Source organism: Phytophthora ramorum, assembly GCF_020800215.1.
Source record: "Phytophthora ramorum isolate Pr-102 chromosome Unknown Phyram_PR-102_s0001, whole genome shotgun sequence".
Classification (NCBI taxonomy): domain Eukaryota; phylum Oomycota; class Peronosporomycetes; order Peronosporales; family Peronosporaceae; genus Phytophthora; species Phytophthora ramorum.
This window is the reverse complement of record NW_027150647.1, coordinates 1,031,991-1,153,886: the sequence shown is the minus strand read 5'-3', so window position 1 is coordinate 1,153,886 and position 121,896 is coordinate 1,031,991. Positions and strand designations below refer to the sequence as shown.

Below are 121,896 nucleotides of genomic sequence, written 5' to 3'. Positions count from 1 at the left end.
TATCCCTCTCACAGCGGTAAGCACTCCGAGCGGCATGCTCTGGGAGTGGCTCGTGATGCCGCAGGGGCTGAAGAACGCCCCAGCGACGTTCAACAGGTGCGTCACGCACTTGTTGCGCTCGGTGCGCGACTTCGCACCGAGCTATTTCGACGACGTGTTCATTCACAGCCGGGCTGTGAATGGGAAATCGGATGTGGAGATGCATACAGAGCATCTCCGCAAGTTGCTTGAGCTCATGCGAAAGCACAAGCTCTACGCGAACCTGAAGAAGTGTATCTTCGGGGCGACCGAGATACCCGTACTTGGGTGTCTCGTGGGGAAGAACGGCGTACGCCCTGACCCAGGAAAGGTCAGCGTGATCAATGAATGGCCTACGCCTTCAAATGTAAAGGAACTGCGGCAGTTCCTTGGACTCGCCACGTACTTGTGCAAGTACGTGAGCAACTACGCGGGCAAGATTCGCCCGCTGTCGCAGCTCTTAAAGAAAGAGGCTGCATGGGAATGGACTGCTGATTGTCAGCAGGCCTTTGAAGCAGTCAAGCAGGGCTTGACTGAGGCGCCGATCTTGGCGGTGGCCGACCAAGATCGCCCATTCCACGTTGTGTGCGATGCATCCGATTTCGCGATCGGATGCGCACTGATGCAACTCGATCACGAAGGTCGTGATCGTGTGGTTTACTACCAATCGCGTCAGCTGAAGCCAGCTGAGCGCAATTACCCGGTACATGACAAGGAACTCCTTGCCATGAAGTATGCACTCGCAAAGTTTCGAGTGTATCTACTTGGGAGTAGACCATTCGTGGTCTACACCGACCACGCATCGTTGCGTACGGCGATCAAGTCGCCGCACATATCACAAAGAATGGCACGGTGGCTGTCATTCTTTGCTGAATACAACTTCCAGGTTGAGTACAAACCTGGAAGGTTGAATGTCGTGGCCGACGCACTTTCGCGTCGACCAGATTATGCAGTGCACGAGGCCGACGCCAACACAGTTGGCGTCGTCAGGACGACTACACCCTCGTCGTCCTTGTTGGACGACGTGAAGGCCGCATACGCACATGACGCGGATGCGAAGCAGTTGTTGGAGTACTTCTCCACACCTTCTGACAAGTCTCGTCAGAAGCTGGCCAAACCACTTCGTGCCCGTGTACACCGTTATCGTGTACACAATGGTCTGCTGCTTTACAGCGCAGTTGACGACAACGCAGATCGCATTGTCGTGCCGGATGATCATGAGCTGAAGCTCAAGATCACGTACGAGTACCACGATGCCCCGACATCGGGACATCCTGGCCGTGAGAAGACATATTTGCTTCTCACGCGTGACTTCTATTGGAGTCACCAGTACAAGTGGGTACGCAAGTACGTTCGTGCTTGCGAGGTATGCCAGCGCGTGAAGCCTGCGCCCAACTCGCAGGCTCCGCTTCAATCACTACCGACTCCGTCGGAGTGCTGGCGGTCCATTTCAATGGACTTTGTTTTTGGTCTTCCGCAAGACAACAAGCGGAGGACTGGTATTGTGGTCTTTGTTGACCGCTTCAGCAAGATGGTGCATCTTGCTGCAGTACCAGCCGAGGTGACAGCCAAACAGACGGCATGTCTGTTTGTTGACATGGTGTTTAGACACCATGGCATGCCACTCGACATCGTGTCGGATCGGGATCCGCGCTTCACAGCGCGATTCTGGCAAGAAGTGTTTACACTTCTTGGGACGCAGTTGTCCATGTCGACTGCGGATCACCCGCAGACCGACGGACAAACAGAGCGTGTCAACCGCGTGCTGGTTGACACCATGAAGAGCTACGCGCACTCGTTCCATCAATGGAGCGACTGCTTGCCGATGGCGGAGTTCGCCATCAACAACTCGGTGCATGTCTCGACAGGACACACACCGTTCTACGTGAATGCCATGAGGCACCCACGCGTACCGAGCGTACTCGGTGCGGTAGCTCCTTCCTTAAGTGGGGGAGGATATCCGGTTAATTCAAAACAACCGGATAAGCACGCTGATACAAGCAATGTATCAGCTGTGACGACTCGCGCACGTACTGCGCGCAGTCATGGCGACGACAAGACAGTGTCTACGACGGGCGTAGACACTTTAAACGACAACGAACATCACGCGCAGGCCGGGCCTGCTGCGAACAAGGAGCACGAACTGAACCAGGGGTTCAGCTCGGATGCAATGGACTTTGTCCAGCGCCGACAAGCCGTAATTCGGTTTGTCCAGGACGCAATAGCAGCTTCTGTCGATCGACAGAAGCTGAATGCCGATAACATCGGCAGGGGAAACACAAATGAATTCAAAGTTGGTTCATTAGTTCTGTTAGCTACGCAGAACCTAGCTAAACATGCAGTTTCCGATTTCGGAGCAAGCTTGCTTGCTCCGCGCTTCATTGGGCCATTCACCGTGTTGGCGAAGCATGGCAACGCGTACACACTGGACATACCGTCCAGCATGCGCTTGCACCCAACGTTTTACGTTGGGCGACTGAAGCCGTACGTGCAGGCACGAGTCACCTACGTCTGGTGACTCGCCAAAGCGCTCTCGAGCGCGGCGACGCGCTTCAAGGCGCCAGAGAGCCTCGTCCCGACCTCGACCTTTACGTTCGAGGTCGTCTGCGCAACCTCCGCGAGCTGAGCCTTTAACAAGCTCAGCTCCTGACGCAGAGCAGCGAACTGCGACGCTTGGAGACGCTCAACAGCCTCCAAGCGAGACTCAAGGTTTGGTTGACCAAACCCGGGGCGTCTTCCCGCCCCCCCCCACACACACCCGTTGCGAGACGCACGCGGGGCAACTCGCTGGATCGTCCAGCGAGTTGTTGGTCATCGGAACCAGACCCGAGGTCCGGTTCATTTTCGTATTCGTTGGAGAGGATTTCCTCCCCAACACGATACGTGGGAATCACGGAATGTCCTGATGGAGGACATTCCGGAAATGGTGACGGCGTACGAAGGCCGCCACCGCCACCTCCGCCGAAGGGCGTAAAACTTGGGCGAGCGCTGTAGTCGCCTACAGCACTCGGATAAGTGCTGCGATTATCCGCAGCACTAGAAGACGCCTGCGCCTGAAAACTGGCGCGCAGGGTCTTGAGGTCGTCAGGTACACACATGGACGTGTACCCGTTGACGTCCCGCTCGGTGATGCGTACTGCTCCGGGGTAGCAGTACTCACAAGCAGTGTCATAAGGCACTGCGCAAGGAAGTCCAATACCGACTGCACCATGGTGCAGTCGTTCAAGTTTACCACGCTTCGAGAACTTCTCGTAGCGCTCCCGCGCCTGGCTAATCCGGTCGCGATAGCCAGCGGGGTTCTTGTTGAAGTTTTCAACAAAGGCACTCCAACTTTGACAAAGTGCCTGCCACTCGGGCACTTTGCTTCTGCGAGAAGTCTTCTTGCTCGCAAACCATCGGAGCTCATGGAAGAGCCCGATGTAGTAGTCGCGCCTTTGATTCGTTAACGGATCAAAGTGTACTCGCTTCGCGACATCATCGTCAACGATGGCGTTGCACGAGTACAGCGCGTACAGATTCGGTGGCGCGGTCGCACCGAATCGTCTGCCGATCTCAGATTGAGACGGCATCCACGGCTCGCGCACTGGCTCAGTGCGCGAGGCCGCAACAACAGCGGATGGAGCGGAGTCATCTCCATCCCGCGGAGTCGTCAAGGCTCCGGCGGCAGCGAGCGGTGTTCCACTGCCGCTGCGCGAACGCTTCGGGCTCGAAGCGTTCGAGCCGTCCTCGCGTGGACGACGCAGACCCACATTGGGGTCAGTGTGGCCCAGAGACAAGGTGTCCTTGTCTCCTTCAAATTCCCCCTCCTCGACTTCGCTTCCGTAGTCGAGGGGAACTCCCTCTCCACCCGGAGAGTAGATACCCACTCCGGTTTCGACAGCAATGATCTTGCCTTTCTTGTTTCGGATGGTATGTTTCTCATGCCATCTCGAGTGGTATCCAGCAACAGAGAGGCGACTCTCTGTTGCCGCGCTTGTCGACATCGCCGTCGAGGCGATGTCAGTAGCGGTCGTGGCTGAGGCAGCGGCCGTCGTCGCCTTGGAGGCGACGACAGCACTTGCTGTTGCCGAAGCGGCCGGCGTCTTGGACGAAGACGTCGTTGGCGTGCTCATTGGGAATGAGCACGTGTTCTCCCGAAGAAAATACGGATTGACGTGTCGAGACCGGCACGTCAAATCCTAACGGGGGGATGGTGTAGCGGGGCTACACATTCGGTTCACCTCCTACCTTAGTGCAACATGCACTAAGGCATACATTCAGGTGACCACCACAGGGTGGTCCACATTCATAGCAAAAGGCATATGACTGGTAGAAAGTAACACCTTTCTACCAATGAGAGTCATTCAATAGATAGGGGTTCTGCCAGCCATCCAATGGCAGAACCTCTCATTAGAAATATCAGTTTTAGGAGGAAACCCCATTTACAATCAATACAGTTCTCATTTACCACCAAAGCTTTCGTTTGGTTCATTTATCTAGGTTTAAGTATACTTGTGGATACAAGTATACTGAACTTAAGTAAATTACTCCTACGCTTCCTCATACACGTGCGCACACGTGTAAGCTTAAGTAGTGGGTCTAAGCAGACCCATTACACCTTCCGTGCACTACCTTTTTATTTTTATTGTTGCAATATATTCTACAAATTCTACTTTCAGTTGATGTGGTGGGTGGGTTTACTAAAATAAACTGTGCTCCATAAACCATAAACTCTGCTCTTCCGGCCGATGGCTACGGTACGGTAGGCCACCAACCATGAGATGCGTTGCTTGTGTCAATCTCGAGTCAGTCAGCACGACCGGAGGACCCGGACCTTCTCAGCTGGAGAGTTCGTGCGGTGAAAGGCTTGGTAGGTAGTAAAGACTGGGATGGATGCACATGCCAACCAGAATGGTTATTAGAGTTCAGATCAACGCGATTAAGTAACACAATATACCTCAATCTTATAAAGATAAAGGTCATCTACGGCGGAGGAGGAGAGTTGGGTTGTGTGCGTGTCCGGTCTGGTAGCGGAGCACAGCTCACCTCACCGCGTCTTCGCGGTTTTGGTGGGAGCCAGCGCTCACCACACGTTCAGTGGTTGTCTCCTATTGGATGCAACTACTCCCTGATTCAATGATGCCTGTCGTGCAATAGTGCAATATTTGCGAAAGCAGAGTATAGCAGTATCGCTATGCTTGAGACTTATCCCAGTTTGGCTGGGCAAACGTGTAAACAGAGAGCTTTTGAACACAGAGCTTTTTTCCCGCGAAATGGATTGCGATGACCGCCTAGTTTAGGTATGCTACGTGGCATAAGGGCCCGCCCGTCTTCGTTAGCTGTAAGGACATCCGGTGAATGAGAGTCAGGTTCATGTGAATGCCTACTCCCTCATATGAAGCGGTTGGCCGGACCCCGGGTTCCCGCAACAGAAACCGAAAAAGGCGGGAATTATTTATTTAATTTTGGACCTGCGGTCGCGGCGACCGAGTGCAAAACTACATCGTTTAGGAAACCAATAGCGCATTGGGGCCGTGTCGAGCAGCAAGTCGCCCGTCGCCCGCTCAGAGCAGCAAGTCGCCCGTCGCCCGCTCAGAGCAGCAAGTCAGCCGTGGACCCCGTGTGGAGCAGCAAGTCGCCCTCTCAGAGCAGCAAGTCGCCCGTGGGCCCCGTGTGGAGAAGCAAGACGCCCTTGTTTCAAGAGCATCAAGCGAATATGACGCAACGGCGCGGAGGAGGGTCGCGGTCAACAATCCCGCAACGTAAACGGAAGAAGGGTTCTGACCGACAAGCTGCCGCATACCTTCGAGCAGTAGAGCTCCTGGGTGCTGACACCGTGAAGCAGATAAGACAGGATTGGGAATCTTGGGACACAAACTTCGGTGGCAAGGAGTGGCAACAATCTGAAGGCGTGGTGCTGCAGTTGATACAACAGGGACTATCCGAGCGCGTGATCCGATCCATTATTCCAGTCGGTGGGAGCCGTATTTCGAGGCTAAGAAAGGTCCTTAAGGATGGAATTGACACCTTACACACAAGAAGATTGCCAGTCAAGCCATGGCACGCATTTAGTGAGCTGGACCTGGGTGCTTTTAAGACTCACTGCGCTACTTGGATACTCGAGGATGGTTTTCCCTGCGCCCACCGCCGCCCACGTCAGTACTTCACAGAGCCGAAACTGACGTGGGTTGTCGTGCATTCTCGGTATGTGGATGATATGTTGCGCGCCCATCCCGACGCCAGAACGCTAAGCTATTCACGCTTCACTCAGTATGTGCACTTTTACTACCCTGGCATTCGCTTAACACGAACTGCAGAAGACGTGTGTGATTGTTGTGTTCGACTGGATATCTTACTTCAACAGTCCGATATCACCGAAGATGAAAAGCAGACAATCCTCTTAGAGAAGCGCACACACCTCGACGAAGCAATCGCCCAGCGTCGATTTGTGTCGACGTTTATCAAAGACTACTCTGCTTTGCACGCACCAGAACAACTTCTTCCGCCTGTAGTCATTCCAGACACGTTTGACGACAACGACAACGCTGAGGAAGCCGAGCATGATCGCGGCTCTGAGTGCGACGAGCGATTGAATGAAGACAGCGCAAAGCAGTATTGTCGCGTCCAAATTCAAGCTGAGGATTACGGTGGAGGAATTTCGATGCCGCATTATGGCCATTCCCGTCCTTCAGCTGACTACTTCAACAGCAACTTGATTATCCAAAACTTTGTCGTTGCAGATATTTCAAACAAGCAGAACAACGTGTTCTTTTATGACGAACGCGCGCAAGACAAGAATGCAGATGCACTCTGCAGCCTCCGTCTCCTCTATCATCTTTCGACTCTACAGAAAAATGCTCGCAATGGAATACCAGGTGCGGAGATAAGCTTCAGTCTGCTTGACAACTGTGTTGGACAGAACAAATCCAAAGTAGTGATGATGTTTTTCGCTATGCTGTCAGTGGTGTTTCCGTACAAGAAGGTGGTTCTATGCTTTTTGCTTCCCGGGCATTCACACAATATCGCGGACCGTGTCATCGCTTGGTGTCGTAATGCCATGCGTGGCCTCAACATTTACTCACCTATTGCACTGGTGGAGAAAGTGAACACAGTGAAGAGTGTCAACAGTATTTTTCTCGACCACAATGACCCAGAGCGTCCATTTTTCATCGAGTGGAGTGCACTTCTCTCAAAATACTTTACTCCGCCTCCTGCTGGCTACACATCCAACTACCTATTTGAAATTGACCAAGGTGTCTGCACGGCGCGCAAAACGGTAAGTACGCCAGATGACCAATCGATCATATTCTCGATGATACCGCACAGCAACATCGAGGCTGTCCGCAAGGCAGTGTTGGCTGAGCTTTTTGGAGCAAACATCAAAAGTGTTTGGGAAGCATCCGTTCGCGGCGTCCAGCTCCCTCGCCATCCAACCAAAGAACTATCCGCAAAGAAAATCAAGTCATTGTCAGCCAAGTATTTCTCAATACCACAAGAGCACCTCGGCTACTATCCTGCCGTGCCTGAAGCGATCCTAAACGCCCCAGAGATCAATACCGAGCACACCGAAACAGGAGACCCCAACACTGATGCCACCGCGGGAAAACGCAAGCCTGGTCGACCCCACAAGAAGAAAGTGAAGCTGCGAGCTAAACAGCCTTCCATTCTGCAGTTCTTCAGCTCTGCTGCGAAGTAGAAAGATAAAGTAGTTTGACCTTTTTTTAAAGGAAAAAAATACCATTGCATTTTACCAAATACCGGTTGTTTTGCCAGAACCGGGGTCCTTGTGGGACCCCGGGTGCCCGCCAAACGCTTCATATGTTGTGCTGTGTGATTTTAGGTAGGCGACTTACATATATAGATTTGTGTACGAGACACGATAATTAGGTGGTCCACATGCGTTGACACTTTTGAGCGCAGACATGACTGATGTACCGGCAAGATGAGTGTGAGGTGGTCGTGGATCACTTGAGATTATCCCGTGACTGCATCAACTCATGAGGGTTCCTTCAGAGAACGCAAGCGTTCCGACCACCACATTGGCCGTGACGCTGTGCGTATTGGCGCTCGCCCCCAAGATCCTGTCGTTCATGGCTGCAGCGCACTACAAACTCACGGCGGAGCAGCCGACGCTCGTGTACCGGTCCACGCCCAAGAACGAGCAACTGCTGGTCAAGTGCGCGCACCTCGTGAGGAAGAAATTCTACCCATTGTGGTACCTGTTCAACGGCCACTTGCAGACGCTGCAATTGTCGTGGGCCAACGAGATGGAGCCCACGCCCGCCATCGACTACCACCGCCAACTGCTGGACATGCCCGACGGCGGCGTCGTATCGCTGGATTGGGCGCTGCTGCCTTCGGGGACTAAAAATGACACGGCCTCATTGGAAGAGCAAGTTGATACCAACAGGAAGACGGTGTTGATTCTGCCGGGTTTGACGGGGGGAAGCGGCGAGCATTACGTTCGCAGCGCCGTCGAGCGGCTGAACGCGTTAGGCTGGCAGTGTGTGGTGTTGAATTCGCGTGGCTGCCAGAACACTCCGCTGCGGACACCTCGTCTCTTCTGCATCGCGTACACGGACGATTTGCGCTACGTGGCGCAGTATCTTACGGACAAGTACAACTTCGCCAGCGAAGCGTTCATCGGACTGGGATTCTCGATGGGTTCGAACGTGCTGGTGAAGTACCTGGGCGAGGACGGCGATCAGGTTCGACTGACGGCGGCGATTTCAGTCGGAAACCCGTTTGACATGCCCAAGTGCTCCGAGAACATCGAAGGTCCGCTGTTCAACCGACTGACGTACAGCCGCGTGCTCAGTGCCGGTCTGCGCGACCTTTTTTTCCATCGCAGCAACGCGCACGAGGTGTTCCGCGACTATCCGGGCATCGACCTGGAGGCGCTGAAGAAGGTCAAAAAGGTGTCCGAGTTCGACGAGCTGTTCACCATCAAGCACTTCAACTACAAGAGTGTGGATGAGTTCTACCACGACGGATCCTGTATCACTCGGCTGCCCAAAGTAACGGTGCCTCTGCTGTGTCTGAACGCCGAAGATGACCCCATCAGCGTGGCGACCTCATTGCCAAGTCGCGACGTGGTGGAGGCCAACCCGAATGTCATTTTGTGCACCACAAAGAGTGGTGGTCACCTCGCATTTTATGAAGGCAACTACGACGAAGACCAAGAATCGAGCGCCGAAATGCTGAAGCCCAATCGAAAGCTCACTCCATGGTCCGTCAAAGTCATTGGCGAGTTCGCAGAGAGCGTGTTGGAATGCAAGTAGATTGACGTCCAAGGAGTCTCAATACCAAAAACAAAACACAGTAGTTAACCTAAGATTCATTATCATCCAATAAAAGCACGTCTCTATCATTATCGTCCAATCCCATTCCTCCAATGCCCACCGCAATAATCGTGCGGCCGCCACTCAAAAGTCTCACGACCTTCGCAAGGTGCGTCTGCGCGGCCTCTTGAGCTGTCTTCTCCTTGCTATACCTCTCCCCCCAGAGCAAACCTTTACTCACCGCGTCGTGCATCTTGTAATCCCTCGTCTCCTCTCTCTATCCGCGTAGGTTTCGCATTCTCCCGCGTTCTCCTCTCCGAGTTATCAGGAAAACAGCATGTCCGCCGCAGTCAAGGGCGTGGTTCGACTCCGTGTGCTGGCCGGCAAGGCGAGTCCGTCGCCTGCCATCGGTCAGGCGCTAGGTCCGCTGGGTGTCAACATGATGGAGTTCTGCAAGGCCTTCAACGACCGCACGTCCACGATTGTGGAGAACATCCCCGTGCCCGTGGTGCTCACGGCCTTCTCGGACCGCACGTTTACGTTCGCCACCAAGACGCCACCGGCCTCGTGGTTCCTCAAGAAGGCGGCGGGCATCAAGTCGGGCTCGGCCACGCCCGGACAGGCGGTGGTGGGCTCGGTGCATCTGCGCCAGATCTACGAGATCGCCAAGGTCAAGCAGCAGGACGAAATGGTGGACTACATCGATCTGCAGTCCATCTGCAAGACGCTCATCGGCTCGGCCAAGTCCATGGGACTCAATGTTGTGCCGTAAGGGAAGCGTCATGGCAGCTAGAGCCTTCCTGCAGCTAGAAAACATTTGAGAATCTCCATGCACTTGTTTTTCGTATTGGTTGATGGCCACGATGACGAGGATCAGGAAAGTTACGCTACGGTAGTCAACCGTGGAGTCGAGTATCATTTCGGTCTTGCTTACTTTACGTAGTACTACGTCGAACTATGGATGCAAATGCACAAGGAGCATCAGCGCTCCGCTGCGCTGAAAGTATGCTGCACAACTACTATAGACATGGTGGTATCTGCTCCGAGCTTCTAGCGTCGCTTGATGGTGCGTACTGCTGGAGTCTCCGCCTCTGCAAAAAGCAGCACGGGCGGCGGATTCGAAGACTCATAGTGGAGCGATGCAACTACCGGATGGTTGCAGCTCTGGCGGGTGTCTGTTTTGGTCTGGAATGTGTGTATCGGCGCTCTTGAGCTCAGCCTCCCTCTACTCGCCCAGCTCCATTTTGATGTCGCTGTCGCGGAAGACCGACGTGCGTCGCGAGCCGATGATGTCGCTGCCCATATAGCTAAAGTCGTCGAAGTGCATGGCCATGATGCCCGATCCGGTAGACGAACCCAACACGCTCACAACCGGAGAATCTGCCACTTCCTGCTGCTTGAAAATGTTCGGCACATACTGCAAGTTCGCGTTGAGGGTGGCGCTGCTAGTCCGTGCACGGCTTCCATGGATATCCTTCGTCACAGGCTTGAAGGGTGGCTCCACTCGGCGGTTTAGAAGTGCGTCCCAGTCCAGGCCTTCAAACCATGGGTGCCCCATAATCTCCAGCGCGCCGTCAGCACCGCAGCCCAGGCGCTGTCGCGGGTTCTTCACAAGAAGGCGTTGGAGGAAATCTGTGGCCACTGGGGAAAAGTGCTCGGCAGGATACTCGGGCTCATTGCTCAAGATGTTCTGGAACATTTGACGGCGGTTCTTGTCCCAGAACGGCGTGTGCCCTTGGATCATCTCGTATACCAACACCCCGTAGCTCCACCAGTCGACTGTGTTGCCGTACGACGTGGCAGTACGCTGGCTGCACAGCAATTCTGGCGCTAGGTACTCAGGCGTGCCTACGAAAGTAGAGCCTTCGTCGTCCTCCTTGGACAAGCCGAAATCTGTGATAGCAATATGCCCCTCGCTATCCATCAGAATGTTTTCCAGCTTCAGGTCACGGTACATGATGTGCATGTTGTGCAAATGTGCCAACGACAGCACCAGCTCCGCTGCGTAGAAGCAAGCGCGCTGTTCGGAGAAGCGCTTCTCCTTCCGCAAGTGCACGAACATTGATCCACCAGAGTAGTAGTCCATGACGAGGTACAGCTTCTGGTGGTTCTGGAAAGCATACCGCAACCGCACCACGAACGGGTGCTCCACGTGCTTGAGAATGCGCTGTTCCGACTTGGTGTGCTCCACCTGCTTCTTCTTGAACACATCCTGCTTACGCAGCACTTTCATGGCGTACACACGTCCAGCGTTCCGGCCGTGCTTCTTCTTAGCCAGAAACACCTTACCATACGCGCCTTTACCCACCACAGACAGCAAGTCAAAGTCGTTGACGCTCATGGAAGTTGAGATGACCATACTGCGTCTCGAGTTGCGCGCGCTGTTGCTGCGACTTCCCAAGTGGTTCCCTGCGCTAGCCCCTTCCTCCTCGACATGGAACTCGGCGTCTTCCATGTGCTCTTGCTGATGCGGCGCCGACGACATCGCCGCCGCCCCAGCGTACGCGTACTGCGAGAGTCGACTCATTTCATCCATCAGCTCATCCTCCGCCGGCTCATCCGGCATCGAGCCGCGCGCGCTGTCGAAGAACGCAAAGACCGTGTCCATGCTCGCGGCGATGGTCCACGCCGTGTTCGAGGACTTTTGCTCCGCGGGGGTCGTGGGTTCTCCCGCCGAGAGACTCAAGCAGCCCAACTGCGTGCAGTCCTGCAGCTGCGTGCCCGGACTCTCCTTCGAGCGCTGCCAATTGATGGCTCTGGTGCCCAGCAGGCCGCGCACTTCCTGCGTGTCGTCCGTTTCGACGCGGTGACTCGACTCAATGAAGGCGATGGCCGCGAGCTTGGACCGCAGCAGCGGCTGCGTACACACCAAGTGCTTGGTTAGCGAGCCTCCCCGGCCGTAGGCGGCAATGTACACCTGCGAGCACGAGGCCCGCACGCCGTACGTCTCCCACACGTAGCGCACGTGCAGCTCGGGCGTGCTTGAGTACGGGATCGGGATCTTCTCGCTGCCGACGCTCACCGTGTTGGTGCTGGGGTTCATGACCACGACGCCGTAGCCCTTGGACAGCGCCGTATGCAGGTACGGCAGCATGGAGCCGGAGCGGTACTGGTTCGGGTTCTCCGTGGCCTCCAGCACGAGCGAGCGGCTCCAGATGCCCGGCTGGATGCCGTTGCCGCTCACGACCACGAGCAGTAGGCGGCGGCAGATGTGCCAGTTGGCGCTCATGAAGACGCTACAGCGCGCGGCGCTGTCCGGGGACGGGATGCACGTCTCCACGAAGCCCAGCTGCACCATCTTGCGCTGCTCCTCCAGTACGATCTGGTGCAGCAGCGCCTCCATCTTTCCGCGCTCGTCGTCTCGCAGGTGCTGCGCGGATAGAGAGAGAATGGGTTAGTCCGTCTCAGGGTGCAGCCATGTTGCCGTACCGAACATACCATGGGGCTGACTGTCTAACGGGAGAAAAGGATTTGCGTGCGCTTCTTCCGTTTGGCGTCGGTGCAGTTTCAATGGCCTTCTGGTCGGAAAAAGGCCTCGAGGAAAAACAGCCGAGCACAGGCGACTGGAGTTCAGTATGCTGCAGAAGAGTGTCTGTCCCTCGATTGAATGACGCGAGGCGTCACTTGGCAGGTTGAAGTGGAATGTCAATCGGATCCTTTGCTCGGAAAGCTGCAAGTGATGGAGAAGCTCACTGTCCGATGGACAGAAGTTGACGCTGCGTCGCACTCGAGCTCGCCTTCCTCACTGTGAATTTTTCCACGTTGGCGCGACTTGAGCAAGCTCCGAGGAAACTCCACGAAGATGTCGGGCTGGCGGTTTGTGGTGCTGGCTGGTCTGCTGCTTGTGGCGTCGATGCATAACGTGAACAGCCAATTTGCTGCTGGGCCGGCGTTCTTTGGGAATGCTCAGTCGGTGACGATGATGCCGAGGTCTCAGGTGTTGATGTCGAACTCGACGTCGGATGGTTCGCTGCCAGGCTCGAAAACTTCTTCGTCCAACGATGCCTCTAGCGGCGTTGGCAGTGTCAGTAGTGATGTTTCCAGCAGCAGCGGTAGTTCTGAGGGCTCTGCAAGCAAGGGGAGTGGGGACGACAGTGGCGGTGGAAGCTGGTTCACGGGGTCGGGCTCCGGTAGCTCGAGCATGGAGTACGGCTGCGACTGCCGGTCGGTCCGACGAGTCTCGCTGATGGGGGCCTCGGACTATTGCCTGGCACCCGAGGCCCCACTTAGCAGCAAGTGCGGAAACGTGGACCTGGGAGAAAGCGGTGCTTGCCCCACAACGGGAGCTCATCCGTGCTCACCAAAAGGCCACGTCTTGGCAAACGACTCGCTGTGTGCTCTGGACGATAAGGACGAAACGTACAAGTGCGTGGCCAGCAAGAACGACCTGGACATCCAAAAGCACGGCAAAAAGAAGAAAAAGAAGTCGAGCCGACACCACGGATCGGGGTCCTCCGCAATGAGCGCGGCGCCGTCGGAGCTTATGCTAACAGCGCGTCAAGTGCTAGCGATTGTGATCAGCGTTGCAGCTGGAGTCATGGCTGTAGTGTAGGTCATTTGCGACTGAGAAGAAATCCCATAAGAATTAAGGTAGCAACAGCAGATTCGAGTAATACAGGAGAGTAGTTATCTATCTAACCCTGCATCTTGGCGTACCATTGCTGAACGACCCACCACTCTAATTGTCCCTCTTGGGATCCTTCGGCGGAAGCACAAAGTTATTGAGGCGCAACCACGTGACCGACGTAAAGTAGTCCTGAGTCAGCAGCATCAACGGCAACATCACGCATCCCTGTGCGATGATCAGCCCCACGAGGTTCTCCATAGTCGTGTGGAAGAACGAAGCCGTGAAGAACAGCAGATACGTCGCAATCGCGCCCACGAACACCAGCCACGCGCGCAGCAACGTGCGCTTCAGACTCGGAGCGCCATACTCGACGCTCACAGCAAACCACTCAAACAGCGTGATCGCCAAGTAGTGGCTCACCAGCAGCACAATGTGGTCCGAGTGGTCGAAGTCCGCTGGGCAGCGCTTTCCGCGACGCAGATCGGCGTACCAGCAGGAATGGTCCGAGTGGCCCATGAGGAGGTGCACCAGGCGCTTCTCCACGACACCGAGTCCCATGTACAGCACTCCAGTGCGCAGTGCCATCACCGCCACGTACAGCAGTCCACGACGCACGTACACGCGGACGCGAGGCATCGAGACGTTGGGTCCGAGCATCATCGAGCCGTAGTTGAACACCAGGGCCGACAAGGGGATGGTCCATGCTCCCTGCAACAAGGACAAACACACAGTACCAGTCAGTACTGCATTACTATTCTTAATTGCCCACCAAAGAGGATAGTTCTTACTTTAAGTGAACCCAGCACGGGCATGAGGTCCATGCCAGTGTAGCACGGCGCGTCCTCGTATCCTCCCTCCTCATTGTTGCAGCAGATGGTGTCGGACCCTTCTGTAGCGTCCACATGTAGCCAATTGGAATCACAACTGTTCGAAAAATGTCCATAGCACAAATAGAAATCCGTTAGAAACCCCGTTAGATAACCCAACTAACTGCCACCACGTACTCGCCCAGGACGCGCACAAACTTGTGCGGGAAGCGCTGCGACGTGTAGAACACTACGACCAGCAGCAGCGCGTTTGCTACGAGGAACGAGCCCCGCGCGCGGATCTTGTGCATCGTCAGCAGCGCCTGCTGCGCCACCGAGAGCTTCTTGGGCGCCGCCGGCTTACCCCCCAGCATGATGATTCACTTCTGAGCTGCGATTGGCTGAAACTCCGCGTGTGATGTGGCGTACACAATGGCAACTTGTGATCCGCCCGTTATGTTGAAGTTGTTCTTTGTAGCTTGGTCTCACTCCAACACAGGCTCATCCTGCAATTTACCGTGAAAAACGCAAGCGGGTCAGATCAAAGACTGTTGGTCATGGACGAGGACGTGCAAGCCGTGGTGATCGACAATGGCTCCGGTATGTGCAAGGCCGGTTTCGCGGGGGATGACGCGCCACGCGCTGTGTTCCCGTCCATTGTGGGCATGCCGAAGCACTTGGGCATCATGGTGGGCATGAACCAGAAAGATGCCTACATTGGTGATGAAGCCCAAGCGAAACGCGGAGTCTTGACACTGAGGTATCCCATCGAGCACGGCATTGTCACCAACTGGGACGACATGGAGAAGATCTGGAGCCACACCTTCTACAACGAGCTGCGAGTGGCTCCAGAAGAGCATCCAGTGCTGCTAACGGAAGCTCCGTTGAATCCCAAGGCCAACCGCGAGCGCATGACACAGATCATGTTTGAGACGTTTAACGTGCCTGCAATGTACGTGAACATCCAAGCAGTGCTGTCGCTGTATGCTTCTGGGCGGACTACGGGCTGTGTGCTTGACTCTGGTGATGGAGTCTCGCACACGGTGCCTATCTACGAAGGATACGCGCTACCTCATGCGATTGTGCGGCTGGACTTGGCTGGCCGGGACTTGACGGACTATATGATGAAGATCCTGACGGAGCGCGGCTACTCATTCACCACCACGGCGGAGCGAGAAATCGTGCGGGACATCAAGGAGAAGTTGACGTACGTGGCCACGAACTTTGACGACGAGATGCAGAAAGCTGCGCATTCGTCGGTACTGGACAAGGCCTACGAACTGCCTGACGGGAATGTGATTGTGATTGGCAACGAGCGCTTCCGAACGCCAGAGGTCCTTTTCAAGCCCTCCATGATCGGCCGTGAGTGTTCTGGCGTTCACGAATGTGCTTTCCAGACGATCATGAAGTGCGACGTCGACATCCGCCGGGACTTGTACAACAACGTTGTGCTGTCGGGTGGCTCTACCATGTTCCCGGGTATCGGAGACCGCATGACCAAGGAGATGACGAACCTGGCTCCTGCGGCGATGAAAGTGAAGATCGTCACGCCGCCCGAGCGCAAGTACTCGGTTTGGATTGGAGGCTCGATCCTGGCCTCGCTAGCCACGTTCCAGCATATGTGGATCTCGAAGACCGAGTACGACGAATCGGGGCCGTCCATTGTTCACCGCAAGTGCTTCTAAAGCGCTTGATTTTGGACGCAATGAGGACTGACGATGTGGCATCTTGAGGCTCCAGTGCTTCGGTGTTGCCTTTCAGCTCTTCCAGCTCATGCGTTTGCCTAACTTTTGACCTATTTTTTATTTACTTTGCAACACGAACGAACTCGACTAGGCTCCCTTGGCAACTTTCACCTTGCTGAGACGCACCGCCTCTGCGAACTCGGCGATGGGTTTGGCAGTCCACATCGTAGGCGTCTTCTGGCGAGCAATTCCCCCAGCCTCCTCGCCAAGTGAGCTCTCGTAGTACGCCAAGTGGCCACCCGACTTGGTCACGCACAGGATCACGGTCGGACAGGACTCCACCAGAGCACGCGACGGTATCGCCGAGCGTACACTGATAGGGTCGTCGTCCGCATTGATACAGAGCAGCGGAACCTTCACAGCGCGAAGCTTCTTATCGGACGAGGCGTCTTCGTAAAATTCATCTGCGTTCTTGTAATTGAACAGCACACTAGTGAGTGTGTCGTCGAACTCTCTCACAGTGCGGGAGGCCCTAACAGCTTCCATGTCGAGACCTGGATAGCCTTCGAACTTCTCGGCAGCGTTGCTCTGGACAACACACAAAACTTAGATGTCTTCTTCATCACGGTTAGTTTGCAATAGCATAATACCTTTTCAAAGAAGAGTGTACGCATGCTGCGATTGAGAGCCTTGTCGTAGGCAAACCGATTGAACAGCGAGCTCGACAAGTTCTCCGAGATCTTGGTCAAATTGAAGGGGTTTCCAACTGAGATAGCCCCCGTCAACGGCGTTTGCTCACCTTCTTCGCCCAGATACTTGACCAGCACGTTGGACCCCATGGAGAATCCGACTGCAACGAATGCTTCGTGCACAAAGTTGTACTTCTTGGCCAATTGCTCCAGTACGAAGCGCAGATCTTCCGTGTACGCCGTGCAATAAAGCTGGGCTGTCCTCAAGGGCGTGTTGGCACATCCTCGAGCGTTCAGCACAACACACTGCCAGCCAATCTCATGTAGCTTGGCGATTGAGGAGCGGATATAGTTCGCCGGACTACCTCCTGTCAGTCCCGGGAGCAGCAGCACTGTGCGTCGCGTTGGGTCCACACCTTCAATCCACGACGAGTCCGTTCCATCCGACAACCCGTCGCCCTCTTTAATCGAGTGCAAATGTCCAGGACGCAGCGCCCAGTCTAGTGACACGACGCCGCCGTCCGGCATGTCCAGGAGCTGGCGTTCATAGTTGATGTGCGGCCCGCGATTGTCCGATGCGAACTTGATCGTCTGAAGATGTCCATTGAAGAGACGCCACGGCGGATAGTACTTGGTTTGCGCTGCAGCATGACGAGAACTGAGTTACGGGGTTCCAACACCAGACAGGGGGCAATGGCAAACGTACTCATGGTGACGCAGTGCGACAGTAACTTCCTGTTGTGAGGCGTCTTCCGGTAGATCAATCGCGGCGTCTCCGCTGTGCGTGCGTAGTGCCACCGCAGCAGCATCGACATGAGCGTCGGCCCGAGCAACTTCTTGGCCAGATACAGCAGTACGAAGGCAAACGCCAAGCGAAAGCGACGTTGCTGAGTCGAGCCAAGTGTGCGGGTGCAGACATTCCCCATGGCTTCCGAGTCGGATGTTCCGAGGGTGTTCAAGAATGACGCGGCAGTTCTTCCTGTGTGCGACTGGCGCGACCGGCGGTCGGCACTACATGGAATACTTGTCGAAGGCTTGACCATCATGGAAGTAGAAGCAAAGCATTCCACTGACTCAACCTCGCTCGAAGATGGAAGGACGTTGCTACAAACCATTTCCCGTTGTCTGCTTTAGCGAAGAAGGTAATGAAGGGGTTCACGGCGCGATTCGCTCTTCGTGTGTCGTTGATGCTGCTGTCACGCACGCCTCGTGGTTGGCGCTCAAGGACTCGGCGCGCATCGCGTTCTACATGGAGAGCGAGTGCTAAGGCGACCATGTGAGTGTCGACAGCTCCCCGCGAGGGTCGCTCAAGCTCGCGGAAGTGGGCTTCGACAAGAAGGTGTCGTCTTCATGCTCTGGGAGATCGGCATGTCCGCGATCAATGGATACCTCGACATTTGCCATACATGTATGTCAACGTAAGCTCCTCCAACGCGACTGATGACGAGGAAGTGAACGCCGGCATCAATGGAATGCACAAAGCATCCTATTTGAGCATGGGGAGCAACGGGTCCGACTGATAGAACCTGTAGCTCTATTCAAACAAAAAGAGTTTACACATTGTCCTCATAGCACTGACTGCCGTTGTGTCGTCGGATTCGCTGCTCGAATTCTTTACGAATTCTTGGACAGGGAACTTCAACTTGAGTCAGTAAGTCCAACGCGCGGGAGCCGCAAACTTTGACCATGATCCGCCCCGCACTTCTTGCGTAGGTTGTGCGCTCAATCCCTGAGTCAGGACGTCACCAAGTGCTCTGGAAAAGCGTCATTCAACGTCGAAAACTCGCCACGCTACCAGCGGCTATGCAGCTGCAACGTGTCCAGCGTGCAGTCGAGATTTGTCCACAGTTGATTCGCAGCGCAGATTCTCCCGTTCTCAACGAAGTCGCGGACAGCAAGTCGCTTTGAAGGGCTAAAATCGCCACTGTCAACTGAAGCGAAGGTTGATCATGACCTCTACAATTGCGCACCTCGACGCGAACGAAAGGCATGAGCAACGCGAAGCGCACCTCTGTTCATCCCGAAGACGAGCATGAGCAGCAGCAAATCAGCTCAAAAAATGGCGGGAACGCGCGCTCCGATTAATGACCAATCATAATTCGTATTACTCATCTAAATGATTACACTCTATCCTTTTTAGCCAATCACAGAGCGCCTGTATAGTGCCACTTTGTGATGGCTTTCTGGCTCCCCCACCCCATCCACCTGCACCTTGCTTGTCAATTCCCGTTCTGGCTGGTCAAAAGGAAAGTGCTTTGTGGACCCATGGCGCCTACGTCTCGAGGAGCGTCCGTCATTGCAGACGTGAAAGCGGAATCACCCGAGTCGATGGAGCGGAGTGATTCGGATGAGCAACGGGCCCCGAATGACCAAATGACGACGCCGATGTCCTCGCCCATGGTCTCCGACGACAGCGAGGCCAAACTGGAAGAGAACGACTACGGGCAACTGACCCCGCGGTCTCGACGCAGGAGGAAGAACCGCGACCAAATGCGCCTAGCGCGACAGAAAGAGAGGGTACGTGCCTTTGTCGGCCAGCTCTCCTCCGATCTCGTCCATTGTCAATGGACCATTGACATGTCTTGCCTTGGTGTCGCAGGAGACGATGCAGAGACTGCGTGAGACCATGCACCGTCTGGAAGCCCGCTACCAAGAGGCGATGGCGCGCGGGATTTTAGAGCCAGCTACAGGGAGTTCTCCTCATGCTCCTGCGGCTGATAGTGTTATGGATAGCTCTTCCTCAGCACAGGTGGCGACTGCAGCCGAGGTTGTGTCGCCGTGTCAATACGCCGAGTTGGTGGAGGAGGGCACACGACTCAAAGACGAGAACTTTCACTTTCGGCAGGCTTTACACGAAAAGAACAAACTGCAGGAGACGCTGGAGCGGCTGCATGATGACCTTCATCAACCGCCGACGCAGGAGGAAACCAACATGAGGCGGTGTGTTTTTGAAGACCAGTGCGCGCACGACGCATGGACGCCGCTGACCAACGAAGAAGTTTGGGGTTATATCCACGTCACACGCGATCGCGTTGCGGGATCGTTGCAGTCTATTTCGCGCCGTGCAGCGGCGAGAAAGATGGACCCTACCACCAGACCATTGCCTCCATTCTTGGGGTGGCAGGTACGATACCACCGAGAAGATCACGAGATGCTCTTCACTTTCGAGAAGCCGTTCTACCACGTAACAGCACTACAGGCGATGCAGCAGACGTGGAATAACGAGCTAACGATGCAGAGTTACCGTAAGCCGGTTGATGTAGCGACACAGTCTATGACCGTTTTCCAGCTCATCAACGACGACACGTACGTGTTCCGGCGGCGAATGCGACTCCGAGAACAAGTCGCTACTACGCACTACCTCCGTTTCCGACTAAAGACGAATTCAGGCTACGCAATAGGCCATTGTTCAATCAACAGGAATCCCTCGCCGCAGGGGGACGACATTTGGGCAGGCAACCTCTCGCTTTGGACCGACTTCAACACCACGTGGTCCGAGTTAGATCAAGAGCACTGCGTCGTGCGTATCTCGGGCAGGATGAACGTAAACGCCACCGAGTCTGCAGCCACTCGAGCCGCGGTTGACATCATCTTTGGGCTGCTACGCTGGGAAAACTTAAATATTGGTCCCGTGTTCACGTTCACGGCAAGTTGAACAGTTGAACGTAAACAAAATCAAAGCGTGAACATATAATAAAAGCAATTGTGAGCTGGATGGCATTCAGAGACTCAAACATGCAGAAAACGTCGGCCTGGGACAAACACAGTGAGCAGCAAAAGCTGGTCGACAGGGCTGCCGAGACTGTAATAGACGGACGGATCAAACATGCCTTCATCAAGAGGGCAGGAGAAGGGAGCGCGACGATGAAGGCACCACGGCCAGCTCCCATATCATGGTACGAGAGATCGAGTTGACGAGGCGAACGTACATGTCCTCCTGCGTGTTGTACTCCGTGCGTGCGATGAATTTGACGAGGCACCCAGACTCGCCCGTCTGTTTGTCGTGCTCAGCTGAAAACTCTACCCAGTTAGAGCTATCCACGTACTCGAAGTTCGAGTCTTTCTCGGCCATGGCGCGCAGTTCAGGCGAGGAAGGGTTTATAGAATGACGGCCGATTACATAGCCCTTCTCAGTTTGCATGCGGAAATTCAGGAAGATCATGCGCATGACCTTGTCGTGCTCCACAGGATGTTCAATGTCAGTACCTGCGATGTACGTGCTATCGTTGATGACTTGGAGTACCTCAAAGCGCAGTTTGCGTCGAAATGGCGTTGACTTCGGCTTATAGTCCCGTATCCAGCTGCTAACCATGGCTTGCTGTGCCGTGATCCCGACGAAAAACTTGGAAAAGCTCACGTAGAAATCTCCATCGGGGTTGGTTTCGTGGCGAACCTCCCAGCCGAACGTCGCGGACGGTGGAAAGGCACAGCCTCTCTCTACTCTCGGCTGCTTCGGCGAGGCTGGTGATGACGGCGAGCTTGGCGACTCGGCATCCGAGTCCTCCCCGTCTGGGATCTCAAAGGAAGATACAATCGGCTTCACTGTCTCCTCCATCAGCCGCATTTGCTGGTAGCAGTTGCGTGTATGCTCGTTGGCCTGGTCCTCTGTCATAGGCACATATTCATAATCCGAATACAAGGACGAATCTTCCGTCGTTAGCGGACATGCCAGCTCCAGCTCCTGTTGGCGATCCACCATCACTTGCTGGAAACGTCGGTGGGTCTTTTGTTTTTCCACCAATATCTGCTCCAAGAAGAACTTTTCCTCCTTCAATGTATGGGAAAGATCGGCCAGCGCATAATAATCTGCCTCGAGAGCCATTGACTCGTGGTCGCTGTTGCTGTTATTGCTACCGAGTCGACGTCTCGCTTGAGACTTCTCGTTCAGTTCTTGATAATGTTTTTCCAGTTGCTGTAGCGTGAGTTTCATGCGTTCAACGTCATCGCGTTGACGGCGTCTCGCACGTTGCATGGACTCTCGATTTCGTTGGCGGCGAATCTCCAACGGACTCAGTTTCTTGTCCTCCTTCGCGGCAACTTTCCCCACTGCAGCTTTCCGTTTTCGTTGCACTTTGGCATGTTTCCCCTTCACTTTCCTCTCCTTCACCACTGCGACACTCGGTTCCACTTTAACCAGCAATTCGCTTTTCTTTCTGACACAATTCCTCGTCTTGGGCTTCACTTCCGATTCTGTTTGCGAATCATCGGAAACTTGCACTTGTCTCGCAGTTGCGAATGCACTGCACATAACGTTCGCTTCCAGTTTAGTGCGGGTCTGCTTCACCTCGATCGCCACGGGGCTGATGGTCTCCCGAGGCCGCGACGACTCGATGAATCCTGCGAGCGCCGCCTCCTGCTCGTCCAGCAGCAGCCCCATGGGTCCAAGGCCCTCTCCGCGCATTGTATCGGTCGGTTTCGCGTCGCCCAGCGTGATGTCCCACCAGGCCGCAGCGGATTGAGCGCCGCCGCCTCCCTGGGCCTCCAGGTCTCCCCAGACGCCCAGCATGGCGTCGTCCGGCTCGCCTCTGGCCTGCGCGTGGTCCGTTGCCGAGTCGTCCAGGAGGAAATCGGCATCTTCCGCTGCCAGCAGCTCGAGGTCCACCGCCATGTAGCAGCGCGGAAAGTAATTGACCGGATTAGTGCACACGCGGAGAGAAGGAGAGTGGCTGAGTGGTCGAAGACCGCAGAGGATTTGATGCATGCCATTGCTCATCACGTTTGTGGTGTACCGCTTGTGTGATTCCGTGAGGATTGGCTGAAAGCCGCGTGATAAATCGCAATCGCGCGCGACCATTGGACAATTCGCATGCTGACCGACCGAATGCTCCAACTGCGTTCTCGCTGCTCGACATCGTTCTATGTCAACCATTTCTGGGCGTGGTGGTGTCCATATTGCCGACATTGCCATGTATTTCCTGGAACTTCCAGGCTGGAAGTGCTGGGTTCATGTTCCTTTGCAATGTGCCCGCCTCACGTTCGACTCCGTCAGCCTTTCTGTGCCTTGCGGTACGGGGAAACTGATCGCTATCCACAGCGTTGCAGCTGAAGGCTGGCTGATAAAGGGAATCAAAACTTTACGTTGCATTGGTAGCGTCAGCAACTCCTGCATTTGGACGGCGACAGGCTGCTGTACCACAATTATTCAAATACAGTATACATTTGCAAACAATTCCGGTTGTTGCAAGGGACATATTATAGTGATCAGCTTGGTGAAACTTGCGCTCGTGGGGGGGGGGGGGGCTGGATCAAAACCAACATGATAGTGATAATGACCACGACGAGCTGCATAGTTCGTGAATTGCTCTTCGATAAAGGCTTGAGGTAGATGAATTATGCGCAGACTCCACTCGAGTTTGGAGACTTTGTTGGTGACCATTGCAACAAATGGGCTCATAGTTTGGCAACCAATTATTTACCCGTGGCAAACAACTAGCGAAGGGAAAATCAGTGACGACGAATCTACCCGCGGGGTGATTAATCAGGCTCAATAGAACCAGAGTGGCAAAAGAGTGAAAGAAATGAGTACATTGACATTTCATCGAACACTTAAGCTTGTCACGACAGTTCTTGCAGTCCAACGCGGCGGCTGAGAAAGCTTAGTGCTGAATAGCCGGCGGAGGCGGAATAACACGGTTGTACGGGCTCTTGGTGATCGGCGTACGCACGTAGTAGAGCTCGCGTTCCTCGGCCGTGTACTCGTCCACATCGACGCTGTCAATGGCGGTGGCGGGGGCGAAGCACACCATGGTGGTGATAACGGCGATGGCGAGTCCCTTGATGAGCTGCATGGTCTTGAGTCGATCGTTAGTTGCGGCTTGCGAGGCACGAGGCAAATGGGAGAATGAACGATGGATGACTCGGTGACGAGAGTATACGGGTAGCATATGCTCACGGAAACAGAGGGTACCGGTAATGGATCCTGGGCTGGTGAAGGTCGCGATGGGAAAATGGGCGCTTCGACGCCTTACAGTACTCCGTGTACATGTGCTTCACTCCCAACGATTGGGGCCACTGCATTTCCTTTGGGCTACCAGTTGTTCACAAATCTTACATGCATGTAGTTTACGCTTGCATTGGATGGCGCCACTTTCGTTGAACCGATCTCAAACAAGTGCGCGCAACCAGGCAACAGGGCACGCAATCTAGTGATCTCTCCGTTTTTGGTCTGGCCAAATTGGAATGAAGAGTTGGGTCATTCACGTGCTGACAAGTTGTAAGCTTACCATGATTTATTTGCCTGCTGGCCCTACCAACCTGGCGTAGACGCATTTCTACAATCTTTCGCCCGTCGGGTCGGCGTATACAAACAACGATGGAAAAAGACGACCTTGACAGGTGTTAACGCTGATACTATAGGGAAGAAAACGTGGGCGACTGAAAAAGACGACGTCAGATATAAAAATATCACATCAAAAACAAAAAACAGCGACTGAGTAATCAAAAAAGGCAAATGTTTGTTGCATTAATCCTGACTAAATCATGACGGTAGGAAAGCGGGAATTGCCTTTTCAATCTTCACCACCGTTGAAGCGTTGAGGCCTTCTCAAGCTGCAATGGTCTTTTCAACAGCATACAACTTTTTTTCATATGGTGTGGTACCTCTTTTTCGAAGCGTAGGAGCGCCACTTGCCACGCATCGAGTTTTTTAGTGGGCTCATCACCCCCACGTCTAAAGGTTGGCAAACTGAGGTACTGTTGGGGTGGCAATGAGCACACAGCAGCACAAGTTTCTTCTAATATCACTCTCTGTCCTTCTTCCGAAACGTGACTATCAAAGTTATCTAAAACTAAGACAGAGGGTCCTTTGATTTCAAACTTGAGAAGCTCGGTCGCGTAGAAATTCCACACGCGACGATCCATCCAGGCTTGCTCTTGAACGATGTAGAAATGTCCCTTAGGGAACTTCTTGAGCTGTTTTTGCTCAATTCGTCCACCAGGCTTGCCCCGCATGACAAAAAGAATGGGTAGTTTTTTCCCTGTAAAATAACATTTGTTTAGTAAATAAGAGCAGAATAAAACCAAGTACCGTATCGCAAATGTCATATCCAGCAACTTGTTGTATCTGACAATTCAAATTAGCCAATAAGAATAGAGCAAATGTTATACTTGAAAACAAATGTCATATCCGACACCAAATTGGTGGACAGCAAACCGGGACACTTTAATTTGACGGAAATGCAAGCACCTTCAGACTTTGTTATCTCGATCTCACTACGCAATGGACAAGGGAAGACACAAGCCTTGCTGCAGATTGACCACGTCGTCGAACGCTTAGACAATCTGGGACTGCTAGATAAGGAGGTGGGTGAAGTGGCGGAGGACCAGGACTACGTTGACCGTGTTGCTAACAGCATTGAATACGCCGACGTTTAGTTTGATATCAACCTTGTCGAGCATTTGATGTCTCCCTACCCACGCGGGCGCACACTCGAGCATTATCTTGTAGGACTTCGCTACCCCCCCCCCCCCCCCCCCATTCTTGAATTTAGTGATGCCATTAGAACTACTTCGCCTTGGCCTTTTGTCCGGAAGATCTGTCCCATTCAATTCCTGACTATTCCTCAAATCCGTTGCAAATGTTATTATCATATAATCATGCAGGCAAATATCCGTGAATTTGGCTGCTGGATATGACACTTGCGATACGGTATATAAAAGAATAAAAACTTACCATCAGCACGAACCGTCAGCACAGCAGTCATACACTCCCGGACAGAATATTACGGCCACCGACATTTTTTGCTATAACTTTTTTTCTACTTGGAGTTGAGGCTTGCTGTTTAGATATGTACTGTAGGCACCCTAGTGAAGCATAATTACGATTAGAAGTTTGCGAAGTTCGAGCTGCGAGGGGAGGCTCCCATACAAAAAAAACATTTGTGGACCTGGACACAATATACGGCCAGCCAGACCCATACAAAAATGAAGTAAAACGTCATGAAAAGATTGTGTCATAAAGTAAATGCTCTCAGAACCACCAGTCCAGTGGCAAGCTGCTGCCGCTCCCTACTCGACCACCTTGTGCTCTCACTGTCATTCCCCAACCGGATGGGCAGAGGACCATTGCTGACCGAGGCGGAGCGCGGACGGATCCATGGACTGAGCGAGGGCGGCATCAGCATCCGAGCTATTGCCGAGAAGACGAAGCGCTCAAGGGACTGCGTGCAGAGAGCTCTGAAGACAGGCTCGACGCGGCGTCGTACAGCAGGCCGGAAGCCATCGCTAACCAAACGGCAGACACGCCGCATCGTGCGCAAGGCTTGCACCGGAGACTACAGCTCCACGCGTCTGAAGGAGGAGCTTTCGTGCTCGTGCACGGCTCGAACGATCCGCCGTCTTCTGGCTGGCGTTGACTGGCTGGATTACGCCAAGATGGACAACACCCTCCCCCTGACCAAGCAGCACAAGCTAGCTCGTTTGGATTGGGCCAAGCGGATGATTGTACAGCCTACCATGTGGCCCACAATCGTCTTCTCTGACGAGAAGAAATTCAATCTCGATGGGCCAGATGGCCTTCGCCATTTCTGGCGTGATATACGGCGGCCTACCAGACAGACTGTGCGACGGCAGAACGGTAGGGGGTCTGTAATGATTTGGGGGAGCTTTAGTGCAGCCGGAAAGTCGAAGCTCGCAGTTCTCCGAGGGCGACAGGCGTCGGAGTACATGCTCCCGTTCGCGCACCTCCATCATGGCGTGGACTACATCTACCAGCAAGACAACGCATCTATCCACCGCTCCAAGTTCACGACCGCATTCTTTGAGGAGGAAGGCATCCGCGTTCTCGACTGGCCTACCCGCTCTCCGGACTTGAACCCAATCGAGAACGTGTGGGCCATGATGGCTCAGATCGTCTATCATAATGGCAAGCAGTACGACAGCGTTGCGGAACTGACAGCGGCTATTTATGCGGCGTGGGAGGCTGTTGACCTTACTTACTTGCGCAAGCTCATAGACTCGATGCCAAGACGCTGCATCGAAGTCATCTCCGAGCAGGGCAACACAACGCACTACTAATAGCAAATTACACAATCTTTTCATGACGTTTTACTTAATGTTTGTATGGTTCTGGCTGGCCGTATATTGTGTCCAGGTCCACAAATGTTTTTTTTGTATGGGAGCCTCCCCTCGCAGCTCGAACTTCGCAAACTTCTAATCGTAACTATGCTTCACTAGGGTGCCTACAGTACATATCTAAACAGCAAGCCTCAACTCCCAGTAGAAACAAGTTAGCAAAAATGTCGGTGGCCGTAATATTCTGTCCGGGAGTGTACGCCCAGGCTTTTTGGTAAAGCCGATGACTCGAGAACTGCCGCGGCGTCCGACTTCGGTCCAAGTCTTCCGTGGGAATATTTCGTAGTAAATCGCCGTTTCGTCCACGTTGTAGATTGAATCGGCACCGTAGGAACCGAGTTTTGACCAAGAGTCCAGTGAAAACTCAACTTGAGTTGCAGCAAGCGCTTCATTTTGGAGTTTAGGTTCCTGAGGGGTCTGGCTCGAAAATCCGTGACTAAACACTACAATTATTGCAATACAAAGTTTCAAAATAAATAAATATAGGTACCAATGCATGAAGCGTTGACACAGTCGTTCCAGAGCTCTGTTGCCGCTCTATTCGCTTTTCTTGATTGCATAGTAGTTGTCTAGCCACGCTCCGAAGTTGTCTCTAATAAACTCCATGACGAGCGATGTCGTCACAAACTTAAATTGTTTTAGTGTTGTGCTCAAAAGAAACATATTAAATCATTTTGACGTACATTTTCTTGGCGACGTTGGTCCTTCATGTACGTGATGAGGACAGAGGATAAAGGGACCATCTCTTTTCTCCCCTGTCCCTTCAACCTCTTCGACTTCGCCGAACCTTGAACGCGAGGATGCTGTCGCGTTGCTTCGCCCAGTCTTCAACGGTACTGCGGGGGATAGCCAAGTTGGTGGGCGGCGGCATAGACCCCCACTCGCTGAACAAAGGCGAGTGCATCTCTCTTCAGCTTGATGGTGTAGGAAGCTTGCTTTCCCATTTGAAAATGAGAGCTTGCCGACCTTCCTACTCCCGGACTATCATCTGGCACCAGTCAAATTTTTTTTGAGTCCGCAACTTCTTTTGATTGGCTAAACTTAATGTATGGACGACAAAAACATTACTAAATGAAGTCGTCTTTTTGTTTCGTACGTCTTTATCCGTCGTTGTTTGTAGTCCAAGCTTTTGAATAGACTATTTTTGAGACTTGTTGTTCGTCATTGCGAACACCACTTGCGCAAGAAGTTGCTTTCTTTGCAATTCGAACGGAAACCGCGAGTTCTTGCTGTTGAGCGTAACGCGGGGAATAATGACACGTTTGACTACAAAAGATCCTCCCATTATCACAGCTCTCATGCGGTTACGACGTAGAGGCACAATCCTTAGTCGGGTCCCGTTGCAAAGCCCCTCCCTCGTATTGAGATCTCCCATCAACAAAACTGAAGTACCGATTTGAGCTTCAGTTTGTGGGGAGGCATACCGCTCAGCGAGATTGTATTCACAAATTCGGGAGGATACAGATTACAGCGTTCCTGGCGCTATAGCTCGCCGTCTCCGTCAAGACTATCCACTGGCCGATATTCTTCTGCAATACCTGGAAGTTTCTCCAGGATCATGTCACTGATGGCCATGACGTCAGAGTTCTTGGATGTCAAAATAATTCTGTTCGCGAAGTTATTGAGGGTATTGAGGGTTACCTGTTTGGTATCGGTTGTTGACCGTGAACCGGTTAACCCGAATCGGTCCAATCCGAACCCACACCGATTACGCCACCGACGATTACGCCACCTGTGCGTACAAGATTGTAGGTACAAGATGGGATTCGACGTGGCGCTCTCTCATTGGCTGAAGTAACTCAGTATATAGTAAAGAATCAAGTAGTGTGTATCCAGTAGGTCTAGAGTTGCGAGAAGGCAAGCGAGCAAAAGACCTCAATCAATCACTTTCGAATCTTCATTCTACCCCTCAAGTGGTTTCCAGTCTCCGCTCCGGTCTCGCCCAGAGTGCTGCCCTCCCTCCGCTCCGTCAAGCTCCACGGTGTCCAAGATCCATACCTTACATCAGATTATGAGCCCAAGCACCATATCTTCTGCCCACGACGCCTCGACTAAGGTCTCCATCGACAAGTTCAACGGAGACAACTACGCTACGTGGAACCGCTGCATGCGTGGCGTGTTTCTGGCCAAGTCGGTGTGGCATGTCGTGAACCGAGAGACGACGCCGAGCTTCACGGACTCGCGGCCCAAGGACGAGTACGTCAAGTCGAGCAACATCGCGTTCGGACTCATGTTGCTCCACATGGACGCGGACTACCACCATGTGGTCGACGACTGCGAGGAAGCGTGGGTTGCGTGGACGCGCCTGAAGACGCTGTACGGTGGTTCGCAGAAGGCTGGTCGCATCTACCTGAAGCGCCAACTCTTCAGCATGGAGATGTCGAAAGGCGGGAATGTGTTGCATCACTGCAATGAGGCCCTCAACATCAGCGCCAAGCTCAGCAGGATCGGCGCCAAGATGGAGGACGAGGACGTGGCGATCTGCCTGTTGTGCAGTCTCCCCAAGAACTATGAGAACGTCGTGCTGAACTTGGAGATGAGCAGTGCTGAGCTGCGATCGCAAGACGTCGTGAAGGTGCTGACGAATGAGCACATCAAGCGGCAAGGCGAGAAGACGGCGACGGTGAAGACGGAGGACGCGGCCAAGGCGTTCAACACCGACCAAGAGTCTCGCCAGTACACGTACTGCGGGAAATTGGGGCACACGGTTGACAAAGTGCTGGACCAAGCAGAAGGACGAGAATCGGGGCCCAAGACGCGGCGGCAATGGCAATGACAATGGCCGTGGACGCGGGGCCAACAATGCCCAGTGGAGGAACGACGACGCCAGCTACTACTACGGCTACGGCTATGATCGAGTGGCGTTCGCGGTCTCACTGGAGTGTGGCATTTCGACGGGCAAGGATATCCTCGGCAAATGGGCGGTCGACAGCGGCACAACACACCACATCTGCTACGACAAGGCCAAGTTCGCCCATTTGATTGAGCGAAACGAGGGCGAACTTTCGGTGGCCGACGACAACAAGACGGCCATCATGGGTGTGGGGACCATCGTAGAACAAGTAGTTCTGCTCAACGGCGACGAGCGCGGCATCGAGATCAAGAACGCGCTGTACGTGCCGGGCATGAGCAAGAATCTGCTCTCGGTGCCACAGATCAACAGAAGTGGTCTGTTCCAAGTCGTGTTCGACGGCACCCAGATGCGCGTTGCGCACAAGGCCTCCAAGGAAGTGGTGGCGGCGGCGAACCTCGTGGATGGACTCTACTGGCTTCAAACGCCTCAGCGATTGGTGAATGCGGCGGCCAGTGGGAAGACGGTCGACCTGTACGCGCGTATGGGTCACGCTCCGGTAGAGGTGCTTCGCAAGATGATCGACAACAACATGATCAAGGACGCGAAGGCACCTTCCAAGTCGAGTGGACCAAGCGTGTGTCGCGGCTTCCAGCAAGGCAAAATGGTCCAGAAGCCGTTCCCAAGAAACCGTGGCAAGCGTCGCTACGACACGTTCGAGCTGCTCCACTTCGACGTCTGCGGCCCCATGGAAGAAGAGTCACTGGGTGGCAGCAAGTATCTGCTGCTGATCGTCGACGAAGCCAGCGGATGCACGAAGGGATTCTGTCTGCATACCAAGTCGGAAAGCGAAGACTGCATCAAGACGTACGTCACGAAGGTGCAGACGCAGTTTGGCAAGAAGGTCAAGTTTGTGCGGCACGACGGATCGCGACCAACTCGCTGAAGGCCTTCTACGAAGACGAAGGCATTGAGCCGCAAACCACGATTCCGTACGCGCACCAGAACGGCACGACAGAACGCGCCATCCGGACCATCATCACGATCGGCCGCAGCATGCTGCATCACGCCAAGTTGGACAAGTGTTTCTGGGATGAGGCGGCCATGATGGCCATCTACGTGAATAACCGCCTGCCGTCACCCAAGATGGAGCACAAGACTCCATTCGAGATCGTGTACAAATTCAAGCCAAGTGTGAAGCACATGCATGTGTTTGAATTAGGGATGGGTTTGGACGACTTCTAAACAGTCCAAAACACTTCCAGAAAATGCCCGAAATTCCGTTCAAAATTCAAATATGTTCAAAATTACCAGATAGCATATTCTCAAGAAGAGGTCCCGGTATTAGACAACTCACAGATACCGTGGCGAGGCGCAGAGGCTGGCAGCCGCATTCATATTGCCCGTCATGCAGTTTAGCAACTGATGGGGGGCGACGTACCAGAGCATAGTTGAGGACGGCACGCCCAATCTCTTCTGCGCACGGAATAACAACCAGGACGACGAAAACAGCGGCGTGATTGAGGAATGCGAGTTGACCAAGGCGATCAAGTATTTGCCCAAGCTGCACGCGCAGATCTAGTCACTCAAGAGCAAGGTGCGCGCCGGCAACTATAGCTCGTGCGCGCGCATACACAGCCTCTGGGTACGGTGGCCGTGGCGCGCTCCAGCCGCGAGTACGGCGAGGTGCTCAAGACAAGACCACCTGGAGGGCGCGTCCGATGCGGAAGGCGAGCTCATGGGCCTTCTCAAGGTGCCGCTGGTGCAATGACATCTGTGAAAGTTGCTGGTGCTGCGCGGCGGCGCGCGTGGGGTCGACCGCACGCTGGCCTACGACCTGGCGCTGTGGTAGCAGGAGCACTACTACATCGCGGTACCGGACTGGACGCAGGAGGAGATCGAGCGGCTGAAGAAGTATCCCGAGCAGGACCGGTCTTCTGGACAATGATCCACATTACACTTCAAAGAGCGCAGAAATGCAAGGGCAAGAAACAATACTCGTCTGCTTTTCAGTGGATGCTGCGCGAAAACCACCTCGATGACGATGATGCTCTTTGCGACGCAGTTGTGCAAGAGGGCAGCAACACTAACTACCTGACTGTGTTGCACGAAGCAGTGCCGTTTATGCTTGGTCCCTAATTACTTTTTTAACGCGCTCTGGTCTGACTTGTTTCAGGCCTTGTGAGATACAGGCCTGACTCTCTTCGATGAGAAGACTGACGCCGCGAGAACATAGGCTAAGATGATACAATATTGTTTTGAGGAATATAGTTTAAAGGAAGTTTAAGATTATGTATCTACACACCCGGGACGCGACTGGTGGCGTGCAAGGTCTAGTTCATCCTTCTGGAGCGCACCGTAGTTGATGTAGACAAAAGCCAGCATCTCGACCTTCTCCAGATACAGTCGGTTTCTTCTCTTTGAGTGAATGTGATCGAAGATACTCCAAGCTCTCTCGCTTGCTGCTGAAGAAGTCGGTATCGCGAATACAATGTCAGCTACCTTCTTCAGAAGAGGATATTTCATCTCACTTTGTGCACCCCAGTAGTCTCGCGGGCTGGGCTCTGAATACTTTACTCGTAGAGCTTCACCACCCCTTCGTTTCAAGCATTTGAAACTGAGAATCTCCGCGGTTAACGCAGCAACACCCGTAGAGGATATCAATCCGCATCGTTCGGCCAGCATACACACTTGATCGTCTACTTGCTCGTCGTCAGAACCCACGAAATCGTCGATGTTCATCGATGGATCCAGCAAGAATGCAACCGCCGTTGTGTTTGTGTGGACGTATCTCCACCGTTTCTGAATCTTATCGCGAAAAAGGCCTTGGAGATGATCAAGACTAACAGCGGTGAGATTTGTGCAGGAACCATCGGCTTGTGAGACCTCACCAACTGCTACTCCGTTGTCCGCAGGTGTAGCCGGGAACACAATTGCAGCTGCGTCGCTGAGAGCCCCAATGCCACTTAGAGTTTGCTGTTGTGCAGATTTACACTCCACCGAGTCGCTTTCGTTCGATTCATTCTCCGACTCGGATAATTCAGGCTCCGGTTCCGGGGACGTCACACCGTACACGGTGTGATATCGCAGCCACCTAAACCATCGATAGACCCCTGAAACAAACCCATTGTCAGCCTCCGGAGCACAAAGCGCCTCGATTATGGGATCAAATAGCCGAACTATAGTTGTTAGGCTGTTCCAGAAGACATCGTCACGAACCAACGCTATCACATAGAGAAGTTTTTTCCGGTTTGACGTAGATCCACGATATCGGTCCATGAACTGCTCATAATCGGGACTCAAGAAACGTTTCTCCAGTGTTTCTCGGCTATTCAGCACATTGCGAAGGCAAGCATGCACCGAATACCACCGCACTGGGACCGGCATAACCAGATTTCTGGCCTTGGAAACCCGCGTCTCGTAAGCCTTACTGCAGCTGCTTGAACTCGTCATGAAGTGCTAGAAGATCCCGTACAAAGCGAGTGAGAGCCACGGCTTTTGATAAAACGGCTTTGACGACAGGAAACTGGCCGATATCTTGCATCAATAAATTCAAAACATGGGCCGAGCATCCACCACTAATTACGTTTGGGCGCCTACTCTGGACTTGATTCGTCGCGCTTCTCATGTTCTTTGCATTATCAGTGACAACTCCAACAACTTGGGCTACGGTCTCGTGCTCCACTTCTTCAATTATTTTGTCAATTTCTCCAGCAAGATAGCGCGATATGTTTTTTTACCTTGTCGACCATGACGACCAAAAGAGCGAAGGCAACCCGGGTGCAACTACCATGAAATGAATAATGCTTGAGCCGTTTGTATCTGTCCATCCATCAGTAACGAGTGACACGTATGTGTGAGAATTAATCATCTGGATGATTTTCAAACGAACCTCATCTCTCACTCGTTTTAACAGCACCATATTGAGCTTGTGCCTCGACGGTGTTTTGACAGAGGGAGCCACCAAAGCAACAAAGTCTCGAAATACTTGAGCTTCCATAAGAATGAAAGGCAGTGCGCAGACAAAAAGAACGAGCTAGTGCCAGATCAAAAGCATCTTGATCAATATCACGTGATGCAGGCTCCACATTTGGTTCTGTCGTCGGCGATAGTGCCGGAACCGATAGAGGTCGTAGCGAAGTTTGAACAGCTCTAGGGACATTAGGGCACTGGTTTCGCTTCACCAAGTGATTCAACAAGTTACCACTAGGTTTACGGTTCGATCGAGAAGTACAAGGCGAGCCTCGTGGCCAAGGTCTTCAAGCAGAAGTACGGCATCGACTACACGGAGACGTTTTCGCCCGTGGTCAAGTACGTGACGCCGCGCATGATCATCGCAATCGCCAAGTACTTCGGCTGACCCCTCGACCAACTCGACGTCGTGACAGCGTTCCTGTACGGGATCATGAAGGAGGTAGTGTTCTTCGTGGTTCCCGAAGGCGTCGAACTGGATGGTGACTTCGACTGCCTGGAACTGGTGAAGGTCATCTACGGTCTCAAGCAAGCTTCGCGCGTGTGGAATAAGACCTTCGACGAGTTCATGTGCTCTATCGGCTTCCAAGTGTCGGCCTTCGATCCGTGCCTGTACATCAAGGTGGTGGACGGTCACTGCGTGCTCGTGCTAGTGTACGTGGACGACGTGCTGATTACCGGAAGTTCACCCGAGCTGATCTCACGCACGAAGACGGACCTGAAGACGCGCTTCGAGATGACCGACAGCGGCAAGTGCGCGTTTGTTCTTGGGATCGAGCTGGTGGACGGCCCGGACGGCAGCGTGACCATGTGCCAGCGTCGATACGTGGACGACATCCTGAAGCGCTTCGCCATGGACGAATGTAAGGCCGTGGTGAGTCCGGTGGACATGAGCACTCGACTGGTTCCAAGCGACGCGGCGACCAAGGTGAACGCTCCGTTTCGCAAAGCTGTTGGTGCGCTGATGCACCTGATGACCGCCACGCACCCGGACATCGCGTACGCCGTTGTCTATGTGTCGCGCTTCATGGTTAATCCCCAAGAGGAACACTGGGTTGCGGTCAAGCGTATATTTCGCTACCAAGACGCATGGCATCTGCTTCAAGCCGGGCGACAAGATCGACTTTCGTGACTACTCGGATGCGGACTGGACCGGCGACCTCGCCGACCGCAAATCCACTTCAGGCTACAATTTCATGCTGATTAATGCGCCTGTGAGCTGGGGAAGCAAGAAGCAGTCAAGCGTGTCGCTGTCTACGAGCGAAGCGGCGTACATCGCGCTCAGTCTGGCTATCCAAGAGGGCAAGTGGATCCATCGCCTGCTGTGCGAGATTCTGGCGGCTGCCAATGACACGGGACCCGAGCTCATGATCCGCGAAGACAACCAGTCGTGTATCAAGATGACCAAGAACCCGGTGAACCACGGCCGCGCCAAGCACATCGACATCAAGTACCACCACATCCGTGACAAAGTGAAACGCGGTGAAGTGAAGCTCCAGTATTGCGAGACTTCTGTGATGCTGGCGGACATCATGACGAAGGCGCTTGCGGGACCACGCCACACGGAGCTGACGGCGGCTCTCGCCATTCATGGGAGGGGGGCGTATTGAGAGTATTGAGGGTTACCGGTTTGGTATCGGTTGTTGACCGTGAACCGGTTAACCCGAATCGGTCCAATCCGAACCCACACCGATTACGCCACCGACGATTACGCCACCTGTGCGTACAAGATTGTAGGTACAAGATGGGATTCGACGTGGCGCTCTCTCATTGGCTGAAGTAACTCAGTATATAGTAAAGAATCAAGTAGTGTGTATCCAGTAGGTCTAGAGTTGCGAGAAGGCAAGCGAGCAAAAGACCTCAATCAATCACTTTCGAATCTTCATTCTACCCCTCAAGTGGTTTCCAGTCTCCGCTCCGGTCTCGCCCAGAGTGCTGCCCTCCCTCCGGTTCGTCAAGCTTCACGGTGTCCAAGATCCATACCTTCCATCAGAAGTAATGATCTGGTTGATTGCCCTGATTGAAATATACATAAACATTGTCGATCAATAGTGACCGTTGTTCGGTTTGTGTCTGAAGCAGTTCCATCAGAATCCCTAGTAGCCCCAACACTGGAAACATCCAGAAACATGTCGTTCAGGAGTTTCACGTACTCAGATTCAAGCTCCGAGGAAACTTCGTGCCGACCGTCACCAATTCGAAGGAGGTAATCAGAAAATTATTGCACGTGTTGTGCTGAGTCAGGATTCGGGGCTGTCCTAACACGCATATTGATGGATAAGTGCAGACACTCAAAGTCTTTCCAAGGTCGGGATGTTTCTACGATAATATCGCCTTGGCGGTTTCTCGAAGAACCTTCCGGTTGTGCTCTTCAATCCCCCTGTATGAAAAGTCCTTTCTCAGCGCTGGCAGATGAGAGACCCATAAGTCTCGGGGAGAAGTGGGGTTGAAGTACACTAAAGAACATCGAACAGGTGTCGCAACTATCCAGGCATCTGAAGAGAAGAAGCTGGTTTTCTTCGCTCGACTCAAGCATCCCCATAGCTAGAGCAGCCGCCTTGAAAGAAGGGATGAATTCTCCATCGACCGTTCGAAGATCCTCAAAAGAAATGAGGCCATGACGGTTGCACAACAACAACCGAATGTAAAACCGATTGGCATCGCGAGGCGAATCAGAGATCATTCGACCAATGACCTTGTCTGCACCTCTCCTTCTCGGCATCCATCTGCACCGAGGTCCGATCTTTTTCCAGACGAAGTAAATGTGCATCTCATGACAAAGAAGTTCCTGGGCTACTAACCCTTCAGGAGAGTTACCACACAGTTCAAAGAATGCAGTAAGTATCGTAAATCGGTTAAGCTCTAAGACGTCCTGGATTCGAGCTGTTGTCGAGTAATGAATCAACTGCTTTCCCTCCTCGTGAACAGGCAGCCGGTGACCGTGGTGAGATTTCTTCTGCGTGTCGTGCTTGAATATCGCCCAACAGGCCTCTGGCGGTGACAAATAGCGAGCATAAAAATATTGCTGAATTTCATCAACAGCCTCCTCGGCCGCACTAGACGCATTAGACCCTGCCGGATTCCCTCGTTGTCGTCTACATCCAAGTGCGATCGCAGCACGATCTTTCCCCTTGTACAAATACTTCGCAAACTGTACAATCGAGCAGATCTCCACGTTTACATGACAGTTGTACTTCTGGCAAAGGTACAGGTTGTATGGGACTACCCATCGGTTGTCCGCAATGACCGTCTCACGTCTAGACTTCGGCCCGTTTCGGCGGGAACGCTTGATTTACTTGGACACGAACCGCACTGACGAAGCCCATTGAGAACTCGTAGGCTGTTCGGGATCGATATGACCCGGTTTGCGACGGCGATAGAGTGGATAGCCGTCTCCATCTACCTGGGTCTCCTCCACATACTCCTTCGAAAGCGCTTGGAGCATTTGCCATCTTCGCCAACACACGGATTGTTGATACTTTTTCCACAGGGGCTATGTATTGTGGTTTTCGTCTAAATTTGCCGTTTTTACGTGGTTTGCAAAATCGACATTAAGTCAACAGCGTGCGCTGATTGGAGAAAATGTACTCACTTTGCCTGCGTGCCGCAGACCAAAGAGCCGCGCGCGCTACAAGGCGGTTCCGATTGAGCGCTCGTACACGACGACCAAGGCGCCTTCGACCTACACTAGGGACTGAGGAGGACCAAGAAGTGCAGCGGTAGCCCGTTGGAGCAGCGGTAGGAGCCCCACAGTAAGAGCATCCTCGAAACCTGAGCCGACAAACAAAGGTACTGATGCAATGTCAAAGATGACATCTTGCAGCCTCGCCACAACCTCCCGAATCGAGGCTTCTTCAGGAGCGCCGGGACGATCGGTGTGCTGGGGACGCATGCAAGCACCCTTAAACTCTTCGAGGGCTAGAGCATTTGGAATGCCGAGTCCGTACTCGTAGATCAGCATTGGGGCTGTGTCATCTCGACGCGAGGTCAGCCATTAATTCCAGGCTACCTCAGACTTCTTCGTTGGAACGAGGTGCGAGTCCCACTTAAATTGCATCGATCTGTACCACGCTGCTTCAGTGGGGTCTGCGATCGACCAGACATCATCCTGATTTACCGCTAACCCCTTCAAGCGGCACCTAAATTGCTCCCACAGTTTATGCATGATGTCGCTGAAGGTGGCCCCATTAGCAGCGAAGACCTCAAGCATTGTGGCTGAGGTGTTTCGACTTTCGACAGTGTCTTCACGAGAGGCTGCATCAGCAGCTGTAGCCGATGCTGGTTTGCTTCATCATGCTCTGCACTCGCTGGCGAAGCATCAAGCGAAACGCGAGCTTGGCGATGGGATGGTGTTGCTAATGGTGACAGCGATTGAGGTGGCGTTCGCTCGCGCAGCGGATACGGCGACACGCGAGTCGTCCGGGACGGAGTTGACCGTGGCGTCATTTGCATGGCCCTGCGACGTCGGCTTGTTGGCGGTGATTCGCGCGAACTTGTCGCTTCGTCTCCTTGGCTGGTGGTGGTGGCTGCTGCAACAGCACTGACGGTTTCTTCATCGTCAACAACCATGTTGCTGCCTTCCGCTGGCTGCTGGTGGGGTGCAATCTGCAGTGTGCTCGAGAAGAGTGCGCAAAGATTTGACCGTGTGGTGCACACATTATCTCTCTTAACACATGAACAATGCAATTAGACAGGCTTGCGCGATTGCCTGCGCGGTTGATTCAACCAATCGCGCATGGAAATTTTGAGTAGAAAGCACAATATCATGCAAGTAGATACGGTCTCGTATAGACCAGGAAACGCCTCTCTGTCTGGAATCTCGGCACGTACTTGTCATACTCAGCTGGCGTCCGGGGTTTAGAATCGCCTTCTAAAATGACCAAGATGTGCATATGAGGCAATCTGCGCTTCTGGAACCTGATCACGTACACATACGCTTGCGTTTTACCAAAAACATGCTTCATGATAGTATCTTCCAGTATTGTTCGTAGCTTCATGTTGAATACACGCGCAACACTATCGGGGCGATCGGAAGCAGTTTGCTCAGGAAACAGATTGTCCTGAATCTCTAGCCTCTTCGGACTTGTAGTAACCGTGATGAAAAGGTCGGCTTTACCGTACTCATGGACGATCGCCATGGAATCGTACAAGTCCTGATGCTGGCAGACCACGGATTGACGCGCACTGTCCCGGATCGTCGACCCATCTTATGCCTTCACATAAGTTTCCGGGTCTCGCCCGTAGGCAAATAAATGGATATTGTAGCGGATCGTTAGGGTGATTATAACGGCGAGGGTCAACCCGCGGATTGTCAAGGAGGACCAAGCACATCTCCTGAATGCCTTCAGTATGTTCCCGTGCGCTCTGGTATACAGTTGCCAACGGGTTGAACTCGTGCAAAATTGTCTGAAGCTCACCAAGAATGACGTGGTTCAGACCCGATTAAATAGCCCCTACAGCTGGCGTTTAGCAGTTCAAGAGACCGGAGCATAGACCCACCGTGACGACAGCAAACATTCCTGTCTGGAAGTGCGTGACGCGGAGGTTCAAAATCGTCCGAAGTCGTCAAAGCGGCCTTCCGCGGAGAACGGCGGAGTCGAGATGAGCGTTCCAGCGGCACCACCGGAGGTAATTCTTCTTCACGTATCGTGTTCGGGGCCCTCCTCTTACCTCCGTCACCACCCGGTAGTCTGTTCTGCAGGCTCGGGTATGATCCGAGTTGCCAAATATCCCTAGACAACAGCTGGTCAGCTTTGTTGGCTTTATCGTACGTGGTCGTCATGTTGACGATGATCTTCTCAAGTGTATCGACGCAGTCCAACCCGGATTCCAAAATCCCACGGAGTCGAGCAAATCTATCGCCAGTGGGCAAGGACGACACAAGCATCCCACTAAAACTACTGGGTCATTCCGACTGTTTGCAGTCATGTACGTAGACGAATTATCGAATTAAGGTGCCCTTCAACGTCACTAGCCGGTGTACACCGCGCAGCCTCCATTTCAGCGTACAGTCGACATTTAGTCAGAGCGCGAGTCTGCTCATTCACCGTGCCATCGAACCGAATGCTTAGATATGTCCGCATCGAAGTACCATCGTTCTGCTGTCCGAAGTCAGTTTTAACCGACGCAAAGATTACCCGCTGGACAGTCCTTTGATTGTCTTCCCACACAGCTACCTGATCCGTGATGCTAATTGGACCCCGCAACAGGACTCCAGTCGCAATGCGAAACAAATCTCCTTTGTGAAATGCCAGCTCCACCAGTACGGCCAATTCTGACCGCTTCATCGTATCGGACGGCTGGTCTTCCCCGATACCCCCACTTCCCACAACGACTTGTTTGGGCTCGTAAACCTATTGTAATGCGAGTGCCAGCGGCGGGAAATAAAATAAATTCATTCTTACCTATGGTGTTTCCGCTAATCTTCGCCGAGCCAATTCTTGTCATCTTGAGGTGGTCTTCTTGGCTCCATCACTCAAACCGCAATCTAACAGAGAGCGTAGAGCTTTGTTGATGTCCGCATTCCTGCAGCTGGTCTTACAGACCACTGCTCGACAGCCGGTCCGTTCATAAGTATATCCTGACATCCATATTGACCTTGAACCAAACTACGAGTGCCTTGAATGACCAAGACTTTCGATTTGTCGAGTTGAAGCACCCAATCTACAAGCCACTTCACAAATTTAGAGCAAATATCTTGTTTTTCTTTACTGCTTGCTCCTTGTTTTTCCTGACCCAAACTTTCCAACGAAAAACAGAATATGATCGCACCCAATACTCTTGAATTTCCTCCTTGCGGATGTTCAATACCCTTACGGAAGAAAGCGATGAATTCCGGCATGCGCGAGAACGTACTTCGAACGAACGGTATTTGCTGTCCAGTACACGATACCTTCGCCTCGCGAATGCTTTGCATTTGCCCCCGTAAGCTTGGTATCGAACACGTTTTCCATTTTACAAAGTATTTCACCGATATAAAAAACGCTTTTCCAGGTACTAGAAATAACTTTTTGCATGTCTGTTGCATGTCCAGACACCATGAAAGCACTGGTTGTGAAGGCCTCTCTATAGTGAACTATCTACCAACCTAAAGTTGGCGCTTTGCATTCTCCCGATTCGACTAGAGATGTTGTTGTTTCTCAAGGTTAACCACCGTTTCTGGGGAGCTGCAACGGTCTCGAAGGTTGTCCCAATGCTTAGCTTTACATGCTAGTCGTAACTACAAAATACAAGTTGCCATCTTGTTGCAATATACAAATAACTCATTTTTGTCGTAGTCAACAGCTCCGCAGAATAACTTATTGTGGTGATGGCCTGAAATGGGATTGCAGAGCCATTTACAGAGGGCCTGCCTCTCGCTCTGCAATATTCCTTGCAACCCGAAAGGCCGCCTTTCCCGCCCTCCCCGAACTCATGCATTTCAAGAGCGTGTCTTCTCCACGGGATCCTTTGTCATGAGCCCCCGTCGCACCAGCACAGACAACTTTCGAGCAGAGATGCAGGTGCTCATGAAGCACAATCGTCACGAGATCCGATGACGAACGAGCAATCTTCGAGAATGTGGACCACACAACAATTGCTTAGTTGTAGTCAGTAGTTCGATAGTACTATAGTACTTCTACTACAGTAACAAGGAAGGTCAGAGCAAGCTACTACTACTACTACTACTACTACCAGAAGTAGTTCAAAAGAATAGCCGCTACTACCAAGCCCTACAGTCCAAATGCAAGAGCTAACGAGTCGACCACTCCTGGTGCCTCTAGGTTGTATTATGTTCTAAGCATATTGGCCTCCTTACTCCGGTATCAGAAGCACTCCTAGCAATGTTGTCACCATTCTCATGGCAAGGGGCATATATCCCCGTCCTTCCGACGTCTCTTTTCGACGTAGGTGCACGTATGAATACCTCCAAGGAGCTACGATGCTAGGCAAAACCTCCATCTAGGAAATACGACGCCTCAAAAGAAATATGCATGTAGTACTACAGTATCAGTGTCGAATAACCTTGACAGAGAAGAAAGACTGAGAAAACTAGCGTTTTGGATTCAAGTTTCTGAACATTATTTATCCCTCCACACACTACACGCTTTTACATGGCTTGCACGCGCTGTCGGAGTCGGTCAGCATGCCGGCAGCGTAGGTACTTCCTCTTACTCATTATCGACCTGTTCGCTAGATCTCAGCGTGCGGCCATTGGCAGCAGGACTTGGGGTCGGGAACTTGGTGTAGTACAGCTTGCGGCCATTGGCAGCAGGACTCGGGGTCGGGAACTTGGTGTAGTACAGCTTGCGGTTCTCAGCTGTGTCCTTCTTGGCATCGGCAGTAGGCGAGGCATCGGTCGGAGCGAAGCACAACGTGACAGCGATGGCGGCGATGAAGAGGGTCTTGACGAGCTGCATGGTTCTTGGCTTGGCTTTCCAATTATTCTTGAGAAACGCGAGGCAAATCGGACAATGAAGTGAACATCAGGCCAGGCGCTCTTGTGAACGAACACACGATTGCGGTGCATACAGTTGGGATCACGGCAGGCAGATCGCGATGCACGTCTCATTACGTGCGCTTGGATTTCGCGGTGGGATCGTGGGATAGTGACAGCTGACGGTGACATCACAAACTGCGTTATTTGGTATGAAAAAGCACGAATATGTACATTGGATGCTTATTTTAGTATTAAAATATACATGTACTGAGCTATTCGGTGTCCAGGTACGGGGATACGTACCTTCGTGTTCTGTTGTCTAAGCATTATCTTAATACCAGCGCCGAGCATTCACGAGGATAACCGCACCGTGAGGTGAGCCGTGGAAATTCTGTGCATGAACTGCGGACTCTAACTTTTCAGTTTCATAGACTCAGCATCCTAACTCGGTCATAATTGCTTCTGGAGCTTCTGCAAACTGCAGTAAGAACGTGGACAACTATTGAACTACGGGCATGTATACGGTGCGGTACGACATACTAGTACACACTTCAAACCCATCTGGAATATGAGCGGTCGTGGTCGTAGTTGACAAGCAGTCTGGATTCTATCGTTCCCAGACGGTATTGGGAGCATGTATCCAATAATTGGATAAAGACAGCAGTGCTCGTGTGACGGCGACGTATTAAGGCGGCTTCAATGCTACAGGTAACGATTGCCATGCCAACGATTTCTGTTGTCATCGCGATTCCCATTCACTAATGTCGCTCGACTTGCAAACACCGTATCTGACTTATCGTCGGGGAGATTGACAGGGGTAACTCGCCACGGCGGTAGCGGACGGAGACTTTGCCAAACATGTACACGTACATTTCACATATGCTTACGCTGCACTCCACCCTCTTAAGCGCGCGGCGGCGAGCTCGCGGCGATCGCACCACCACCACCACAGTGCAGCAACAGCAGCAGCCTAGTCGCGCGCGTCGAGCAGCAGCTCGCGCAGCTCCTTGCCGAACTTCTTCTTGTACACGGGCTTGATGTCGCGCAGCACGACGTGGTACCGCACCACGGCCCTCACGCATCATAGCAATGCCTTCGTTAACTTCGCTCATGGGCATTTGCTGAACAATGGCGCGCACGTTCAACCTTATCCTAGACATAAACAACGTACTCGTCCTCCACATCGTTTCGTCCTCGTCCTCCCCCAAGTGCATGAAGCAAGCAGAATTCTTCGAGACCCATTGAAGCATCCGTCCTTCATCCCAGAGCAGCTCGAACTCACGTTTGATCGAATCAAGGCGCGCCTGAGCCGTGTGCGTCTCAAACGTCTCTGCATGGCGGGCTCCATCGAACGCGACCGTGCTGTAGTTGCCCGTGCCTTGTAAAACAAACTGCCAGGCCGGAGTACCCGCTGCGGCACTGCTTTCACCATCGCCTGGCGCTACAGATGAACATTTCCGCGGGTATCTATCTCAACTTTCCGGTTGTTTTGCACGGCAACAGACCACATGTGCTGGTCAAACTCAACGGTGTGTGCTCCAACAATAGGACCACGCAATACAATAGTATGTTCCCAATTCATCGTCACTCCCCCCACACTCCAATTGCAGCTTCCCATCGTCAATATATATGTCTCCGTCGATAATCGCTATGCTCCAGTCCATGAGTTTGGGGCCTGCGTGAAATACGTTGACCCCGTTTTCGATCAGTTTTTTTTTATCATTGCTGAGCTTTTCTCGGTGACTTGCGCCCGATCAACGAGAACACGAACCGTGACACGCTGGGAGGCACGGATGATAGCGTCTGTCAGTTCAGGATGCGTCAAGATGAACATAGCGATATCTACTGAGGTCTCTGCGCCGTCGAGCAAATCAATGAGCTCCTGAGGTGCAGCTTGGTCGCGAGAAAACCAGTAGTCTACAACTGCATTTTGTAGTCTACACAATATGTCATGCTCCATGCGGCCAAATACTCGACGGTCGACCCCCATTATCCTTGCGATGTCCTTGAGCGATAGGGTTTGTGTGACGCTAAGACCTCGTTTCAGCATTTCCACCACGAAACGCATGGGGGTCCACCGACGGGGTTTACCTGACTTGGACTCGTCTTGACTGGGCTGGGGGTGGACGATGGCGTCGATCGTGCTGCGGGCGTGTCCTGTGCTTCGATGCAGCTGGGTAATTTTCTCCCCATTCTGGTATCGCTTGCGAATCTCGAACTTCTCTGATGGGGTTAGTCGCGAACGTTTCTTGGGCCGCGTACTTCGCGTTCTGTAGGCATTCGGTATAACGCGTCGTGATGCAATGTACTCCCGAATGGTGGAGAGAGCGGCGTTTTCCGCTGCTGGCACACTTGCGAGCGCGACAGCGTACTGGGGGCGGGTGGGCTGGTGGAGTTCTGGGCAAGTGGCATTTCTCCGACGGGAGGAGGGACCACATTCTCCCCCTCGTGCGCGTCGTGCAGTTCTCGCGTCTCAGACATCTTTTCCAGAAAAAAAATGACGTGCATCCGGAAGTGGAACGTGTTATTTTATATATTAACTGTACGAGAACCACAGCCTCCCCATATCTTATAATAAAGAAAAAGATGCCAAACCTGTAAAACAATATATTCTTTAGCAAACCTTTTTGCCAAAACCTCTGAAAAAATATGCCATCAAACATTTGGTTTCACAGGTTTGCAAACTTTTCGCTCTCAATTTGTCGATGCCATCAATTCTCACAGGCCCGTGGTCTGGCGGCCAATCAAAGTTCACAAACGTTGTGCCACAAATTTCACCTGGGAAAGTTAACTTAAGAGATTTGTCGTATACGGACCAGAAAGATTGAGACTGGTGTATTCCACACACCAGTCTCTAGCGCCAACACACGGCCACCTGTGCTCATGGCGTCTCCGATGGATTCCAGCGTGTCCAGTGCCGTCCCCACAGCGTCCACGTCAGCGCCAAGCATGTCCACAGCTGCCTCTGCGTCCTCCTTACTCAACGCGACTTCTGCCACCTCCAGCATCGCCGTAGAATCCTCGCAACCCGCCGCCAACGCCGACTCGGACCCTCTCACAGACCATGACGACTCGGAGGGCGCTAAATCCGTCGCCGTGCCGCGCTGCAGCACGTGGTTCGCCATGGACAAGATCAATCCCATCGAGAAGCGCATGCTGCCCGAGTTTTTTGCGGAAAGCGCCTCCAAAACGGCCGAGATTTACCTCAAATACCGCAACTACATGGTGCACGCGTACCGCCAGCAGCCGGGCGTGTACCTGACGGCCACGGCCTGTCGCCGCAACTTGGCGGGCGATGCCTGCGCCATCTTGAGAGTGCACGAGTTTCTGACGCACTGGGGGCTTATCAACTTCCACGTTCCCCCTCACGCCATGCCCCCTGCTGTCCACTCGAACTACGCCCTTAAAACCGCTGAGAACAGTGACAATAGGGGACAACAAGGCCCTGTGGCCATGCTCGTGGCTGCTAAGAAAGAGAACGCGCGTCGGGTGGACGTCCCACTGGCGTGCGAAGCTTGTGGCACCGCTAGGGGAGCGGAAGACGCGTTTTTCGAGCTCACGGCGGAGGCGAAGAAGAAGGTCACGAGCAATGGAGCGGCGAGTAGTGCGGCCGGTAATGCAACGCCGATGGCCACGACGGCCAATGGCAAAGCAGGCAACGAAGGCAGGGAGCTGACGGTGGGCGGCTTTGCACTGAGACCTGGCAGCGGCATTTGCGAGGAGTGCTACATCCGTGGAGCGTTCCCGGAGGGATACGACGCCTCGGATTTTGAGCTGATGCCAACCGTGGCGCAGAATACCTCGGCGACGGCCAAGTGGACGCAGGAGGAGACGAACTTGCTGCTGGAGGCTGTGAGCAACACGCGGTCGAACAGGATCAAGGACGCTGAGAACGACGACGACGACGGCAGTTGCGACTGGAACTTTGTCGCCTCGAAAGTCGGCACTAAAACGGCGGACGAGTGCTTGCTGCACTTTTTGGAGATGTCACTGCTGAACCAGACGTCACCGAGTCAGAGGGGGAGGCTTGAAGCCTCGATCCAGTCGCTGCGGCCGTTTACTGCTGGCGAGGCCCTGAACGCTCCTGTGTTGGATCTGGCGGCTCTCGTGGAGCAAGTTGACCCGTTCGTCGCGAAGGCGGCGGCGCATGCTGCGATTGGTGCGATCAGGCGTCTTCACACGATGCCTGCGGTGGCAAAAACTTCTGAACAGGAGACACTGGCGACCACCGAGACGACCGCAGTGGAAGGAGCCCCAGTTAAGGTTGAGAGCACCACAGGCCCGGTCAAAGCCAGTGATTCTTCTCCTACTACGCTTGAAAGTGCAGCGGCGGCTATTGTAAGCAGTGCGGATGCTGCAGGGATCGCGTCTACCATCAAGTCAGAGGACGCATCCGCGGACGGCGATGTGGCCATGGAGGATGTGTCAGCTTCGGCTACAACAACCGCTTCTGCTACTACGACTCAGGATGATGGCAAGAGTGACTCTGCACCCGTCTCCAAGGAAATGGTGGCTGTCACGGAGGAGGCCGCCACTGCCACTACAGTTGCGTTGTTAGCAACACGAGCACAAAAGATGGCAGACGACACTGCTTCTGGCCCCGTACGAGACTTGGTGAACCAACTGCTTGAGAATCAATTGCGGCAAATGGAGCTGAAGATGCAGCAGCTGAGTGTATTGGAGCAGGCGATCATCGCTGAGAAGGAGCAGCTCGCAAAGGAGAAGTACCAGCTCTACGTGGACAGACTAGCATTCGCCCACGAAAAGCTGAACGGCCGATCACAACTGGGACCTTAGGTTCTTGCCATGCCACGGAAAGACCAAGGAATTTGACATGCCAGTACTGTGCGGCGCTCTGGTGTAGCAGCATGACGAGAAAGTAGTAGCTATTGAGATGTCGGTTGGAAGACCGTTCATGGTACGTTTTTGCGCAAAAATAATAGACGGTTGAGCCTCCACAGGTGGTGAAGCGTCTCGTGGCATCGCTTAGCAGGAAGCGTTTTCGATATGGAGAGAGTATATGCAGGAACAACACCACTCGAGTCTCAAGATGCAGCAGCAGTCTCGGCGAAAGCGACAGTTGAGCCGCCTACATGCGTTGTGCGAGCGAAGGTGAGCCCCCTGAGTTGCCAGCGTGCTCGTAACCAGCGTCTGACTCTGGTCTCAACCTTGCAGAACGACCAAATTGTTCTAGATGCGTTGATAAACCCTGTCGCCAATGTGAAGAGCGTGGAGCTGCGCAACTTTAACCTGGACGAGTTGAACACACAGCACCTGAACTCCTTGTTCGGTGGATGCGCTGAGGAATGCCAAAGTCTGTCGCTGGAGAAGTGTTCGCTGTCCGGAGATCGGTTTTTCGCGATGGCGACAGAACGACTAACGAGAAATCGGGTCAAGCTGGTGCACTTCCGCGTGAGAAGGTGCGCTCGTGCGGTCTCTGCAATGCATGTGCATATTTTCCCTCACGTTCTGTTGTTGTGGGCGTGAATCGTAGCTGCCAGCAAGTGAGCATGACCTCCCTTATTGCAATGTCGACACTCTTTACCTCGTCACTCGTAACCCTGGAGCTATCCTCTTGCAAGCTGCCGCGGCAAGCTGGTATTATCTTGAGCCAGTCACTCCAAGCTTGTACGTCATTGCGTCATCTCTTGTTAGCCGACAACAATATTCGTGATGGTGGTTTGCGCGCCATCGCAGATGCGCTCAAGCTGCTTCATGCATCGAGCGGCAGTGCTGTGGCGGTAGTACTCGGCCAAGAAAATGATATGCCGCCATCGGTACTGGAGCAACTTGATATTTCTCGAAATGGAATAACGTCGGCGGGGTTTGCTTCCTTGATGCAGCTCCCACTGCGATGTCTGAGTGCAGCTGGCAACGCCATCAACAGCGGAGTCGGCTCGTTGCTGCTTAACAACGCCTCAACTCTGGAGACACTTTGTCTGCTGGGGAACCCTCTTTCAGAGGATGGAAAGCTTGACCTGGTTCGATCGCTCTTTAGACGGCGTGATAAAGCTGGCAAAAACGCGCTGCGGGAGCTTGATCTGCGGGCGTGCGGCTTCAATTCACCAGGTAGCCTGGACTTGCTGCAACGCAGTTTCCTGCAAGCAGCCACAGCAGGTCAGCAGTGTTCTCTTCAGACATTGTACTTCGATGAAAGTGCACTTCCCACGGACGAAGGTACCGATGATACAAGCTTCAAGGAAGGCTGTGAATGTTTGAAGGAAGTGGCCAAGGCAAACTTTCCAGGTCTTCGCCTTCGCTTCCAGTCAGATTGCCACGTGGAGAATCTACCAGATCCCATGCAACTTACCAGTCAGCCACGAGGCGCTCGCTCTCTTCGCACCGCCAGCGAACGGGCAGCACAAGCCAAAGCAGCAACTTTCGCAAGGACGCTGGGGCTGAGTACTGATCTCGAAGCCGTGGTGATGGCGACCAAGACTAGTGTAAATGCCACCTTGGCTTCAGTTGCCAGCCTCCCCAGCTCTCCATTGTCAGGACAACCCCAAGTCCCGAGTACGGAATACACTCGTCCAGATGAGTCCGTCATTCTTCACTCTATCGCTCCTGATCTACCGAGGAAGCCTTTGGCGATAACAACTGCCGTGGTTCAAGCGCAACCACTCCAGCCATCCGGCATCACAAGCTCTCCGGCGATGCGGACCGAGCCGATACACCATGTCGACGTCGAGTATATTGTCAGCAAGACTATCGAATGCATGAGCCACAATTTCGAGCTACGACTTGGGCAATTCCTATCGCGTATGGAGACACAACAGCAAGAGAGGGTACGCAATTGCTTCATACCTTTTTCTCTCCAGCACCTACTAACTCGATTTCTCTTTTGTAAACAGAATTCATCACAAGTACAATTCCTAGCAGCCAAAGTGGAAGCATGTGAACGCGCGCTACCGCGATTGGAGGCACGCTTGGACATGCTGACGGATCGTGTTGCAGCGGGGAGTGCACAACTATCAAAGCTGCAGACTGATGTTGCACTGCAGCTGCAACAGGTTCGGCAGGAAGCGCTTACGCAGATGTCCAACCAGTACAGCAATTCAGGAGGATTCCATTCGACGCAATTATCTCCTACGATGTCTCTTTCTTCTCGGATGCAAGGCCAGGTGGACGAACTGGTATCCAGCAGAGTCCAAGCCAGTGAACAGCGCCTATACGCTGAATTAGATCGTGTTCGTGCTGACCAAGCCAATGCAACGCCGACGGACCCTCACGCAGTGGTGAACGCTGTTTCGGTTCACTTGACACAGTTCAAACGCGAGTTTGACGCCAACCAAGCTGGGGTACTGCGCCAATTCACTGAGAGCGTGAGCTCTGATGGCCACCGACTCGAAGAACGCATCACACAGGTGGAAGTTCAAATTGGCAGTCTTGAGTCTGTGATCCAATCCGAGCAGCAAGCGTCGCTGTTGGCTCTGGAGGCGATCTCTGATGCTTTCAACGACCCTGCTGCTCCGATCTCGACACGGAAAATGTAGAGAGGTCTCAAGCATGTTGTCATCCAAGACTTCCTACAAACTTGAGGGAGTCACGGTATATATACAGCATGACACCAAACGCTATTGATCGGCATCTACTGTGTGTGTGCGTGACGTTTTTCCCGGCTTGCGCTCGCTACCGTTCAATGTTTCCCCCAACTGAGGTGCGATCAAGAATCTTCACTGAAGACACATCTAGAGCGGAACCAAATGCAGATCCATCCGTACGTGTACCCATCACGCGTTAATAAAAGTTGGTGTTTTAGATCTTGGGATCGGGTCGACAGAAACGGAGGCGATGCGTGCACATTGCGAAGGCATGGCCACGCTTGAGATCTGTAGGCATCATCTCGTAATGGTTCCTGCAGGATTCATTCGCTAGAGATAAGGCGTACGATCATTGGGAGCGTAATACATGCCGTACCCTGTTCATGAATGCTGATTTTTCAAATAGATCCGGGGCGACAAACAACCAGCAGGTGCTGGAGAAATGGCCTCACCATTGAGGTATCCGATAACGCACTTCACTTATTGTTATCTCCAGACTGGGTTTTGGACAGAAAAAAAATGAGGAACAATGCCTTTCAATGATACAGCATACGGTTCGACGTCCCATCCATTCACATGTCTCGGTCGCTTCACTGTCCGTGAATTGCTCGTCCCTCTGTCACCGTACCCCTTGAGAGGGGTCTCAACGCATTCTCATCTTACGAGTTCACTTTTCAATTTGCTATTCAGCCCTCATTGCTCAAGCTCCAAATCAACTCCACCAAGTTCTATCCAGTCATGCGTCTCCAGTGTATTCTGCTCCTGATTGCTGCTGCTCTTGCAAGTGCCGATGCTGCTGTCCCGGCTGACATGAACTCGAATATGGCCATGCCCTACCTCCCGACATCACTCGCTACTGGTAAAAACAGCGTCTCTCCAAAGAGACTGCTGAGAACTGTGGACTACGAGGAGGAGGAAGACGATAGCGAAGAAGAGCGAGGCATTCTTTCTGGACTTGAGTCGATCACGGGGACGGTCAAGACGAAGATTTTAAACGCGAAACTTCGGTCTTGGCTGAAGAAGGGTCAGACCACAGACGACGTCTTCGCGCGATTTAAGCTTAACAACGGTGTGGATGACGTTCTTTCCAACCCGAAGCTCAAGACATGGGTCACGTACGTGGAGATGTTCAACAAGCAGAACCCAGAGAACAAAGTGCCGATGACGTCCACGCTGACGAAGACTTACGGCGAGGCTGCTGTGGCCAGGGTGCTTGATGCGGGGACGAAGGTCGCGAGTACGGAGACTATAGCGAAGCGATTGCAAGCTGAGCTGCTGCGTGGCTGGTTGAGCAAGGGGGATTCTGTCGACGACGTTTTGAAGCTGCTGAAGCTTAACAAGGGAGTGCAGAATCTTGTAGCCGACCAAAACATGCAAACGCTGGCCACCTATGTGAGGGTGTTCAACAAGCAGAACCCCGGAGAGTAAACGACGTTGATGAAGGCGATCACTGCGTCCTACGGCGACGACGCCGTGGCGAGGGGGCTGGCAGAGGCGGCTAAGGTGTCGAAGACGGAGAGTAGTGCGCTGGAGCTGCAGGGCGCGCAGTTCAACCAGTGGATGACACAAAAGCTTGACCCGGAGGACATCTATGCAAGTGTATTCAAGATAGGAGCTAGCAGCGCCTCCGCGATGGAGAAGTCGATCGTGACCGAATACTCCAAGTTCGTAAAGGCGATGGAGGCGTAGACGATCTCAGATCAACAGGTTCCAATTGGGCCACGTACGGAGAAGAACCTCTCTACAATTACCCGTAGTCGCTTGATGGTACCCCTCGTGTCTTCGCCTTATAGGCCTTCTGAATGATACATTGAAGTGAAAATAACACTGCAATATCTTAGGTTGCTAGGCTCCCTCGCCGCTCCCTCTGCACCAAGCCACGAAGGACGATAAACTCTAGCTATTGGCCAAGATCGAATGCATGTCATCATTGACCTGCCCATGGATAGGACATTCTCCATTTTTCATTCGTACTCCCAGTCAACGCACTTTTCAATTGACCAGATAGACGTTAGATCTCAAGTATCGCCATGACCATCGCCAAGTCCATTTTGGACACCCCCCAAGCCGACGCCAAGCAGCAGTCGAAGTGGAATGTGCAGCCGTCGGACTCGTCAAAGCGGTGCTTCAACCCCATCCGAAAAATCGTGGACAGCATTAAGAAACCCGTGAACGCTTCAAAGACCATGATCCCGCTGTCACTCGGTTCGTGCATCCGTCAAGTTTCACGCACAAGAGTGCCATTCAGAATTAACCGACCCCCTTTTGTGATAGGGGACCCCACGGTGTTCGGCAATTTGCACTGCCCCGACGTACTGGTCGAGGCCATCGTCCGAAACACTCGGTTCGTCGCTATCTACTCTTCATTTTTAAACTAGAGGACACTAATTAGTGTACTACTACGGTAGTTCCATGCAGCATAACGGATACATCCACTCCGCTGGGTCGGAGGCTGCCCGGGCAGCTATTGCGCACCACTACGGTAACTCCAAGGCCCCCTTAACTGTGGATGATATCATCATCACAAGTGGGTGCTCGGGTGCTCTCGACATTGCCTTCCGAGGTCTGTTGAACCCTGGAGAGAATATTTTGCTCCCCAGGCCTGGATTTCCATTCTATCAAGCACTCTGCGACCTGAACCAAATCGAATGCAAATTCTACAAGCTGAAGGTGAGTCTGCTACACGCAGTTTGAAGCTGCGTTTGTGCTGACGAGTATGTACTCTTCGCTATTGCCAGCCGGAGAGCAACTGGGAGGCCGATTTGGAGCACATGCAGGCGTTGGTGGATGAAAATACGAGGGCTATCCTGGTGAATAATCCTTCCAACCCTTGCGGTAGCGTGTACTCGAAGGTTCGACGACAGGTTTGTCCTTTGTGCGACGTAGTTCTAATATTGATCCAATTCTGCAGCCCCACCTGGAGAAAATTCTCGCTTTGGCGGAATTGAACAAGGTCCTCATCATTGCTGTAAGTGACGTTCTCTTTCAGCCTGCTGAATCCATAACACTAACAGTTTTGGCACGCAGGATGAAATCTACGGAGACATGGTGTTTGGAAGCAATGTTTTCTATCCGATGGCGGCACTGACGAAGACGGTTCCTGTGATAACCGTGGGTGGGTTAGCCAAGCAGTTCCTGATCCCTGGCTGGAGAGTAGGCTGGCTCGTCGTTCACGACCGCAACAACATTTTGAAAGACGTGCGGACCGCCTACTTGAATCTGTCACGAAGCGTCCTTGGAGCGAGCTCGCTAGTCCAGGTAAAGCCTTACCATGATGCTAGTGCTTTATTCAAAGATAAGTTAACCTGTGTTGCACCACCAGAGTGCCATTCCAGATATACTAACTCCAGTTTCCGGGAGTGCCGAAGACCAATCGCTGGGTGACTTCAAAAAGCGCTACTTCGCAACGTTGGAGAACAATGCCAAGTTCACTGTCGAAATCCTCACCAACATCCCAGGCTTGGAAGTGGTAGTCCCGCAAGGCGCAATGTACGCAATGGTACGTGCCAAAGCAGAGTGCTTGAAATGCGATGCTTGTAGCACTGATCTATCCATAATGTTTGCAGATAAAGATCAAAACCAACGTCCTGACGAAGATCACGGACGATTTCGACTTCACGCAGAAATTGCTGGATGAAGAATCTGTCTTCGTACTGCCAGGCCAGGTAGGTTATCGGGGGAGCGTGTCACGATTTGGTTTCTGCTTCGTATTGCGCACACAACTAAGCATTGCTGTATGTATCATTGGTAGTGTTTTGGAATGACGAATTACTTCCGAATCGTGTTTTCAGCACCGCAGGAGGTCCTCACTCAAGCATATTCTCGTCTTGCTGAGTTCTGCCTCCGCCACCAGTAAATCCAGAGACGGTTTAACTGGTGAAGCCGATGAATAAGTTTACGAGTTGACTTCCAAAACCGAACTAATTGCACGCGCAATGAAGCCACCAGGAAAATGTCAGACAGCACGAGGTTAATTGTAGTACTACTATTCATAGCAAATACGTTAACGCATTTCCCACGATGCGTGCCAAATCTTCAAGCCCCAGAACGGCCCAACGAATCAAACACCATAAAGCTTGCTTCTCGGGATTGCAAGCGGACTATTTTCAGTCAAATAAGAAAATTTAGTCGCGTCCCCACAAGGGAGTTAAAATGTGGCCATTACCAGTGACAGTCAGAGCTTGAAGCCACCAGGACAAACTGTTACTATCCAGTGGACCACCAAGATCCCCCGTTTCCTATCTTTGAAATCAAATATCGTTCGACATCCTTCGTAAAATACAAAATACAATCGCTGAATGCTTCAAAGAACACACCCAGCACTCCCGGGAAGCAATATTACACAATCAATCACTTGATTCCACATGCAATGAAGCACTTCCCAGTCCAGCCTTCTCCATTTCTGGTCGTGATGCTTGTGTCAACGAAAGTGTAGGCCCAACATTAATATTCTCCCAGCGCAGTAGCCCCATAACTGTCTCAAGCACGTTGGTCCGCACACTCCGTGGGTCACCAATCGTAGAGCTACCCGTCAAATGGATCTCGCAGTTCTCTTCGCCATTCTCATCAATCACCGGCACGAAATGGTTCCACATACAAGCGTCATTTGCCCATATTTTCTCCAGCGATCCACCATACAGCGAAGGCTCCTGCGGGACACTCTGCGTCACGACGGCGTAACTCCTATTCGACTCAAAAAGACGGAATCGCAGATACAGCAGGCGTACGACTTTTCCTTCATCATCTGGGTCCAGCTTCTCGCGCGCGATTAAATACGTGTCCTCATTGAACTTCTGTAAAACCTATTATACATGATCAGCAACAAAAGTCAATTAAAATCTACACCCAGCAACCCAGCACAAAAGACAGTTATCCTCACATGGAACTGCTGCGTGGCCGCCTCGGACGCACTCCGGTACGTCACAAACTTGATTTCGTTTGCCCAATTGCGGTCTGCCATCTGCATCGCCGACCTGTTCCTGAAAACCTTTTTAAACGAGAAATACAGCTTCTCGTCCTGAAACCGATGCAGTGTCGTCCATCCAAAAAGGTGGCCCCTTTGCGTATCCGCAAAACCCACGGTGTCGACCAATGTCCTCTGTTGTCTCGAGGTCAAAATAACCTGCGTCGCCTTCTCCTGTGTAAACCCAAATTCGAGCCGCAACTCATTGGGGTTTTCTCGGCACAATTGTGCGTACACCTTCTCCTGCACGTTTTGGTCCCGCGCCAATTCCTTGAGTAAACCTTCCATCCTGTCTTCGCCCTTCACTCGCTCCGCCATTTGATTCTGGAAACTCAAATTTTGTCGCATCAGACGGTTCGCCTGTTCTCGCGTTTGCTCTAAACGGCGCTGGAGCTCGGAAATGTGACTGGTTTGTACCCCGGGGACCAACATTTGGGCCAGCGTTTGGTCCACCTTAGACAGTAAGTGGCGGTGCGTCTGCTCCAGCCGCTGGGCTTCCAGTCGCAGCGCCTCCATGTGCTCCTTGTCCCGCTGTCGGGCGCGCTGCATGGCCTCCCGGTTGCGCCGCCGCCGCTTGTTCAGAGACGCCTGCCGCTTGAGCTCCTTGACCTCCATCCTGAATAGTTTGGACTAAGAAGGCAATAATATGGAGATAGAAGAGTTTTATCAACTTGGGTTATAACGCTGGCACTTAGAAACCCCTATTAAGGGGTTAATTCAAAACAGCAAATAATTAGGGATGCAAATCACTCATCTGGCCAAAACGGTAGTTGGCAGATATTAGGCTAAAACTCATTGAGGTTGCTTTGGGCTTGTGTTGTCGAAATGAGGTCGAGCACCGACTTGTTGACAGCAGTCTCTGCGACCTGGCAAGTATGCATACTTCGTGCACCTCCTTCGTAGTCCTCTCATAGGTTTCCCTTATAGCCACACGGACACGTTGGCCTAGTCTCCACGATGGCTGACTCAGTGGCCGTGACTGTTAAATACAGATATATTGCCGTGTCGGCCAGCGGATGCATGCGTATCTCAACTATGTACGCCCGCCTCGGCCACTCAAATCTCCTTGTCGAGCACGGTATCCGTTTTCGTGTTGGGCACGCGGCCTGCATGGCGGACAGTGTCCATCTACATGACACTCAACGAGTCGGGCGCCAAAATCAGATCTGCCCTATTCGCAGCATCGACACCGACTGTGGCCTCACTAACAAGTCTAGGCACTGTCACTGTGTACGTATCCTTTACAATCTCACCTTCATCGAGGTTCTTGACTGACAAACTGGTGGCGACCGCGGCCTTCTGTGTAAGAGAGGTCGACGGTTGATGTTTGTGATGGAACCTGCCTGTTCCAGGCGCACTCGTACGCGTGGCGATTCAAAATGAAGACTAAATGCATTGAACGTTAGAGCCCTGCCTCATCGGCTCCTACCAACATTCACTGGGCAACGGGTTCTAGCCCGTTGTCGTACAGTGACCTGATCTCTCAGCTCCTAAGCCTCTTCCCAGCTTCTCAGCTATCTTTTTCAACTTGCCAGGTTCCAGCTGTGCATTCCAACAGTTTGAGGCGACAGGCCTGATTGTCTTGTCGACGAGCTGGGCGTGCTTTGGCTTGAGTTGTGCCTGGTGCTTCATTTTGAATGATAGTGAAAAAAGGAGCGAAACGCAGGTAAATGCCACTCATTTATACCGTTCAAAAGCGGCAAAACGGAAGGTGGTCTCTATAACAGGGATGCAGCAGCAGAACAAACCTAACCGCTTGCTATATTTCGGATTTGGTCGTTTGCTATCTCGGAGCTTATCTCTATTTCAGACCCCCTATCTCGGGATAGGAGACTTCAAGTTTGCCAAAATGGATGAAAAGCACAGTAATACCGGAGGTCTAAATCTAATCTAAGCTTAAATCTGACTCTGCCTTTGATAAGCCGCGGACAAAGGGAGAACCATCAGGAGCGTGAAAATACCGAAGCTATTTGACGTAGAGCATGTTGTGAGACAAAGCAGAGTACTTGGTTTCCACTGCGCTCAACTAGAGCAGTGGCGCAAACGACGCACTCTTGTTCCGTTTGACAAACATGAGTGGGGCCAAGATATAATGGAGCGATTCCCGCAGCCTTTTGAACTGGTTCAGATCCAAGATTTGCCCTAACTCATACATAAAAACCATTCTATTCTTCAATGGTTTAACACTAAATGACTGAGAAACACATACCGGACATGTCCCTTATTCGGAATGCGGTCAAAAGTTAACTCTGCGAATAATCGCTCGATGCTTCTGCAATTTGGTCATCGTATCGACACTCACTAAACATTTAAATGGTGGAGCCCGTGTCCTCAGAATCGCTCTGACGTGCAAGTTATTGGAGCGCGAGTGTCGGTGCCGGCGCGTCCAGGAGGCATTTTGGCCGCGGCTTTTGGTGTGAGCCCGGCTTGATTGCAGAGCTTTTGCATCATAACGCGTACCATACAGTGATACTTACTTCTACAACATGACGACAACAGGGGGCATGTGACCTCTGGACGCTTTCCTTCACGAAGAAGCTGTCTTAAACGGTTTATTCCGTGTACATGTAGCTGCATGCTCCTCCTCGTCTAGTCTCCTGTGTTTAGTGAGATAAAGCACCGTTGTTCAAGGATATGTAATCCACGTTGTTTGAATATGTTTGCGTTTCTGTTTAAGGTGGCGGCCAAATGATGCAAATGTTCGTGTCTATGGTGGAGATCGACCTAGACTTACAACAGTGGCGGACAAACAGGCACTTAAACAGGAGCATTCTCTAGCTCATTGTATCTCTATGGTAAGTCTCAACAATATCTTGCGCCGCTCAAATCTGACTTTAACTAATATTGGCGAATATGGCCTTAAGAAAGTGCCGAAAATCGGTACGGTGTTCTCGGTCATTTAGTGTTAAGAAGTAGTATAGAGAAACGTAGCCCCCAAATAATAAGGAACCTTCCTTAATCTCTAAATTTCGAAAATACACCGACGTGTAGTTGAGGCAAATCATGTGAGCCCCGGCCAAACTTCCCGATTCAACACCGACAAATACAATTTTCATACTGTGACGAGGTGCTTCGTCGAATTTCAAATTAGTAAGTTCAAGTGATTTCCCGGCCTCGTGTGATTTGTAGGGCAGGTTTTGGCCGCGTCGATTGAAACGAAAACTGCAAGAGACTCACAAATGGTCGGAAACTCGTTAATGCTCAAAAAGAGAAATGCCGCAGTAAACAGTTTACAACTGACGTGTATCTACCACCGGTAGGGTCTTTCACAACTCTGTGGGCGATTTAGGTTGTGATCCCTCGCAGGTGGTACTTGTTGTAGTCCTCCACGTACTTCTTCCAAAGTTTCCAGTTCGCATCCGTCTTTTCTTTCACGTGGAACAGTTTGGCAACAGCGACCGGGTCCTTTTTTGCGAAGATGAACTACGTGAGCACCTCAGTCTCCAACTTGTTTGCAAGATCCTTCGTTTTCGGGTTCTTTTGTGCCGCTGTAATGGCCTTTACCAAATCTTCGTCCTTGTAGATACTCGACAATACGGTCCGAGGAACAATCTTACCAGGTAAAGACTTGTGGAAATCATCCATGAACTTCATCCAATATGCGAACATCGGGTTTTTGAACAGCTTTGAGGGCTTTATCTGATCCAGTTTGAGTGACCTGAAGGCGTCATCCGGAGACTGCATCCAGTCTTTGAATAGTACAGCCTCCATTCGTTTTCCAGCACTCTGCGCACTTGGTATTTTCTCCGCTGCAAGGATCATTTTAGCGACGTCAAAATCGCTATAGTGGGCCCTCACGATCCAATTCGTAGTCATCTTGATGCCAAGGTTCTTGGCGTGGTAGGCGTCCGTGAACTTGGTAAACGTGGTGAATAGCGGACTCGACAGAAGATTCTTGCCAGCCTTCTGCAGACCTAACATCATGAAGACGTCTGCCGGTTCTTTCCGTTGGCTCATCCAGAGTTTGTACTGCGCAGCATCCAAGTTTGTGGCGAGGTTCGACGTGCTCGGGACATTTCTTCCCGCCGCGAGGAGCTTGGATAGACCAACATCTCCGTAGTGAGTCGTTAGCGTCCCAATCAAAGTGGTCTCCTGGTCGGGGTTCCGCTTGTTGTAAATGTTCATGTACTTGGTGAAAGTGTTCAAAAGAGGGCTCCCGAGCAGCTTGTCTCCAGCTTTGTCGAGTGCCAAAAACGTGAAAACACCATCTGTAGTTTTTCCGCCGGCCATCCAGCGCTCGAACTGTTCGGCTTGCACTGTTTTCGCGATGGCGGAGGAGCTCTTGACCTTCAATGCAGCTTCAACTACCCGCGATACACCCACCTCGCCGTATTGCGACGTCAATTTCGCGAAGGTACTTGTCTTTTGATCAGGATGGGCCGTGTTGAAAATCTTCAGGTACGTATTCCAAGACGTGAAGGCCGGGTTGCTGAGGATGTCGTCCCCTGCCTTGTTAAGTTTCAAGAGTGTGAAAACATCGTCAGCGCTGTTTCCAGCCGCCAGCCAGGTCTGCATCTGCGCAGCCTCCAACTTGGTGGCCACTCCCCTCGTCCCCGCGACCTTCTTCGCAGCGTCGAGAATCTTCGCGACCGCTTCGTCACCGTAGTAAGTCGTAAGTTTAGCGATCGCTGACGTTGTCTTGCCAGGATTCTTGGCGGTGAAATCGTCCACATACGTGAGCCACGTCGTGAACTGCGGGTTGTCTAGTAGTTTATCTCCAGCCTTGGTAAGTTTCAGGCGAATAAAGACATTGTCGATGGACTTCCCGTTTTTCAGCCAGGTCTGGAGTTTCGTCGTGGTGGCAGTCGAAACCAACGCTTTGGCCTTTTCAATAACGGAGCTTGGAAGGACCCCTCTCTCTTCACCGTCGTCGTCTCCATGAAAGCGATGAAACCCAACGGTGGCGAGCTGATCGTGATCCGCGATGCGTAAACGGGCCTGAGTCAGGGAGTTCGGTTGAATAATGTCCGATTTCTTGTGTGCGGTGGCCGTATCTGTTTTGGCGAGGAGTGCGACAGCAAACAACCCAACGCAACCTAGACGCATTCTTCACTGGAGAGAATTTTAACAAATAAGTAAGATAGTTTTCCACGGAGGACTGCGGACCAGTAGGCATGTGCACAGCTACATGCATGTACAGTATCACATTCATGAGTGAGCACCGTCATCATGATGACGGTGAAGTGACTAAAGACAAGACTTCAAGAACTGACTTTCCCCTGGTGGTCTCAGACCATTGGCCGCAAGCAGCAGATGTCGATGGTGCGTCTTGGGGACGTCATTGGACGAACGTATAATTTCCATACAGATGTCCCCGTGTGGATACCGCTGATGAAATGATCGGCCATACATGAAGATAGTCAACTTGGTGTAGGGAAACACCGCGCAAGTCCGCTTTGGATGATGATGATGCAGCTAATATTTGGTCATGATGATACCGGTAAGTGGCCTTCTATTTGATGTGTATTGTTCCTATCAATGTAGTAATAACATGAAAGACGCGACTTGATCTCGCTCGTCTGTTCTTGGTGGGGTTGTTTCCAGTTGATCTTGTAGCGTGAAGTTGGAAAGGTATTCCTGCATCGGGTCTGGGGTTGCGTTGGGTTGTTGTAGGTGGAATTGTCGAGTCTTGTGTATCTTTGCCAGTGTTTAAACTGCTTCCAAGTCCGCGTTTGCTGGTGTGCTCCACTGTACGACGAAGAATCGCTATAGCGCATGACTTAGTTTCTCGGTGGGGCTGTCGCTCACGGTTGTCTCTGGTTTGCACTGAGGTCTCCTGAATTGCTTTATCCACACTGATATTTCGACGCTAACCTCACGAGTTTTGTAGTGTCACTGCAATGGACATGGAAACCGCTCTTTGTTTGACACTTCGCACGTTGTGCACTATTGAAGCGATTCCCGCCAGGTTCAGATCCAAGATTTGCCCTACTCCATACATAGAAAATTCATTTTATTCTTCAGGGGCTCTTTCAGATCATGGATCTGGGTTTTGGAGGAATAAACCTGCGAACATGGATAAAATGACCTTAATTAAGCGCTCTACCTGTCAATCTTAATAACTTCAACTACCAAGCCACACTCTTTTTCCGCATCAAGGTCTGTCCCGCATCAAGCTCAAGACTCCAGACTGCCCACCACGGACGCGGAGGTGGACACAGAGGTCGGACGACAGCAGCGGAGTGAGCAGGAGCTGGGACTTTTCAACTTGGAGGCGAACCTATTCAAGCCTTTGAGCTGTTATTACCGACCGCAAGCGTCATGGCAAGGCGCGGGTGTCGAGAATTACAGCCCCCACGATGTGGACGTCCTCCTGGAGTTCATTACATGTAGTGACGTTCTGCCGCTCAAGAAGAAATTGCAAGCGTTGCTAAACGTCAAGAAACCAACTGGGGATCCAAGGCGCCCTGAAAATGTTCGGGTGGCCCGTCAGATCCAGCGCCGGATCGAAGAAAAGGTGCCTGTGGAGAACAACGTTGGCGAAGAAAGAGCTTTGAGCAATGAAGAGGACAGCCACTCGACAGCATCCCACACTCCTCTAGCGTTAGGTGAAAATGAAGGTGACAACTCATGCCATTGCCTGTTTGCATCCTACCTTAGTTCAAAGTGCGAAAGCAAGTAGTGGAAGCAGCTAACATCAAATCTGGTCGTAGTGATAAACCTTCTGTCATTTCCAGCGCCGTAAATCGCCTCCCATGCCGTTCCATATCGTGGAGGTCGGCTCTCGTGAGGTAGTGTTGGCCGCGCTGACGATCACGCCTCTCTCTCTCTCTGGCCTTCGGCGGTGATTGTAAGCATCAGAATGAGCACAATGCTCTTGTCGTTGTCCTCGTAGCTCATATTATAATAGATGCTGAACAAAGTGCTACGTGTATAATCTGACACCCTCGTCAGATGAATATGACGCTTATTATGTATGCGTCTTTTATTCAGTCTTAGGCTCTCGGGGACAGACCTTCATGTGTATCACGGGTCTAGCCGATGGGGGCATAATGGGGTCCAGGTGCTTGTCTTCATCAAACGTCCCGAAATTTCAGGCCCAAAGTGCGTTCCGAAAGATTTCGAAATATTAGTTGCACTATTACAAGTTGCTTAAAAAAAAAATCTACAACATCAAACGATTAATGAGTATCGACGACATATCGTGAAAGCCTAAATTATACTAGTAGTTTTACTCATAACGATAATCCTTGTTTTTTCGAGTCCTGATTCACGATTCTCCGATGTCGGCGACAACAAGAGGCGTCGCAATATGTTGCGTCTGTAAATCCTTGCGCAGAAGCACTAACGACACCCTAGAGGTGACTATTATATTACGAATCTGAGCAAAATGGACTAGGGAGACACAAATAGTGGCCATTTATTTACTTAATGCCGTTCGTCCCTGCCTCCTGCGGCAGCGTTGACTTAAGTTTAAATTTGCAGAAGAAGCTGACGGGTGGTGCTGGTACCTTGATGTCATGGTGACTCCATATTTGTTTTACTGCTTCAGTGGGCAAGCCTTGCGCGCGCTTCAAGTGCCATTTGCTCCCAGCTCGAGTAGTAAAGGTTTGTGCTGCAGACTGTGAACGCCGTGGCGATGCCCACACCGAAGCCGATCCACAGTCCTTCAATACCAAAACCGAAATGGAAGGAGAGTAGAGCTCCAAAGGGAATGCCGATGACATAGAAGGCCAGAACATTGGTCTTAGCAGCCATGTCCTGCCAGCCAGCTCCCTTGTAGATGCCCTGGATCACGCAGTTCAGTGAGTCAATGATTTCGTAGGGAACCATCACCAAAAGCGCATCTGACGCGCGTTGAATCGCGACTGGGTCGTTGATCACGAGGAGCGGGATCTGGTGGCGGAGTACGTACACGAGCGCCGCGAAGAAGCACGAGAGCACAAAGACCGTGCTGAGCGTCGTGCGGCTGATGACTCTCGCCTTCTTGGGGTGATTCGCACCGAGGCAGTTCCCCACTCGGATGTTGCTGGAGATGGAGACGCCCATAAACACCGTGTAGATCGACGAAGCCACGTTCATGAGCACCGCGTGAGCGCTTACAGCCACGACGCCGTCCGGTAGATTGCCTGCCATCACTGCAAGCAGCTCGTAAGCCCACCATTCCATAGTCATCATAAGTAACGACGGAATAGATAATTTCGTAAACAACGGGACAAGAGCCCACGCCTCCTTCAGCTGCCAGCCGCCCCACCATCTCGTGTGGTTACCACTCACGATAAAGTACGGAACCAAACAAAGTGGTAGCACCATGTACCCCAACGTCCTCGACAGCGCTGCTCCGTGGAATCCCAACGGGGTCCAGTACGTGAGCGCGTAGCCTCCAAACACGTTGATGAAAGTGCCCACCAGTGCAAACAGCACCATGGGTCTCACGACATTCTGCGCCTGCAACAACTTCCGAACCATTTCGTAAGCAAACAAGAAGGGCACACCGAACACTGTGACCCTCGAGAACTCCCCGGCGAGCCTCGCGACCTCGGGGTCTTGGCCGACGAGCATCAAGAAGAACTCGGTGTGCCAATTCATGAGGAAAACCGGCACGAGACACGTCCCCACGACAATGACCGCCGACTGCAGGTACAGTCCCAGTTTGTCCAGCCTGCCGGCCCCGTACGCTTGGGAGCACAAAGTATCAAGTGCCGACGTGAGTCCGAAGCCGATGGAGAGGGCCGACACGTTGGTGAACATGGTGGAGAGCGTGGCTGCGGCCACATAGCGCTTCGTGTCGGGGGAGTCGATGTGTCCAACTAGAACAATGCAGACAAGTCCGGGGAGATATTCAAGCGTGTAGGTGACGACCACCGGGTAGGCGAGCTGCATGGTCTTCCAGAACTCTTCGATAGCCACGGGCTCGGGCTCTTCATCCTGTTCCTGGGTCAGTTCTTGCACGAGCGAGGCGACATCGCTCTCCGTGTCGTAGTCGTGTATTTTGACCACATCCAGTGACGCCGTGTACGTGGGGCTCGCGGCGGGGAAGCTCGCGCCGCGCGTGATGATGGCGGGCATGAACTCGACGTCCACGTCGCACTCATTGACCAGCAACGAGGTTTGCTCGCTCGAGTCCGCCATGGTTACTGGCGTCGAGGCTCGAGGGGGAGGAGATGCACTACTGAGCGGTCGCTTCCGTGCTGTCCCACTTCTCCTGGTAGTTCCGATGGTGGCACCGTATTCACGAGCAAGTGGATGCACTTGAACCCAAGACGCGGTAATCCGCTTGAGTTGCAGGCGGGAGTGATCCATTTGACATGTGCAGTGCTTGGGCATAAGGCGGTGTGATCTTAGGGGAAACATGTAGATACGATGGCCGAGCGGTCTAAGGCGCTGGTTTTAGGCACCAGTCTTCGGGCGTGGGTTCGAATCCCACTCGTGTCAAACTTTTGGTTGTTTGCCGAAGCCTGTGCAGGACGGGCCTGCAAGCACCGGTCCTGCACGGCGTTGGATAAGGCAGCAGTCTGATGTGCTCGCAACAGGCAGGCAAACAAAGACTATAGTGACGTCACTGGCAGGCCTTCGTAACTCATGCACCTTCGAGAGGCCCACGCTTGCGTAAGAATCAACACATTCGTTTTCTGCTTGGGTTCCTTTATCCATGCACCACCAAAGACGACTACGTTTGCTACCAAACGAGGATAAGGCAGACAGCGGCACATTGCAAACAACTCGCAAGGGATAGATCACAACATCAATCCTAGTATTTTAGAAATTAAAGCAAAGCAAGCTTGAAAGTAAATGGGCGGCACCGCCGCACACACGCGCACCGAAGCACCAAAGCCTCAAGACGCTACGCGCACGCGGCGGCAGTTCTCCAGATTCTAAGACCAGTTGGCCCCTCTTCCAGCAACTTAGAAGCACTTGCGGTGCACGATCGACGGTCCCGACTCGTCGTACTCGGCCTTCGAGATCCACATCTGCTGGAACGTCGACAGCGACGACAGGATGGAGCCACCGATCCAGACCGAGTACTTGCGCTCGGGCGGGGCGACCACCTTGATCTTCATGGTGGACGGGGCCAGAGCCGTCAGCTCCTTGGTCATACGCTCGCCGATGCCCGGGTACATGGTGGTACCGCCCGACAGCACGATGTTGCAGTACAGGTCCTTACGGATATCGACGTCACACTTCATGATGGTCTGGAACGTGCAGTCGTGGATGCCCGAAGCTTCCTTACCGATGAGCGACGGCTGGAACAGCACCTCGGGGGTACGGAAGCGCTCGTTACCGATGACAATCACGTTGCCATCCGGCAGCTCGTAGCTCTTCTCAAGGCCCGACGACTCGGCGGCCGTCTTCATCTCCTGGTCAAAGTCCAGGGCGATGTACGTCAGCTTCTCCTTGATGTCACGCACAATTTCTCGCTCGGCCGTGGTCGTGAACGAGTAACCACGCTCCGTCAGGATCTTCATCATGTAGTCCGTCAGGTCGCGGCCAGCCAGGTCCAGACGCACGATGGCGTGCGGCAGGGCGTAACCCTCGTAGATAGGCACAGTGTGCGACACACCGTCGCCCGAGTCGAGCACGCAGCCCGTGGTACGGCCAGAGGCGTACAGGGACAGCACGGCCTGGATGTTCACGTACATGGCGGGCACGTTGAACGTCTCGAACATGATCTGCGTCATGCGCTCACGGTTGGCCTTGGGGTTGAGCGGGGCCTCCGTCAGCAGCACGGGGTGCTCCTCGGGGGCCACACGCAGCTCGTTGTAGAAGGTGTGGTGCCAGATCTTCTCCATGTCGTCCCAGTTGGTCACGATGCCGTGCTCAATGGGGTACTTGAGCGTCAGCACACCACGCTTGGATTGGGCCTCGTCACCCACGTAGGCGTCCTTCTGGTCCATGCCGACCATGATTCCCAAGTGCTTGGGGCGGCCCACGATGGACGGGAACACGGCGCGCGGGGCGTCGTCACCGGCGAAACCGGCCTTGCACATGCCGGAGCCGTTGTCCACGACCAGAGCTTGAACGTCTTCGTCAGCCATCTTGATGTAAGGGGGGAGTGGGCTTGGAGTCTTGGAGATCTGTCGCCAACTGGAAGAAAAGGGAAATGAGCTCTCCGACGGAGGGGGGGGGGAGCGAAGCCACGTGGTTTGGCTCTCGACGGGTCATCCCTCCCTTTCAAATAGAGACAGCGAGTGTTACGGTGGACGTCGCCTGGCCCGAGAGGCGAAGCGGCAACAATGTCTTTACTGAAACCAAGTGAAATGCCGACCGGCCGTTTCAATCGGACGCTGAGGCACGTTATTTGAGGCATGTCCTCAAAGCACATGAGAGGCTTTCCAGTTGGGATTGCAATGCAGCAGCGGTAAGCTGCAGCCGTCATGAACGCCGAAAGACGGTAGACGAAGCAAGCACTGCGTCCTCCCCTGGAGTATCAGTCTTCAAAACTTGTCCATCGTTTGCACAGACCACAACAATCGCATTGCAACGATGGCTTGCTACAGTGCTGCAGACGTGTTGTCAAACGCCGTCGATGCCATGTCTTCCCATTGTCGCTACCATTTTACAGGCAGGTGGCTTTAATAGCCTTCGTCACGGTAAAACATATGAATAGCTGGAGGGGGGGGGGGGCACCTAGGAACTAGGAAGGTAGCGATGACTGCGGTTCACTGCACAATTCCAGCAGCACACCGCAATCACCCCACGGCCTCGCAGCGTCCTAAATGCCTCATTCAGCGGCTCGTGAGGTATTTTTCGTTCGCCGTATTTTCTGCCTGCGTCGCATTGTGGGGTCAACTTTTGCCCAGCCCCTGAGATTTTCACTTGCGCTTTGTATGCCGAACTTCTGAACCCGCTGGGACATGTCCAACGTCAGCGGGTCAATTTGCGCTTTTTGCCTCGAACTTTGTTCCTGGAAAACTGAAGCGCTGCTGGGCAATTGCATGCACAACGTCCTCCTGCCTGCCGTTGCTTGTTGCTTGTTGCTTTGGTGCCTTGCTGCTGGTGCCGTAAGGTTAGCTGTCCTCATTGCGAGGCTGGCATTGCGTCGTGATTCGCTCCCGTCTGTCATGCGGGGATGCGTCTGCACCGACGATATGTCAGTCCGTGTCCTCGCTCGTGACTGTTGAACAGACACCCCGAGCAGCCTGTTGAGCGATGTTGCCCCAGCTGGGGGCAAGCTCAGCCGTCCTAATAAGACAGATGTAGACAGCCTGACCTCGCTGCTGCAGCCGTCGCTACTTTATTGCTGCCAGGCTGGTTGAAGCGCGCTGGGCGGAGGCCTCCTTTTATGCCGTGGAAGGGCCACGGCTACAGTCCGAAGCGAGTCCCCTTATTGCGCCGTTGTGGAAGTCTCTCCTAGCAGTCCTGGCAGGACTCCTGCTGCCTGCTCGCACGTTCGCTGTAAACTCGGCGAGGCATTGTCGTGCGCTCGACGAGGCTGTCGCACCCGCTAACGTCGGCAGGGTCCCGTCCTTTACGAGCTCAGCATGCACCTCGCCGTCGACTAATTGTGCATGGCAGCCTGCGTGATTGCAGCGAAGCAAATCAATGGCTTTCGACCACCGAGTTAATCCATGTTGATGTGTGCTCCAGGAGGAGGAACACTGCTCCAGGCCCTCGCATGCGGCACAAGGCCGTTAAGTCATGCAGCGGAGTGTCCACCGCCACCCACCCGCATGAATCTCCGTGCAACTTGCACAGTTGTGTGAGTTTGAACGTTCTAGATTGCCGATCAGCGTAGCTTTTGCATGGGTGCTGCCTCGTAGCTGGGGGAGCTCGACTTACCGTAAGTCGATTTGTGTTGTAGTCATAGGTTTCTTCAACCCGGGAAAAATGTAGCAAATTCGCTCTCCAGGGGCCCGTACTGAGCAAAGGCCTTTGAAAGCTCACCTCATCTACGTAACTAGTAGCTGAAGTATTGACCGCTGGCCAGTGAGGCTACTCTCCTCGTTTTAATAGTTCGGCTGCGAGATATGACCATCGACGTGTCGCTTCCGAACAATGTAACCAAGCATTGGCGGCAACAGTCCGTCGCAGCTGTGGTAACCCAATTAAAGGAAGATCGTGCCGCTCCTCCGATCCATCTGACTTGGCGTATCGACCATGGCTTTCACCACGTCCGTCGTGATTTCCCGCACTGCCGGCAAAGTCTTTAAGTTCTGCCCCAGTTGAACGAGGTTCCTGTCAAGACATTTTGCATTACTGATGCGCCACGCAAAAGCTAGCGCCGCGAGCAAGATCTCCGGCTCCTCTACAACCGCCTTGAGTCTGGCCACCCGCCCGTCAAAGTCTGCGATGGAGGCCGCACCACTTCCTCGATTATCTTGAAGGCGGCCGTCATGCATGTATTTGCTTGGTTGTTGGTTAGAGGCTGCAAGGAATCCCAAGTGTTGTGGTGATCACGAGGTCATTTCCTGTATGTACAGGTGCAGGTTGCGGTGGAATGGCATCCAGTATCGGATACGGCAAGGTAAGCCAATATTCTAAGCTTACAAGGTAATCGTCCTAAAGACAAAAGTGGTGACTCGACAAGAGCCGCTAGATACACGAAGTTGGCTTTCGTTTAAATTCCCAACCTTTTGACCACGAAGCATTTGTAGCAAACATGCAGCTTATTGTGGCAAACCTTCAGCTCGACTCCAGGACATACACCCCATGATGATATTGCGAAAGTAGACCGCATCGTGTACAACCAGGAGAAGGCATCGTGACATCTTAAATCAGCCCCTGACTGCTTTTGCAGGACAATTCAACGCTGTTAACGGTCGGGAATACCAATCAGGAAGAAACGGACGGCGCTCTTCACAGAACTCAAATTGCTGGTCATCGAGAAAGCCTAGAATATATGGATACGGCACAAGCGCCCATTTCGATATTGCAGAAAGAGGATGTTCGGAAGGCTAGTTCTTAATATTGGGCGGGGGTACTTGTACGCACGTGCAATAAGGTAGAGATTCTCGAAACCACCCACGAACAGGAGCGAGTATCCCTTTTTGGTGTTTGTATCACGCGAGCCGCCGAAGGTTCTGCTTTTTGCTTGCGTGGTCGCACAGTGACCGGGATGAAGAGCGTCGGCCGCAGACTATAGCTTGTCCGCCGACTCCGTCTGGAGACGCCTGTTTCATTCATCAATTGCCACCACTCGCTGATATAATAGATGGCTAAGCGTGGCGTCCTCACGCTGAATATACATGTATGCTTCTAACACTGTTTACAAACTGTTTGTTAGTGTACATGTACATGTATAGCGACTCTAGCTAACATGAGTTGGTGGCGGCATGATCGCCACCATTTTGCAGTGCCAACTTTGCTTGCAATTAATTGGGCACTTCTTGTGGATGTCACCACTGGATAAGTTTCATGATCGGACCGAGATGCACTTTGAGATCTGTTTAGGGACGACAGACGACAGAGCGCCGGGTCCCCCTCACTCTTCACTGGTCAGCGTAAGACTCACTGCTCGACCCCAAAACTTGCTTCTCAACGATGCACATTCACTACATCGTGTTATTCGCTGTGGCTGTCCTTACAACGATCCAGGGGACGTCTGCGACCGCGAATTTGCTCGTCTCCTCGGTTGTGACTGCTGACGAAAACGACATCGTTCCAGACCGACACTTGAGGGCTACGAACGAGGACGACATCGTTCCAGACCGACGCTTGGGGGCTACGGAAGAGGACGATGGCAACGAAGAGGAGAGAGGAATTGCAACCTCCGGTCTCGAGAACTTGGCCAAGACGACTGCCAAAAAGACGCAGCAGCAGTGGTGGCTCACGCGCAAGAAATCCGCCGAGGCGTCCTTCAAGCTCCTGAATCTTCAAAGCAAAAACAAGAAATTTCTGTTTGGCAGCAAAGAGTTCCTAGCCTGGGCCGACTACGTGACCAAGCTCAAGAAGGACGGCGCCGGAGCGGCCATGGCCAATACTTTACTGAAACACTTCGACAACAACGACGAAGTCTTGGCACGAATGATTGATGGAGCAAAGGCTTCGACCGCGCCTCGGATGAAAAAACTTGCTACAGAGTTGCAGGAGGCACAGTTCACGAGATGGATGGTTGCTGGAAAACGCCCAACAGCCGTTAAAGCAGACCTGAAGGCGTCAGGCAACGGCATGTGGTCCAAGAAGGACGCTGAGATTGTCTACGCTTACAAGTACTTCATCGGGGTGATCTAATCCGGTTCAAGTTGCGTGTATACTGGTCAAGCGTGATACTCACTTCTCCGTACATTGCATAAGTAAGTGATATTGGAGCGATTCCCGCAGCTATTCTGGGATGCCAAAACATAGGTTTAGCTGGTGCGCACAGATTTAGAAAAGTACGTGCCCACCCGCAGCACTCTGTTCCACATCTACTATAATATGAGCTACGAGGGCAACGGCAAGAGCATTGTGCTCATTCTGATGCTTACAATCACCGCCGAAGGCCAGAGAGAGAGAGGCGTGATCGTCAGCGCGGCCAACACTACCTCACGAGAGCCGACCTCCACGATATGGAACGGCATGGGAGGCGATTTACGGCGCTGGAAATGACAGAAGGTTTATCACTACGACCAGATTTGATGTTAGCTGCTTCCACTACTTGCTTTCGCACTTTGAACTCAGGTAGGGTGCAAACAGGCAATGGCATGAGTTGTCACCTTCATTTTCACCTAACGCTGGAGGAGTGTGGGATGCTGTCCTCTTCATTGCTCAAAGCTCTTTTGTCACCAACGTCGTTCTCCATAGACACCTTTTCTTTGGTCCGGCGCTGGATCTGACGGGCCACCCGGACATTTTCAGGGCGCCTTGGATCCCCAGTTGGTTTCTTGACGTTTAGCAACGCTTGCAATTTCTTCTTGAGCGGCAGAACGTCACTACATGTAATGAACTCCAGGAGGACGTCCACATCGTGGGGGCTGTAATTCTCGACACCCGCGCCTTGCCATGACGCTTGCGGTCGGTAATAACAGCTCAAAGGCTTGAATAGGTTCGCCTCCAAGTTGAAAAGTCCCAGCTCCTGCTCACTCCGCTGCTGTCGTCCGACCTCTGTGTCCACCTCCGCGTCCGTGGTGGGCAGTCTGGAGTCTTGAGCTTGATGCGGGACAGACCTTGATGCGGAAAAAGAGTGTGGCTTGGTAGTTGAAGTTATTAAGATTGACAGGTAGAGCGCTTAATTAAGGTCATTTTATCCATGTTCGCAGGTTTATTCCTCCAAAACCCAGATCCATGATCTGAAAGAGCCCCTGAAGAATAAAATGAATTTTCTATGTATGGAGTAGGGCAAATCTTGGATCTGAACCTGGCGGGAATCGCTTCAATAGTGCACAACGTGCGAAGTGTCAAACAAAGAGCGGTTTCCATGTCCATTGCAGTGACACTACAAAACTCGTGAGGTTAGCGTCGAAATATCAGTGTGGATAAAGCAATTCAGGAGACCTCAGTGCAAACCAGAGACAACCGTGAGCGACAGCCCCACCGAGAAACTAAGTCATGCGCTATAGCGATTCTTCGTCGTACAGTGGAGCACACCAGCAAACGCGGACTTGGAAGCAGTTTAAACACTGGCAAAGATACACAAGACTCGACAATTCCACCTACAACAACCCAACGCCCGATGCAAGAATACCTTTCCAACTTCACGCTACAAGATCAACTGGAAACAAACCCACCAAGAACAGACGAGCGAGATCAAGTCGCGTCTTTCATGTTATTACTACATTGATAGGAACAATACACATCAAATAGAAGGCCACTTACCGGTATCATCATGACCAAATATTAGCTGCATCATCATCATCCAAAGCGGACTTGCGCGGTGTCCCTACACCAAGTTGACTATCTTCATGTATGGCCGATCATTTCATCAGCGGTATCCACACGGGGACATCTGTATGGAAATTATACGTTCGTCCAATGACGTCCCCAAGACGCACCATCGACATCTGCTGCTTGCGGCCAATGGTCTGAGACCACCAGGGGAAAGTCAGTTCTTGAAGTCTTGTCTTTAGTCACTTCACCGTCATCATGATGACGGTGCTCACTCATGAATGTGATACTGTACATGCATGTAGCTGTGCACATGCCTACTGGTCCGCAGCCCTCCGTGGAAAACTATCTTACTTATTTGTTAAAATTCTCTCCAGTGAAGAATGCGTCTAGGTTGCGTTGGGTTGTTTGCTGTCGCACTCCTCGCCAAAACAGATACGGCCACCGCACACAAGAAATCGGACATTATTCAACCGAACTCCCTGACTCAGGCCCGTTTACGCATCGCGGATCACGATCAGCTCGCCACCGTTGGGTTTCATCGCTTTCACGGAGACGACGACGGTGAAGAGAGAGGGGTCCTTCCAAGCTCCGTTATTGAAAAGGCCAAAGCGTTGGTTTCGACTGCCACCACGACGAAACTCCAGACCTGGCTGAAAAACGGGAAGTCCATCGACAATGTCTTTATTCGACTGAAGCTTACCAAGGCTGGAGATAAACTACTAGACAACCCGCAGTTCACGACGTGGCTCACGTATGTGGACGATTTCACCGCCAAGAATCCTGGCAAGACAACGTCAGCGATCGCTAAACTTACGACTTACTACGGTGACGAAGCGGTCGCGAAGATTCTCGACGCTGCGAAGAAGGTCGCGGGGACGAGGGGAGTGGCCACCAAGTTGGAGGCTGCGCAGATGCAGACCTGGCTGGCGGCTGGAAACAGCGCTGACGATGTTTTCACACTCTTGAAACTTAACAAGGCAGGGGACGACATCCTCAGCAACCCGGCCTTCACGTCTTGGAATACGTACCTGAAGATTTTCAACACGGCCCATCCTGATCAAAAGACAAGTACCTTCGCGAAATTGACGTCGCAATACGGCGAGGTGGGTGTATCGCGGGTAGTTGAAGCTGCATTGAAGGTCAAGAGCTCCTCCGCCATCGCGAAAACAGTGCAAGCCGAACAGTTCGAGCGCTGGATGGCCGGCGGAAAAACTACAGATGGTGTTTTCACGTTTTGGCACTCGACAAAGCTGGAGACAAGCTGCTCGGGAGCCCTCTTTTGAACACTTTCACCAAGTACATGAACATTTACAACAAGCGGAACCCCGACCAGGAGACCACTTTGATTGGGACGCTAACGACTCACTACGGAGATGTTGGTCTATCCAAGCTCCTCGCGGCGGGAAGAAATGTCCCGAGCACGTCGAACCTCGCCACAAACTTGGATGCTGCGCAGTACAAACTCTGGATGAGCCAACGGAAAGAACCGGCAGACGTCTTCATGATGTTAGGTCTGCAGAAGGCTGGCAAGAATCTTCTGTCGAGTCCGCTATTCACCACGTTTACCAAGTTCACGGACGCCTACCACGCCAAGAACCTTGGCATCAAGATGACTACGAATTGGATCGTGAGGGCCCACTATAGCGATTTTGACGTCGCTAAAATGATCCTTGCAGCGGAGAAAATACCAAGTGCGCAGAGTGCTGGAAAACGAATGGAGGCTGTACTATTCAAAGACTGGATGCAGTCTCCGGATGACGCCTTCAGGTCACTCAAACTGGATCAGATAAAGCCCTCAAAGCTGTTCAAAAACCCGATGTTCGCATATTGGATGAAGTTCATGGATGATTTCCACAAGTCTTTACCTGGTAAGATTGTTCCTCGGACCGTATTGTCGAGTATCTACAAGGACGAAGATTTGGTAAAGGCCATTACAGCGGCACAAAAGAACCCGAAAACGAAGGATCTTGCAAACAAGTTGGAGACTGAGGTGCTCACGTAGTTCATCTTCGCAAAAAAGGACCCGGTCGCTGTTGCCAAACTGTTCCACGTGAAAGAAAACACGGATGCGAACTGGAAACTTTGGAAGAAGTACGTGGAGGACTACAACAAGTACCACCTGCGAGGGATCACAACCTAAATCGCCCACAGAGTTGTGAAAGACCCTACCGGTGGTAGATACACGTCAGTTGTAAACTGCTTACTGCGGCATTTCTCTTTTTGAGCATTAACGAGTTTCCGACCATTTGTGAGCCTCTTGCAGTTTTCGTTTCAATCGACGCGGCCAAAACCTGCCCTACAAATCACACGAGGTCGGGAAATCACTTGAACTTACTAATTTGAAATTCGACGAAGCACCTCGTCACAGTATGAAAATTGTATTTGTCGGTGTTGAATCGGGAAGTTTGGCCGGGGCTCACATGGTTTGCCTCAACTACACGTCGGTGTATTTTCGAAATTTAGAGACTAAGGAAGGTTCCTTATTATTTGGGGGCTACGTTTCTCTATACTACTTCTTAACACTAAATGACCGAGAAAACCGTACCGATTTTCGGCACTTTCTTAAGGCCATATTCGCCAATATTAGTTAAAGTCAGATTTGAGCGGCGCAAGATACTGTTGAGACTTACCATAGAGATACAATGAGCTAGAGAATGCTCCTGTTTAAGTGCCTGTTTGTCCGCCACTGTTGTAAGTCTAGGTCGATCTCCACCATAGACACGAACATTTGCATCATTTGGCCGCCACCTTAAACAGAAACGCAAACATATTCAAACAACGTGGATTACATATCCTTGAACAACGGTGCTTCATCTCACTAAACACAGGAGACTAGACGTGGAGGAGCATGCAGCTACATGTACACGGAATAAACCGTTTAAGACAGCTTCTTCGTGAAGGAAAGCGTCCAGAGGTCACATGCCCCCTGTTGTCGTCATGTTGTAGAAGTAAGTATCACTGTATGGTACGCGTTATGATGCAAAAGCTCTGCAATCAAGCCGGGCTCACACCAAAAGCCGCGGCCAAAATGCCTCCTGGATGCGCACTTCGCAATTCGCGCCGATTGGCTAAAGTGGTCTCCGGAATAACTCCAGCGCCTCTTCGGAGGATCCCCCTTTTCGGATGCGAAGTCCCCCCGCGTGGGGGGGATGGGGTGTTCCTGCACGCCGGGCGCGGAAGCAGCGCCGTGCTTGGCGAATACCACCAAGATTATCAACTACGCTGCAGCATGTGGGGCCTGGTGACCCCTGCGTGTACACAAGATCACACACCAAGTCGCGACGGACCTGGCGGACCCATCGTGTTCAAGATATCGCTGCCAAAGCACGGAGGATCCGGTAACCCCTCCAGTGTTCCAGTTAGCTACCAAGGCGCCAGGACATGGTACACCCTCGCGCTCGGACGGCTCAAGCATCATAGTGATCCAAGCACTCGTCTCCCCTCAGCTCTAACGAGGTGACTGCTTTGATGACGCGGTTTAACGGCAGTGAACTGTGCGGAGGCCGCACTGCTCTACTGAGATTCAGCTCCGGATTGTATTTGTTCCCAGCTTCGCTCTTGGCTGAAGTGCGACTAGTTCTGCGCACGCGAAGTCTTCTCCTGAGTCGGCAAGAGAGCTCTGTTTGTCAACTTCGGCGGTCGGAAGATGGCAGGACCAGGCAAGACACGTTCTCGCCCCCGGGCAACGACCGAATTGGTAACTCGGTTCCGGACGCCGTGTCCTCTGCCCCCTGTCCCCGCGCGGCGTGTGTTTAGCTGCAAAGCCAGCAACCGCCCTAGACACTTTTCAAGGTACGCGTACTAACCCCCGGAAGCTGTGCCAGCGGATCTGCGACCCTCCCACGTGCCCCAGCCAGTTCAGCCTGCTTCGAACAAGTGTGCTGACTTCGAAGGGCAATTGAAAGAGGAAAGCAAGGATTACTACCAAGCTGCTTAACTACCAAGGCACGGAGGGCATGGTGACCCCTCCCGTGATCAAGATTTCCCACCACATCGCGACGGACCTGGTGCCCCGTAGCGATTCTGATCCAGCACCAAACCACTGAGGACGTGGTGACCCTCAAGTGTTCAAGTCTGCCCACCAAAACGCGGAGGACTTGGTGGAGCCTTCGTGTTGCACGATTATCGTGATCCACCGTGGCGGGAGATCTTGGTGACCCTCCTGCTTCCGTAAAGTTTATCTGCCGTTCACCTCGGCCTCGATACATCAACATTGGGTTAAAGTCCCAAAGAGATATTGGGCTTCGACGCCCCCAGCGACTTTCAGGGCTCTATAGTTTCTAGTTAAACACAAATAGAGGACCTCATTAACCCCCCCCCCCTCCTGGATGCGCCAGGCTCACACCAAAAGCCGCGGCCAAAATGCCGCCTGGACGCGCCGGCACCGACATTCGCGCTCCAATAACTTGCACGTCAGAGCGATTCTGAGGACACGGGCTCCACCATTTAAATGTTTAGTGAGTGTCGATACGATGACCAAATTGCAGAAGCATCGAGCGATTATTCGCAGAGTTAATTTTGACCGCATTCCGAATAAGGGGCATTTCCGGTATGTGTTTCTCAGTCATTTAGCGTTAAACCCTTGAAGAATAGAATGTTTTTTATGTATGAGTTAGGGCAAGTCTTGGATCTGAATCAGTTCAAAAGGCTGCGGGAATTGCTCCAGTAGGCCCGCTTAACCATGGATACACGTGTAGAAGCAACGAGACTAACAACGGTGTATTTTAGGACGAACGCCTTTGAAACCACCCATCTCGTTCCACGCGTGAAGCTTCACAAGAAAAAAAGACAGCCATGGAACCATGGCGTGAACTGTCAGTTCGAAGCTCGGAAGATGACTTTGATTTCTTTCGGGACGATTCAATGTGCTATTCAGCTGTGGTTCTAGAGCTCCGCTATCTCCCGACACTTTAATATCTCAATCACAATTCAATTACCTTCCTTCGGCACAAGTCTTCCCCCACCCACCTGACCTCCAGGGCACCCCTTGAGAGGATCAGACTGTTTATTGAGCAACTTATCATTCATTGACGCCTGTATGGACATTTGCCCCATTCTTATGGCCGGGAGGCCGGTTACCACTTCGGACAGTCCCAACGTACCATCATGATTTAATCCCTGGCTCCTTCCGCTGGGTCGACTTGCTCGGCTCTTCGGGTCGTAATTCAGGGAAGACAAGCTAGTGAAACATTTGCCTAGACACATCACTGGACGAAGAATATCTAGCCTTGTGCTTACTGTACATATACGACCGGTACTGAATCTCTACAGGGTCATCAGTTTTTTTTTTTTTTTTGGGGGGGGGCTCTCTTTGTGGGACCCGGGTTCGCGCTCAGAGAACGGGACGGCGACTTGGGGGCAGATCGAGGAGAAGGAAAGGAACTACTTATTTAATAGGTGGTCCTACACCGCGGGATATCTTGCGGATTGCTCTCCTCCAGGCCACCCCTTGACAGTGTCAAGTTTACACCCCTGTATAGTCGGGACCTTTCGTCATATTGTTGTTGGGTGTCCGCTTGTGCTTACCGTATGTGGATCACATGTACACTGGCAAATGAGGTGCTTACTTGAGTTCCAGTGCGGGATTAGTGAGGCAATGAGGCTTCGCAGATCAAGCTCTCAATTGCTTCATCGAGGATTTTTTTTACCAGCCACAAGCTTAAATGATCGACGTCAGCTGTCATGAACGAACGTCGACCCTCGCAACGTCGACAGCTTTCTTTTATACAAGTGTACTAATATGACGCATACAGTCATAAGGGATAGGTGTTAGAAATGCAATATGCCGGAGGCTATTTTTTAAAATAGCTAAAATACTAGGAACAAACCCGGACGGTATTTGCGGAAGCGCCGAGTTTTCCAGCAAGCCGAGCAATACCTCGCCCGAGTTTGCAACTGTTTCTTTCGCAGGAGCGTTGCGAATGCCTTTGCGGGAACACAGCGATTCGCTGCGATCAATGTCAAATCGTGTACCGTGTATCCTCCGATGTGCTGGCCAAGCACTGCTTGGTTCATTACCTAAGGTTTTGTATGGAGGCAGTACAGATGTCCCCGGCAAATTTGCAACTGCAAGCAGCAATTTACCTCGCACAGGTATTATAGATGTGCATGGGATTTGAAACTCGCCATCAAGGGAAGTACTGAGGTAGATGCAACTTGGTGGGAAAATGTCGCGCTGCGGGAAGCTTCCTGCACGTGCAAGCAATAGATTCAGAGTAACTTAGTACTTTTGCAACCTGTGCGAATCTTTCAACCTCGCAGTCTTTATTTGTCCTTTACAAATTTGCCGGGAACAAATCTGTAGTAATACTTGGTATTTGGCACCCCATCCTGTTCGAGATCCCTGAGGCAACCGTGGGCGATAGTGCGAGCCCAGCGCCCACGGAAGTGGTAATCAACCCCTCTCACTTCGCAATTCACTCTCAAGAAGACCAAGTCCCAGTCCAACCATGAGACTTCACTTAATCTTGCTACTAGCTGCTGTAGCGCTAGTGTCGACCGTCGACGCTTCCTTGGCGGCGACGTCTACGCTCAGCTCCCCGGCTGCAGCTCACACACCCTCTGTTGAACAACACGACATCGTTGCCAAGCGACGCTTGAGAGCTGAGACCACGACGGACGAGGAAGACGACGACAACGAAGAGAGGTTTTTTTCATTACCTGCCACCGGTACCAAGAAGCTCTCAAGTCTGATCAAGACGAGAGCCAAGAACACCGGATTAGAGTCTAAATTCACAGACAGATACTTCAAAGTGCTCAAGCTTGATAAGAAGAACGGTTTCCTCTTCGGCAGTGAGAAGCTGAGAGAATGGGGTCGGTATGTACTGACGCTCAACAAGTACGATTCAGAGGCGACTATAACGGCTATGTTATCTACGCTGACCAAGAACTACAAGCCAGCCGATCTGGCGAGGTGGATCGAATCAGCTAAGGCCGCTCCGAGTGTGGGAAACCTCGCTACGAAGCTGCAGGAGGCGCAGTTTACAAAGTGGCTCGCTGGAGGACAAGATGCACTTGGCATTCGGGCAATGCTGAAGAAAGCTTCTACTGGACAGGCACAGAATCCGTTGCTTGCGCGGCGAGATGAGCAAATTGTCAAAGCGTTCCATACGTTCGTTAAGCAGCAAAAAGGTATAATAGTTTGAGCAGATAGAGGCAAGCTCTCGCTTCACGGCCCTTGATAATCGTACTCAATTGGTTTGCATCATCGTGCGCTTGTTCCACATGCTGGTCCTTACTGTACAACGTTCACCACCAGCGTTGTTTGCTGGTAAAATAAGACCGAAATAATACTCTCTCTCTCTTTACCCGGTGGGTCATGATGACCTCCAATCTTTGTCCTGGTTGTCCCCCTTACCGAGTACATGTACTAGTAAGTTACAATACTGTACCTCATTTCCGAGTGGCGGGTGGTTCTGTGGTGAATCGTGTCTGCGCCGCATCCTGCCGTGGGTTTCCTGGCTGCAGCAAGCTCGAAAATGGGCCAGCGATTTCTGATCTACTAAGTGCGAACTTACCTTCACTTGTGTTGTTTTTGCATGCAACCGTCGACGTAACGACACAGCACTGAATGGACCGCTCGCATTGTCACTTTGGCATTCCGGTACAGCTTCACGCCTCGATCGATTGGACTCTACTATGGCGATCGAGCCTCGGAGCCCTACCTATGCGAAATATGGATGAATATCGTCAAATCTCCGATCGCACTTAACTTCACTATGTATATTAACGACCAATAGAAAGAACGGATTGGCAATTGTTTAACTTATAACGAATCAAGTCAGTCTGTGCGATCTATTTTAACCAATTGTGGGGCCAAATTCGTAAAGGCCCCACAACCACACCTCCGACGTATCGTGTCGGAGAAAGCAGAGAGTTATTGATATCCCTCTACAGATTGCAAGTCATTCGTATATTCTTAGAATAACACACAAGCTCCGACATCTCCGACCCAACATGAGCCTCAACGACCTCGCACCGGCCAACACCAAGCGGGCTCGGGAATGCGCAGCACGCTCGTTCCTGAAGTTTCTCGAGGAGGAATCCGTCAGCTGGGAGTACTTGAGAGTGTGCATGCAGCACGATAGTGCTTCGCTCGTCTTGGAGACTGTGGTAGACAAGTTCGGCATGTACCTCGCCTTCAAGGAAGGGCGCAAGGGCCAGCTCTTAGCCCGACACTCGGTCATGCAGTACTACCGACAGGCCAAGACCTGGCTGCTGGAACAGTTCCCTCAGCATCGAGCGGGGATCGACAAGATTCTGCTGAAGAAGGGACAAGTACTGGAACGGTACTGTATGAAGAGAGAGTCGGGGGCGTTTGTAAACAAGGCTCCTGCATGCACGAAGATCGCGCTTAAGCAGATGATGGTATATCTCTATTCGACGGCTTATACCTCCGCAGACTACCAGGACGCCGCCTTGCTGTGTCTGCTCTGGTTCCTTTTTGGGCGTGCGTCGGATCTTACGATGCTTCGCAAGGCCAACCTGTCCATTGGCGCAGGCGACATCTTCTTCGTGCGCTTCATCCGGGTCAAGACTGCAGAAGAACAAGGCCTCTCGCTCTTTCCCGACGACGACTTCTCCACATGCCCGCTTCTCGCCATCGCGCTTGCACTGGTGACGCAGTCTTCTCCGACGGCTTCGCTTCTGAGTCAACTTTCGGAGCCGCAGACAGTCTCCCGAGCGACGCTGACACCCGCTACGTCTCTGATTGACTTGATCGATCACCCGGAAGCTGTGATCCCGCTGCATCAAACGGCCAAGAAGTCAGATGAGAGCAAGACGGCCGATACAGCACCTGGGATCCACAGCTACATCAATCGCGTTCTGGACAGAGTCGCCAAAAATGCTGGCGTGGCCGAGCGTCTGACGTCGCATTCCTTTCGGCGGGGCGGAGCTCAGCATGCAAATGGAGCTGGAATGTGCGTACAGTGGATTTTCGACCGTGGAGCGTGGAACATGACGGCGACGAACAAAGCCTTCTCGTACGTCTTCAACATTCCTGCCGAGGACCACGGGGTTGCACGAGTCTTGAGCGGCCGTGACCCCGAACAAAGAGTTCGCCTTCTGACGCTGGACTGCTTCGATTCCGATACCCAGTCCAAGATCCAGTCCGTAGCGGCAGCACTCTTCAACGCTTCGTCCGGGCTGGAGTCGCCACCGTACAACGTGAACGTGCGCGTCATCGACACCTTCATGGTGTATCTGCTGCGGCACTATCCGTCCTTGAAAAGTCTCAGCACTGACGGACTGGCGATTCAACGCATCGAGGCTTGCGCAGTTGAGAAAGGCTTCTCAGTCAACGATCTGCTGGCGTGGTCGTCGTTCCTGTCCTCGAACGCAACGACAACATCTGAAGCAAAACATACAACCACCCAAGACACCACGGTAGCTATCACAAAGCACTCCATGTTTCTTGAACAAGCAGCCTTGATTGAACAATTAATTCAAGTGAACCAGAAGCTGGATACTCGTCTGTCTATCGTGGAGGCTAAGATACACAACAAACAACAACAAGCTCCGCCAGCAATGATTTCAAATGAAGATATAAGCAACAACGATCCTCAAACCAAGCGTCGGCGTACCTCTGCTGCTACCAACCTGAAAGATGCTTGGTTTTCTTGGTACGCTCAAGAACCGCGGATGTGGAGCTCAACGGATGCAGCGACCAAGCACATGCGGTCGAACGCCAAGTTGATCGTCGCATTCTTGAAGCTGTTTCTTCGAGATGGCTTCGAGCTCGATAAGAAATCACCGCGGTATCGAGACGAGATCCTGAAAGTTGGTGCCAGCGCGGAGACACAGTTGCTGTTGTATCTCCGCGAGCACAAGATCACAGCTCGTGGGGCCCAAAACGTCTTGAAGTCGATGCGCAAGCTGCACAAGTCTGGTCACCTCAACGAACACGTCCGCCATTACAAGCAACTTCAAGCCGGCGGCCGCGTAGTTGACCCTGCTCCTTCGCACACCACCAACATACTAGGTTTAGTTTAAGCACGTGGTTGCATACAGACTTACCTTTTGTCGCCGCAACCAGTCGTTGCTGTTCATGATTATCGCTTGGAGAGCCCTGAAGCCCACTCTCCGTTCTGCACCCGAACCAGCGAAGCATCCGCCATGCCTTCAACAAAGCCCAAGAAAAACGACATCAGCTCCGCGAAGGAGTTCAAGACGCTATGCATCGCTGCTCGCAAGGCGTACAAGATCCGGGTTAGTGATGAGGCAATCCGTCACCTTCGACTTACCATGAACACGACGGTTGCCTCCGCGAGCCTCCTCCCCGAAGCGATTGATGTCATCTTCGCTTGCGTGTCCGAACGGAAGAAGCGGTGCGTCGGCACTGACGACGTGCGTGAGTGGCTAGCAGCTCCTGGTCCAGGTGGTGACGATGGATCGAGCGACGAGGATGAGCGGAGCGCTGAAGAAGACCTGACAGCAGAGAAGCTCCACTACGTCCGCAAGCTGCTGAATTGGAAGCGTGAGAAGCGGCAGACGTACTACCTCGTCGAGTGGGAGGCGACGTGGGAACCTCGAGAACACCTGAGCCAGACCGTTGTCGCTGCCTTCGAAAAAGAGCGCCGCCTTCTTGTTCGCAAGAAGTTCATCGAAGAGGAAGCTGTTGAGGACAACACGATCAACAAAACGGAATGATAGACGAGGTAGCGCATAAGGAGTTAATACAGGGTGTATTACGTGCTTTAGAATCAGTAGCAGGGGAAAGACATTGATAGCTCTACATTGAACACTAAGCTTAACCTCCAATTGAAACAACAAAGTTAACCTCGTTACAGAGCACTCAAACACACATCTAAGCGCAGCATCAAACACAAAGCTTAACCGCCTTGCGGAACAGCAATGTTAACCTCGAAGCAGAGTCAGCACGCCTTGCATTGTCAGCAGAGGCGGCTGCCCATTGGCTTGTATACAAACGTGCAGTGAACCCAAAGCAAATGCACTGGGTTGTTACGGGCACTTGTGCCGGACGAGAGAAAAAAGAGGGAATGCCGAGGGCTGTCGTGCGGCGGCACTTGCGGCAGCCCCAGGCCAGTAGTTCTCAAATAACCTCGTTTTTGAGGTTTTACCTACGTTCGACCTGCCAGCCAACCACAGTTATGAGTAATTACGAGTCAGCGTAAAAACTATCATGTAAAAAGCCGATTTTTGGGCTGGGGTCTCACTTGCCAATCTGCCGCGGCAAGTTAGGAAGTCTCCGTAGCGAATCTGTAAAGAAAAGCATGCATAAACGAAAAACACCGTTTTCTTGGCCCACAGGCCGTTTCAGGGCTTCCTATCCCGCCTACAAACGCCCTTATATTATCGCCTGCTGGGCATACACATCCTGATTTAGATCCTGCACAGTTTATACATATTTGTGTACGATACATAATTAATGAACGGGCTATGTGTACGTCGGAGGCAGTCGGAGGTCGGAGATTTTTTGCTATGGTGGAGAGGGGATGTAACGGGGTTACACGTACCCGTTAGTGTATCGTACACGAATAGTGTGTTTCACACAAATGGTGTGTGTACACGAGACTTGGGTTGGTGGCCTCACAGCCACCCGTCATGCATATTACTAGGCTCTACTATGGTAGATAGTGAGTGTTATACATTTACCCCACTGGCGGCCTTGCCGCGAATAACAACAATAAAAATCAGTTCACGTTTTGAAGTCTAGTGTCTATTACCCTTATTTAAGGTATTAATAACTCTAGGAGTCTGTAGATCGCATATCTACAGACTGTACTTGGTTCTGGTATAGAACCTAGGTTTACAACCGAACTAAGACTCTGAGAGTCTACGTCTTCCTCTGACGCAAGCTACGGCAGCCCCGCTCCAGGGGACGCCTCTTTTGGACCGCAAGCAAAAGCCCGATACGGTCGTGGGTATTGCTGGTAGTCTCGAACTACCTGACGAAGTAGAACCCCACGTCGTCGAAGAGATCAAGACTCGTGTACCCCGTGGTACGTTTATTTGGTATCCTGTACTGTGCCAGATAAAGGTACAATATAGCCTAACGGAGACTTTCATGGTACTTGCAGGTTGTGACGTCGGCGCTCGAGTTTTTGCCAGGTTTCACGTGTATTATCCTGGCGGGACACATCAAGTCTCCGCACACGCAGCAATATGTGGACGCTGCCACCCTCTCCACAATGGTTTGTTGCAGATGTTACGGAGATTATCTTGTTTGAAAAAGGTGACTCATGTAGTTGCTGTGTTTTGCTGCAGTTCATGAACATTACAGCGTACTCCATCGGTTTTGGACTCACGTCGGCGCTGGACACGCTATGTTCCCAGGCGTACGGTGCCAAGCGGTTTGGCAAGATCGGTCTCTACTTCCAGGCGGGTTTGCAGATTGTCGGCGCTTGTCTTGGACCGGTTTTCCTCTTGAACTGGTACTCGGAGAGCTTCTTGCTGTACATGGGGCAAGACCCGGAGGTGTCCAGGCTGGCACAGATCTTCTCTCGTTGGACGCTGCCTGGAGTGCCGTTTGTGTTCCTGTACGAGCTGGTGCGCAAGGTCTTGCAAGCTCAAAATATTATGAAGCCGCTCGTGGCGATTGCGGCTCTTGGCAACGTCGTGAACATTGTGTCGGGCTACTTTTTGACGTACCACACGTCCATGGGCTTTGAAGGCGTCGCACTCTCGAGATCTCTGGGCAATATGGTGTTGCCGTTGCTACTGGTCCCGTACTTCTACTACCACTGTGGTGTTGTGATTCACACAAACTTCGTTAGTGCAGCTTCCACGCAACAACACAACAATTCGCCGAGTCAGGTCGGCATTGTTGGTCTTGCGCAGGGTTCTGTTGGTTCCCTTTGCGGTTCGGCCCAGCCGGGTCCAGTTGAGGCCCTGCTCTCGCTGAGTACCAATCCAAACTCCAGAAGCTCTCCTGAGCGGGGCGGCTTCCGTTCCTCAAACCCTGTGACCTCCACCAAAGGATGGACGTCGGCGCGCGAGCGCTTTTACAGGTCACCAAGCGCAGAGTACGCTCAGCTAGAAGATTGCGGTGTCCTGGGTTGTGCAGACCCACCGACTCGTCGATTCGACGAGATTTGTCTTCGCTGGTAGCGAGAAGTGCCCACCCCGGGCCGCCCTTGATCTCTTGGCGCTACCAGTCGATTCCCCTACAAGCTATGCCTCTCCGGGAACGACGGCAAACATAATCCAGTCCACGCAGGGACTTGCCGGAAAGTATACGCTGTTCTTGGACTTAGGAGATTCTGCTCTGTTTTGTTATCTCTGTAGTCCCTTCGGGCTCCCCCCTTTGGTCTCCAATCGATCCGATACAAATATCTAGTGAAATGAAGTCGTTATAGATCTCCCTGCGACTCTTCGCTCAGCTTCCTAATTGATCCTCGTCGAGTCGGGTCGTTATGGATCTCCGCCGACCCTTCGCTCCGATCCCTGGCTTATCCTCTCCCACTTGGAATAACTCGCAAATGGTGTACACTCGCCGAGTTCCGCCGCTATCTGAGTCTTGGTCCTTGCCGAGTTCGAACGCTTCGCCGGGTTCGCCGCTTAAGTGCGAACTTCGATCAGGTGCGAGGTATCTAACTGAGCCAGACTGGGTGGTCTACCCAAAATATGAGTTTCCCTACACCTCAACTGCCCCGGGCGTGACACGAGCCAGGCTGGTAAGTGTCTCGACCATCATTCTGGTGTCAACTGTCCAACGATCAGAAACTCTCTCCGTCACTTTGTTCACCAACTGTCCAACCGTGAGAACTCCGTCTTGTTTGGTGCGCACATCAAGCGCCTTGTCGTCTTCCTCTGGTAACCAGGCACGCCTTGCTGCTCCGTATATCGCGTGTTCTTCCCGATGGACTGCTAATCATTTAACCTTGTGCGTCTGGTTGTATTTATCTGTACCCCCGCATCTGCCGCCATTTCTGCTGACGTGTCCGACCGTGCCAAGACTCTTGACCGCCTCTGGATCTCGTTTCGTCCATGTCGGACCGCGTGAGCCCTCCCCGGACGTCGACAAGTTCATCGCCGAGCTAGACAGACCAGTGTTGCCCCCCGCAAACGTCCGACAAGTCTGTTTGGAGTCGTAAAATGGCGAAATCGCTGAGTCAAGATGAGCCTTCGGCTGCGGCTCTTTCGCCGAGTCCTATTGCACCATACGAAGGCTCATCAACACCAGGTAGAGCTGGAGCCTCTGCTCGCTCCCACTCGCTGAGCTTCTCGGCCCGATCCGGCCCACTCGTCAAATTTCCAGATAACTCGTCGGATCTCGCGGCAGGCAATTCCGCTGGCCTCGCTGAGATCCAATGTTTTCTCATCAGCCAAGAGGAGAGCCAGGAACAGCAGGACGCGTCCCTTGCTCAGCTTGCCTCTCGCCGTGAGACGGGTTCGACACGTCCGGACGAAATTTCGTCGCGTCAGTCCATCCTGAGCGCCAATCCACTGGCTGACACCCCGACGGTACTGAGGCAAGGCGCAACGTGGCCACGCGGCTTCTCAGATGCGACCAATCGCTGAGATTTGGACGAAAATCGCCAAGTCCGGACTCGCTGAGCTTCGGACAGAACTCGCTAGCTCGACGAGTCCAGCGAAATTACTCTCCACATTCGTCCCGTCAACACGTCGATTCGCACTTCCGCCGGCTCGGCGAGAAAGGCTTTGGTTAACTCGGCGATTCTCGCTCCCATGAGCTTTTCGACAGCTTCCACTACTACTCCGAGGCAGTCTCGCTCCATGCACTCAAACGTCCGATCCCAAGCAAGGAAGGCTTCGGGCTAGCGACGTCTTTTCATAACACAGCGGTGTTCGACGAGTCCTCGGCTTCTCTTAGACATTGCTACGTCAGAACTCGGCGAATCCGGCAATCGTTCGCTGGTCTCGCTGAGTACGACCAATTCAAGCACGGTTATCTCGTCGGTTATGCTGATGGGCTTATCACGCGCTTGAGTTACCGATTTTGATAGCTCCGGTCCTTTGTCGAGTGTTGCGTCTCCATCTGCTCATCATCCAGACTCGTCGACCTAGACAGCTTTATCTGCGCTGCCTCGGAACGCATCGAGTGGCGCTTAGGCGGTATCGGCTCAGCTTTCGTCGCTTTCGGCAAGCGTTTCCTCGAGAACCAAGCCAAACAGCTCGGCGATATTAGCTCATTCGCCTACTCCAACTGTTTCGACACCGGTGCCAACTCGTCTTGTTGCTCAGTTTGCTGTGAAATGTGGACGGGCTCCCGCTCCTTCCACAAGCCATCTAAGACGTGCAGCGTCGAAATTTTCTCGCCGAGTTACCAAGAAGGACAGGAGATTGTCGAACCTGAGGCGAGCCGAAGGCTAGTTTGGCTGCCCCTGTCAGCAATTCATCGATGACCACTACGCATCTTCGGTTCTACTGGTTCTAGCAAGGTTTGCACAGCAAATCATACCTGGCCGCTTTGAGTGTTTATCCGTCAAGTTCACCCTATCCTCGAGGACATTTGTGACGAGTCATAGCCTGGCTAGTCGAGATTCAGCCGGCAGCTTTTCGCCGAGTAGCTCTCCCCGAGCCACCAAAATTTAGGCTCGTCCAGTTGTTGATTTCGACGAGTCTTGCTTTCTTCTTCCCTTGTTCTTTCGTAATTCGCACCTTATCCATTTCGTAATATCAATTCATATAATTGACGCAGTAGCTTTCATCCACACGCCCTGCCTGCTGTCTTCACAGGTCGGTGGTCAATCTTCGTATGCAATAGCTTTTAACACTCGTCTGCAACTTGCACCATTTGCAGACGGCTTTCACATTTTATTTGGCAGAGGTAGCCAACGAGAAGGCTTCCCCACCATAAATTCGACAACGGTTCCCCGCTGGGTTCATCGCAACCGACCCATTTACTAGGAACCGACGTTGAGCACGGCCGGTACTCGTCCAATTCATCTTGCAAGTACTTCTAAAGATCTGGCCATTTGCATTCCTCGTCCTGTGTTGCTGATATTCGTTCACGGTGTTCTGTCTGAACGACTACTGGGTCGATGTCGTGTTCACTTCGTGATTCCAGTCGTTTGTGTTCAGGGTGACCTTGCTGGGCCACTCGCTGAGCTTTTGGAGGTTTGTTCACTACTTCCAAGACATCATCGGAACTACTAGCATCGCGGAAATTCGGCGAGACATCATTGTATCGTGCATCTGGCACTATCGGTTCATTCGCTGAGTCATCTAGCTCTTCCTCGGCGAATCTGACTCGGCGAACGTGGTGAGCTTGGCTTCGCGTGGTCGCTGAGACTTTTGGAACTTCTTCTACTTCGTTCGTTGAGTCTTCGACTACATACAGCTTCTCTTGGATTCGGTTTAGCGTTCGCAGCTCTGTTTTTCGATCTCCGCTGAAGATAACACGTCCTGCCATAGCTTCGAGAGCTTCAATGGCTAATGCATCTGCCGCCAAATTATAACGGCGGACTACATGTAAGTAGCGGACCAAACTTAGGCGCCCGACGAGTTTTTTGTGGCGTGCTAATTCAACTTGCAGGGTCTCCTTCTTGCGTGCCATCACCCCTATGGATGACTGCATTGCTAGCCTGGAGTCGCCCACAATGATCAAATCGGTAACTCCTTGATCAACAGCCGCATGGACACCGTGGTTTATCCCGGTGTACTCAGCGATGTTGACCGTGGTTGACGGTAGGTGAGCACTTGTAGCGATCACAATGTCCCAATTCGGTAAACGCCACAAAATCCACGAGCAACTCCCATAGCCGCCGTACTTCTCCGGTTTTGCTGACCCGTCGAAAGATAGGACGTGCCCCTCGGGTGTGCAACAACTCGGGATCCAACCGTTCACTCGCCGGGTTAGCTTCGGACAGCGTCGTCCGACGATCACTCGTCGAAACTGTAAAGTCGGCTTTACCCGGGTCCCATTGGTCACCCCTGTCCATCTCGCTGGAACACCTATTTTGTTTACCGTTGCTTGGAGGTGAACGGACCATGGGGTGTTTGTGACCAACCAAGTGCTCTCCATCAGTATTTCCATCGAATGCAGCTACTGTTAGCGCCGGTGGTGGCTCATCAGTAAGACTCAGCGAACTTCGTTTGTGATTGACCGGTTTGAGTTCCGGAGTCTGACTCGCTGAGTCTGTTCTGGGCTCACTGTAGGGTGGACCTTGGTGAACTCTCGCTGGGTCCGACCTCAGTGGATTCTCTGAGTCGTCATTTTCTGCTTCGCAGTTAGCAAGCACGGAACTCCCTTGATAGTCTTGAGATTCGCTGAGTTCTTCCGATGCTTGTGATCCTGCTTCATCTGTACATTCACTGCGACTCAATCGCTTCTTAATCGCCTTGGGGGTGTTGTAGTGATGTTGTTCGACTGCGGGAGGTTGTCGGCTCAGCCATTCCATGTACAAGCGCTGTTCTCGATTGAGAAGCCTGTTGTCGAGAGCGCCTTCATAGGCAAGTATTTGCCAATCGCGATATCTCGCTGAGTTCACTCGCACATACCCTTCATCTCGTGGCAACAGTCCGCGAGGAATCCACATGATCACCGGAAAGTGAGCAGGACACCACGTGAGTCTTGACGAGATATTCGTCAGCAACCCTCACACTGCTAGTCCTTTAGAATTATGTTCGATTGTCGGGATCACCCCGTTCATCTGTCGAACCCACAGTTCGTGAGTTGAATCGCTGGGTTGCCTCCGTCGTAACTTGAACTGGGCGATAGCTCGGCTTGTAATATCTAATGATTCCGGTGGACCACCGATTACTTCACGCCCGTACTCTGCCACGTTGAAATCTCTCGACGACTTGATCAAAGGAACTACAATCTCACCGGGAAGCTTTGCCATTGAGTTGTACAGGTCTAACCTGATGTCCGCTGGTATCATGAAATCGGTTCCCAGGATCAGGTCCACCCCTGCGTGGTGGGGCATAATCCATACCTCGAATTCGTAGGCCACTTCCCATCCCAGCGTGATTTTCACCATTGCTCGAGAAGTAGTCGCTACTTTGGACTTCGCAATTCCTTGAACATCGATTCTCTTGTCCTAGCTAGTTTATCGCTTCAATCGCAACCTCCTTGCAAACTCTTCAGTTACTGCCGAGACGTTTGTGTGGTGGAGCGGGCTCTCAGAAATCGCTTTCTGGAGGGCTCGGTCGACACACAAAGCGCACTTCACACACTGTACGTCGCGTGCGGTGCGCAGAATTCCCGGGTTCTTGACTAACGTGATTTCTTGGGATGGGGGGGTTCAGGCTTGTACAGCTAGGGTCTTCAGCGGGGTTGGCGTCTGCGTGGAAACCTTCACGCGACGTCGGGGTCTTGTAAGTCGTAGCATCTCTCAATAGACGTGACTTCTTCTCCGTAGAGGGTGTGCTATTCCTTGGTTGTTGTCGGGATCGACAAGTTGCTATTCCTGCCCTTGCGGGACTTTGTTGTTATACCTGCTCTCACAGGGCTTGAGTTTTACGTGCCTTCCAGTCAGACACGGGTTGTGTGTGTGTGTGTGTGTGTGTGGGGGGGGGGGGGTTGAGACCCCACGACAAGTCTTCCTCGATCTACTGAAGCACGCAATGTACTCCCCAGAAGCAGAGGAGGGAGAGATTTAGTGTCCAAGAAGGTGTATTGCTTCGTCTGTGTTCTTGCCTGCTGATTCGTGACTGACCATACAATCCTCCTATGCTTTGCACCGCCGTCGAACTACTTCCGGCTTACCCTTGTACACTGATTCAGAGGTGGCGTGCCGTCTTCTCAGCCCATCGTCCAGCGCTTCAATCTTGTTTACGCCGTCGGAGATGCGTTCCTTGAAGTTCAACTTTTTATGGAAACACTGAACATCGAACGTCGAACGTCGAACAGCACTCCAAGCCGAACCGTTATCCTCCGGGTAAGTGCGACTCTCCATGGCTTCAATTCGCCGGTGTTCCGAATGTTCCTCGAAGGTATCTGTTCTCAACGTAGCTTTGCCACATTCCCTCAATGTCTGAGGCCACTACACCACGGAGCCCCCATCTGTGCGAAGCGTACTCTACAGGTAGGCTTTGTCGCAGCTGTACGTATTCCCATCCATCTCTACACGTTCCCCGATAACCCGCTGTGGGTCCTTCGTGCTCATTCTCACATCTGCCGCCTTGTGCCCCATCCATAGTACAAATGTTGGCTCCTGGAGGTTCCTTTTCCTCCGTCATCTAGTTCACCTCCAGCTCCTGCCCCGAATACGCCTCCTGCAACGACTCAATCACCTTCGGCTAACACCCCGTCTACTGCTGTTCCCGCCACGTCGGTCCCGGACGCACCAGGAGCCGGTGCCTTACTGCCCGGCATATGGTGCCGTTAGCCATCCAGTACCAAGTCATCCCGTCGTATCTCGCGTGTTTAATAGCGCAACCTTCTCATGCGTAGTCATGTGCTCCAGGAGCTGGCCGCTGAGAACAATTCCCTCGCAGTGACCAACTCCAGCTTAGAGAGCAGAACCACCGGTCTACTCGACCACGCGGACCGGTTACACGCTGAACTCGCTCGCGCGCATTCCTCGTTACGTGACTTGCATGATCAAGTCGAGCAAGCTCGTTCCACGTCCGTGCCCAGCAGCCAGGAAGCTGACCGACTGATTAGCGAACGCGACGCCCTCCAAATCGAGCTTGGCCAAGTGCGGCAGTCGTTGCAATCTGTCGGGCAGCAGTTGGCAGGGGTTCAGTCCGCAAGTGACCTTGCCTACCAAGACGTTTCGTCGGAGCTGCAAGCTGCACAGGATCGTATTCGGGATCTACGGTCGGAACTTCGAACGGCTCGCCAGAGCTTGCTTGCTCCCGAGCAACCTCAGTACCTGACGTTGCCGTCGCCTGCTGACGACCATCTTCTAGTAACGTCGTTTCTGGCGAAATGAATACGGATCGTCAGTTGGCTTCTGTCGGAGGGGAAACCGCGACCACCTTTACGTCATCTCCACCAGTCAACCTTCAATTGACTTCTCTCCAGCTCGAGTTTACTCGGGCTCTAGACAATGAGCGTCATGCGCGCGATGCCTCCCGGTCGGTGACTGAACGTCGCGAGCAAGCCGAGAAGAACTTCGTGGCGGCGGAGCAGGAGATTAGTCGCCCTGTCAATGGCGACGATGAGCGGCGATGCGTATAATGACTCCTTTGACCAGACTGTCGAGATGCGGACGAAGGACAGCACCGATGCCTCTCTCGTGATTCACACCCGTGGTACGTATCAATGTTTGTCCGCTTCTTGAGTTGAGTGCATCTGCTAACGATCGGTTTGTGACGTTGACGTTATAGGTGCAACTAGCTGAACAGAAAGTCCGTGTGCGGGATTTCGAACGGAAGATCGACCAGCACGCTACCGAACGGGGAGTGTTGTCTTCCCGCACCGATGAGGCTGATCATCAAGTCGCCGAACTAGAGACTGATCTAGCGACAATGACCTCCCAGCGGGATGACCAAGAGGTTCAGCGCGTCCGAGTGGAGAACGCTCTCGCAGCCGCCCAGGCTTCCGTCAGTGAGTTTCAACTAGAGAATGGCACGATTCGTCAGGAGCGGGATGACTTCAAGCGACAGCTCCGCCGGGCGGTAAATGATCATGACATCGTGCGACAGACGCTCGAGTTGGTACGCGGGGCAATCTTTCCACCCTCGACTTCAACTTCCATCCCGGTGATCTCGCTGATTGGAGCCTCAATGTGGCGAAGCGATCAGTCAATTTGGCGGTCACGACCGATCAATCATGAAAGGATGGGATTGGGACCGGAGATGGGTGGATCTGGCCGTGGGACAATAAGTCCGAAAATCCGGATGACCATCACTTTCACATGGGACCATCACTCTTCATCGAATGATCGACATGGGTACACGCGATAACACAGGACATGGCTACAGAATAGATGATCGACATGGGTACAGGCGATCACTCGGACGATCGCCGAGGAAATGGGTACAGATCGGCTGATCATTTGGGAAGGTACCACTGAAAGGGTACACAGGAGGTATAGGATGGGTTGTGGATCGTAGGATAGGAATCATGATGGGGAGCGGGTACATAGTTCTTAAGGGATAAAAGACCAGAATTTTCCTTGCAAGACACAAGTGGCCAGCGGAATTCCGGGGAAGGAAGTATATTGGCCTACCCGACGACCCGACAACCCACATAGTGAAATCAAGTGTAAACGTGGAAGCCCCTAGATCGCTTGGCTAGGCGCGCTCTCCCTTCTGTCTCAACTCATCAAGACCCCGCCATAGGAGGCGGCAAGCAACGTAAAGGACCCCGCAAAGGAAAAAAAAAACCGTGATCGATCCCACACACGATCGACACCTGATACCGACAGACTGCGTGAAGCATATCCGCGTAGTTGTCAAACCCCCCATCCCCTGAAGAGCCCATCAAGCTCAAACCCCGATCTCGATCACCACTGATACTCCTCGCGTGAGTACCGGAAGAGTGCAACCCGCCCAAGCCGTCGGGTACACAAGGTGAGCCGTAAGGTCAAGATCCACCGGATCAACGGAGTACCCCCTCCGACAGTCGGCAGTCCGAGCAACCGTTGGCGAGTGCCGGTCACATCAGCAATTTTGTGATCCCGCTCCGCCACATCAACATTGTTTGCTCCGACCCCGCAAAATCTCCCGATTCCCTGCCAAAAAGCTCTACGAATGAGTGCTCCTTCAGAAGGGCAGGGGTCCGTTCCTCGAGACATTTCGGCTGGCGCTCGTGGTCTAGCTTCGTCGTCAGCAGTAAGTGGGGAAATTATATCGTCGTCCAAAAGGCGGGCTCCTGGATCTCCTCCCGGTCGTCACATGAAGGTCCCTAAAAAGAATACGGACACATCACCGAAGAATGGTAATTCCGAGTCCCCGAAAGATGTCTCCGGAATACTCCCTCCCGATTCTTCCTTATCGGCCTTGAATTCGTCGTCCATGCCAAATCGGTCTATTCCCTTGAATCAAGCTTCTGGAAGAGATGGTGGTGACGATGACAATTCTGGTTCGTCAAGCGACTCAGACAACGGCTCGGGTGACAATTCCGCCCCTCCTGCCGCTCGTAGTCCCGCCTCTGATAACCGTGTCGACGAATCTGACGATGAGGACGATGGCGAACGTCCGACTATGCAGGCGATCGTGGCATTCTTCTGCCCAGTTCTATCCCCATATGAGGCGGTGGCGTCTTGGGGCACCACGGACATTCGTCCTTGGGACGGAGAGAAACTGCGTCGTTTACACTTCACAACCATCACTGTTGACGAGATTCGTTCTATTTTCCCGCTGTCGGTCGCTTCTGGCTGGATCCATCCTGCCAAGCCTCGTCGAGGAGTTCCGATTCCGACTTACAATGAGAACCTACTGACGGATATCCAAGTCAGAACGTTATATAGGGAGGAGCCTTGGCTGGAGTTGGAGACACTGCCCGTCCCGTTGACCTTCGCTTCTGGAGACGCCGATTTCATCACGCTGATCCGACTATTCAAGTTTCACTTGAGGAAGTGGTGTCAGGTATACTGGGAGGGTACTCACACTTTTCCGTTCGGCGAGGAACCTTCCAACTATCTGCTTGATCCCCAAAGCGACATGACCGTTCGACGATCTCGGGCCAAGTTTAATTTCGAGCAAACGGTGTTGCCAGAAGTCGTTCGTTTGATGCGTCATGGCCGTTGCGACATCGACATCCTGCTGGACCCCATCTTCCCTATCTTCCCACCTTCTCGCAATCGGACTAAATGGTTCCCCGTGGGAACCGTAGACACTCTTTCTGATGGATCAGCGGACCCGGAGACTCTTTTACGGTCGTTGCGAGCGGTTGATTGCGCTGAACCATGGCGTCTTTTGTACCGTCATTCCCCGGATGATCATCCCGCGCAGCGTCTGCCTCGACTGAAGAATAAGTTCATCCAAGTCGCGGAGTAGTTTCGTGGTTATTAGAGGTTCGCATTCTCTGTTTTCGCAACCATAATGCTCAATTCTGCCCTGCAGACGCTTCACCTTTGCATTTCTCGATCTTGGGCACCTTCACATGTACACACACATTTTCCTCCTTCCATCTCTCTTACCAGCAGCCTTCCCACTGGCGCTTCACCCCTTTTTCGACCAGAGAGCCAACTATCCGGGCTGCCTTTCCTGCTACAATCACAGCCATCCTGTGGTGTCTTCAACTTCCAATCCTGGCGAGATCCTTTCTCCCACCATTCCCATACCTACTCAATTTCCGTCGACTCACTCAACTGCATCGCCTCGAAGCGGTGTCCTCCAGTCCTTCGCCGCACAAAATCGTATATCAGAGCTCCACAATTCAAGTCAGCCTCGTTCACCCAGCTTGTCTCCGCGTATCCTTTCCAGCGTACCAGATATTCCTACAGAGCTCTCCCGTACCATATTCGGCGTTCAGTACGCACATCCAGGATGGTGGCAACTTCGTAGATATCCTCACCTAGCGTTTCCGATGCCCAGCTATCCTTCGGCAGCATCTCCTCATCGAAGTCCAATCCATCTTTTCTTGGAACTCGTAGGTCAACCCCAGGTCGAGACGGGTACTGTCGCACTGGATTTAGCATAGATATGTAATACTGGGTACAGATGATACGGTGTGCCTGCAATTTCCAACTTGACTGCATAATTGCTCACCATATCTTGCCCTTTGAACAGGCCGTGCCATTGGTGCGCAAGCTTCTTGGCGTACCCCGGTTCCTTCACGGTCCAGGAATAACCAGACTCGCGTCCCCGCTTCGATGGTGTTCTCCGCCACTGTTTCGCTGTGTGCCCCCGCTCGTCCCTTTATCTCGTCGTGCAGCAATTCAGCCGTCTGAGCCCGTGCATGCAGGTAGTGCTTCTAAATGTGGAAGCGCCACCGACGGGGCTGCGAGTCGCGACGTTGAGTGTTGTCTACAGACAAAGAAGCTTCAATCGTTGAGTGAGGACCCAGCCATACACCAGGAAGAATGGTGTCTCCTCCCTCACGCGGTCGTATGCCGTGTTCAACGAGTAAGTCAATATCTCGGCATATTCATCCCAATCCCGCTTGTGCTCGTCTTAGACGTACATCTTTATCGCTCAGGTGATCGTTTGAACCATGCGTTCCGCTGACCCATTTGCCTGTGGTCTGTAGGCAAACATCGCACGTTGCCGTTGGCCCATCAGCTGGTTGAATGCGCGAAAGAAGTCCGACATGAATCCGGGTTCTCGGTCGTGACGGATAGCTTTGCTCACACCGAAACATCGAAAGACACACTCTTCATACGATCCAGCCACTGTTTGGGTGGTCCTCGACGAATTAACTTTTGCTACAACGAATCCGGTAAACAAGTCAACCCAAACAAGAAGCTCGGTGTTACTCTTGAACGACGGAGGAAGCGACGGTATGTGGTCCATTGCGATCACTTGGAACGGGTACAACGGTACGATGTTGCCAGGAGACTCGCCCGTGATGGTAGGTCGACTCGCAGTCCGCACACTCGCCCATGTAACGTTGCACACTCTTATACAGTCCGGTCCAGTGAAAGTGTTGACGGGCTCGATGATATGTACGTCCAATCTGCTGGTGCCCGCCATCGAGGCTCGTGTGATAGTGATGCAAGACATCGTCTCTCAGAGTCTCCGGTACAACCAGCTTCATAACCACGCTGCAAACTTCAGCTGATTCGTTTCCCTTCGAGCGATAGAAGAGCAGACCATTTTCGTCTTCATCGTACTGGCGTGCCAACTTACTACAATTGTTTGCGTCGCGTGACGTCATGTTCGACACGTCGCCCCTGAGAAACTGTTTCAAACGATGTATCCACTGCTCTTCGTCCTGGGCATCATGTACGCACTCGAGGCGAATGCGCTTTACGACGCTCTCTTGCAGCACCTCTGGTGTTGGGGTGATTCGTCGGTCTCCATCCGGCGGATTTCCCTCGACTTCAGCGGGCGGGCTTCTCTCGCCTTCGGTCGGCACAGGTTTACTTCGCGTGTGGGCCCTAGTCATCACCGGCATGACCGGTGTCGTTACGGCATCCTGGTAGTCGTCAAAGGTTGGATCCAAAATCTCTCCCAACCGGTTCAGGGTTGCGAGATCTTCAAGCGTCTGTTCTTCGGTGATCGGTATTCCAGCTTGGCGTTGCAACGATCAGGTATTCACTTGCATTCCAACCTCGACGGACATGGAACAAGTCTATCGTCGGAATCATCTTTAGCTCGTCCCAGCATTTCTTCCGAAGAAGCTGCAGTCCTAACGGCTTGCAGTCCATCTCATCGCGCAATTGACGAATCGCGAGGTTGGAGTCACCGCACACGATTACACGTCGTACGTCAAGGTTGCTCAGCAGGTCCAGCGCCAGTAGCAGCCCTCGGTATTCGGCTTAGTTGACCGTTAGGTCTACGTCGTATCCCGATTCCGCCTTCTCGATCTTCCAACCTGGTAATTTCCAGACAACGGCTCCGAATGCGCCTCCTTCACGTTTGGCCTTTGCAGATCCGTCGAAGCTGATCACGTGCACCTTCTCCCCAACACTTATGACCGGCCGAGGAATTGACATGACCTTCTTGGGCTGGCGTCGAGGTGCGATGGCTTCTAGAGCTGCGTCGACTGAAGCTCTCAGTGTTATGCAGGCCGCTAACACGCCTAGAATTCCTTCTTCTCCACGAGTTGATCGATCGATCTGGAGATCCCATGGCGACAACAGAGCTGCCCATTGAGACAAACGCCCCTGCGGATTGTTCTTCCTGAATAGCCATGTCAACGTCGTATATCGGGTCAATACTTGGATCGTACGGCCCGTCAGTATCATAAAATAGCCTATGCCGTACTTGAGTTCATTTGGCTTGAGGGTGCGACTAGTGAATATCACCGGCATGTATACGTCTTCGTGTCGTTGAGTGAGAACAGCCGAGATGACCCAGTCTCTAGCGTATACAATGATCACTGGTTCCAACTCCAGGCTGTAATGGCGCAGCAATGGGGTGTCAGCAATCTTCCCCATCAACTGACTAAACGCTTTCTCGGCATGCTTCCACTTTTCTTGGGCCAGTGAGTCACCTTTCGGGGTTCGACGTTCGAAGTCATCCTCCGACAAGCTGTACAACACTGACGCGTAGATAGCAAAGTCAGCGATGAAACGATGGTAGTAGTTGAGACTACCCAGGAACGACTGAAGTGCCTTCAACGTACGCGGAAAATCGAGAGAAGACAACGCTTCCAAGTTCTTTGGCTTGGCTTCCAAGCCCAGATTCGACACCGAATGCCCCAAGTAATCAACCTTCGACACCCCCCAGCTACTCTTCTCAACGCTAATGGAGAGATTCCACTGGTCGCACACAGCGAGCGAATTCTCGACCTTGATGCATAGGTCATCCTACGACGTAGCACCCACTAAGATATTGTCGATGTACGATCGACGCCCCAGAATCGACTTTTCGTCGTTATTCTCTGGCACAACATATTTGAACACGTCGAGGCGAGGATCCTGATGACTCAATCTCAAGAACCCGTACAACGCGTTGTCAATTAGACGCTGGTAGATCTGCGGGGTATTCCGTAGACCAAACAGCATACGTAACCACTCAAACAGACCGAACGGCGTAATGAACGCGGAAATGAGACGGGCTCTTTCTGTCATCGGGACAACCGAAACTCCGCTCTCCATGTCGAGAGAACAATACCAGAGCATCGCATCCAGACCTTCGAGGAGGTCGTCAACCAGCGGCATCGGATAGATCCTCAGCTGCGTTAGTCCGTTGACCACTCGATAGTCGATGCAAAGACGAATGTCGACGCCATTCTTTATTATGATGACGACGATAGGTGAGGCCCACGGCGACCTAGATGGCTTGATCATCTTCGCGCTTAGCAAACCTTTGATGAGCTCAAACTCCTTTTCGCGAAACTGAGGCGGAATTTTGCGGCAACGTTGAGCTACAGGTTTGGCGCTCCCTACATCGATATCGCATTCCACTCCGACAGCCGCAGGAGGTAATGCATTTCCTTTGCCCACCATCAAGTGCTTCTTCTTCCAGATGATTCGACACAATCGCTCCTGCTCTCGGATGCCGATATCAGGCGGGACGTCGTTGGGCATACCGACCTTCAAGTCCTCGATCTTCACTTCCTGAGTCAGAGACACTGACACCTCAGGCAACACTGCCATCTCCTGCTCCACGTCTTCCGCGAAGAGGCCGCTTCCTTCGTGGTAACAAACCGACTAGGTCCAGTCGTTGGAATCAGTGGATCCGTTGGCAGCTACGGCGTTTGTAGCACCGGGCAGTGTTCCGAGGAGCTATCGTTGTCATCAGACCTCAGAACTTCCCCGGCGAAGATGTCCTCGGCTTCCGGTTCACTGGTCGTTTCCCTGTCTTCCACCGAAGCGATGACCGATATCTGAGGTGGCTCGTCGGCCTCTCTGAGGTTTACATCTTCCTCCCGGCGTAAGATCGCGGTCGGGGTGGGATACTCTACATGCTGCACCAGAGGGGGATTGTCTTCCTCGATGGTCAACGTCTCGTCGACTTCGCGGGTTGCACCCGAAAACCAAGTTCTGCCACTCAGCGTACCGATTAGACTTCGTCGTGACGAAGCCGTAGTCTCGAGGCACAAGATTATCCCCCATCTAAACGCCCAGCTTGTCCAGGGTATCCACCGTTACCGGTCGCTCACTGATATTGGTGAGGCGTACGTACTTCGGCATTGCACTCCTATTTTCCAACACTGTAGGTATCCACCCTTTCCCCCTGCGGACCCAGAGTTGCTGCTTGGCCTTGTAGTCCGGGCGCGTAGGTACTTCGCACGACTGACCGACTTCGATCCTGAGTAGCGTCGAGGGATACACTAGCCACTAAATAGCTCTCGCCGCCCCAGCAAACGGATTCATAATTCGTCAGGTAAGCATATTGACCCGTCGCCCGCGTCCACACGTATGCCCGCAGGAACCATAAAGTCCATTCCTAAGAGCACATTTTGTCCTGGTAGGTCCCCAACCCAAACGTTGAATCGATACACCAGATTCCCGGCCAAGGTGATTTTGATCGTTGTCCGCCCAGGATCTCGTACGGTGTATCTCCAACTCCTACGCAATCCTTCGTCATGTTTTCATCGATCACGCAGCCTACCTTACGAGTAAAGGCGGTGTCCATGAGGGACACCTCGGCTCCTGAATCGAACATCAAGCTTGCGCGATTGTCGTCGACCTTGCCGCCCGCTTTCGCTTGGCGAAAAGACTTGTCTAGAGTGTGGGTCTTCCAATATCCGCGTTTCTCTCCGGGCCACAAGCTCACCACAGCGATTACCGCCGCCCTGCCAAACGCATTGGCATCGGCAAGTTTAACGCTCATCACTTTTGACGTGCGTGCATCCTGTATATTATCTTGGACTATCGTCGTGTTTCCACTAACTGTCGTCTTCGACGTCGTTCCAGCATATGCACAGAGGTTCACTGACCGCTCGTCTCGTACTGGATTCAAACCCAGCGAGCGATCTAGTTTAACATCTTCTCCACATCGGGCGGAAGCATTCCCGCATGGCGCTGTGGTACATACCATTGTCGCATCGCGTTGAAGGATTCTTCGAAGCGGCATGCACCAGCTTCGTGCATTGCACCGCACGCCTTGCACAGCTTCAGACAGCGCTCCGAGGGGTGTCGCCCATTGCAATGGCTACCCGTCATGATCGCCCAACAGTCTTCGCTCTTGTGCAACGTGAGCCCACAGTGCGTGCATGAAAGTTTCGGACGCGGTTCCGTCGAACTTTCCTCACTGCCCTTCGTCGGGACCACCACTGAGACTTTTGCTGATTCACCTCGACCTTCGTCATCCAGTTGCGTGACCATCTGGTATTCATCGATTGCGTCATTCTCCTGAACCTGCAGCAAGTTGACAGCTTTGGCCGGAGCAGGGGATGAATTCTTTGCCCGGAGTTTCGCTGGGTTGTACACCATCTTCCCTTGTCGGTCTTGACGTCAGTTGACGGGCCCGGAGCACGAGCTCAAGCGCTTCCGCATCTTCGATCCTCAACATGATGAGTTGATCTGCCAACACCTGTTCGTGTGATCCCAGGGTGTCAATGAAATGTTCGACATGCTCTCGACGGTCGGTGGAAGTACCATCCTTGACTTTCAGCTTGGCACGAATTCCTGCTGACGTTCAATCGATGCAAGTAACTCGAGGAGATGTTTCGTCTGACCTCTTGGTCGCGTGGTAGTACTTGAGTGCGACGGGGACTCTTTTTCCACAGTACTGGTATTGAAACTGCGAGGACAGCTCGCTCCACGACGTTCGCACATCACGGCTCAGTTGAAGATACCATTGACGTGCGGGGCCTGTAATCAAGTCATTCAGCAGTAGACACATTTCGGATGGGGACATACCGTCTCGCTTCGCAGCTGACTGCAGCTTGTTGAGCCATGTGCACGATTTCGCTTCGGTGGCATCACGTCCACTAAAAGACTTTAGATCCGACGTCGCTGATATTCGTATGCGTGTCAGAGAACCTCCAGATACGTTTGACGACACCGCTGCGGTTCGCGACGTCGCCCCAGCCTCGGTCCCCAAATCAAAGAAGTCATCAAGATCGTCGGCCGGGTAAGCAGCCTGCGGCACTGCCCTTGGGCTAGCTGACCTCATCGAGACGTCAGAGCTAGCCTCACGAATTGTGGGTACGTCTGGAGCCATCGCAATTGATACAGACGGCGCCGGTGGGGGCAGACCTGCCATGCCTCTCGCGAGGGCTTCCATAGCATGCTAGAACATGTCTGCCTGTGTGGTAGGCGCGTTCGACGGCGGCGGCATACTCCAGGCGGTGCGATGGAGTCACTGCAGGAGTCACTGGCCGCATTGGTTTGAACAGAGGCGCCTTGGGTGCCAGATTCATTCGCTCCGGCACACTCGACTCACTTTCGGAGGCGTCAGCAACCAATGGCACTGAACGGTATCTCGATGATCCGGTTGAACTCCCAGTAACCTTCTTTCGACCAGTCGGTGACGACGCTCGCCGAGGTGCCGGTTATCGCTTCATTTGTATCCCAACTATCTCACCCAGAGTGTGAAACAAGCGGCGAATCGAGTTCATTACCACGTCGACATCGAACAACGCCAGCGCTGCGAGATCTTGCGTCCGGACTTCCAGGCCTGCTTCGTCCAACATGGCAAGCAGTTTACGTACCGCCTCCAGCGTCGTGAAGACTTCGTCGAGCTGAGGAACAACTACAGGTCCATGTAGACGAGTACTGGACCTTGTGTCGAGCGTTCTCAACACTGAGTCTTCTTGCAGAAGCTGAGTGAGTTCTTGTAGTCTGAACTGGTGGGGGAGGCTGGCCGTCAGCTCTGGGCACGAGGTTTCATCAGGTCGTCATCTTCTGACTCAGGCGCTTTCATGGGTATGGCCTTCTTGCGTATTTTCTTTGGTGTCTGATGGGACACCGGGTCATTTTTCGACGGACAACTTTCCGTTGATAACCCAGACGGACTCTGCTTGGCAGCAGAGTCCGTGGTGGCTCCATATCGGGAACTGGGTACTTTTCCTTCACCTCGACTTTGATGTCGGGAGCCGCAGACGTTCCCTCGTGAACCCATGGCGGATCAGATCTAGTTGCAAACTGTGTTTCCGACGATGATCCTTTAGTCGTCGGAGCTCGTACTTCAGGTTCGTGCATTACTTGAAGCCCATCTTCAGAACCAGTAGTCCCGGGTCGCGGCACCATTGTGGTGGAGCGGGCTCTCAGAAATCGCTTTCTGGGAGGCTCGGTCGACACACAAAGCGCACTTCACACACTGTACGTCGCGTGTGGTGCGCAGAATTCCCGGGTTCTTGACTAACGTGATTTCTTGGGATGGGGGGTTCAGGCTTGTACAGCTAGGGTCTTCAGCGGGGTTGGCGTCTGCGTGGAAACCTTCACGCGACGTCGGGGTCTTGTAAGTCGTAGCATCTCTCAATAGACGTGACTTCTTCTCCGTAGAGGGTGTGCTATTCCTTGGTTGTTGTCGGGATCGACAAGTTGCTATTCCTGCCCTTGCGGGACTTTGTTGTTATACCTGCTCTCACAGGGCTTGAGTTTTACGTGCCTTCCAGTCAGACACGGGTTGTGTGTGTGTGTGTGTGGGGGGGGGGGGGGGGGGGGGGGTTGAGACCCCACGACAAGTCTTCCTCGATCTACTGAAGCACGCAATGTACTCCCCAGAAGCAGAGGAGGGAGAGATTTAGTGTCCAAGAAGGTGTATTGCTTCGTCTGTGTTCTTGCCTGCTGATTCGTGACTGACCATACAATCCTCCTATGCTTTGCACCGCCGTCGAACTACTTCCGGCTTACCCTTGTACACTGATTCAGAGGTGGCGTGCCGTCTTCTCAGCCCATCGTCCAGCGCTTCAATCTTGTTTACGCCGTCGGAGATGCGTTCCTTGAAGTTCAACTTTTTATGGAAACACTGAACATCGAACGTCGAACGTCGAACAGCACTCCAAGCCGAACCGTTATCCTCCGGGTAAGTGCGACTCTCCATGGCTTCAATTCGCCGGTGTTCCGAATGTTCCTCGAAGGTATCTGTTCTCAACGTAGCTTTGCCACATTCCCTCAATGTCTGAGGCCACTACACCACATTTGCCCCAGTATCCAACAATATCTTGGTTTGTTCATCATTCACAGCTCCCATGACAAGAGCTCGCATCCGTACCCGGTGATCGAACTTCCTCGACGACCACCAACCGAGTCGCACGCCAGGGAGCAGCTTCCACCTCTTGGCTTGGCCAATCGAGATCATCGATCGCTGAGTTATATCCATACTGCCAATTACTCGTTCGTCGTCTTCGTTCGACTCGCCGAGTCCGTCATTCTTATCCATATCCATCCGTTCCGTCTCTCTGTCAAACTTTCTCCACTCGCCGGGCCGTTCCGCTATAAAAAAAGAAAGCGAACACATAATTCGCTTCCACTGCTGGTTCAGCTGACTGTGGCAGCCCGGTTTTATTCAACCCAGTCAGAGTTGGCGAGCCCACTAGTTTAAATGGCTCGACGAGTAAATGTCCTGGAGATCTTCCGGCACGGTGGACTTGTTGACTGACGTCTTGACGAACTTGGCGAGTTTCTCGAAGCGCTGGAATAGCTCGCACCGGCCCACGTCATGCACTTGCTTGCAGAACTTGCAGCGTTTGCGGCAAAAGTGTGCGGCGTGGCCTGGGGCTCCGCATGGGCCATAAGCTCGTCGCTCTTGAGGTCCCTCTTGGTGGTCTCGGCGATCCGGTCTGTCTCGACATTCATTTGAACGGTCGGAGCGATTCGCTGAGTTCTGACGGGACCGGTATGATTCCCCGCGCTCATTGGACGAGCGGGGTCGATCGCTGGTATTTCCAGCGTCGATGTAGTCGGACCCATAGTCAGATTCAGACTCGCTGAGTTGATCTTGATCGCTTCCGCCATTTGACGAGTCGTATAGATCAGTGTCTCCCGTTGCACGGCGATTGTCGAGTGCGGCCCACAGGTCGTTCACAGAAGCGTCTGCCAACGTGACACGGCGATCGCGATCGTCTTCTCGACGGCTTCGACGCTCATCGCGTCGGTTATCTCTGCGAGACTCGTTCCGACGACTTGAGTCGCTTCTCGGGTCCCCTCGCCGAGGTTCTCAGCTACGGGCCGTACTCAGGCGGTCGCGCTGTTTCTTGCGCTTCTCGCCGAGTAGTCACTGATTGATTACCCCTTTCTCATACTGAATCTGTGCCGTCCGGGCATAACCATTCAATCGCAGCAGGAAGTCGCAGACGTGTTCGTTCTCCCGACGCCTCGCTGAGTAGTAGCGGGACCTGGCCGACTGGTCGAATTGCGAGCAGTAATAGTCCAGGAAAGCTTCGCTGAGAAGACTCCACTTTCGCTGGGTCTTCTTTGGAAGCTGGCGATACCATCCCTTGGCAGCTTTGCCCAGACTCAGCGAAAATGGTTCGCACCACTCATCTTGTGGCTTGCATGTCCCTTTCATCTCATAGAAGAATCGCTTGATCCATTACAACGCGTCGTCAGACCGATGACGCTTACCATCGAATGTTGCAATCTTTTCGAGCGACGCATGCGTCCGAATCTCCAATACTTGACCTCGGTCGCTCTTAGCTCCATCAAAGCTGAGTTGGCGAATGTGGTCGTACGGTGACTCGTCGAATTCGCGCCGATCCGCGTGATTATCTTCCTCGCTCAGCTCGTCATCCCTGCCTGACGCCATTACAGCATCAGCGCGCACCAAGCGTCTGAATTCTGCTGCTTCCTCATCCGTCAGGAATTCCGCCGTCGGACGTAGGCCGCGCTGTTCGCTGACCTTACTGGGAGGCGGCATGTGTGAGTCAGCAAAGTACGGCGTGCCTTCGGAGCGTCAGAACACCCCGCGCTTGGTCTCGGGGATCTTTGGAAGCGGAACCTTGGATGGGTCCTCGCTGAGTTCCGGGAACACGTACGGTTCCGTGACGTACGGTTGTGCGGTCGCGGGTGGAGGTGCCTTCTGTTCGCCGAGTAGTTCATCAGCTCGGCGGGACTTCAGCACTTGTCCCTTAAGTCCCCCTTGCATACCGAACAAGTCATTAAGCTTGCGCTTCCATCTCATCAGCTCAATCCCGACCGAGCTCACATTACACGTCGTCAGCGCAGGTTTGATGGGCTTGTGGCCACATCGGTAGCCCATCGCTCGGAGTAGCAGCACAGTGTCCTCGACTAGTCTGGCTATTGATCGGCTGGCTCAGTTCCTCGCTGAGTTCCGGCCATTTCGCCTGGCACATGTACATGGGCGCGAACATGTTCATCCACCGGCTCCCAGTTCTCATTTCTTCGACGAGTCGGGCCAGGACTCGATTAGCCTTCGGAGTCTCGGCGTTCTTCGTGGCCTTCGAAACCAGTGGCGGTCGGTCACCCGGGGCCAGGCCTTGTTCATCATCAGCATCATCGCTGAGTTCCGCCGCTAGGCTGCGCTCGACAGGTTGAGGGTTCCCTACGCGGCTGACTTGCAGCGACATTTCTTCCACTTCTTGGCGGAGTTCGGCGGCCGACTTCACGTCGTCGTACTCCGTCTTCTCTTCATCATCCTTCTCTTCTTCTTCCTCTCTTCCTTGGTCATCGTCGTCGAACGCGTCGAACTGGACGGTCCACGTCACATCCGCTTCCATGGCGGCGACGCTTACTCTCGTCGAGCTCGACTCAGCGAGCGGCGACCCTCCGACCGTCGCCGGACTTGCGTCACTCGGACTTGTCGATCCCTTGACCATCTTCTCTCACTTTTTGCTCGAAACTTGGTTACTTGGTACCTACGAAAACAAAGCACACTCCTGAATCCCGGGTCGCGGCATCAGTTGTGATGTTGTGATTCACAAAAACTTCGTTAGTGCGGCTTCCACGCAACAACACAACAATTCGCCGAGTCAGGTCGGCATTGTTGGGCTTGCGCAGGGTTCTGTTGGTTCCCTTTGTGGTTCGGCCCAGCCGGGTCCAGTTGAGGCCCTGCTCTCGCTGAGTACCAATCCAAACTCCAGAAGCTCTCCTGAGCGGGGCAGCTTCCGTTCCTCAAACCCTGTGACCTCCACCAAAGGATGGACGTCGGCGCGCGAGCGCTTTTACAGGTCACCAAGCGCAGAGTACGCTCAGCTAGAAGATTGCGGTGTCCTGGGTTGTGCAGACCCACCGACTCGTCGATTCGACGAGATTTGTCTTCGCTGGTAGCGAGAAGTGCCCACCCCGGGCCGCCCTTGATCTCTTGGCGCTACCAGTCGATTCCCCTACAAGCTATGCCTCTCCGGGAACGACGGCAAACATAATCCAGTCCACGCAGGGACTTGCCGGAAAGTATACGCTGTTCTTGGACTTAGGAGATTCTGCTCTGTTTTGTTATCTCTGTAGTCCCTTCGGGCTCCCCCCTTTGGTCTCCAATCGATCCGATACAAATATCTAGTGAAATGAAGTCGTTATAGATCTCCCTGCGACTCTTCGCTCAGCTTCCTAATTGATCCTCGTCGAGTCGGGTCGTTATGGATCTCCGCCGACCCTTCGCTCCGATCCCTGGCTTATCCTCTCCCACTTGGAATAACTCGCAAATGGTGTACACTCGCCGAGTTCCGCCGCTATCTGAGTCTTGGTCCTTGCCGAGTTCGAACGCTTCGCCGGGTTCGCCGCTTAAGTGCGAACTTCGATCAGGTGCGAGGTATCTAACTGAGCCAGACTGGGTGGTCTACCCAAAATATGAGTTTCCCTACACCACACCACCCACACCACCTCAGCCAGTGGTGGCGCGGATGGAACATGAAGGAGGCGTTCGAGTACGTCGGGTTGTTTCTGATTCTAGGCGTGCCGGGGTGTATGATGATGACTATGGAATGGTGGGCTTTTGAGCTGCTTACGTTGATGGCGGGGGTGCTCCCGAACGCTGTCGTGGCGGTTAGCGCTCATGCGGTGCTCGTCAACATCAACAACATCATTTCATGGTCTTGCATCCGGATCATTGGGGTTGAGATGGCAAAATCATCGAGCACACTATGGGGTGCACTTGGAATTGATACGAGTGAAGTCACAGAATGACAAAATCCGATCTCGGATTCTCTATATCCGGCAAACAGTGTCTCTTGCATAGCTTCTCCTGGTCAGATGGAAAACGAAACGTTGGGTGTGTTGAACACCCATCGGCTGCACATCGACGAGTATGGGTATTTATCATGTCTTTATTCTTGCAATCCAAACAGTAGAGAGCTTTCCCATCCGGGAATCCGTAAAATGGATACCTGTCACAGCCCATGCATATCGTGCGAGACAAGGGGGCGTACTTGAAACTAGGGATCTCCTCCACACATTTCTTCACGCAGGAATTACATCTACTACGATCATCCTGGCACTTGTTTGTCTTTATGTGGAATTTTCAGTCGAAGCATTCGAATTGCACGGGAAGGTCGTGCGCGCTCAGATGCGCGACAGTATCCGTAAGAAGAAATCCCCGTCGTACATCCGTTTTCTTTGCCAACCGGTCGGTAAAATAATGAATCCATCTCCACCGTGACGTGTGCAGTAGTTAACACCGTAGATTTCCCCAGTTGATTGACGCCGGCAATAAACCCCGTCGGTGGAAATGAATAAGCACGGACCATGCTTTGCTACGATAATTTTTGGCAGGCCCTTCTTGTCGGCACAAGTCGAACAATGTGTTGTTGTTTGTGCCCCTCGTTTTTCGAAGAACACTCTAGCTTTAGTACCACCACCACCGCACTGAATACAACGAGGTGCGTTGCACGGATGCGACTTCTTTAAGTAGAATTCTGTTGTACACATTTTGCAAAACATCCTCCTGTTATTTGGTCCATTGGTCGCTTGGTTCGTGCACTTGGTGGCTGGACAGCCTTCGTGGCTTCTCTTCTGGCAGTTCATCACGGTATTACACTTGAAATTCTGGCACACGGAAACTGTCTTCTCATTGGGTGGTGATGTTCAAAGCTTGGTATCCACGTTTGCGGTGTCAAACTCATTCTCGCCCTCCATCGTAATTCTAATCGATCCCTCCTTAATAGCACAGGTAAAACAGCGCGACCCACCGGCTCCGTAATATGGAATATACCCTTTGTCATCCTTGCCACCCTTGCCACAAATCAAGCAGAGGTTCATGCTGTGCGTGTCCATAGCACCCAAATTCAAATGGCTGACGCACTTCTTGCAGTGTGTGCACTGCGTGTCAACACCATGAGTAGCGGGGCGTGTGCCCTTGATTCTAGGACAATTCGGATGGGTTTTACGCTTGCATGCCCACCCGGTTAGTGCGGGGCGATTACACTTGGCAGCCTGACACACGAAATACGGCATTCACTCAGATGTCAACACCAGTGAAACTTTCTGTCGCTTGTTATCGCGTTTGCACCATCGCTCAATCCAATTCCAGGGTCATCCACTTGATCAGCATCACTCCGTCGTCAATACGTTTCCTTTTCAACTTTGAAGACACCTGAATCGCCTTCGCAAGGACCACTGCAGGCCAAACCTTTTGTCGCTTGCTTATCGCGCCTTCGTTTGCGTCAATTATGGGCCTTCCGCATGGTTTCTCGTCAGCGTTGACGAAGCCAGCTGAGTGTTGATCTCTATGGAGAGGGCCGACGGAGAGGTAGAACGTTGCTGCTCTCCCGGTGCGTCTATCGGAGAAGGCGGCGCCAAGAAGCCCAACAACGTAGTCTGCTTCATATTGGCCTTAGGCGTGCGAAAAGCAGAATAGGATGTCATGGTGAACTGCTAGCAACAGCCACGACATGGTCCCCATGACAGAACAGATAAAATACGAGAAAAAAAAAACTGCTGCTGAATCGTACAGTATCACATCGCAAAAATAATAATATATCCGTATTCATGCCCATATAAAAATTAGGATATACCTTGTTGCCCAGGGAGACGCCCGATGATGATCAATGAGTGAAAGTCGGATCCCACGATGAGTTCCGCTCCAATTGTAGCAGGGCTACACAGTCGGTTCATCTCCTACCTTAGTGCAATACGCACTAATGGATACATTTAACTTGACCACTTCACAGAGTGGTCCACATTCGTAGCAAAGAGATATGACTGGTAGAAAGCAACGAGAGTCATTCATTAGATAGGGATTCTGCCAGCCATCCGATAGCAGAACCCCTCATTAGAAATCAGTACAAATGGGTACGCAAGTACGTTCGTGCTTGCGAGATATGCCAGCGCGTGAAGCCTTCGCCCAACTCGCTGGCTCCGCTTCAAACACTACCGACTTCGCCGGAGTGCTGACAGTCCATTTCAATGGACTTTGTTTTGGTCTTCCGCAAGACAACAAGCGGAGGACTGGTATAGTGCTCTTTGTTGACCGCTTCAGCAAGATGGTGCATCTTGCTGCAGTACCAGCCGAGGTGACAGCCAAACAGACGGCATGTCTGTTTGTTGACCTGGTGTTTAGACACCATGGTATGCCAATCGACATCGTGTCGGATCGGGATCCGCACTTTACAGCGCGATTCTGGCAAGAAGTGTTTACACTTCTTGGGACGCAGTTGTCCATGTCGACTGCGGATCACCCGCAGACCGACGGACAAACAGAGCGTGTCAACCGCGTGTTGGTTGACACCAAGAAGAGCTACGCGCACTCGTTCCATCAATGGAGCGACTGCTTGCCGATGGCGGAGTTCGCCATCAACAACTCGGTGCATGTCTCGACAGGACACACACCGTTCTACGTGAATGCCATGAGGCACCCACGCGTACCGAGCGTACTCGGTGCGGTAGCTCCTTCCTTAAGTGGGGAGGATATCCGGTTAATTCAAAACAACCGGATAAGCACGCTGATACAAGCAATGTATCAGCTGTGACGACTCGCGCACGTACTGCACGCAGTCATGGCGTCGACAACGCAGTGTCTACGACGGGCGTAGACACTTTAAACCACAACGGACATCACGCGCAGGCCGGGCCTGCTGCGAACAAGGAGCACGAACTGAACCAGGGGTTCAGCTCGGATGCAATGGACTTTGTCCAGCGTCGACAAGCCGTAATTCGGTTTGTCCAAGATGCAATAGCAGCTTCTGTCGATCGACAGAAGCTGAATGCCGATAACACCGGCAGAGGAAACACAAATGAATTTAAAGAGGGTTCATTAGTTTTGCTAGCTACTCAGAACCTAGCTAAACATGCAGTTTCTGATTTCGGAGCAAGCAAGCTTGCTCCACGCTTCATTGGGCTGTGGTGTAGCGGGATCCGTAAAAATCTGGTTAAGACTGGATCCGGCTTCCCAACAGCGCCCAGACACCAACTAACGGAGGGGGTCCCCCGATGATCCGTGATCTGCTGATCTTATCACCTTGTGTACCCGTTGGTGGGCTGGATCTGCTCTCTCGGCGCTCCGAAGAGATGTGGCTTTGTGTTTCTTGACCGTCCTGGCGGGACGCGGGGATGGGGTGGAGCAGCGCGGAAGTCTTCGCTCTGCTGCCGGTTATGGATCCAGACCCAGAGCGATTCAATCAAGCTCTGATCTGGCGGCCTGGGCTTGGTCCGGGGCCGGGGGTTGCCTTTGGGGTGTGGGTGTCTCCTTCCTTTGCGTTACTTGCCGCTTGCTATAGCGGGGGCTCTGGGGGTTTGAGAAATCGAGAGATCTTCGGGCCAAGTAATAACTCCGTCGGATCTGGGATCTGCACTTGATAATAGATCCCTAGAGTAGGTAAGGTCTGGCCAATATATTATCCAGACTTACACAACCACTAGATCAGCTACTCCTTGTCCTGCCAACACCTTGTAGGGCCAATGTAGTTCCCGTTTCTTGGCGGAGGCGAAGCACTCTTGTAGTTCAGGGCAAATTCGATTTTGATTTATGGTTAAGTCCTATCACATCCTTGATCCTATCCTGCATCCACTCATCCACGGTGTACGACCGATTGTGTCTTTTCTACCATCTCCCCATCCTTTCCGTCGTCCTCTGTACGCGGTACCTTGATGTAATCACCTGATTGCGATACCTCACCATCCCATGCTCCACTATTGGGCGGGATCCGAGATCAAGATCCGGGATCCACCTCGGCCTTAGTACCGGGCCAGATCGTGATCTAGATGGAACCTGAGATCAAGATCCGGGATCCGCCCCTGCCTTAGTGTCGAGCCAGATCGTGATCCGGGCGAACTTTACTGTGGGGCCAGATCCCGATCTGGCCGGCTTCGGTCCCCAAGGCTTCCCCATCTCGGCGATGCTTGATCTGGGTGCGCCGTCACTTCCTCAATCTGCACATCGCCCTCTTTGACTTGGCATCGCTTTCCTTAACGATTCTTCCACGACTCGCGGTGTACCTCGAGTATACTTAAATCTTGATCCCGACCTTGGTACAGCTGCGCGCCTGGGTCATCCGCCGGATCTGGCACCTATGGTGGGACCTATCACTCGCCTCGTCCTTTCTGGTCCCTTCTCAGTGGCATTGCCATCTTAGTCCGGATCCGTCCAACTGTCATTGTCTCGGGACTGTGACCTCTGCATTTCATTTCCAATCGCACTTTCTGGAAGGCACTTCACCACAACCGCCTCCTGCGCGTAGTTGTTGCCGCACAACGGCATCACTGCGGGCACGCCTTCGTGTACTCCCGTCATCCTCGACGCTTCCGCCACATGTCTGCTTCTGGATCAGCCTCAGGCCGCTCCATGGGTGGCCAGGATCCCGGCGGGCATCGGGCACCATCGCCCTCGTCAGATCAATCACCGCCAACATCGCCTGTCGCCGCCACCTCGGATCAGCTGCGCCACCAGGTACACGATCTCTCCGAGCGGGCGGCGTTACTGTCATCCCAGCTTCGCATAGTAAGGGAAGCTCGAGACACCGCCCTCCGTGGGGAGGAGCACGCCCTCGTAGATTCCACTCAGGATCTGCGGGCCTGTGAGCAAGTGTGCGATCGCCAGCAGGAGGAGATAGGTCGCCTCCAAGACCAGGTCGTTCACCTCCAATCACGATCCGATCCGGGCGGTGACCAGCCAGATCCGATCCTGCAATTTCGTCAGAGAGCTGGTCGGCAAGCCGCCATCAAATCTGACCTTGAGCGTGAGCTTCGCCACGTCTCCCGTCAGCGAGACGAGTATCGCGGAGATTGCGACCGTCTGACTCGAGATGTGGTTGGCTGGCGACAAGGCTGAGGTTGCCCAGGAGGAACGCCATGAAGCTGACTTGCTCTGGAGCATGCCAACCACGATCTGCGAGTATCCGGGGATCTTCTAGAGCGTTTACGCGATGATCTCCACACCATTGAGAGCGAGGCGGCGATCCGGAGCGCTCAATTAGATCAAGCACGGGCTGCGGCTACGGCAGGTGATTCCACCCACGGGGAGCCCCAACGCCTCTGGGACACGTTAGCGCGTACCGATTCGGACCGAGACCACGCCCGATCCAAACGCGCCGTCGCTCTAGCCGACCGCGCGAAACTGGACGCTGATCTGGGTCAAAAAACGCGGAATCTTGCCGCCTACAGGGCGAGATCGTCGGTTTGAACGGTCACGTAACGGATCTGGGTACGTTCAGCTGCTTAAGCCTCCGTTTGGTCGATCTGGAACTCACCCAGCTTGCTTCCACAGGAGGGGAGCTCGATGCAGCTCGCCGCACCATATCGCGCCTACAGCATGATCTGGCTGACCTCAACGACCGGGTATCGGCCTTAGCTCGTGATCACAACGCTATGATGATCGAGAGGGACGTCGCCCTTCAGCGCTTGGCGATCGTAGCCACTGCGGTCGGGGCGTCACCCCCACGTCTTGCAAGCGTGCAGGGAGATCTGGCTCCCCGTTCCCCGGAACACCGCCCTTCGGCTGAAGCCGATGTCCCTGATCAAGGTGTCCCTCCGGCGGATCGGGGCCCTGATCTGGACGAGCCAGATTCAGTTCCTCAGGGTGGACAACCCGATCCGGAACACAGTGGGAGCGGATCCCCGCCTCATGACCCGTCTGAGATGTCAGGCTTACTGGATCCAGACGGCGGCTCCGGTGATCAGTCAAATGACCACACAGGGTCTGCCGATCTGGCCTCGCCTAAGCATCCGCGTAGACGATCTCCGTCGTCTGGATCTTCACCTTGTCGTCCCCATAAGAAGGCTCGTCCCGTCGCGATTGAAGACGAAGACGGCCAGGAGGACCCCTTGACATTGACGACGATGGGGGGCAAGATCAAACATTTTCGGACCAGGGTTCTGAAGATCCCGAACATCCTCCCGAGGATGGATCGGAGCGTAGCAGCGGGTCCGACCAGCATCGTTCCCGATCCTCTTCGTCCGAAATGTCGGGTGATGTTGAAGAGGACGGTGATGAGGAAGACTCCGCTGAGGCCGAGGATGCTGACGAGGCTTTTGATCAAGACACTTTGCGCGCTCTGGCCCAGTCCCGATCTGAAGATCGCCGTCATAAACACGCGACGCCCCCCCGTCGACCTTCGCCCCGCCAAGGTGCTGGTGGATCGGGAGATCCGTCTGGATCTCCTGCCGGATCGGATCACGGAGATGGATCTCCCGCGCCTGGATCCGACCATGGACGTGGATCCCCACGTCACGACGCTACTTCCCCAGCTTCTGATTCCCAGCTTCCAGCTAACACCACTTTACCTGCGGCTCCATTTAGACCTGATGCGATCTGCATTCCGGGACGTTCGAGCGTCGAGTGATGTACATGCAGGATGTGGAGCCTTGGATCCTCCGCATTCTTAACCAGAGCACGATCATGGACATCACGATTGCTGTGCTGTTCCTCACTCTCCCGAACCGACCGGGGAGGATGTTCCCTACGGACAAGACTGCGATGCCGCCGCTGCGAGAAGACCAATACTGTGAAGAGCTGATCAGCGAGCAGAACGTGCGGGATCCGCTGGCGACTCGTCCCTAGGAGGTCTTGGAAACTCTGGCCAGGCTATCACCTTCGATCCAGCTGCTGCCGGCCGCTTGGGACAGTTGGCCCGAGAGTATTTAGTCCACGAGACTCGCGATCTGCAGACTTACTGGGAGAGCACACACTCTTTCCCGATCTCGAAGGCTAAGTGTTCGGCCAACCCGTGGTTGGCTCGCTATCGCACGAGTCCTAGTAATCGGCGCGGTCACGCGGGAACTCGCTGGAAGCATGTACTCTGGCTCCTGATCTTGGTTTGGGATGGCTGGTGTGATCTAGATGTGCTACTGGACATTTACTTCCTTCACTTCCCCACCAGATCGGAGAAGGTCACGTGGTACCCTGGGATCGTTTCACGCCTCGCGAAGCTGGCAAATCCTCTGGTATCACAGGACGAGCCGACAACACTCCTGGATGCACTCGATGACTGCAACGAGGCAGATCCTTGGCGCAAACATTTTCGTGACTCCCCTCAAGATCGCTCGGCGTATCGCCTTACCCGCGTCGCGGGAAAATTCCTCGGTGTGCATCCTGCTACACCAGCTACTCCGTGATTCCTGCGGAAGTGTGACGCGCCAGCTCAGGTAGATCTTCCGTCTCTTGGTTAGCCACTCCTTCATATTGCTTTCCCAATTCACCGATTTCAGATCCCGATCCGGGGCTGTCACCACTTATTCTTCGTCGATTGCATACTCATATGTTTACATACATCCCACTCCTCCAAAACTGCAGCCTTCCTGCAGTTCCTTCTTCAATTTCACGCCGGCGTGGCCAACCCACACCAACGGGTCCCACCTCACTATTCTTCGTGAGACTGCATCACACCAAATTGGTTGTAATTCGCGCGATCCCGTAGGAACTCATGCAACAACGCACCACAGTTGAGATCCGCTTCGTCGATCCAGCTGGGCTCCTCATATCCACGCCAGTGTACTAGGAATTCACGATAGATCCGTCCATATCTCGTACGCTTGCCGGATCTCAGATCCGTGATCTTCTCGACTTCGTATTCATCGGATCCAAGATCCGAGATCCAACTATCTTCCGGTAATAGCGCTTCATCGAAATCTAGCCGATCTAAATTGTCCGCAACCAGCTGAACGAGCGGGCGATCTGGGAACTCTTTCACCAACTTCAATTTCGATACATGTACCACCGGGAACAAACGGTAAACTGTTCCGGCAGTTTCGAGCTTGACCGCATACTCATGGATTTTTTCTGCCACTCGAAATGGCCCGTGCCACAAGTGCGCCAACTTACGGGCGTAACCTTCTTTCACGCGATCCAGGTATAGCCAGACGCGAGATCCAGCTTCTATCGGGTGGGGTCGGACGTCGTCATTGTGCGAATCTGCTCGATCTGCGATCGCCTCACCGAGCTTTTCGTTGACTTGTTCTCGGACCCGCGTATAAGAACGCTGGATCCGGTAGCGCCATCGGCGTGGATCACGATCTTGACGTCGAGTACTACCCACCGTGGCTTCTAATGTAGATCTAGGATCCCACCCATGTACCAAATAGAAAGGCATATCACCTCGGATCCGATCCTGGGCTGTGTTAAGGGCAAACGTAAGTCGCTCGGCGTACTCGTCCCAATCCTGTTGATCCAGATCCTGGACATGCATCTTGAGTGCGCGCGTGATCGTCTGAACCATGCGCGCCGCCGTCCCATTCGCTTGCTGTCGGTAAGCCATAGTGGCCCTCTGACGCTGTCCTAGGATCTTGTTGAACGCTCGGAAGAAGTCGGACATAAATCCTGGCTCCCGATCGTGCCGAATTACCTCGCTAGCGCCAAATCAGCGGAACACACATTCTTCGTAGGATTCCGCTACCGTTTGAGCCGTCCTGGATGAGCTGGCCTTGGCCATCACATAGCCAGTGAACAGATCAACCCAGATCAGCAACTCCGTGTTGCCTCTATGTGACTTGGCAGCAACGGTATGTGATCCATGGCTATGATCTGGAACGGATAGGTTGCCTGGATATTCCCTGGTGACTCGCCTCGGAAAGTGGGCCGACCTTTTCCGGTCTCGCAGTCTACACATTCCCCAACATACCGTTGGACACTCCGGTACAGGCCTCTTCAGTGGAAATGATCTCGGATCCGCTGGTAAGTGCGGCCGATCCCTTGGTGGCCTCCCTCTACACTAGCATGGTAGTGGTGCAGGATATCTTGATGGAGGGTTTCGGGTGCAACCAACCGCATCGCGAGATCTCGATCTTCGTCAGACTTCCGGTTTGGTGGACAGTAGAAGAGTAATCCGTCCAGCATCTCGTAATCCATTGCCAGATTGCTGTAGGATCGAGCTTTTTCCTGGGTCAAAGTAGCTACATCGCCAGCCAGATACTTCTTCATTCCGGCGATCCAAGACTCTTCATCTTGGGCCCGACGAATTCGCTCTATCCTGAGTTCCCTCACCAATTCTTCCCGCATTACCTTGGACTAGATCCGGATCTGACTCCAGATTGGGTGGTCACCGGCGAGATCCGAACCACGGCTTCCTTGGACTGCACCGTTAGAATCTCGTCCAACCGGTTTAGGGTTACCAAATCCGGATAGTTTTCCTCGTCCACTAGGATCCCCGCCTGTCGCTGAAGGGCAGCGCCGGCGAGGCTGTCAGCGGAACCGTTCCAATCTCGCTTAACATGTAGCAGCTCATGATCTGGCCACTCTCGCACTCGATCTAGAGCTTTCTGTTTCAACAGGACCAAACCTGGGGCCTTACAATCAATTTCCCCTCTCACTTGCCGGATCACCAGGTTGGAATCCCCGCAGATCACTAGACGTCCACGCTCCACTTCAGCCAGGAGGTCGAAACACAACAAGAGACCATTATACTCCGCTTCATTCACCGTCATCCCTTCTGCATAACCCAATCGGGCTTTCAGCACGGTCCACTCGGGTAGTTTCCACAGGATCGCGCTGTACGCGCCTCCTCCTCGTTTTACTCGGGCCGATCCGTCAAAGCTTACCACGTACAATTCTTCATCAGCCTTCACCGTAGGTACGGGAGCTTGGTTCTGCCGTCGGGGTTCTTTCTTAGGCGCGATCGCGATCAACGCCTCCTCCACATCGGATCTACGTGTAATACTGACAGCCATCGCCCCTAGGATTTCGCCTTCGCCTTTGGTACACTTCATAATTTCAAGTGTCCATGGCGACAGAAGGGCTGCCCATTGACCCAGACGTCCCTGTAGCCCCGGCGATCGGAACAACCATGCTAGCGTCGAATGTCGAGTTAGGATCCGGATCTCACGTCCTACCAGAAGGTTGTAATTCAGATCCAAGATCCGTAGCAACGCCAACACTTCCTTCTCGACCACATTGTAATTCAGCTCGTTCGATTCCAGTGTTGACTGGCGAAAGTGACCGGATAGTAGATCTGATCGTGACTCTGCATCAAGGCGGCGGAAATAGCCCATTCGCTAGCGAAGACAACTACTACTGGGAGTAAATCCGAATCGAAGTGGCGCAGAATTGGAGCGGTGGCGATCTTGTCCTTCAACGCTGCAAACGACCTATATGCTCTGACCCATCTCTCGTCAGCTGCATCTACACCTGACATTACCGGGGTTGCAGTAGTTGAGTGGGAGATCTCGGGATCGGATTCAGACGAACTGTGATCCACGATCCGACGAAGATCTGGGCGCTTCTTCAACTCAGCGAACTCCACTTCGCGTAATTCATATAGAACGGCAGCATAGATCGCGTAGTCCTCGATAAATCGGCTGTAATAGTTCAGGCTGCCCAAAACGACTGCATGGATCTGAGTGATCCCGGAAAAGGTAGATCCGTCAAAGTCTTCAAGTCCTTCGGATTAGCTTCGATGCCATCGTCGGACACTCGATGTCCCAAGTATTCCACCCGGTGAAGAGCCCAGAAACTCTTCACCACACTTATAGACAGGTTGCATTTATCACACGCTTCGAGCAGATTCTCCACTCGGTGGCACAGTTTATCCCAAGATCCAGCTGTTACCAGGATGTCATCGATGTAGGATCTGCGTCCTAACACTGACGGACGACCTGGATCTTCCGGTTCTCCAGCCTCAAAGGGATCTGGAGCAAGTCCTGGCTCATCAGGGGTGGGATCCGTGTAAACCCATATAACGCATTATCCAGAAGCCGCTGATAGATCTGAGGCGCATTCTTGAGTCCGAAAGGCATCCGGTTCCACTCGAACAAGCCGAATGGAGTTATGAAAGCCGAGATCGCGCGAGCTCGGTCCGTCATAGGTACGACCCAAAATCCGCTTGCCATATCCAGCGAACAGTACAGTAACACCTTGTTCAGATCCTCTAATAGATCACTGATCAGAGGCATGGGGTAGATCATTAGCCGAGTGAGACCATTCACCAGTCGGTAGTCTATACACAGCCTGATGTCGATCCCGTTCTTCTTGATTGATCACACGATCGGTGATGCCCACGGCGATGTCGAATGTCGAATCATTTTTGCCGACAGCAATCCCTTGATAAGATCTGACACTTCTCCCGGAACTGCGGTGCTACCTTCCGCACCGTTGCACGATCGGCTTAGCACCTCCTACATCGATATCACATACGACTCCTCGGGCAGCTGGCGGTAAGGCATTTCCTTTGCCTATCAACAAGTGTCGTTTCTTCCAGATGATCTGCCGCAGACGATTGATCTCATCTGGAGTGCTGCGATCCGGATCACCAACCTGGATATCATCAATAGTCACTTCGCTCGTCATAGCCGCGATCTCTGGCAATACTGCCATCTCGCCTTCCACATCTTCAGCTAGCAGATCACCAGCTTCGTGGTGATAAACATGTCCATCTTCCGGCGGCTCCGCGACCTGTTTTTGGTTCAGTTCCGACTCCACCACCGGAATCGACCGATCGGATCGGCACAATCGCTGGAAACGGAACCAGACGGGACATTCCGCATCTGATCGGTTTCGGCTGAGATCTCGACGTCCTGTTGCTCCGGCAGTTTTGGTGGGGCAGGTAAACCATGTCGATCGGTTCGGAACTCAGGATCCGGTTGATCGGCGGGATTGCGTCTACCTTGATCTTGGCCATCCACGCCTAGTTCTGCGTCCACATCAATTATCCTGTCCTCCTCCTCTTGAGCTGGGTCAGCGGTTAGAGCCGGATCAGGGTACTTTGATCTTGATCTGGCCTTTCCGATGTCGACTCCGTTGCATGCTCTGCACCTGGGCCTTCTTGATCATGTCCTGTCGCTCTATCCTGGGCAATCTCCACTCTTTCCTGCGATCTTACAACATCCGGATCCGAGTCTCCAGCGGCGGGCTTGCTCAGATCAAGAGTGATCTGGGCGATCAGGTTCCTCCGAAGTATCGCTCGTGGGGTCACATATGTTAGACGCTCCACGGCGGGCCCCTGATCGAGTTCCAGTGAATCTGCTTGCATCGGTATCGACTCCACGGTAGATTCGAGTACTAGATTCTGCCACTCCATGTAGCGACGAGATCCGACCGAGACGAAACCTGGCAGGCGGGGAACGCGGTCTTCAGCCAACCACATGCCGACCTTCACATCGCCTTGTAGAGTTAGAACCTTTTCACTGATGTTGGTGATCTGCAAGTACCGTGTCCTTCCTGGTCCTTTGACCACGGTTGGAACCCAGCGATCTCCACGAGTGATCCATAGCTTCTCTCAATCGGACAGTCGCAGTCGTATAGGCAACTCCACTGTTTCTCCCACTCCAATCTGCATGTGCTGATCCAGCCGTAGCATCTTCACCTTGTCATTATAGAGCTGGCGTCGTCCACTAAGCTGGATCTGGACCTCATCTGGCAGACAAATGGATCCGTCAGCCAGATCCAGTCTGATCCCGGCTGGGACCATGAAATCCATGCCTAGAATAGCTTCATGTCCGGACAAATCTCCAACCCAGATGTCGAAAAAGTACACGAACACTCCGGCTAACGTGATCTTGATCCGAGTTCTCCCCTCCGTAGTGTATACGTTCTCGCCAATTCCAACGCATTCTTGGCTCTGACTCGTGTCGATATAGCACCCAACCTTACGAGCAAAGGTAGTGTCCACAATGGACACCTCGGCACCTGTATCTAGGAGTATGATCGCATTTTCATTGTTGATCTTGCCAGTCAGCTTCGCTTGGCGAAACCATTTCCCCGGCGCATGGTGTTTCCAATACCCCCTCGACCCCCGGGTAGATCCATAGAGGGTCTGGCACCAGATCTGCGGAATTCACTGATGTGGGGTAGATCTGAGGTCGCAGTGATAGCTTGTCCATCGGTTGGTCGAAACCATTCCTCTTGGTCACGCTGGCCCCAATATCCGCGAAATTCTCCAGACTGTAGATCTAGCGACACTTCAGCCTCCGATCGGTCAAATTCATCTGATCGCAGGCTGGAGATCTTGGCAACTTGTTCCTCGTGCAGATCATATGTATTACCGCATAGATCTGGTCGTTGACTACCTTGATCTAGCGATAGCTTGTTCACAAATGCATAAATGCAATACCTAGAACGCTCGGCTCGTATCGGTTTCCAAACCGACGAGCGTCCTAGTTTAACATCTTCTCTGCCATCGCTGGTAATATCCCGGCATGCTTGGTCGGGTTGTACCACTGGCGGATCTGGTTGTAGAACTCCTCCATCGGACATTTGCCCATATCATGAAGCTCACCACATCCACGGCAGACAAACAGGCAGTGATCCGCAGGGTGCCCTCGCTTGCCACACTTCTGGCACGTAAGGCGTCTCCAACAGCCGAGATCCGTATGATTACGGGATCCACAATGCGAACACCGGTTGTGATCCGATCCGTCGAATCTACCTTGAGATCTTGGATCACGTAGTGATTTCTCCAGAGAATTCGAGTTCGTCCGGAGTGGATCTGTCGGGGGCGGGGCATTCGTTACTTCGCGCGACTTTTCATCGCCCGAGGCCAAGTAGATCCGGCGCAGATTACCTTCTGCATCCGATCTATCCGATCCGAGGTCGGATTCCGGATCTGAGCCCTGGATCTGGATCGCATGTACCGCTCACTTAGCTGGAGCTGCCGGAGCTGTTGCTGCCGCCTTCTGTCGGTATTTCGACCCAAATGCTGACCGCTCCTGCCGGCTTTTCGCACGTTCCCTCGCCCGGAGGACTTCTTCTAGTGCGTCGGCATCTGGGAGCCGTAGTAGCGTCCATTGATCAGCCAGATCTTGATCTCCGAGGGTCTCGATAAAGTGATCCACATGTTCCCGGCGATCTTTCGGTTCCCCGTCCTTGATCTTGAGGCGGGTACGTAGAACAGCAACTTTCAGACGGTGAAGATACTCTAATGGTGACTCATCCGACCGCTTACGTGCGTGATAATACTGCCAGGCAATCGAAACACCTAATCCACAGTATTGCACCTGGAAGCAGCGCAGCAGATCACTCCACTTGCTCCGAGTAGTTCGGCTTAGCTGGCGATACCAATTCTTGGCTGGGCCAGCAAGTAGATCTGCAAAGGTCAGGCACTTCTCTTCATCCGAAGCTTGGTCTCGGAGAAATGCTGACTTGACCTTGCTGATCCAAGATCGAGCGCGATCTTCATCCTGATCTTTACCCAAAAATTCCTTCAGACCCGAGATCGCCGAGATCCGAACCCTCTGAATCATGGAAGTTCCATTGGATCCGGCGGCTGCGGTGGCCACGGTGACCCGTCCTGAGCGTGGAGCTTCGAGATCGTCGGGATCATAATCCCATGGTGAGGGATGGTGGGATCCGACTGACTCCATGTCCCCATCTTCGTACTTAGGTTCCGCGGGCACTTGAGGTGGATTGATCACTTGTTGTTCTTTGAGGAAGCGACTCATCGCAGTTTGGAAGTAGGATTCCAAACTGCTTGTTGTTGGATCTGTCGTAGAGGTGATCGGATCGCAGCTGCGGGCATCGTGGGTTTTGTCCATGGGCTTTGCGCTGCGATCGTAGCCACGGGCATCTTTGGCTCGTTTTGCGGACGTAGTTTTGAGATCGGGATCGCCGACGCGGCTGGTCCTGCGGATCTAGTGGTTTTATATCCGCCACCTTCGCGCGGGATCCGATCAGGGCGATTCTGGATGGGCCAAGAGGCATACGTCGTGGATCTGCAGAGCTGTCCGAGTCTGACTCCGAAGTAGCTGATGCGTAGTGCGAAAACCCAGTCTGGCTCCGAGGTAGCTGATGCGTAGTAAACCCAGTCTGGCACTCTGCAGTGCTGACCTGAGGCGATGGATCGGGATCTTGG

At 52.9% G+C, this 121,896-nt stretch overlaps 22 protein-coding genes across 22 annotated transcripts; 11 read left to right on the top strand and 11 right to left on the bottom strand.

Annotated features, from left to right (window-relative positions):
* Positions 1–3,667: 3,667 nt before the first annotated feature.
* On the bottom strand, positions 3,668–3,940 carry KRP23_180 (uncharacterized protein; the record flags this gene model as incomplete). Its single annotated transcript, XM_067896003.1, has 1 exon — positions 3,668–3,940. The coding sequence occupies one exon, from the start codon at positions 3,938–3,940 to the stop codon at positions 3,668–3,670; it is 273 nt and encodes a 90-aa protein (XP_067750735.1).
* Positions 3,941–7,994: 4,054 nt separating this feature from the next.
* On the top strand, positions 7,995–10,050 carry KRP23_179 (Phospholipase ABHD3; the record flags this gene model as incomplete). Its single annotated transcript, XM_067886266.1, has 3 exons — positions 7,995–9,260; positions 9,355–9,447; positions 9,568–10,050. The coding sequence occupies 3 exons, from the start codon at positions 7,995–7,997 to the stop codon at positions 10,048–10,050; spliced, it is 1,842 nt and encodes a 613-aa protein (XP_067750734.1).
* Positions 10,051–10,503: 453 nt separating this feature from the next.
* On the bottom strand, positions 10,504–12,719 carry KRP23_178 (Cotranscriptional regulator FAM172A-like protein; the record flags this gene model as incomplete). The annotated part of the gene is made up of 3 exons (XM_067886255.1): positions 10,504–10,671; positions 11,635–12,648; positions 12,717–12,719. The coding sequence occupies 3 exons, from the start codon at positions 12,717–12,719 to the stop codon at positions 10,504–10,506; spliced, it is 1,185 nt and encodes a 394-aa protein (XP_067750733.1).
* Positions 12,720–13,080: 361 nt separating this feature from the next.
* Positions 13,081–13,830, top strand: KRP23_177 (uncharacterized protein; the record flags this gene model as incomplete). The annotated part of the gene is made up of 1 exon (XM_067886244.1): positions 13,081–13,830. One exon carries the CDS (start codon positions 13,081–13,083, stop codon positions 13,828–13,830), a length of 750 nt encoding a protein of 249 aa, XP_067750732.1.
* A 126-nt stretch (positions 13,831–13,956) lies between these two features.
* KRP23_176 (uncharacterized protein) lies at positions 13,957–15,025 on the bottom strand (the record flags this gene model as incomplete). The annotated part of the gene is made up of 3 exons (XM_067886233.1): positions 13,957–14,553; positions 14,634–14,769; positions 14,850–15,025. The coding sequence occupies 3 exons, from the start codon at positions 15,023–15,025 to the stop codon at positions 13,957–13,959; spliced, it is 909 nt and encodes a 302-aa protein (XP_067750731.1).
* A 183-nt stretch (positions 15,026–15,208) lies between these two features.
* On the top strand, positions 15,209–16,336 carry KRP23_175 (actin; the record flags this gene model as incomplete). The annotated part of the gene is made up of 1 exon (XM_067886222.1): positions 15,209–16,336. One exon carries the CDS (start codon positions 15,209–15,211, stop codon positions 16,334–16,336), a length of 1,128 nt encoding a protein of 375 aa, XP_067750730.1.
* A 147-nt stretch (positions 16,337–16,483) lies between these two features.
* On the bottom strand, positions 16,484–17,951 carry KRP23_174 (Embryogenesis-associated protein EMB8; the record flags this gene model as incomplete). Its single annotated transcript, XM_067886209.1, has 3 exons — positions 16,484–16,924; positions 16,987–17,666; positions 17,732–17,951. 3 exons carry the CDS (start codon positions 17,949–17,951, stop codon positions 16,484–16,486), a joined length of 1,341 nt encoding a protein of 446 aa, XP_067750729.1.
* A 1,339-nt stretch (positions 17,952–19,290) lies between these two features.
* On the top strand, positions 19,291–20,680 carry KRP23_173 (uncharacterized protein; the record flags this gene model as incomplete). The annotated part of the gene is made up of 2 exons (XM_067886198.1): positions 19,291–19,542; positions 19,625–20,680. The coding sequence occupies 2 exons, from the start codon at positions 19,291–19,293 to the stop codon at positions 20,678–20,680; spliced, it is 1,308 nt and encodes a 435-aa protein (XP_067750728.1).
* A 180-nt stretch (positions 20,681–20,860) lies between these two features.
* On the bottom strand, positions 20,861–22,633 carry KRP23_172 (uncharacterized protein; the record flags this gene model as incomplete). Its single annotated transcript, XM_067886161.1, has 1 exon — positions 20,861–22,633. The coding sequence occupies one exon, from the start codon at positions 22,631–22,633 to the stop codon at positions 20,861–20,863; it is 1,773 nt and encodes a 590-aa protein (XP_067750727.1).
* Positions 22,634–23,621: 988 nt separating this feature from the next.
* Positions 23,622–23,909, bottom strand: KRP23_171 (uncharacterized protein; the record flags this gene model as incomplete). The annotated part of the gene is made up of 1 exon (XM_067886048.1): positions 23,622–23,909. One exon carries the CDS (start codon positions 23,907–23,909, stop codon positions 23,622–23,624), a length of 288 nt encoding a protein of 95 aa, XP_067750726.1.
* An 18,100-nt stretch (positions 23,910–42,009) lies between these two features.
* Positions 42,010–42,258, bottom strand: KRP23_170 (uncharacterized protein; the record flags this gene model as incomplete). The annotated part of the gene is made up of 1 exon (XM_067885936.1): positions 42,010–42,258. One exon carries the CDS (start codon positions 42,256–42,258, stop codon positions 42,010–42,012), a length of 249 nt encoding a protein of 82 aa, XP_067750725.1.
* Positions 42,259–45,227: 2,969 nt separating this feature from the next.
* Positions 45,228–47,075, top strand: KRP23_169 (SWI/SNF complex subunit SWI3; the record flags this gene model as incomplete). Its single annotated transcript, XM_067885824.1, has 1 exon — positions 45,228–47,075. One exon carries the CDS (start codon positions 45,228–45,230, stop codon positions 47,073–47,075), a length of 1,848 nt encoding a protein of 615 aa, XP_067750724.1.
* Positions 47,076–47,285: 210 nt separating this feature from the next.
* KRP23_168 (uncharacterized protein) lies at positions 47,286–49,771 on the top strand (the record flags this gene model as incomplete). The annotated part of the gene is made up of 5 exons (XM_067885713.1): positions 47,286–47,390; positions 47,454–47,698; positions 47,773–47,906; positions 47,976–49,063; positions 49,130–49,771. 5 exons carry the CDS (start codon positions 47,286–47,288, stop codon positions 49,769–49,771), a joined length of 2,214 nt encoding a protein of 737 aa, XP_067750723.1.
* A 786-nt stretch (positions 49,772–50,557) lies between these two features.
* On the top strand, positions 50,558–51,247 carry KRP23_167 (RxLR effector protein PSR2; the record flags this gene model as incomplete). The annotated part of the gene is made up of 1 exon (XM_067895999.1): positions 50,558–51,247. One exon carries the CDS (start codon positions 50,558–50,560, stop codon positions 51,245–51,247), a length of 690 nt encoding a protein of 229 aa, XP_067750722.1.
* Positions 51,248–51,849: 602 nt separating this feature from the next.
* On the top strand, positions 51,850–53,675 carry KRP23_166 (Tyrosine aminotransferase; the record flags this gene model as incomplete). The annotated part of the gene is made up of 9 exons (XM_067885598.1): positions 51,850–52,024; positions 52,094–52,163; positions 52,228–52,489; positions 52,558–52,671; positions 52,731–52,787; positions 52,847–53,077; positions 53,142–53,318; positions 53,386–53,484; positions 53,571–53,675. The coding sequence occupies 9 exons, from the start codon at positions 51,850–51,852 to the stop codon at positions 53,673–53,675; spliced, it is 1,290 nt and encodes a 429-aa protein (XP_067750721.1).
* Positions 53,676–54,165: 490 nt separating this feature from the next.
* Positions 54,166–55,397, bottom strand: KRP23_165 (uncharacterized protein; the record flags this gene model as incomplete). Its single annotated transcript, XM_067885487.1, has 2 exons — positions 54,166–54,621; positions 54,699–55,397. The coding sequence occupies 2 exons, from the start codon at positions 55,395–55,397 to the stop codon at positions 54,166–54,168; spliced, it is 1,155 nt and encodes a 384-aa protein (XP_067750720.1).
* A 2,808-nt stretch (positions 55,398–58,205) lies between these two features.
* On the bottom strand, positions 58,206–59,828 carry KRP23_164 (RxLR effector protein PSR2; the record flags this gene model as incomplete). The annotated part of the gene is made up of 1 exon (XM_067895994.1): positions 58,206–59,828. One exon carries the CDS (start codon positions 59,826–59,828, stop codon positions 58,206–58,208), a length of 1,623 nt encoding a protein of 540 aa, XP_067750719.1.
* Positions 59,829–62,270: 2,442 nt separating this feature from the next.
* Positions 62,271–63,854, bottom strand: KRP23_163 (Protein DETOXIFICATION 15; the record flags this gene model as incomplete). Its single annotated transcript, XM_067885376.1, has 2 exons — positions 62,271–62,618; positions 63,588–63,854. The coding sequence occupies 2 exons, from the start codon at positions 63,852–63,854 to the stop codon at positions 62,271–62,273; spliced, it is 615 nt and encodes a 204-aa protein (XP_067750718.1).
* A 773-nt stretch (positions 63,855–64,627) lies between these two features.
* On the bottom strand, positions 64,628–65,758 carry KRP23_162 (Actin-1; the record flags this gene model as incomplete). Its single annotated transcript, XM_067885264.1, has 1 exon — positions 64,628–65,758. The coding sequence occupies one exon, from the start codon at positions 65,756–65,758 to the stop codon at positions 64,628–64,630; it is 1,131 nt and encodes a 376-aa protein (XP_067750717.1).
* A 3,445-nt stretch (positions 65,759–69,203) lies between these two features.
* Positions 69,204–69,893, top strand: KRP23_161 (RxLR effector protein PSR2; the record flags this gene model as incomplete). Its single annotated transcript, XM_067885153.1, has 1 exon — positions 69,204–69,893. One exon carries the CDS (start codon positions 69,204–69,206, stop codon positions 69,891–69,893), a length of 690 nt encoding a protein of 229 aa, XP_067750716.1.
* Positions 69,894–71,848: 1,955 nt separating this feature from the next.
* Positions 71,849–72,751, top strand: KRP23_160 (RxLR effector protein PSR2; the record flags this gene model as incomplete). The annotated part of the gene is made up of 1 exon (XM_067895974.1): positions 71,849–72,751. One exon carries the CDS (start codon positions 71,849–71,851, stop codon positions 72,749–72,751), a length of 903 nt encoding a protein of 300 aa, XP_067750715.1.
* Positions 72,752–77,917: 5,166 nt separating this feature from the next.
* Positions 77,918–78,613, top strand: KRP23_159 (RxLR effector protein PSR2; the record flags this gene model as incomplete). The annotated part of the gene is made up of 1 exon (XM_067895968.1): positions 77,918–78,613. The coding sequence occupies one exon, from the start codon at positions 77,918–77,920 to the stop codon at positions 78,611–78,613; it is 696 nt and encodes a 231-aa protein (XP_067750714.1).
* Positions 78,614–121,896: the final 43,283 nt, after the last annotated feature.